The sequence below is a fragment of the Akebia trifoliata genome, chromosome 2, assembly GCF_017979445.1.
Source record: "Akebia trifoliata isolate Shusen 1 chromosome 2, ASM1797944v1, whole genome shotgun sequence".
NCBI lineage: Eukaryota > Viridiplantae > Streptophyta > Magnoliopsida > Ranunculales > Lardizabalaceae > Akebia > Akebia trifoliata.
Window position 1 is genome coordinate 1,369,876 of NC_141376.1, and position 120,231 is coordinate 1,490,106.

General features: G+C 35.0%; 12 protein-coding genes across 15 annotated transcripts; 9 read left to right on the forward strand and 3 right to left on the reverse strand.

Annotated features, from left to right (window-relative positions):
- Positions 1–15,995: 15,995 nt before the first annotated feature.
- LOC147408621 (lysine histidine transporter-like 8) lies at positions 15,996–19,681 on the forward strand. Its single transcript, XM_086420032.1, has 5 exons — positions 15,996–16,403; positions 16,644–16,777; positions 17,554–17,984; positions 18,156–18,287; positions 18,675–19,681. Exons 1-5 carry the CDS (start codon positions 16,051–16,053, stop codon positions 19,155–19,157), a joined length of 1,533 nt encoding a protein of 510 aa, XP_086276158.1. The 5' UTR covers positions 15,996–16,050; the 3' UTR covers positions 19,158–19,681.
- Positions 19,682–20,596: 915 nt separating this feature from the next.
- Positions 20,597–30,304, reverse strand: LOC147408622 (DHHC-type zinc finger family protein). 2 transcript variants are annotated; one of them, XM_086420043.1, is made up of 11 exons: positions 29,997–30,296; positions 29,763–29,877; positions 28,772–28,846; positions 28,586–28,657; positions 28,266–28,403; positions 27,391–27,424; positions 25,174–25,283; positions 23,411–23,497; positions 22,947–23,030; positions 22,280–22,345; positions 20,750–21,071 (listed from the first exon to the last, which is right to left on the reverse strand). In XM_086420043.1, exons 1-11 carry the CDS (start codon positions 30,088–30,090, stop codon positions 20,897–20,899), a joined length of 1,050 nt encoding a protein of 349 aa, XP_086276169.1. In that variant the 5' UTR covers positions 30,091–30,296; the 3' UTR covers positions 20,750–20,896. The 2 variants fall into 2 exon arrangements, with proteins under 2 accessions (XP_086276176.1, XP_086276169.1); XM_086420050.1 differs by lacking the exon at positions 22,947–23,030 and having other exon boundaries at positions 20,597–21,071; positions 29,997–30,304.
- A 10,474-nt stretch (positions 30,305–40,778) lies between these two features.
- LOC147408623 (uncharacterized) lies at positions 40,779–42,239 on the forward strand. Its single transcript, XM_086420058.1, has 2 exons — positions 40,779–41,232; positions 41,529–42,239. Exons 1-2 carry the CDS (start codon positions 40,993–40,995, stop codon positions 41,997–41,999), a joined length of 711 nt encoding a protein of 236 aa, XP_086276184.1. The 5' UTR covers positions 40,779–40,992; the 3' UTR covers positions 42,000–42,239.
- Positions 42,240–45,392: 3,153 nt separating this feature from the next.
- LOC147408624 (neutral ceramidase 2-like) lies at positions 45,393–50,948 on the forward strand. The gene is made up of 9 exons (XM_086420067.1): positions 45,393–46,409; positions 46,494–46,702; positions 46,804–47,103; positions 47,181–47,436; positions 47,522–47,777; positions 48,042–48,167; positions 48,628–48,691; positions 48,777–48,946; positions 49,850–50,948. Exons 1-9 carry the CDS (start codon positions 46,081–46,083, stop codon positions 50,402–50,404), a joined length of 2,265 nt encoding a protein of 754 aa, XP_086276193.1. The 5' UTR covers positions 45,393–46,080; the 3' UTR covers positions 50,405–50,948.
- Positions 50,949–51,158: 210 nt separating this feature from the next.
- LOC147408625 (uncharacterized) lies at positions 51,159–55,850 on the forward strand. The gene is made up of 2 exons (XM_086420088.1): positions 51,159–51,654; positions 55,612–55,850. The coding sequence occupies exon 1, from the start codon at positions 51,310–51,312 to the stop codon at positions 51,640–51,642; it is 333 nt and encodes a 110-aa protein (XP_086276214.1). The 5' UTR covers positions 51,159–51,309; the 3' UTR covers positions 51,643–51,654; positions 55,612–55,850.
- A 1,648-nt stretch (positions 55,851–57,498) lies between these two features.
- Positions 57,499–59,190, reverse strand: CAO (chloroplast signal recognition particle component (CAO)). Its single transcript, XM_086420076.1, has one exon. The coding sequence runs from the start codon at positions 58,869–58,871 to the stop codon at positions 57,648–57,650; it is 1,224 nt and encodes a 407-aa protein (XP_086276202.1). The 5' UTR covers positions 58,872–59,190; the 3' UTR covers positions 57,499–57,647.
- Positions 59,191–69,750: 10,560 nt separating this feature from the next.
- LOC147408627 (L-ascorbate oxidase homolog) lies at positions 69,751–75,008 on the forward strand. Its single transcript, XM_086420099.1, has 8 exons — positions 69,751–70,014; positions 70,127–70,236; positions 71,532–71,802; positions 72,818–72,920; positions 73,030–73,375; positions 73,593–73,958; positions 74,116–74,194; positions 74,544–75,008. The coding sequence occupies exons 1-8, from the start codon at positions 69,877–69,879 to the stop codon at positions 74,754–74,756; spliced, it is 1,626 nt and encodes a 541-aa protein (XP_086276225.1). The 5' UTR covers positions 69,751–69,876; the 3' UTR covers positions 74,757–75,008.
- A 3,958-nt stretch (positions 75,009–78,966) lies between these two features.
- Positions 78,967–86,678, forward strand: LOC147408628 (TCP-1/cpn60 chaperonin family protein). Of its 2 annotated transcripts, none has more exons than XM_086420107.1 (12): positions 78,967–79,123; positions 79,701–79,769; positions 79,862–79,918; positions 80,062–80,127; positions 80,207–80,318; positions 80,674–80,802; positions 81,346–81,417; positions 81,701–81,816; positions 83,247–83,323; positions 84,081–84,566; positions 85,540–85,855; positions 86,127–86,678. In XM_086420107.1, exons 2-12 carry the CDS (start codon positions 79,764–79,766, stop codon positions 86,271–86,273), a joined length of 1,584 nt encoding a protein of 527 aa, XP_086276233.1. In that variant the 5' UTR covers positions 78,967–79,123; positions 79,701–79,763; the 3' UTR covers positions 86,274–86,678. The 2 variants fall into 2 exon arrangements, with proteins under 2 accessions (XP_086276233.1, XP_086276240.1); XM_086420114.1 differs by having other exon boundaries at positions 79,016–79,135.
- A 947-nt stretch (positions 86,679–87,625) lies between these two features.
- On the forward strand, positions 87,626–94,557 carry LOC147408629 (GDSL esterase/lipase At5g55050-like). Its single transcript, XM_086460031.1, has 5 exons — positions 87,626–87,884; positions 87,988–88,145; positions 89,280–89,510; positions 92,188–92,437; positions 94,334–94,557. Exons 1-5 carry the CDS (start codon positions 87,626–87,628, stop codon positions 94,555–94,557), a joined length of 1,122 nt encoding a protein of 373 aa, XP_086316157.1.
- A 2,507-nt stretch (positions 94,558–97,064) lies between these two features.
- LOC147408630 (putative xyloglucan endotransglucosylase/hydrolase protein 23) lies at positions 97,065–98,405 on the forward strand. Its single transcript, XM_086420127.1, has 3 exons — positions 97,065–97,398; positions 97,487–97,680; positions 97,769–98,405. Exons 1-3 carry the CDS (start codon positions 97,069–97,071, stop codon positions 98,154–98,156), a joined length of 912 nt encoding a protein of 303 aa, XP_086276253.1. The 5' UTR covers positions 97,065–97,068; the 3' UTR covers positions 98,157–98,405.
- A 2,711-nt stretch (positions 98,406–101,116) lies between these two features.
- On the forward strand, positions 101,117–109,823 carry LOC147408631 (Pseudouridine synthase family protein). Of its 2 annotated transcripts, XM_086420140.1 has the most exons (15): positions 101,118–101,410; positions 101,882–102,273; positions 104,073–104,193; positions 104,433–104,550; positions 105,837–105,994; positions 106,244–106,315; positions 106,680–106,748; positions 106,837–106,917; positions 107,001–107,120; positions 107,243–107,317; positions 107,450–107,530; positions 108,046–108,119; positions 108,215–108,275; positions 109,305–109,360; positions 109,583–109,823. In XM_086420140.1, the coding sequence occupies exons 1-15, from the start codon at positions 101,291–101,293 to the stop codon at positions 109,659–109,661; spliced, it is 1,677 nt and encodes a 558-aa protein (XP_086276266.1). In that variant the 5' UTR covers positions 101,118–101,290; the 3' UTR covers positions 109,662–109,823. The 2 variants fall into 2 exon arrangements, 1 of the variants encoding a protein (XP_086276266.1); XR_015171127.1 differs by lacking the exon at positions 109,583–109,823 and having other exon boundaries at positions 101,117–101,410; positions 107,450–107,533; positions 108,044–108,119.
- Positions 109,824–111,105: 1,282 nt separating this feature from the next.
- Positions 111,106–115,672, reverse strand: LOC147408632 (coiled-coil protein). The gene is made up of 4 exons (XM_086420161.1): positions 114,997–115,672; positions 112,462–112,581; positions 111,449–111,490; positions 111,106–111,358 (listed from the first exon to the last, which is right to left on the reverse strand). The coding sequence occupies exons 1-3, from the start codon at positions 115,552–115,554 to the stop codon at positions 111,479–111,481; spliced, it is 690 nt and encodes a 229-aa protein (XP_086276287.1). The 5' UTR covers positions 115,555–115,672; the 3' UTR covers positions 111,106–111,358; positions 111,449–111,478.
- Between the last annotated feature and the right edge of the window lie 4,559 nt (positions 115,673–120,231).

The following is a 120,231-nucleotide window of genomic DNA, read 5'->3' on the forward strand; positions in this document are numbered from 1 at the left end:
GGTACCCATTGGATAGAACCTAATGGTTCTAGTTCTGGATAAATGGGTACCCATTGACACCTATGTCCCACCAGTCCAACATTATTAGTGACATCTAATCCTTATAATCCATCCATGCTTAAGGTTGATGAGATTTTTCTTTCTTTTTTCCTCTTTCCAACTTAATTGAGTTCTACTAGCTTTACTATAATTTGGTAAGATTTCAACTCCTACTAAGGTTCGTTGAGCTCACCTTGTGGAACCGAGAGGACTGAGTTCTTGGATTGCCAATGTGACTATTCATTTGAGCTCAAGGACCCTTGATGAGAGTTAAAATCTAATTTAGTAAGAAATATGTTTTTTTTAAGTAAGGAAAGTGTTTTTTAACCAAATTTTATGTTTGACACGAACGTGCATTTGTCCTCATTCCTCTGTAGTGCACACTTGACTCATCGCCTTTTGGAAAGATAACCCCTTAAGTAGTAGTGGGTTCCACATTAAACATCAAAATCTGAGCTGGCAGCCTAAGAAATCATGCCAAGCCCAGGGGACACGTTATCACTGGTGCAAATTCATTGTATCCCTTAACATAATCGTTTGATGTCAACCTCTTATGGTCCTACTGGTACTATATATATTGGATCTTTGGTGGACCTATACTTAAGATTTGATGATTTTCCAAGATTATTTCCTTATTATTTTGATAATGCTAATTTTGTAAATCACTAATCAAACTATTTTTTATAAGTCTTGTAAAATAAGGAACGGAATTCGGGAAGAGTTAAGGTTGAATTCTCATTTCGTGAGTTGAATTTAATGAATTTATGATTTTGGTTTACGGTTCATTTTAATTATCGAAACTTGAATGGTCAAAATCATAAATTTTTCAACTAATTAGATTGTAGGTTTGAAGTGACAAACTCACTAATTTCTCTTTCAATGTGACAATTTCGTTGATTTATAAAATAACAATCTCGTTAAAAGTAATGAAACCTGCAAAATAATCACTCTAAACCGACGAAATTATCACTTTAAAACCTCCTATATTGTTACTGTTCATTTTTTACTAATTAAAATGATTCATAAATCAGAATCGTAAATTCTTCGAAAGTTGATCACATTTTCGTAAATATCTCAATTATTAATCCAAGTCCATGTGAAGGCAAATCAAAACAGCAGTACCAGTTACTGGGCTCCCGCAAAACCCGGATCTTGTGAGACAATATATCAACAACCAAATCTAACCTCCCAATCTATAATATGTTAATTAGAAGTGAAGTCATGTCATGAAATCACAGCCGAACCTTCCAGGCTAAATCCAAAGAGTAACTATTGTAAGAGAATCACTGCTTTGGTGATTTGTTACTAATATTTGACATACGTTATAGTATACGTGGGATTCCAGCCCGACGTTCGACAGGGAGCGGATCCTCTGTGTGGTGGATTTTCTCTGTAGTTTTTTGCTGTGGTACTTGACGGTTGAGGGAGAGCGACGTCACCAATCTACGAATATCTCGTTCTTTAAAGAATTGGAGGTCATGGACCGTCCATTTTAAAAGCCTTCACCAAATCTTAAAAGTTGTCCTTTTATTTTTATTATTATATTTTATAATCACGATAAATACAAAATTGAGATATTAGATTTTGATTTCAAGATGTAAAATCTCTATTATTTAAATATATTACAAGGAATTATAAAGAAAACTCATTGTAAATGATATGCTCACAGTTCAACATTGTGAACAATCCAGAATTACCCGAAAGAGATCCGTCGCCAATCATAAAGATATGGTAAACTGCCTTGTACCCGATTTCAAGTAGACGAAAATAAGGGGAATGGCCGAATTTACAATTTCAAATATATGAAAACTAACACGTGATACGAGCATGCAAAGATAGAATCTTGAGAACTAACATCATTGCACTTGCCCATTTGAGAAATGAAATACATCTATGAGGGTTGATGATTTTGATAAAGATATCAAAAAATATATAAATAGAACATTCATTCATGAAGAAATGTCCGAAATCTTTATCTCTCAAATCTAAATTCTATTAAAATTCTTACTCTCTTAATTGTCATTTAAAAAAGAAGTGAAGGTCATTTAATCATTGACCTCACAAGATCCGAATTTTTACCCACGCATGCATTAGTTGTCCCAAATGATTGTCTATTATAAAATGTTTAGTCATCAAAGTTATTGTACATGAAAGAGCGAGTTTGTATTTCTTTGATGTGTCTAAGAACACTTTGCATCAAATTCGTTTCTTGCATCAAATTCGTTTCTAGTGCCATAAACTCCCAAAATATGTCTTGTGACTGACAAATCAGATAGTAAGCAATTATCAAGCCTGTTAATATCATATTTAGGATCAAATCATTTTGATTCCTCTTCCAAGGGATTTGGCCCACTCAATCGAAGGTCCTACTCAATGGAATTCCATGATTCTTCATGGACTAATACCCATGGTTTAAAGTGAATCCTCGTAACTGACTAGCTACCAGGAGTGCTATTGTTATAACATAAATGTAACTAAATGTATTAAACTATGTTAAAGAAGATTTTTTGCTCACGGACTTTTTCATCAACAGATTTGATAGGATCTCCATCGTGTGACACATCAAGCCTAATAATGGTAGTTTTGTAAATTATGTATGCATTCAGTACACGCAGGCTCATGTGATTAGTCAATCCTAAAATATGTGATGAAAAAGTCTGAGCAAAAAAAAAATTTAATTGAAATGCCAAATTTTCCTTCTTATAACAAAATATTAAGATGGAGATTTTATAAAAAGCAGATCCCTAAAAAGAATTATATTTCTATTTTCATTTGCAACTATTAATCCCCAAAGACTACTGATAAAATGACCCACTAAAATATATGCAACGATAAGGCAGTTGATCAGGGCCGGCTGAAGCATAAAGTAACCTAGGCAATTGCCTAAACCCCACATATAAAGAAGGCCCCCCAAAATTATTTCTTTGAGTTGTTCAAGGAAATTCTGCCTTATTTTATTTTACTTTTTTAAAAGCCTTTGGCCTCGTGGAGTAAAAAGGCCTCAACATTCTTTAGCGTGTAACCTCAGCATCACACGTATTGTTATTTATAGGAAAATAATTTCCTTATTAACTTAATAAGAGTTCAAATCCTACTAAGTATAATTGAGCCCAAATGGATTATCGAATCAGCAATCCAACACGACAGCCCTCTCTATTTCATGGAAAAATTCATATCTCAAATAAATTCAAAAAAAAAAAAAAAAATTCTTTTTAGACTTTCTCCAAGATTTAGAAAATGAATTGTTATTGAACTTTCTCTAAACTCTCAAATTTAAAATTAATATTCAATGATGAAAAATAATTTCTTTTTTTTTTTTAAATCAAAATTCTTACAGTTTTGTCATCTACATCCCTATGGCATTAGATCGTGTTTTTTAATGACACAAAGTGAGCTCAACAATCCTCGATAAGATTTCAAATCTTACGAAGTTAGTAAGGCTAGACTTACTCTTTTTTTAATATTATTATTATAAGTCTTTACCTCCACTTTGAAATGGATGCTAATTAACATCTCCTAGATCCCAATTAATTAAAAATTGATAGTTTCCCAAAAATGGAAAACTAGTTAAATTTCAATCTCCACCCATGTTGAAATTTCAAGGTTAAAAAAATTTTAAAGAATCCTTCATATACACCACCAAGATTCATGTGTATGATAATGTTATTGATAAATCATATTTTAATTAAGTTTTTATAAGACATTAGGTCATCAATAACTTTTAACTGAATCTATTAACATCATAAAAAAATAAAAGATAATTTTACAACAACAACAAAAATATAAAAAATCCCCATTATTTTTCTTATATAGATAATTAATTAATATTATTTATATGAATATATTAAATATATTTAACAAAAAATATATTAAATATCAAAAAGGCTCATTTAGAATTTAGTCTTAGGCCTCAACTTTTTTTGAGTCGGACATGTGGTTGACGTGGCAAGTGCATAAAATCGTATATCATTTTCCTTGTGTATCTCAAAGAAAAAGATCTATGACTCCGTGAACTTGTCACATCAATCATGTACATTTTAACGCATAATCAAAATTCTAATCGAAAATAACAGTACCCTACATGATTAGGATAAATTATTTCAGAATTTAATTTTATTATCTTTTATTAATTAAAATTTTCAAATCATGATTTCCACAGGTGACGCATAAGTTCGAATCCTTTTTTAGTGACTTCTACGTGCCTTCCGACAATAAGTATGCCTTTTTTCTCCATTGGTCTGCGTTACTTTTGAAACATGAAATGAATCACAAAAGGAGGCACGTTAGGGGCATGTTTATCTATTCAGTGATGATGTAAGCTTTCAAATTATTATTAAAGGAGTAAGGCTAGCCTTACTAACTTAGTTGAGATCACCTTATGCCATTCGAAAATATGATCCAATGCCACACAAATTTAGAGAACAAATTTTTATGAACTTGAGAAAAAATTATGGACCATTAGATTTTAATTTTAAATTTGGACATGTAATAATTGTTCATTTTCAAAACTTGGTTCAAGTCCAAAATAAACTTTCTTTCTGAATTATACATACCCTAATCATAAAAAATATATTAAAAAAAAGTTGAATTTTAAGAATCCACATACTTTGAGACTTGTGTCATGAGAAGTTTCATGAATCAATGATCTCTTTAGTTTAATTCTTGTTTTTTTTTTTTTATGGGCGCTTCCATCATTATAATTTAGCTAGCATGTATGTTTATTTTTGGGATTCCTTTAGCTAGGTAGGATTTGTGGATGAAAAATTCTGTAATGCTTCTCGAGGTCTATATCTGTTAACAGCAATCTTGCCAGTCGTCCAGCCTAATTATCCCCAATCATAAATCCCTCAAGCTTTCGCAATATTTTTTCTATCTCCACCCCTTGAGAGTCACTAGATCGTACGATCGCTTTTGAAAATTTCAACTTCTCAAGTCGGGCCCCTTGAGTCAGCATTGCACTCTTGTTTCCTTGGCCGTCCCTACTTTCCGGCCGATCTGCATTTGTGTTACCACATACTACATTGTTTGCAGTAGATCGAACAAAATTGATTACTCCTGTCTGGTCATCAGCATAGCTAAGTTCATTCCCCATCTATGGCATCCATATCTTCGATCACATGGAGCATAGATACACTAGCAGGTTGAACAAGGTATGCCCATGATGGCTTCGTTCGATGTCTTGATTCTTGTTTGGGTTTATACCTCTCTTTGTAGCAGTGGCTATCCTATTTTTGGGGGCCTTGGCCGGTCTGATTAGTGGGATTGCGCTACCCATCATGCTATAGCTTATCCATGTTTCATGTTGATCGCCATTGATAAACCCAAAAGATATGTTGTAATGCTGTATTAATTAGGGACTAGGAGTATTGGGAATGGCTCTGAGCGGATTATTGATTGCTGCCGGAATGTGGACGGGCGGATTTAGAGTGGGGGCTGTGGGGGCACTTGCCCCACAAGAGTTTTCAAATTCTATGGAATAATGTGCTATTGCGACAGATTTGAGCAGCGGATAAAAAAATTTACCACTATTACCCCTACAAATTTTTTTTTCACTCTTAATTGCCCCCACAACTATTTTTTTCTACTCTTAGTTGCCCCCACATGAGCAAAATCCTGGCTCCGCCCTGAATGTGGATTATGGAGGACACTTGTATTAAAGTGAGCTTCTTCAAACCATAAAACCTTTGTAGTGTTGCATGTTAATGGGTTTTTATCACTAATTGTGTAATAAAAGAAAGATAATGGAATGGAGAGTCGGTGTCAGGATATATTGATAACTCTAACAATTGTTATTATCCACTATATCGTTGCAAGAAAAATATTTTGCTCAACTACCCTTGTCATAAGCTTCGGGTAATTGTTCATTCAAGATTCAGTGAAATCCCGACTTAACTTTCCTGTGAACTAAAATCACTCATGTCACAAGTATAAGGGTCTATCATCATTTAATTTTGGTAAAATTACTTAAATATCCCTGACTAAGGGTTTGCTTTCTTAATGGTCCTTGAATTGTGGGTGATAGCTTCATACTTCATCTAGTAAGTATTTTTTTTTCTTAATGATACTCCATCATTATTGTTAAGCTCACCACATTCTATTTATTGTGGGGGTTAACATTTTTATTGGTAAATTCATCACTATTGTCGTGATCACCACTTTTTCTTTATGGTCAAGATTACCGCTTTTTTATTGTTGACCTTGACAATTTTTTATTGTTCAACTCCAATTTACAGAAGAATAAGAAAAAAAAGCATTGAATGCGAAAGCCATTCCGATACTTGAACATCAATTCACACATCTATAAGTTGACAGACCTGACTCTATTTTTCCCAAGAGACGAAATCGAACACTACAGGGACATGTTGAATAAATGGCCTGACGTCTCTATGTGATCGCGCCAATGACGTCATCAAACTTGGGATGGAAGACCAGGGAAGCGTGAGAGAGAGCAAAGGTTGAGGATTGAAAAGCGAAGTCAGTGAACCGTAGTCCTTCGAGGAAAGTGATTCATGGACCACTCAATCTCCCACAGTCCCACGACACCAGATCACTTGATATTAAATTGACCCTAAAACATAAAAAATTGCCACGTCTAGATTCGTTAGGGCACTGAAATTTTCATATCCGCACTCTTTTGTGGAATTATGAAAAAAAAATCATCTTTCAATTCACCAAATTTGATTATTTCTTGAAAAATTACTTAATGAACCTTAAATATTTAAGATTTTCTCACTAAATGCCCCCTAATTTTTATGGGCATCTAAATAAAAATTTTAAAATAATCAAAATTCAAAATATCCTCTTACCTAAGTTTTTCCACAGTCATTATTATGTCTTGTATTGACAAAGACTCATTAGGTCCCATGCTGACAATTTATGATGACGAATGATGAACGAAGGATAGATTAAATATTTCAAAGATTTAAATCTATTTTTTATTAAGATATATATTTTGCCATTATATACGTGTGTGTGTGCGCGCGCGCGCGTGCGCACGCGACAATATCCTTTTTGGGGTTAAGGGAGTAAAAGAGAAAAATAATAAAATTAAGACAATATTATATGAAAATGAGAAGATGAGGAAATTAAAAGGGTATTATTGAAAAAGAGTAATAATGAAAATAAAGTTAGAGTGTTATTCTAGGAAGAATTGTGATAAAATGACGTGTTATCACTTACACAATCTGTACACGATTGACATGGCAAGTGCACTGAATCATATATCTTTTTCTTCGAGATACACAAGGAAAATATCTACGATTCTATGAACTTTCCAAATCAACCACGTATGGTAGAAGAGGTAAGGCAATAAAATTAGATGGATATTTTTGAAAAGATAAAAAGAGGAAAGAAAATAAAATTAAAATTGTCCTTAAGATTTGTAAGGAAATTAAATTTCAAACCCCTCTTTATGTCAAGGTTAGAAAGAGTGGGATCTACCTTTGTTATATACATATATATTGTACTTCGTGCAGATCTATTCAATGGAAATTTCATGAAGAACTTTCTATAATATGTTAATTTTTAAAAATAAGAAAATCTTAAATCATATATAAAGTAAAAAATAAATAACAAAATAAATCGATTTTGGGTATCCATCAGATAGAACCTAATGGTTCTAGTTCTTGATAAATGGCTACCCATTAACACCCCTATGTCTCACCAGTCCAACGCTTTTAGTGAAATCTAATCCTTATAATCCATCCATGTTTAAGGTTAATGAGATTTTTCTCTGTTTTTTTTTTTTCCCCCTCTTTCCAACTTAATTGAGTTCTACAAGCCTTACCATAATTTGGTAAGATTTCAACTCCTACTAAGGCTCGTTAAGCTCACCTTGTGGAATCCAGGGGGCTGAGGTCTTGGATTGCCAATGTGGTTCACCATTTGAGCTCAAGGATCCTTAAAAAGAGTTAAAATATTACTTTGTAAGAAAAGTGTTTTTCAACCAAATTTTATGTTTGACATGGACGTGCATTTGTCCTCATTACTCTGTTGTGCACACTTGACTCATCGCCTTTTGCAAAGATAACCCCTTAATTAATGGTGGGTTCCACAGTAAACATCAAAATCTGAGCTGGCAGCATAAGAAATCATGCCAAGCCCATGTGACACATTATCAATGGTGCAAATTTATTGTATCCCTTAACATAAACGTTTGATGTCCACCTCTTTTGGACCTACTGATTCTATATATATTTGATCTTTGGTGGAGCTATACCTAAGTACTCAACTTGATGAATGACTTGAAATTATTAGATTTGATGATTTTTCAAGATTATTTCCTTATTGTTTTGACAACACTAATTTCGTAAATCAATAATCAAACTACTTTTAATAAATCTGATAAGATATCATGGTATAAAACTTATGATGCGGGAATGAGGGAACAGGATTAGGGTAGAATTAAGGTTGAATTACCATTTCGAGAGCTGAATTTGACAAATTTAAGATTTTGACTTACTATTCATTTTAATTATTGAAACTTGATTGGTCGAAATTGCAGATTTTTCAATTAACAAGATTGTAGGTTTGAAGTGACAAACTCACTGATTTTTCCTCCAAAGTGACAATGTGGATGATTTGTATATTGACAATCTCATTAAAAATAGTAAAACTTACGAGATAATCACTTTAAACCAATGAAATTATCACTTTAAAATCTCCTCTATCGTTATTGTTTATGTTTTGCTAATTAAAATGATCAATAAGTCAGACTCGTAAATTCTTCGAAAGTTAATAACATTTTCATAAATATCTCAATTATTTACCTACATCCATGTGAAGACAAATCAAAACAGCAGTACCAGTTACTGAGCGCCGCAAAACCTAGGTCTTGCGAGACAATACACCAACAACCAAATCTAACCTCCCAAGTCTGACGCGGGATGTGCCCATAATGATAGATGTTTTTTCTCATGATACGATTAAAAATCATATATGGTTATGTATATATACCGTGTCAGAATTGTGAGAATCACAGTAAATCCTGTGTCACCCCAACACGACTCATATATTAATTCGAAGTGAAGTCATGTCATGAAATCACTCCCGAACCTTAGAATCAATGCTTTGATGGTTTGTTACCAGCGAACGTCATAGTATACGTGGGAGTCCAGCCCGAGGTTCGACAGGGAGCGAATCCTCTTTGTTTATGCGTTCAAGTTTTTTTATCATTGTAAAAAAAATGGTAAATTTGGAAAAGTGATTCATCTTGAAATTACAGACAACTTCTCATTTAGAAGGTATAAATAGTAGTTATCATCTAATTGAAAACCATATCCTTTCAATGTTTCAATCATATTGATAATATATCTCCTTGTAGTGAAAAGTTGAGAACATACCAAAAATCTTGTGAAAGCGGCTTCCACCTGTAAACTTCCATCCAACAATGGATTTTTGAATCCCTTTTAATATCTGGATGAAAATCTCTATCTTTGCCAAGATATAAAAATTTTGCAACTAATGCAAAGTGAAAATTCTGAGATCCTACCACAATGTCTTCATCCTACTTGATCTTCAAAGTGATTATTAGGTTTATGAATGATGCAATGACATCGATAAATAAAAAATTTAGAGCATTGAGGTAATTGGATATGATTTTAAAATATTAATTTACAAAGTATCAAGAATTATCAAGTTGTAAATAGATTTATTGTTACACAAAAGGACAAAAATGTGATGTTCAATGAGCAAATTTACTTTTACACTTTAAAAAGTATCATTTTATCTATTTGTGTAAAAAAATTATTTAAGAACAAAATAGACTCTAGCATTATTTAAATATTTAAAATCGTGTCTAATTATGTAAATTACACTAAAGTTATAACTTATTATATAAAACTTTCTTTATGAATTGGTCCTATCATTATCACCACCCTACACGATTCCTTAATTTCAAACCACCAAAGATCTTGTAAATCTCTTTTGAACTAGAGATTTGATTTGTATGTACATAAAACTCTTAGGGAAACTTCAAAAATCCCCTGGTTCCTCTTGATATTTCAATTCTGGGCGAACAACCAAATACTTGGTTTAGATGGAAGATGCAGTCACTCTCTATTGATATGTCATGCCACATGATCAAAGCCCTATTTGACCTCATCAATATGCCCTATTAATTATTGTTGGACAACTTGAAAGTTGAAGTCGATTTTGAGGTCCTTTGAGCCTACTCGACTAGATGAATCATGAGTCAACTCAGGCAAGTATTAAATTTATTAAATTTTCTTTAAAATATTTTATTTTTTAATTTTAAAACTATATTTTTTTATTTTACGAAATAAATAAATATTAAATGATTCTAATCTAACTTTGCGAGTTTTCGAATTGCCTCAACTTGATTGAATGATTGAACCCAATAAGCACTTGTCACCATTTTACACTAAGTGACCTAAGACATAAGGAAAATGCTAAAGTGATTATGTAGACAATGAATGTATTAAACTGACGTGGAGATGTGCACAGAACCATTGATGCTTTTGTACTTATATCAACGGTTTTGTGACAATCTCCGCATCAGTTCAATGCTATTGTTATAATATAAATGTATTAAACTGTGTTAAAAAAAGATTTTTCACTCATGGACTTTTTCATCAATAGATTTGATAGGATCTCTATCGTGTAACACATCAAGCCTAATAATGGTAGTTTTGTAAATTGTGGATGCATTCAACACGTGCGCGCTCATGTGTTTGGTCAATCCTGAGATATATGATGAAAAAGTCTGAGCAATAAAGAAAAAATAATTGAAACGCCAGATTATCTTTCTTCTAACAAAATATTAGTGCCCAAGGTGGATCTTCTAGATTTTATAAAATGCGGATCCCTAGAAAAAAAAGCTGTATTTCTATTTTCATTTGTAGCTATTAATCTAAAGATCAGGGCGGCTGAAGCATAAGGTAACTTAAACCAATTGCCTAAACCCCACATTTAAAGAAGGCCCCCAAAAATTATTTCTTTAAGTTGTTCACAGGAAATTCTACCTTATTTTATTTTACTTTTTTAAATACCTCTGCCCACGTGGAGTAAAAAGGCCTCAGCATTCTTTTAACGTGGAACCTCAACATCACACCTATCGCTATTTATGGGAAAAGAATTTCCTTACTAACTTAGTAAGATTTCAAATCCTACTAAGTATAGTTGAGCTCAAATGGATTATTGGATCAGCAATCTAACCCCACAACCCTCTGGATTTTATGAAAAAACTTATATCCAAAAATTAATTCCAAAAAAAAAAAAAATTTCCTTTTAGGCTTTTTCCAAGATTTTAAAAATGGATTGTTAATGAACTTCCACCAAACTCTCAAATTTAAAATTAATATTTAATGATGAAATATATATATATATATATATATATATATATGTATTATATTTTTTATAATTATCAAAGTTCTTACAATTTTTTCCTCTACATCCCTGTGGCATTGGATCATATTTTTAAATGACACAAAGTGAGCTCAACGACCTTTGGTAAAATTTCAAATCTTACGAAGTTAATAAGACTAGACTTACTCTTGTGTTTTTTCTTTTAATAAGTCTTTACCTCCACTTTAAAATGGATGTTAATTAAGATCTCGTATATCCCAATTAATTAAAAATTGATAGTTTCCCAAAAATCGAAAATTAATCAGATCTCAATCCCCACCCATGTTGAAATTTTCAAGGTTAAAAAAATAATTAAGGATTCCTTCATATCACCCTCAAGATTCATGTGCATGGTAATGTTATTGGTAAATCATACTTTAATTAAATATTTGTAAGACATTAGATCATCAATAACTTTTAGCGGAATCTATTAACATCATAAGAAAATAAAAGATAAAAATCTCCTAGATCCCAATTAATTAAAAATTGATAGTTTCCAAAAAATCGAAAACTGGTTAGATCTCAATCACCACCCATGTTGAAATTTCAAGGTTAAAAAAAATTAAAGATTCTTTCATAGACACCCCCAAGATTCATGTGTATGGTCATGTTATTGATAAATCATACTTTAATTAAATTTTTGTAAGACATTAGGTTATCAATAACTTTTAGCGGAATCTATTAACATCATAAGAAAATAAAATATAATTTTACAACAACAAAAAAATAAAAATAAAAATCCCCATTATTTTTCTTATATAGATTATTAATTAATATTATTTATATTAATATATTAAATATATTTAGCAAAAATATATATTAAATATCAAAACAGCTCATTTAGAGTTTTAGCCTTAGGCCTCAACTTTTATTGAGTGGACTTGTGGTTGACGTGGCAAGTGCATAAAATCATATATCTTTCTCCTTGTGTATCCCAAAGAAAAAGATCTATGTTTCCATAAACTTGCCATGCCAATCATGTACATTTTAGAGTATAATCAAAACTCTAATTCAAAATAATAGTACACTACATGGTTGGAATAAATTATTGAGTCATGCTAGGACGACACAAAGGGAGACACTAGGGTGACAAAAACTCATGCTGTCATGCGCATTATCGTAGATGTTTTTTCTCGAAATACGAGTAAAAAAATATCTATGGTTATGTGTGCGCCACCATGTTATTTTTGTCACCGTTGTGTTTCCGTTTGTGTCATTCCAGCATTTACCTAAATTATTTCAGAATTTAATTTTATTATCTTTTATTAATTAAAATTTTCAAATCATGATTTCTACGAGTGATGCATAAGTTCAAATCACTTACAATAAGTATGCTTTTTCTTTCCATTGGTATGCGTTACTTTTGAAACATGAAATGAATATAAAAGGAGGCACGTTAGGGCCATGTTTATCTATTCAGTGATGATGTAAGCTTTCAATTATTATTAAAAGAGTAAGCCTAGCCTTACTAACTTAGTTGTGATCACCTTGTGGCATCCGAAAATATGAACCAATGCCACACGGATGTAGAGGACAAAATTTTATGAACTTGAGACAAAAAAAAAAATTTACCGTTAGATTTTAATTTTAAATTTGGATGTATAATAATTGTTCATTTTCAAAACTTGGATCAAGTCCAAAATAAAATATCTTTTTGAATTTCATTTTTAGTTTTTAACTCTATGTACCCTACTCATAAAAAAATAAAAATAAAAGTTGATTTTTAAGAATCCACATACTTTGAGACTTGTGTCATGAGAAGTTTCATGAATCAGTGATCTCTTTAGTTTAACTCTTGTTATTTATAGGCGCTTCCATCATTATAATTTAGCTAGCATGTATGTTTGTTTTTGGGATTCCATTACTTAGGTAGGATTTGTGGATGAAAAACTCTGTAATGCTGCTCGAGGTCTATTTCTGTTGACAGCGGTCTTACCAGTCGATCAGCAAAAATTATTCTTAATCATAAGCCCCTTAAGCTTTCGCAATATTTTTTCTATCTCCACCACTTGAGAGTCACAAGATCGTATGGTCACTTTTGAGAATTTCTACTTCTCAAGTCAGATCCCTTGAGTCAGCAATGCACTCTTGTTCCCTTGGCCATCCCTACTTCCCGGCCAATCTGCATTTGTGTTGGCACTTACTATATTGTTTGCAGTGGATCCGATTCCTCCTGTCTGGTCCTCAGCATAGTTAGGTTTTGGCTTTCAGATAAATTTTCACTCATAAGACACCAAATTGTAGATGCAAAGAATCTGTAATCCTTCCTAATTAAGTTCTAGACTTTGTTAATGATGACGTCAAATTGCATTTATCGTGATTAATGTCATGACTATGGTTAGAAAATAGAGTTAAGATGTCCCCCCTAGACCAAATTATAAATCCTGAATCCAAAATTTCCATATTGCTCATGCCCCCAACTTTGACTTTCGTTTTACTCAGATCAAGTCTCTTGGGAACAAAGACTTAGTGTTTATTTGGTGCACTTAAAGATATGACCCTAACATGGATCTAGGCGATACGTCTCTCCCCATTAATTATCAAAAAAAACCACTCCACGGAATTAATATGAAATTTTGAATTATTTACAGGTTTTTCCTCAATATCTTTCTCTATTTATAACTAATTAATTTGTCACATAAGATCATCTAACATTGATATTAATACGGAGAACATCTTTACTAGAAACGATCCTTTGTAATGGACTTTTTCTTTTCTTGCTATAGTGGTTTTACACGATGGAGAGAGTACCATGGGGTCAAGATAGCAAAATGTCGTGGTCCTAATTTGGGAATTTAGTGGCAGTTAATTTTCAAATCCTTAGATTATGTCTAAAATAGAATTTTTTTTTTTTTTTTTTTTTTTTTTTAAGAATGTGATCTCCTTGATAATGGCTTAGGTGTTATTTCTTTTCAACGAGTTCAGCTTTGAAGCGGACAGCCGCTTCAAAATTTCAATAGAACCATCTTCATAATATGTCACGTGTAATACAAAGAAGAGGGTTCTATAAAAAAATTTGACACGGGTTGTTGCCCGCTTCAAAGTTTCCCCCATTTCTGTATGACCTTCTCTGGATCATAGCAAGTACTGTAGAAGTTGTGCTCTCCATCTTTATCGTAACAGGTCAATTTCGTGTACATCCCCTTTAGCCATCATGGAATTTTGGTCATCCGTCAAGTTGTGTATGCGATGGGAAATAATTAAAATCACAACTTTGTCCCTACAATACCAAAAGTTTATATGATTCTCGACTTGAAGACTCCTAATCCAATTTATAGGTGAGGAAATTGGGATTTCGGGGCCAATGGTTAGACAAAGCGCTTTTATCATGCATCGTAAATCAAGTACCAAACAAAAATGTAGTCAAACTACTGCTTTAAGGTTACTTTATCTACTGCCCCTGTGGTCCTCACTAGTTTATTTATAGAGCTTTTCTAATCTCAAACGATGATGTGAGGCTCTCTCACAAAATACAATTATGATCATGAAAAGAAAAAAAAAAAAGTAAGTTTAGTCTTATTAAGGGTTGTTAAGCTTATTTTGTAATATCCAAAAACATGATCCGATGCCAACAAAGATTGAAAGGTCAAAATAATATGAAATTAAATAATAAAATTTTAAAAATCTTGAAAAGATTAATTATTTTACTATTAAATTTTGATTTTAAATTTAGATGTTCAATGAGAGTTCAATAGCTATGTCTATTTTCTAAACATTGGATCCAATCCAAAAAATTTATTTTCTTTGAATTTTTTAAGTGAGATTTTTCATGAATTCTAGAATGCCATGGCTTTGGATTACCAATTTGGTAATTCATTCAAACTCGACTAGCCTTGGTAAGATATGACATCTTAATAAGTTAAAGTAGTGATTTGTTTGATCAGACAACCTCAAATGTAGCTTAGGACTAGTTTTTTGGATTTTGTTAACATATGGGCAAAAGGCACACATTAAGGTGCACAAAATACACGTTGGAAATAAGAATTTGAGGGGTTCTTTTTTTTTTTTTTTCTTTTTGTTAATAAAATGCTTTTTAAGGTATTTTTGGTAAGAAATTAAATTTTCAAGGTACATATAATGTACATTGAAAATAAGCATTTCAGAGCATTTATGCTAGTAAAAAAAAAATTGAGTTTACTTTTGGTAAGAAAATAAATTTACAAGATGTATTTAATTCACCTTAACGTATGCCCTGAGGTCACATGGTGACAAAAGCCTATTTTTATTTGACTTTATATTCAATAAGTGTAGCGTTCTTGTGAAATAGTAGGTGACAAAATCCTATTTTTCTTTAACTTAGTATTCAAATAGGAATGGTGTTTATACATTATACAGCACTGTTTACTCTTTAATTGGAGTGTAAAATACTTCGGCTCCTAATTAAACCATGCTCAAAGTCCAATGTATTTATTCTCCAATCAAAATATGCCACATAGACATTGTTTCTATCTATCGGAACGGGACACCATACTGAATCGCAACTCTCTTTCTTCACACTAGCCAATATCTTCTCACTTCTATGACCAGGGTCTCCCATTAAATATAGTGGGAATAATATGTTTTGTTAGTGACTACTACTATAAATATAGATACCTATAATCAAAGAAAGGAAGGCAAAAGAGAGAGAGAGAGAGATCAAAGATTGCAATGGGTGAGTTGGTGGTATATTCGATCCCAGAGAGATCAAGATCTGATCCCCGTATCTCGTCTCCTCACAGTGTACTCCACTCTCCTTCCTTAACTCCTTTACCGCTCTTACCTTCTTCTTCCCTGAAAACCACAAACCACCATGAAAGCCCATGCTTCATCACCAACTTTACACAGCCGACGATCGTGAGCATTGAAGATCATGTAAGTCAATTCAACAAGGGGCAAGACGATTGGCTCCCGATCACAGCGTCAAGAAAAGGAAATGCTTACTACTCGGCATTCCACACCCTTAATTCGGGAATCGGAATTCAAGCCCTCGTGCTTCCTGTTGCATTTACTGTGCTTGGATGGTAGGTGAAGTGTAGTCCTTTTTTATGTGGCACTAGCATAGATAGAATTTTTGGTGATCAACTAACTATTAAGTCAACACAAACACAATTTCATAGCACTCTGATTACATTACAGAAATCTTAATTCTACAATTGAACCAAAGGAAATTTTGCTAAAACATAAATTTTCAATAATTAATTGCATATTTTTACAGAATATATATTTTTGACATTAGGAATTATATATTTGGTTGGTTACAGGACTTGGGGCATCATATGCTTTTCATTGGCGTTCGTATGGCAGCTTTACACACTTTGGTTACTGATTCAACTCCACGAGTCATTTCCTGGCATCCGGTACAGCAGATATCTCCATCTTTCCAAGGCAGCTTTTGGTAAGGGTTTCCAGCTTTTGAGTGAGATCCCAACCCCAAACATCATTCCAAATCCATTATATTATTAATAATTGTCTGTGATGTGTGATCATCATCATCATCATCAAAACCTAATAAGATTGACTGTTGATCACTTTTGCTGAGAGATCTTACTCATCATGATAAGTGTCTTTATTTTGTTCCTGATGGGAAACTATTTGGATCAAATTAATTGTAAAGTATTATACCACGTTTGTTCACAGATGGTATGTGTTCCCCACCGTTGGGCTATACGACACATACCCGTCTTTTATTTTCCTTTTTCTTTTTCATTTTTTCTTTATCGGTGGGAGACCTGGATCTGGACCACCTACCCCTCCCTCATCTTACCTTCTTGTCAAGAAAGAAAAAGAATACTACTAATCGTGAATCTCGTATTTGCTTACGTCACCATCTCAACAAATTTGAAAATATGACTCTAAAAGTCAGAAGAATAGAAAAATAATCCGAAAACTTTTGTAATTATTTGGAAATTTACCCATCTTATTTATCAAAAAATAAATAAAATTTACCCATCTCTCTTAATAGGTCTCTTAACGGATTCAAAATATTTCTTCTTTTTTATTTTGAAAATAAAAATTTGTTCTTTTTGTCTTACATTAGGTCAACATTCTTTTACTTATAATATGTACCCAAAAACATTTTTTATTCTTTCCTTGTATCTCGAGGAGGAAAGAAATCATCTCGTGTAGTCTGGAACAATTTGAATACTATTTTGATGAAATCCAACGTCTCAGGTGAAAAGCTAGGGAAGTTGCTTGCCCTATTGCCCATCATGTATCTATCAGGGGGCACCTGTGTTAGCCTAGTCATCCTCGCAAGTGGAAGCATGAAGATTTTCTTCCAGACCGTATGTGGGCCCAAATGCAATCACCCAAGCCCATTAACAACCATTGAATGGTACTTGGTGTTTTTGTGCTTGGCCATTGCAATAGCTCAACTGCCTAACTTGAACTCTGTAGCCATGGTTTCCCTAATTGGTGCCATCACGGCCATGGGCTATTGTACCCTCATATGGGTTATCTCTGTTAGCAAGACTAGGCCAATGGACATATCCTATGAACCAGTGAAGGCTAAATCAGATATTGCCAGGGCTTTCGGCATACTTAATGCACTTGGAATCATTGCTTTTGCTTTCAGAGGCCACAATCTTGTTCTTGAGATACAGGTAACAACATTTCACCATTACTAATGTATTACCTAATTCAAATTTATGAATTATTTTTGGTTTGGGTCCCAACGAATTGACCACTATTTGTTGGACCCACACCAAATAGAGTAGAATAATGAGGAGGGTGGGATGTTGTTGGAAAATACTTAATTGGAGATGCAATTGCAGGGCACAATGCCATCTAATGAGAAGCAACCGTCGCATGTACCAATGTGGAGAGGTGTGAAGTTTGCATATCTGATCATCGCAATGTGCCTAGTTCCTATTGCAGTGGGAGGCTTTTGGGCATATGGAAACAAGGTCAGTAAATCAAAAGCTTATTATATTATATTATTTCATTATGCATCTTGTGATGTCCACGTGGCATACATTGCAAAGGGTTTGGGCTTACACAACATTAGAGATCACATTATAAAGACTAACTCGGCCAGATGATTTTATTCTTATAGTCTTCAAAAAAAAAAAACAGACAAGTTTCTTCTCTTCTTTTTCTTTAGCCTTTAAAGTGTTCCAAACTGCAACATGTAAAGTTCTCTTAAAAAACAAAATGGGACTGAATGAATGGAATCGTTTTTTTTTTCTTTTCCCCTACAAAATTATTATTACACTATTATCGAATATAATATAAAAAAATGTATTATTATGCTAATAAAACAGAAATTGTGTTATTATGCTTTTTAATGGCAGATACCAAATGGTGGGATGGTGAGTGCTTTGCACACTTTCCACGAGCACGACACCTCTAGATTCGCACTGGGGTTAATAAGTCTGCTTGTGGTGATCCACAGCGTAAGCTCGTTCCAAATATATGCCATGCCAGTCTTTGACAACTTGGCGTTTGTATACACCAGCAAGAAGAACAGACCATGCCCACGTTGGGTTCGATCGGGGATCCGTGCCTTCTTTGGATCGGTAGTCTTCTTTATAGCAGTGGCGATTCCATTCATGGGGAGCCTGGCTGGTCTTATTGGTGGGATTGCATTACCCATCACCTTAGCTTATCCATGTTTCATGTGGATTCTCATCAAGAAACCTCAGCGATATGATGTAATGTGGTTCATAAACTGGGGACTTGGGTGCGTAGGGATGGCCCTAAGCGTTCTTGTTGTGGCTGGAGGCATTTGGAGTATAGTGGACACTGGCATTAAAGGGCACTTCTTCAAGCCCTAGTGAGAACCTCTCGAGCCATGTAAGTCTGACAGAAGAAACGATAACAATCAGAGCATTTTTTGGAGCGAGAATATGAGTATGGGAACATGAGGGAGAGTGAAATCATGTTCAAAGAAAATATCCCAGAGAGTTTTGGCAAAGCTACGTATGAATGTATGTTCATCCAATTCTCTCATGCCAAAGCTCTACAAAAACTCTCTTTCTTACATCTTACACAACTTTAAGAAAGTATAAAAGTTTATATATATTGTATCTACATAAAATAAGTTCATTTTACTGAATTCAGCCCAATTTTATGGGGCTGGTGTGACTATTAGTATCAATTTTATGACTCATCCTTTTATTTATATTTTTTTTTTAACACTGTCTTCGTTTGAACCATTTTTTTGGGTCAAATATTCTTCTATTTCTTTTCTTCCTTATTTTCATTTTCTTATCACACTGTTCTCTCCGTCTTCAAACACTTATTATCATAGTAATCATTAGTGATAAATTAGTAATTTTTACTTCTAATTATCCCTCTATCTAATATCTATTTTGACATTTCTAATATATCCAAATTTGGAATACTCTGTGATTCTATTTTACAAAACAAGACTATTGAGCAACAACAGTATAGTCTACTAATTAATATTACAAGAAAGAGTGATCAGTAAAAGTAGATGAAATGAGGTTCTGTAAAGAGAATGGGCATCCCTAATTGGAGATTGGAAACTTCTATTTGAAAGAAAAGATTGCTTAGTTACAGTATCAATTTTGGAATCTGTATATTTTGTGGTAACTGCGTCCAGTACTATCCAACAAACTGTTTATCTATGACTGAAGAATATGAACTTTCTACTTATAATCATCATAAATTGAATTATGATCAAATTGCTTTGGATTGGTTACCAAAGTCAGTAATTACCAATTACTGAAATTCAATTTTGATTTACAGGAGCTAAGCTTCTTTCATTTTGTTTGGTCAATAACTAAAATCCTAACTATGGGTTGGTGAGCATCACGTCTTTCTTTGAATAGAAACTCTATACATATATCCATGATGATTTTGAAATATAACAAAATAATCAATTCAATATATATATATATAATATAGAGAAAGAGAATAACCTATAAATAGAATTCAAACAACTCTTTCGGATAGAGAAATGATAGGTTCGAATTACGAAAAAGATTAATGAAATTCCTCCAAGTTGAGGATCAAATGGGAGGCTCCGATAATTTTACTTTATTTTTAAAAAAAAATTCAAATTTTGTTAACAAACTAACTACAGTTAAGATAAGATGGTTATGATTCCTACATGTTGGGCTCTAAGCATACAATACATTCAAGTTCAAGCACACCCAATGAAATAGCAAAATTATTTGATCTAAAGAATTGGACTCCAGTATATTTTTCAGCCACTAAACATGGATTCTGTAAATAAAAGCAAATTACAGGCTATTGAAAACAAAATATATTGAGCTAAAAGGCCATATGTCCCACCGGACCGATCTAACATCAGATGGTGATGGATTCTAGAACAACTCTTCTGCTGTAGCTTTGAAACTAACAAATTTTCCCTCCCCAATTGCAAAGAATCACAACAATCTAAATCACACATTGAAAAATCCCTAGTACTAATGGGTTAAAAACAAACCCTGTACAATACCATCTTCCTTGGGTTTGTAACAAATGAATGGAAGTACATATGCTTCTACAAGAGATTAAAACTAGATTGAAAACTGAACATAGCAATTCAACAGCAACGACATGATAATAAGTCCAAACATGTATATGGTTTCGATTTGGCTTCGAGCTCCAGAGCTGTGGGCACAGGTTCAAAGCTGTATATGCTATTTCGATTGCAACAGAAATTGTAGAGATTTCTGCAGATGCCTTCACTGAACGGTTTAACCCTCTCAGGAATCCCTCTGCAAATCAAGAAAAAGATATTAAGATCACATCTAACAAGAATGACAACATTTCATTCAGGATAACCCCCAAATGGTTTTTGCTAGGATGAGTTAACACAAGGAGGGAATCCCATAGTAGCATCACACCACAAGCAGAGAGAGACACACTCACTATTGATTTGGGCCATCCACATAATGAACCCCAACCCAAAAAATACGAGCAAGAGGTCTTTTAACAGTCCAAAGAAATTATGTCCTATAGTCCATCAAGGTGATCACGAGATTGAACAGTCCAGATCAGTGAGAGTGTTACCATCCTTGGCAATGTGAAGACACTTCTTTGCATAGTCTAAAGTATCGTACCATTTTGGAAAGTGTCAGCCGATACATACAGTTATTTGAACATTCCAATAGAAAACATGCCTGGAATTGAAGTTTCAGTGAATGTTTCGATTTGTGCTTGTTTGGCTCAAAATGTTTCAATTTATCTCAGAATGTTTCAGACCAAAACATTTTGAGACAAACAAGAACATAATGGAACCAAATCAGAAATCAAAAAGAAAGGACAAGTTAGACAATATGGTTATATTTAAGGGGACCGGATAATGGTTCCAAATCAAAATGACCTAAATATCCTCATATATCCAATATCTAGCCAAAAACCGTTGTTTTTCAACCCCAACCCCTCATATGTAACTTCTAGGTTAAAATTTGTTATCCTTGTCTTTATCCTTGAAAGTATATCTCCTTCAACATTTAAAATATAACAAGATAGAATTTTGGGAGAAAAATAACAGATTTACATATATGTATCACGGTATCAGGGTGAAGATATATTTGATAAAATACTCATAAATCATTTTATAACCTGAAATATGCTTTTTTTTAAATACTTAATATCTTGAGTGTGTTTCAGAATGTTCCAGTTTTCTCTTTGACCAAAACACTCCTCCAAAACAAAATTTCAAACCTTACTTCTCTGTATTTCTCGGAACACTTTATCCTTGCATCAAGATCATCCAACAATTTTTACACTGATATCAAGGCAAATCTTTTTAAGCAAATTAAGTGCCTCTTCATCACGATAAAAAAAATTCCAGCATTCAGTAATCAGGTGAATACTAGATTGATCATTGAAAACTAACTCAAAAAATAGAATTTAGTGCTTATTCAATAATAAATAAATAAAAAGATTGATAAAAAAGGCAGAGAATTTTAAAACTAACCTTAGATATGGGATGCGTCGTCTTCTCACTAGTTCGTAGGTAGTCTGGTTTGTGAGGACAAGATAGCTGTAGTAGAAAATGTCGAGATAACTTTCAGTTTTGGGGTTTGACACTTTTAAATCAAAGGAATACTTCTATTTTTCAACTCTTTTAACAAAAAGAGGACAAAGATTATAAAGCCAAGATGGGATCAATCTTTTTTACAATAAGTACACAGAAGCTTCAAAAAATTGATTAGGGAGGATTTGTCATAGCCTGCTCCTTTGTAGAATATCACACCATGCTTTCCCTATTTGGGAAATTGTCCTACTTTGGGTTCTCTTAAGCATTGTTAATCTCTGCTCCCACACTACCACAGCTTTATTTTGGGATCAACATGAGTATGACATATGTTATAGCTCTTCCATAATAACTAATCAAAGCAGCATGTACTTGAAGCTGAAGTTACAAATAATATTACCATTGAGGGGCAAATACTACTGATAGAAATGGCATACCAGCTGATACTATTTCTTTATACGAGACCATGTTACATAAACAGCTTATCAATATAAATTCTTATAAAAAGCAACTAATGATGGTAATGGAAATTGAAACAAAGAAATACGGTGCAGAAATTAAATTATTAAATTTAATTACTTCTTGGTCAGGCACTAATTAATCATACCTGTGGAAAAGCAGCAGCAGGAGAAGAAAGATTAGGCAAAGGGACAGGACAGCCAAAAACAATATCACAATCCCATCCATCCACCTGGAAGTATATTCCATCCAAGATCTAGATTTCAGATTACCAGGCAAATTACAAAAAATTTCCATTCAAGTCCCCCCCTCCCCTCAAGCAAATGTTATCATAACAAGACAGAAATCTATTGTGGTTGGATCCATAGTTCAGTTGGTTGACATATCGTAATGCAAATTTGAGGTCCAGCTGTGTGTGTGTGTGTGTGTGAGAGAGAGAGAGACAACTTAGACACATACTCAAGCCTTGGAAACTCCACTTACTAAGACTTTGATATAATCTTTCTAATATGCAAGAAGTGCCATTCTCTGGGCACAGCCTATCTAACAAGAGGTGGTAAACGTGTGCAACATAAGAAAGCAAGCTCTTACGCTTAAAGTGTATAAACATACCATGCCCTCTCAAAATTGGCCTTCAAATAAGATATATACAAAATACCAGTCCAAATGGATAACGCTGTTTCTTCCAAAATGTACCACCTACAACATAAGTTTGTAGCAGAAACTATGTAAGATTATCAGCAAGGAAAATTTTAGGCACCATAAATTGGAAAATGTATGATCAATATATTTCATAGTTGGAACCATGCTCTTTTATTACCAAGGAATACTTTTTAAATATAAAATAAAAGGAAGAGCTCAAAGACCCCAATATCTGATCCAAATGAATTATGTACATTCGTATAGAGAATTTACATTAATACAGAAGAGATGTGGAAGGAACATTGTATGGAGTTCAGTACGAGGATTAAGGAATCGGAATGGCTAGCCAGTCCTGATGTATCCATATCTACTGAAATATCTTGGATGTCAGTCAATAATTTCTCATCTTTTCCCTTGCATTCAGTCTAGTGTACTAATGCTCTGTTCATTAATTAAAAGTATACGTTGGGAATGTAAATGAAAATAATCACAGTGGCCTTTATGAACACATAAAAGATAAGAATATGAATGACTATTCTAGTTCTGATATGAGGAAAAACAATCTATGAATCCCAAGGAAGCCTCAACAAAGCATGGAGGAGATTTTTTATGCAATCCAGTGAACATATAAATTATAAGATTGAAGATCCAAAATCAAAATTCGTCTCAAGCAGCAACAAATAGATGCCAGGAAAAAGAGTTCCAAGTTCTCCAATTCGCCAGGCCCAAAGAAACATTTTGACTCTCAAAATGTTTACTGTTTGCTCAATTACATGATTGAGAAACCGCTAAATGTGCGGAAAAGCTCATAACGATATCTACAACTGCTATTCCATGAGATCCTAATGTTTTAAGCCTCAAATTTTGGTTAGAAAATTAAGTATAATAAGGGTAACGAAAAATTAGGGTACTTTGGTTAATTATAAAATAATTATGTTAGAATAGATGAAGGTTGAGGTATGTTGGTTAGATCTTAAGTTAGCTTTTAGGATTTTGTATCTTATAAGTAGGATTTTGTTATCGCCTGTCGTACTTTCTTTCTGGTTGCAATAAAATTGTACTTATCAAAAAAGAAAAAAGAAAAAAGAAAAAAAAAAAAAAAAAGGTAGAATGTCATGACTAATGAGATTTAGTAAAAGAGGCTTTGACAACTAAATGAGATTTTCCCTTAGGAAATTTTTAGTTCCTTTGTGAAGGAGGTTAGGGATTTGATTAGGTTGGCGCACCCAAAAAGAGGTTCTTCCCTGCATTTCCCTCTGAGGAATCTTGGCTTCAAACGTGATCAAAGTTTATTTGCTTACCACGCCACACCACTTCTCCAGTTGCCTGCACCAAGCCAGGAAACCACAACAAAGCATGGAACCTGGTTGCTGGAGCACAACTCAAATAATTATTCTAAGGACTCTTAACAACATTATATAAGAACTCCTCAATGATCAATCATTCTACTCCTAAGACCAAGTGTGTATTTGTTGGTTCCACGAATAAAAATAGAGGATTAGCCCACCAACAGTTCACATGAAGTCCTTGAAAAATATTTTCAGTGTTACACCATTTCATAGTAAGTGTTTAACGAATAGTTTCACCAACCCTTTTCTTATGCAATCTACTATAATTAATTTAATCACTACTTTCAGACCATCAGCATATAAAACTAACAAAAACAAAAAGGATGCACTGACGAGCAAAAAATAACTATAAAAGGATGAAACTGCACAGAACATAAAACTTACCAGAATCGACAGTGGTTACCCTGGCCAATACAAGTTCCAAGCCAGACACAATGATGATCAAACTGAAGTACACATTTGTCGCAATCATGGCAATGCTTTGAGCGTGGAGGCTGCATATACATTACATAAAAATAAATAAAATAGATCACCATCAAAACCACTTCAAAGATAGACAAGTTAGTAACAAAGCATCTTCCAAAAGAATGCTTAACAGGTTAATATCAAACGAATACCTTTCTTTAAATGTATTTGATGAAACAGTTCTATTAAAATTTATACTTACTAAAAAAAGAAAAAAATCTTACAAACATAACATGCAGGTTTAGAAACAATAAGTACAGTGCAGTACAATGCAAGTATGGGCAGATCATTATGGTTACTGGGGTGTACTTCCTTTGCTACCCCTGCCTCTACTTCCTTTCCTACTGCATTTGCCTTTTTTTTTTTTTTGGGGTACTAAGACAAAGTACCCTTTCTAGTGAAACTTGTCTTGTGATATTAGCGTTCGGCATTTAATCCCCAACGTTAGGGTCTATCACAGAAAAGGTGACAGATTCTCCATTGAATAGGAAATATGGTGCTTTTGTGGGAAAACCTACATTATGGGTCTCCTTTTTAAGTTGCTTTTCCCAATCATTTATTTGTCAAATGCAAGAACAGTTTGTGCAGCTTGGGAACTGGGACTTCTTGTCCATGGATGGTGAGAAAACACAGATATTTACGTGGGATATGGACTTTCGTAAAAATGTGAATGATTAGGAATCCCAACGGATAGTCTTTTGTCTTTTGTCTTTGTCGTGCCAAGTGACTTTGGAGGTTGGGTTTAGGTGTAAAGAAATTGATCCAAGAACAATATAGAAAAATAGGAAAAAGATGCAACACAGAAAATATAGATATTTACGTGGTTCCCTCAAGATTGATTACACCCTTTCACTGAATAAAGAGAAATGTGTACCCCCAAAAAACATAACTAACGACATAATACTAGTGACAGTAGAGAAATACCCTTAGGAAACTTTGGTTCAGGAGCTCCACCACCAAACCCCCACCTTTTGGCCAGGGGGTCAAGGCCGAGCTTGACTGATTAAAAACTACGGAATGATTAACAATACTCCTTGACGGCCAATACCATTAGGCTTCCCAAACCATTAAAGTAGGAAAGGTCCCTTCACAGGCCAATATTTTTACTTGAATCTTTTTCATCTTCTTCAAGCTCCACCTCTCACCTTCTCTACCTATTTTATTTTGGGTTACCATTTCCCTCTAAGGTATTTATCTTTGTTTGGATGGCTTTTTAAAATAAGACTAACAATCGATCATCTCATTTCAAGGAAGAATATTACTACTGACTAACTTATCTAAAAATAAAATATTGCTATCAACTACTGCGTAATGTGCAAAAGCAATGGAGTCAACTACTTGTACCTTCGCTAGGGATGTGTGGAGCTCATTTTTTCAGCTTTTTTGGGATTTCATAGATTATAACTGGATAAGTATCGGACAAATTTGGTAGTTGGAGAACTGTAGCAATTTCATCCCGAAGTAGGAATATTTGGTCAATGTCACTTATGCAGTTTGTTGGGGACTTTGAAAAGAAAGAAACAAGCATTATTTTGATGGAATAGAGAACATGGGAGAAGTCCATTTTGAAGATCAATGGTCAAGGATAGTAAAGGGCTCTATATTGATGATTAGATTTTTAATTAGGACATTTTAATTTCTGGTTTCCTGAGTTCACTTCACTTCCTGTTTATCCTTAGAGATTTACTGACCTTTATTTTATTTTTTTTGGATGTGGATGCGGGGTTCCTTCCTTTAAGACAATTGCTTTACACATAAAAAGGGAAAAATCCAACTTGTGTTCAACCTTGTTTCTTGATGTAAAACAATGACATTGAGCACACTCAACTACCATCTTGCCAAAAAAATTCATGGCAGAAACAGGGGATTCAACGGAAGACCACAGTTCTTCATTGCCCTTGCAGGGTAAAGATGATAGCCATCCATCCTCCAAGTTCAAAAGAAAGTTCTTTCATACTTTCTAATTTTTCACAAACATGCATGACAATGGCGCTGTGGATAGGGGGCGAACCACCACACACATTTCTATGGTGCAGGCAATTTATGTAAAATTTGTCAAAACTTTGGTAGCAAACATGACAAAATCAAGCTTTCTGTTTTAACATACAAAATAAGGGTTAAACATGAAGTAACTACCTGAACGATGTTACAGTAGGTGCAGGTACAACTTCTGCCAAAACCAGATGAAGATGTTGGTCAAAAGATTTCCAATGTATCCAGTATTTCAAGCATGTGTACTTCATAATATATGATTTACATTTTACATATGCGCACATATGATGTTAAAAGGATATAAGCCACAGAAGAAACAGGAGTACAAAATCATTTGCACCAATTTGTTGAATTAGCATATAGAGACATGCAGCAAGTGAGGATGCTTCAACACATGTTTAACAAGTTTCATGGTTAAGCAATAGATGTGTCTTAAAAAATTATGATGGCACATTCTAGTGCCTATATCAGGACATGATCAAGCTTGTGATAATTCTTTAAGGGAGTACACTTTAATGGAGGGTGAGGAACATACTGATCACTTTCATTGCCAAGCAACTAATTCATTGGACGGAAGATGTTCAAAATAGTTTTGGTCAATTTATTAATATGTAAGCATTTTTTATTTTTTTTATGACGGGTTCCAAAACCGTAGACCCGACTAGCAGGGGCAAGGCAACCGGCCTCTTAGAGCACCATATCTCGCCCAAATCCCCCAGGTACATGCAATACCCCACAAACCACACATACCAGGTAAGTAGGGATAAATTAATATGTAAGCATTGATTAGGCCCAACCTATTTCCATCCCTAATGGATCAGGTTTTGGGATCCAAAGAACTGGTAGGGCTGCAAAAGTATTTGCCACTCTGATCCCAGGCTAACCCTTTCATCACTGGGACAGAGTAGGCCCAACCCATTTCCATCCCTAATAAATGTGCATATAATAAAAGAAACATCTTGATTCAAAATTAGAGCAGTAATATATACAAGCAGAGGGCCGAAAAAAATTTTGCACACCTGATAGATGATCCAGGAGGGTACATTTCCATCACCAACTTTGTCCATGATGTATTATCTGTTCCAGTAACACTTCTTCCCAACTTGTTCCCTTCCACGGAGATAATCAAGTTCCCATTTTTGCTTGAAGCATGTTGTCTTTGCTTGATCGTCAAAAAGGTAAAGTTAGTAAGCTATTGTATAGTAATTAATGAACACCCACTTTCTAGTAATACTACAATATACAAAATATATTGAATTACTAAAATGGGGCTCCATAACAAAAATCATATCCACCCCATAATGCATTAGAAAAGAAAAAGTAGGAAAATGTAACTTACTTTGAGGTTGTTGACACCTTCCTAAAGATAGCATGTGTTTCATTTTCAACCGTCATTGCATCAAGAACATACCTGAAGTATAATAAATGTATTAAAAAATCATGTTCTATTGTACTCTAATCTGAACTTTTATATGAATTTCAAGGTGATAAGCATGAGTTTCGAATACAAAATGGTGACAGTTACCCAGGAGAAGAACCAGATGTAAAGAAATACTGAGCTAAGGTTGCAACAAACAGCAGCAAGTATGTTGCAGTGTACCTGGAAAAAAAAAAAGGAAATGTAACGAGAATTGAAGTAGAAAATGAGTGTTCTCATAAACATAAACAATACTAAAGTACAAGTTATGAACTCGACAAAGAAAAAAGGGATCAATAAGCAATAAGTCTTCATGTTAAAAGTGGTGGTTTTGGTATGTACAGAGCGACTTCGAATCATCCCAAGAAGATATACCACCAACCTTTAAGACAGATTTAACATCCTAGAATCTAGTATAAAAGACAAGATTATGTCTTGAGGAATGTCATTATAGATGTTGTACATAATCCCATTAGCACTAGAAACGTTCCTAACGATAACAAATGTCCCACAGCTCACTCAGATCTTTTTTTCCAAATTTGACTTGGATTCTAAATCTTCTCATTACAACTTGTAATTTTTATCGGTTAGAGTCGAATTATTTTATGAATTCCTATAAATCATTAAATCTTGCACAAAACCATACTTTATGAAGGTGAATTGTGATCACTTAGTTTAGTTATTTCTATTTATGAGTTCCATTCATTAGATGTTCTAGTTTCCTTAGTCGTTTTGAGTATTTCAAACTAGTCCTTATCAAGTAAAAAAGAAATGTTGGCTCGTGAGTCTCTTTACACACCAATTGCTCATAGATTATTAAAAAGCATAATTTATACTACCAGTAAGTCTTTTCTATTGATGCGGTCCAGTCTAAAACTAATAGAAATGTCTAAGCAGAATTAACTTCTCAAACCTAAAAAATTATAAGTTCAGCTCCATACTCATAAATCTAACCTTATAAAAAGTCTAGTAGAACCAAAGTAATCAAGCAAAAAAAAAAAAAGTAAAAAACAATTGAAATACATAGAATAAGAACAGAATTCGTCACAAAAAGCCAGAAACCCCAAAAAATAGGTATATAAAGTAGGGATTCAAATACCATGGTTCCTTTATCGTTTTCTCTATCAAATCTTTGTCAAAAATAAACAGAACACCCACAAGGATCAGGTGAAGCATCAGCAATGCACCTTTCAGACCCCATGAAGATCTCCTATCTGAAACCACAACTCATCAAAATCAAAATTAAAAATAAATAAATACAAATCCAGATATTTAAATCGATTGAAAATTCGGGGAAAAAGTGCAAATTGGGGAAATAGAATCGATAAGGTACCCGGATCGGCGAGACACGGGAACAACTGGTACCACCGCTCTGATGCTCGATCCCACGCGTCGCGAACTGGGCGGCACGAACACATTATCGTCATCAAAACCGTCGCATTAGATCCTAAATCGTTGAATCAGAGAGAGAGAGAGAGAGGGTTGTTCGAGTAACACTTTCGATACGAGGGACTTAGGGAGGAGACAGAGTCAGCGAGAACCGAAGAGACACTAATACACCCTGTCCGTGTTGCAAGGACTTTGCATTGGATGGTGCGCAGTGCGCATTTGTAGGCGCAATATAGCTTTCCTTCGGTCAATCGAATCTTATGTTGACCAGGGAAAGTCCAGTTTGAGCACAAAAATGTGATATGTGGTAGCAAAATGATGGTTATCCCCTTAAATATTATCCCCACAGCTATATGGTCCATTGATCCAATGCTTGTCATAAGCCCATCAAAACAGATGTACTAGTTACGTTAAGGCGCAAGATAGTTAAGGACAAAGCTGTAATGGTTCCTGATCCAGCTTAACTCCACAGGTCAATATGCCAAGTGGCGCACTCTAGTAGCTATATTTGGCCAATCTGTCTGTTGACCAACAAACCAAATGATTGCCTCATTGTTGTTTTCTTAACCATTGGGTTTGAGAATTACACATTATAAGACGCCATTGAACAAAACCCTTAGAATCACGCACGGTAGAGATCACCAATCAAACCCATCTTTGTATAACGGGGTGAAAGTGCCTGCTTCCTACCATAGATCCATGTTCTATATGGTTGGAGAATAACATGCTTTTTTTGTTTTTTTTTTTTGTTTTGGAGGTACCCAAGGATACAATTGGGCCTGTCAGCCCTCTAACCTAATGCACCCAAAAGAACAAGTGACCGAGCCTTGTTCTTGAGCCCAACCCGCTAGTATATTTTATATAGGTATTGAATATAGTCAAATGCATGATTTTATAAGGAAAAATAATAATAATAAAACATATTAAAAAATGACAAATTTACCTTCATCTCTAACTTATATTTAATTAAGATTGAGATTAGATCCATGTTTTGATAAAAAGTAATGTCAGAAGACTTCAAATGATTTCAAAATTGCAAGAATTTTATTTTGTAATAAAAAATTCAAAAATCAACCTACCAGTCTAACCTAGAAGGGTCAGGTCTGGGCTATAATTAATTTTAGTCTTGATGGGGGTATGGGACTGGCCTAAAGTACTGCCCACCTATTTAAAGCCGGGTTAGGACTCAACAAAGATCGTCCTGAATCCGCCCATTGGCAATCTAAAGGTGCTCTAGCCCCGACTGAATTTTTCTATAAAAAATATCGAATAATTAACCCCCTCCTTTTGATGGATATTAGAGATAGCATCAAATTTTAAAACTTTTGGACAAATCCTCTTAAAAAAAGGTCATGATGGTGTCCCGTTCTCATAGCAATTTACGGTGTCGACATGGCACTTTTTTATTTGATTTTGTGCCAAGCAAAAAAAAAAAGAGTTACAATCTAATTTGGTGTCTAGTTCAGACGGTGTCTATAGGGCATACTTTGATTGGAGAGTAAAAACATCAGGTTGTCGACCTAGTTAGGAGGCCGAGGTGACTTAAACTACAACTAAAGCGTGCCACATAGACACTATTCCTATAAAAATAGGAAAGGGACACCGAATTGGATCCCGAGCCAACAAAAAATGGCTTGTTTGGGGTCTTACATGTTTTAACTGGTTAGGATCCATTGACCCATGAGAAAACACATGATCCCAATTGTTTAGATACAAAATCCCACAGTTGAGAGATTTGTGTGTATTATGATGACACAAATCTAGGAGATATGCATCCCAAGGATAAATCACAACCATTGATTTTTTATTTAAACGGTTTGGGGTCATGTGGTTTTTTTTTTTTTTTTAAAGAGTCATTATTCATGAATCAAAGCATTCTGACCATGGTTTTAAAACTTGATATTTCGTCTCGTCTCGTTCAACTCCGATATCGAGTCGTCTCGGACGAGTTTTTCGATACATTTGAGACGACTTGTGAGACAAATCAATAAATTAAATTGTGACTCGTAAATCTCGGTCAAAAAATGATTTTGTGAGTTGGTATCATTCAGATCTGATACCAAGTTAACTCGGACGATACGTCTCGATTTCGAACTCGGACAAGTTTAAAAACCATGATTCTGACTCATGTGTTAAATTCTTACCAAACCAAAACTTATCTATTCTAAAGGAATGAGATACCATTCTGGATGCATTCTTTAAAAATAAGGATGTCCTGGAGCCAAACTAGCACGACTAGGTTAGTAAGACTAGGTTAGTAAGATTTTAATCTTACTAAGGGTTGTTGACCTCACGTAGATTACCACAGTGGCATTCCATCGCTACATCCTTCTAAATATTATGGAAAAACTCATTTATATATATATATATATATATATATGAATATGAATATTTTGAGTTTGATCGAAATTGTTGAAAATAGACGGTTATCGAACTCCCAAACTTAAAATTGAAATTTAATAATGAAAAATATTTTTTTTGAAGTTTTTTTTTCAAAATTCTTAAAATTTCATCATCTACAATCATATGGCATCTGATCATGTTTTTTGATGACACCACAAGGTGATACGGTTAGGAAAGCTTTCTTATTAACGTAGTATGGGAAGTGTCTCAATGTTTTTATAAAGATTAATGATCGTCCGATGCCCCCCTCTAACATACGCCTCAGAGTGGCACGTGCTAGAACCATAGATTTTTTCCTCAAGATAGGCAATTGTATATATTTATGAGAATGTGCAATTGTGTATCCCGAGGATTAAATCTATGGTTCTAGTCAATGCCACGTCAAGGAGAGTATGTCAGAGGAGGCGTCGGAGAATCATGACTCTTTTAGAAATATTTGAGATACTAATTTATTTTCTTCAAATGCATATCATACATCATGACTTTAGTGTTTTCCTATAGACTAATGAAAAATGACCTCAATGCCCTCGACACCATTATCATTATTATCATCATACTCAACATTATCACAACCATCTCATCATTATCATCACCTTCATCATCAACATCTCATCTCCGTCGTATACAAGAGGTTGACGACAACTAGTTTTGAAAAGAAAAGACAAAGATTTCTAAGTTTTTTTTTCTTTAATTTATGAGTCAAGATTGAAATCAGGGGCTTGTCAACAAAATGAAAATAGAAGAATATTTGAAAATTTCATCAAAATATAAAAGGAACACATGCCATATTTATCCTTCAAGTTAACAACTTTATTATGTAGATTATTAGCAAATCATCATTTACAATGATGAGCCCAACATTGACATAAAAGAAAATCAAGATTATCGATTAATGTTAGTACTTAGCCTTTACTGACCAAAAATCTTGGCTTCGCCCTTGTCAAGTATAAGAGTTAAGATCTTACTTTGCAAGGAAAGTGTTTTCCAACTCCCAGCCATTAATCAAAGGTAGTAAAGCCCAATAACAAAAAGTTTTTGAAAAATGCTAGCCTCACTAACGGGTTGAGGCTCTTCGTTAACATGACCGTTGGGATGAGAGGGATTCCCAAGAAAAAGTGTATTCATCCCTAGAAACCTGTAACTAATCGCAACGAATTTTGTGTTTTCCTCAAATCCAAATGGTGACGTTGATGGAGAGCCTAAACCGTGGGCTAAGGCAAGAAAAGTTCAAAGTTTTCTCAAGTAATACTAGAAGCACGTAGGAAATGAATATAGCTAAGAGGATCACCATGCGAGCTAACCAACAATCAATGGGGTTGGACCACGTGGATAAGGATGAGCTAGTTACCACTAAATCCTTCTAGACATTTTGACATGTGTCGTGATCTAAAATGGTGGGTGGGTTATTCTTATAGCTTCTTATAGTAACATAGGATGTTTACCCGGCACATTTTGATTGGAGATTAAATACATCGAACTAAGTGCTATATAGAAAACATTTTGATTAGGAGGCTAACGTTTTTTAAACATGATTTTAAATCTTGTGTGAGACTAAGATGACTCATCCAATACATTTCGACATCGTCCACCAACAAGAACCATAAACAAGTCATATGTATCGGACAAGATCTAAAATCATAGTCCATTTTTCTCATTGTTGAGCGAGACGACTCAAATATATCGGAAAACTCGTCTGAGATGACTCGATACCTTTCATGGGCGAGACGTCAAAATGAATTTTAAAACCATGATTTTAAACTCCAACCAAATGTGTCTGGTAAAGGAACGGACCACCTTCCCACATTCCCTTTTGGGTTTTCTATATTTTAGGTGCCCCTTGGATTTTCAAAATGATGGACATACGAGAGATTAATAGAAAATTATCGAAATACCTGTATTTTAAACCCATTGCTAAAAAATTCAAATGAAAATCTTAAATAAAATAACACTAACATGTAGCCAAACCTATAAATATCATTTATCTCATTACAACTAAAATTTAGATAAAATAATATAGTCCGCTAATATTATTTCAATATTGAGATCTCGGAGAAGGATTAAGGTCTATTATACAATCAATAAAAAAGAAATAAATATAAAGTATTTTACTATGGAATACTTTTCAACATAAATCTAGAGTTGAAGAGAATGGATTTTTGGGAAAATAATTCAAGGTTTAACTGTGCAGATATATACCAAAATCACAGAAAGATCCCTTACGTCTCTCATGCACTATAGAAGGCCTCAATAAACCATAAATAGGCCTTGCACGTTAAAATTGCTGAATAGACTATGAATGATCTTCCCATAGCCCAAGTTTGGGTTTCTGTGAACAAAAATCTTTGATTTAAATCTGTCCAAGTGATCTTACTAGATATTAGATCGGAACAAATCTACTAAAACAAATTTACCTAACAATGGAAGTCTAGATAATGCATCCACACTCAATTGAGCCCCTAATTTATAAAAATTGCAGTGACATCAATTTGACCTTTCGATGAATTAAAAGTCCATTAAATTAAAGATATAATTGAAAAGTCTTTATCATCGTATATCTATATAAAATCTACTACATAAATCAACAAAGACAAATAAATATAAAGTTTTTCACTATGGAAGACTGCTCCAAATAAATCAAGAATTGCTCAAAATGGATTTTTTGGGGGGGAAAAATCAAGGATTTATACTAGGTAGTAAACCTAATAATCAGGCTAATCCATGACCCAACAATGAAATAGTCTTTAGATAATACATCCACCCTCAAGTGTTTTGGTGGGATTTACCAAAAGCCCCTAAGTTAAAAAAATTGGAGGGACATCGATGTGACCTTTCCATTAATTAAAAGCCCATTAAATTAAGGGTATAATTGAAAAATCACTACCATCTTATACCTATATAACTCTACTCCATAAATTAACAAATATAAAAAATTTCGGTATTGAAGATTTTCCCAAATTAATCAGGAGTAGAACATAATAGATTTTTTGGGGGGGAAATTAAGAATCAACTGAGTAGATACAAAAAGCATAGAAAGATCCCTTCATTTCTCATAAATTATAAGTCATACGTAAGTCTTACAAATTAAAATTAGGGAAAATTATGAAAAAAATCCAAAAAAAATTATTATTTATCAAAAAGAACATAATTTTTGAAAAATTACAAAAAAGATTAAAAAAACCAACCATTAAAGGGCCAGTATTTTTTGTTCTCGATTTAAAAAAAAAAATCGATCATTAAAGGGTCATTTTTTTTCTCTCTCTCTTCTATTCTCTTATCTCTCCTCTTTAAGTCACTTATTTAAAAAAAAAAAGTCAACCATTAAAGGGCCAATTTTTTTCTCTCTCCTCTTTAACTCACCTATTTAAAATAAAAATTCAATTTAAAAAAAAAAAACCCATCAAAAGGCCAATTTTTTTCTCTCTCCTCTTTAACTCACCTATTTAAAAAAAAAATCGATTTTTTTCAAAAAAAACCGACCATTAAAGGGCCGATTTTTTTTTCTCTCTTCTCTTCTCTCTCTTCTTTAACTCACCTATTTTTTTTCTCTCTCCCTCCTTGATTTCAAGGACACAAAATAAGTGAGTTAAATTTTGATTTTTTTTTTTTTTAAATTGGTAAGTTAAAGAGGAGAGAGAAGAGAAGAGAGTGAGAAAAATCAGCCCTTTAATGGCCCTTTTTTTTTTTTTTAATTCGAATTTTTAAAAAAATAGGTGATTTAAAGAGGAGAGAGAATATAAGAGAAAGAGAAGAAATACCGGCCCTTTAATGGTTGGTTTTTTATCTTTTTTGTAATTTTTCAAAAATTATATTCTTTTTGATAAATATTTTATTATTTTTAAATTTTTTTTCACAATTTTCCCTTAAAATTACCTAATAGACTATGAATAAGTGTCCCGTTTGATAAAATCTTTAGTTTGAATATATCCAAGTGATTTATATTAGATAGAGACCTAATAAATAAGTCAATTCATGGTCGGATCAAACCTATTAAAATAAATTCATCCAATAATGAAATAGCCTAAACAATGCTTCCATACTCAAGTGGATTGGTGGGATTTACTAAAAGCACATAACCTATAAAAATTTGAGTGACATCAATTGAAGTTTTGATTAATTAACTAAAATCCATCTAATTAAAGATATAATTAAAAAATTACTATCATCTTACATTTATAAATATCAAAGTCAAAATCATTAAAAAAAATCTTTAATCAATTTCTTCCCGAAAAGACCTAAGTTCACTCCTCAAAGAAGAAAAACTCACAAACATTTCCCTATAGAAGAATAACAGATGTCCAAGACAATACTTGGATTCTAATCTCTAGAAAATTAAGACTATTAATATGTCTTCAAAGTAAAAAAAAATTATTTATTTTAATCAATCAAACTCAAGTTTTGAAAAATCTTGAGGGAAAATCAAGTCTATAAGGTATATTCCATAAATAAAACTTCATTTTTAAATTTTTTTTTTTTTTTTTTTTACATAAGCGAATAAGCAAGTCTTTGTCTACTTTTACTGAAGTCCTAACTATTAATTAGAGGAAAACCACTTCATTAAATCGAGTGCAAGCATGAATTGTACGATCCTTATTAATTAAATCAGTCTGCATCTAAGGGAAGGACGTAGAGATTCGATCTTCATTGACACATGCCTTCAGCCATAAATAATTTCAGTTGCCACGTGACTTGTCGTGCAACATCAGCCATGACACGACGAACTATCTAGATTAACACAACTTTAGTTTTTAATTCGTATTTTATAATTTATCAAAATTTAATATGCCCTCTTAGTTAGAACAAACATGATGCCTACTAAGTTCTAACGTTTTCCCTATTAAACTATAATAATCAAAGAAGAGTGGGGCCCTTGAAAGGACAAATCACACCGCCATTCAGAGTGGGGATAAGGTGGGCATTTCTATTATTTAAGATATTTATGGCGCACAATCATGATATAGATATTATTTTGCTGACGTGTAATTATGGAATTATATAAGTTTTGAGTGTGAAAATGACCATCAGTTTAGGCAACACCGTATGTAAGGTTGCGAGGGTGCAACTCAGCTTGCTTGAGACCCCACGTAACCTTCTCTACAATTTACAACTTGTATATGTTCTATTAAGTACGTAAGACAACCATTTGAAGAAAATTAAAAACACTTAGTTAACTAATTGAATAACTTATCATTCACATCTACTACAAATTTTGTTTAAGAATTAACAACATAATTTGGTTGAGCAACACTGATGAGCCAACGATGGAAATTAAATTAGGTCTGCTTTAGTCATAATCAACTTTTACTAAACCCTTATAGATATTTAATGTATTTGTTACAAATAAAATTGTCACATAAACCAAAAATTTTGTCGTGAATGAAGAATACGACCTACTCTACCTAACTCAAGTTGTGCTTGGTGCTACAGTGGATATATAAGATGGGTTGGAAGTGGTTTAGGAGAGTTGGGGCCTAGCTCAAGTTTGATAGTTTTAATGGATTGGGTTTGGGTTGCCCCTGATCCGCTCCAACTGCACCTCTTTGGCCTTAAGTAACGTTCGGCTCAATATTACCTTTTGACTGGGTCATTTACTACTTATTAAAAGTTAAAACATGGATGAGAGGGATGGTAGACAAACTCAAAAAAGTAAAAGGTTTCCGTGTATAAAATAATACATTCGTACACAAGTTGTTCGATGAGTGATTCGCTCTGATTTCTATGTAATTATACATGTTCCTCGGACTTGAGTGACGAGTTGGTCTGCCATGTAAACCATATATATCTTTAATTCATCTTAAAGTTAGGATCATAAGGAATTAACCTCTGATTTTGGTGACATTACATCTTTATTTGCCATATGGATACTTATTCAATAGGATGATCTTATCAAGTGTATTCTTGGATTGTTAAATCAATTCATCCATTGTTTGAAATCCAAATGGCTGAGTTTTTTTTTTTTTTTAACTTGCAAAGGATGCACTTGTCTATAATTCCTAGGTCTGGATAAAAACATAAGCAACCACCACCCATGTTCTAGGACTCATCATGATTAATTGGCATTGTCCGTCAAAATGATTAAAAGGTTAGGATCTATCTAATTTGCATTATAACCTTTAAGTCATGATAAATGACCTAAAAAAAATACTCAAAATCCACTCAACTGACATGGTATTTGCACAAAATCATAGGTTTTTTTTCTTGGGATACACAATGAAAATATCTATGATTTTATGAACTTAAGTAAATTTTGATTAGCATTTCTTGAGTTAGGTTATCATTACACTACATGAAAAAAGGGTAAATTTGACATTGAGATCCATCTCGAATTTAGCTGAATTTAGTTAAATTTATTGAACCTTGACGTCAAATTTACCCTTTTTTTTTGTATAACTTTATCCTAACATATTTACTTGTTGAAATCTCCACGTCAACGGAATATATATGAAAAGTCATCCTAAGCCGACTCAAAAAGATTCTCAGATAACTTGACATTGTGCACAGAACCATAGATTTGTTTCCTTGAGATATAAGAGAAACTAATCAATAAGTGTCTGCGCACTGACACGTCAATTGAGGGTATTTTTGAGTCAGTTCATCAACATATTTCAGGTATAAAAGATAAAATGGAAGGAGGTTGAGGAAGAGAAATCAAAATTGTATGTGTATTAAGCAATTATTCTAGTGACTTGAGTCTAAGAACCCAATGCCTTAGTTGACAACTAAAGCGACAAATTCTAATGAAGGGATTTCATGTGTTCTCACTCTTACTATTTCTTTAATTCATTATTATATTTATGCGTTATGCGTGTAAATCATAATTATAGGGGTGAGTCCTAGAGCATGGGTGATTGTTCAAACTTCTAATATGATATGTGATATTCAAGATTTTATAGTGTATGTTCAAGGCAACATCAACAATTTGGACAAGGTATGGCAACAAATGCATCATCAAGCTATATTTAGGGATTCGGGTCCGATTTGGATAATCTAGGACTAATTTGATATAATAGAATCGTCACAGTATCTAATCTATATTTTGGGATCATGTCCTTGTTGAATTCCAAGCCCTTGCTCTAAAATCAATTAATCAAATCGAAATAAGTTCAATATGTATCAATAAATATATCGGCATGATGTGATAATATGATAACGAATGATTCAAAAGTAAGATGGAATGATAAAAGAAGTAGAGAAATTAGATGACTAAAAGACTACAAAGATAAATTTATTATTTTTAAAAATGTTAGTTATCGACATATTTGATCGCAAAGATTAATTATTTGTTATTGTCTTTATAGTTGTAATGGAAGTCCTTTTCCAAGTAACTCATAGTATTTCGAACTGCAGTTTTAATGGAGAATCCTCCCTTTCTTGTTAAACTAAGATACTAGTGTAATATTTGCCAAAGATCCTCTAACGTCAAGTAAGTACTTGTATAGAGTTTTGCCATATTCAATTTCTTATTAGAATATGTATCCGAAATTCTGATTCTAAATTGACATCAACGAATCAGCTCTAACCTATTCAAGTGAAAATTATGCACAAAAGCAAGCCAGTATGATCAATATAAAGCAATATGGTGGTGGCTAATATAATTCTAATTATAATGATGATACTAATAGTACGGATACTTGATGTATGTTTTACCATGATGACTCTTAAGAGCGATGATATCTTCTTAAGTTGCTTTTTAAAGTATAAATTTTGTTTAGTCATACAAGGTCCAAAGATTAATAGTTGTCAAAAAGGAAAAAAATATTATCATTTCTAAGTAGAGTAGCGAGGAATGCACGCGGTCTTGATACGCGGGTGACATGGTAAGAGCATAGAATCAAATATCATTTTCATCGGGATACACAAAAAAAAGATGTGTGATTCGATGTCTTTGCCGCATCAGCCGCGTACAAAAATTGCGTGCATTCATCATTATTCTTTTTATAAAGCAAAGTGGGACATCTCCAACCGACATTGTCCATTTCAAGGCGCGCTCATCGGATTGAAACTTAAGCCACTCCTGCCATGTGCGTACTACGCACCTTCCAAGTCTTGAATCTCGAAACACCTTCGCATCCATCCCCACTATTAAAAAAATGACACGTGGCACATCATGATAAGTATAACGTGTCTACACCGACTTTTCGTATTTACATTCTCCATGCCAACGTATGGGCCCCCCCAGATACAGGTGTTCACCATTCTATTGGTGGACGGCACGCAACGCCATACGATTGTTACCTATGCTGATGGCAGACTCTCTCTCTTCTCTTATTTTCCTACTTTTGCTTTCTTTTATTTATTATATACTTTCGTTCGTCGGTTTGGTTAATCGATTGGCTGGCTGGCCTTTCACTTTCTTTATTTGCTTCATCGCGTGAGATCCGCGTTGGCTTCACCTATAAAATCATCTTCTCTCTGACTTAAAACCATCAGCTCAAAACTCAGAGGCAGTCTTATTGTTAAGAAGAGTAATTTCTTTTCTTGTTTGTTTAAATTAAGTTATTTGTTTCTTGAATTTTCCACGATTCAACTTTGATTCAATTATGGCGGAAGAATATCACAACAAGAGCCACGAGTGCGACACCAAGACTGAAGGTGAGATTACAGATCGTGGTATGTTTGATTTCTTGGGAAAGAAGAAAGAAGAAGAGAAGCCACAGGAGGAAGTCATCGTGACTGAGGTTGAGAAATTACACGTGTCAGAATGTCATGAGGAGAAGAAGGAGGAGAAGCCCAGTCTGCTTGAGAAACTCCATCGATCTCACAGTAGTTCTAGCTCATCGGTAAGTAATTAAGATTTAAGAAATCTGTTTTCTTGTAATTTATAGCTTTTTTTTCTTTTAAATGACTATATTACCCCTTTATTAAATCCTGATCCTGATTTAAAAAAAAAAAAAAACAATGAGATCAAACGTAGGGCTAAGATGGGAGGATAATCCTAGGGATCCATTTACGAAAGAAACTCTAGAAAATATGTACTGTTCCATTAGAGATTAGACATACGATTTCATGGAGATGGGCTCTAATCTGAACCGTCGATTATTATTAATATTATGTTATTTTGTGGGTGATCTTTCAGTCTAGCGATGAGGAGGAAGAAGGGAAGGAAGGATGTGAGAAAAAGAAAAAGAAGAAGGAATTGAAGGATAAGTTAAAGGAGAAGATATCATCATGTGAAGAGAAGAAACACGATATACACGAAGAGAAGAAGGAAGAACACCATGAAGACACTTCCATCCCAATTGAGAAGTGTGATGATGTACACGTGGAGGGAATCCCAGAGGGAGAGGAGAAGAAAGGATTCCTAGACAAGATAAAAGAAAAGCTTCCAGGTACACACAAGAAGGAGAAGACCGAAGAGTGTACTCCAGTCGTCGTCGCTCCCCCTCCACCTGTCGAGTGCGTCGAAGAGGTCTCTGAAGGAGAGACAAAGGAGAAGAAAGGGTTTTTGGATAAGATCAAGGAAAAGCTACCAGGGTACCACAAACATGAAGATGAGAAGGAGAAGAAGGAGGAGGAGAAGAAGAAGGAGGAATGTTGCAGCCATTAATTAAGTTTGAGATATTGTGGTAATTAAAGGCTGTTGTGTTGTTTTTGTTGATGTTTGGTTATTAGAGTATAAGAGGTGTTTAATTAATTTTCTTATATATATATGTGCTTATGATTATTATTATTATGTAAGTTTGATTTGGTGAATTTTGCTGGGGGAGGTGTGTTATTTCCATGATATCTCCTTGTTTGTTATTTGTGAATTTTAAGTATTAATGAATTTGACTGCTTTCTCTGTTTATTTATTTATTTTTAACTTTATTCTTTGTTTGTGTTTGATGCTTTTCTTATCACGCTTAACCACTTTAATTATAATGATGAAACGTAAGAAAAATGATGATTCTGGAATTGCTTTTTGTAAAGAAAGAAGAAAATAATAAAGGGCATATCTTAAATTTTCAATCTAGTAGTAGAGAATAAATACAAGATAAGATCTTTTGATCACATCTTGGTCCTATTAAGGGTTTGAGGACAAGTGGTGCCTGTCGTGATCAGTCACATAATTTTATTACGAAAACTATATGAATATGGAGCTATTTTAATTGGACTTTATTGTTCAGGATCAATTGTGAGCCACATGGGTATGGAGACTAGTTGTTAGGATTCTGATGGATCAGATGATTGTGAATATGATCAATGAATCTGGAAGACATAGTATATTTATTTTTTATTATTGAATTTAGATATAGAGTAATCATTTTCTGACGCCCCTCTTTACATTTGCTCTCATCCCAGAACTGTAGATTATTTGTATTGGGATATGTAAATTATAATATATATATATATATATATATTTTATATCCTTAGGCAAATGATCTACGATTCTATGATGGGGCATAGGGGGAGTGTCCGTCCCTTATGTGATGATTAATCCCGGTTCTAAAAGCAATATGCCTCGATATCCCTCCAAATATCAATTTTAGCAGCATAATGGTGTTTCTCTGTTTTTTGTTTTTTTTTTTTTTTTCATCCATTTGTCTTAGTTACCCTTAATATAGTTTGTCGAAAGGTTTGGTCTCGCATAAAATTTTATTGTATAAGATCATTACATGGAGATAATTAATTTGACTATGGTTTTGTAATCCGTCAATGTTCTGCATTTTGGAATCTGAAGTACAACTTATCTGGATTATCCTGTGAAGACTATTGGCATATTTCGGAGTTTCAACTCTCCAAAAATCATCAGCTTCTGGGTTTCTCAGACTCGGCAAATTCTATGCTCTCATATTTAATATGTGTTAAAATCAGAGCTATTCAAATTGAGCTTACCCACAAAAATGCCGGGCTCGGCTAGATTTTGAAAATTTTCGAATGGGCTCAATTATGATGTTAATGGGCTGGGCTTTAAATTGAAAATACCAAAGATCAAAAGATGACAATGGTCAAAGGGGTATGTCATCAGCTTGAAAATACAAGGGTATCTTAAATGATTAGAAAGGTACATAGAGGTATTTAAATTTCAAAAAAAAAAATGAGGGGGGAGCAACTGCCTCTCTGATCCCTTCTTGGCTCCGTCCTTGATCATCTTTCAAAGTTACAGCCTTGGAGATCTCTAGCAATCTAGAACAAGGGAGAACATTTTTTTCACCCCACCTCGAAAAAGGCACCCATTGATTTTGCTTCTTCAAGCCCAATCCAAGTCCAAACAAGAATGCAAGATATCTAACACAACACTATATAGATCAGTAACAATTTTCATAAGAAGATATGGGTTGTTGGTAGGTATGATAAGAATCACAGAGGTCTTATTAAGAAAATAAAATCAAGATTTATTCGGTAGGAATGAAAAACATCGTTGCCTGTGAGTTACTATCCCTGCCAACCCCCCATTATGAAATACAATGAGGTACGATAAAGTTGTAATCTATTAAACTTGCATTAATATAAAAGATCAAAAAAAAAATTTTGAAGGATGGAATAATTTATTTCTCAAACTGAAGACACAAAAATTTATATATGTATTTCATTTGTAGACACTCTAATGCTTAGAAAAATCAAAATTTTAAATGTTCTTGATCCATCCCAGGTTCACTAATTATAGACTCTAGTGTAAAGCAATCATTGAATTTTGTGATGGAGGGGCCTGATCTAAATAACTAGGATTGTAAAGCCAAAGGTAAGCAATCAACATGAAAAATCGTACCTATTTGTCATGAAAATTTGTACTAAAGGTCAGCAATCAACATGAAAAAGTGTACCCATTCATCGTGACCAACATCAATTAACTCCAAGAGTTGAACCATTTCATTTTGACTTTGGGACAAGTCCTTACTCACACCTAGGTGTTTATGCACCTTCGATTGTCGCCACACCCATGCCTTAGATATCAAATTGCACCATGTCCATGTCTACGTGCATTAGGCACCCATGACGTCGCAACACACATCATTGCGAAACCAGGACACACCACGTTCTAGATACCCCAACCGAATGAATAAGAAAGCTTGGGCAAACCCCTTCCTAGTGATGGATCCCATGACCTCACAAAATGGGGCTCTGCCATGTTCTAGGTATCCCAAATAATAACGTTGGCACATTAATGGAGAGTTCAAAGTGCATTACAAGAGTATCAAAGTGTATTACATGTTTGCACATGCAAACACCACAGTTGAAGCTATTGTCTTTCATGAAAAGCAGAGGGACTTTTGTACCCTTGAAGGTATATCAAACACATGATTGAGATTTCAAGAAAATTATATTTTTCCTAGGAATCAATGCATATTTCCTAAGGGATTATATTTGATTGGAATCCCTAGCAGTAACTTCTCATCTCAGTCGCATGTTTGACATTATGTCTCAATTAACATTTGAGGCTATAATTTTAAAAAACAAAAAATGTCACAATTAGTAGTGCTCTTCTATCAATACCAGCGATGGAGGTGCCTTAGTTTTCTTCATTAACAAAACCCAACAAATATGAGGAGTATCCAATGAAGCATTGGAGACTTCGACATAGAAATCCACTCTTATTTTGGTGAATTTTTCCTAAAAGGCTCCAATGCAAATGTGTTTATTTTTGACTTGGGAATTAATTGATCTCCATGATTGGCTCCCAACAGCTGTTAAAAGACCCATCACATCACATATATGACTATTATTATTTACTAGTTATAAACCTTAAACATGGTTTATACAATTGGGGAATGAGTTGTGAGTGACCTCATATTACACATTCTGATGTGAAAATGTACAGAAACCTTAGATGCTTTTTGAGGTACGCTTCCTGTGCCCTTTCACGTTATGACGTGCAATATGAGACAATCTTGAGGAGACTTGAGCATTATTCGTGCTTTCTAATCTTGAGGAGACTTGAGCATTATTCTTGACTCTCATCCTCCCACCAATAATTTATTGGACTGTTAAATTGACACCTAAATGGGAAGAGATGACTAGACCCTACTGCTCAAAGATAAATGCAGTTCTATTAGAATCAATTTAATTCCATCTCAGCCGTGCCATGTTGGCCAACATGGACCACATTGGCAACAAGAACCTATATCGAAACATGGTCCCAACTTCTTCTACCTACACATTCAATAAATCACCCTGATTGATGATTTTTAGATATTGGCTTCAAGCATTTTTCTCCATTAGCTTGGGAGCTGCAATTAATGGATCTGTTTTACTTTATAAAGTCCGTGATTAGCCTTATAAATCTGGTTGAGCTAAATATTTATTTGTCGCTTAATGAACTATTAAAGGAAACATGGAGCTACTCAACTCCCGCGTACTACGGGATCCTAATTCAATTCAATTGACTTTTGACTTTTGGTCGAATCCAGCTTTTAGTCCGCAAGTCTTACTATAGGAACTCAGATCACTGGGTGGGTATTCGGCTATCTTGGCCAAATCATACCTCTAGTAGACAAATCCTGACATAATATAACACAAACTACCAACCCACGGCGGAGTAACCCAAGAAGAGATGCTTATGTGCCAACTCAAACCAACCAACATCATCACTCCAAACTAAGAACCACACCATCAAAAACTATATTTAACCCTTTATCCAATTCATTGATCCACAAATACCCTACGGTTATTCAAAGATTGTTAAAAAAAAAAAAAAAAAAGCCAAAGTAATGCCGAGAACAAAATGGAATCCATACCCAACCTTCCTTTTACTCCTAATCAAATTAGGCATAATTTGTAGCTCAATTAAAGCGGCTAATGGCCAATACTTGATTGGAGTGGGTAGCTACGACATGACGGGCCCTGCAGCCGACGTGAACATGATGGGTTATGCCAGCATGGATCAGAACACAGCTGGTATCCACTTCCGGCTAAGGGCAAGAGCTTTCATCGTTGCCGAGAGCTCATCCCAAGGTGCAAGGTTTGCTTTCGTTAATCTTGATGCCGGCATGGCTTCCCAATTGGTCACAATTAAGGTCTTGGAGAAACTTAGATCGAGGTAATTGAAGCCTTCAAACATTATCTAATAGTACATATAGAAGTATTTCATATTTGTAGTATCCAAACATTTTCCTTTGTGTAGGTATGGAAATGTGTACAATGAAGATAACTTAGCAATCAGCGGTACCCATACCCATGCTGGACCGGGGGGATACTTACAATATGTTGTTTACTCTGTAACTTCCCTTGGCTTCGTCGAACAATCTTTCGATGCCATTGTTACCGCCATAGAACAGGCCATCGTCCTGGCTCACAATAACCTTAGGCCAGGTTCTATTTTCATCAACACGGGTGAGTGTGTGTGGGTGAGTCCATATTAATAAAAATCAAATTAATCCATGGGCCTTGTGTAAATTACTATTTCACGTTATATGATCGGTCTTGTTTTTTAGGCGAGGTTGAGAACGCTGGGATAAACAGGAGTCCAAGTGCTTATTTATTCAATCCGACGGAGGAGAGATCTCGATATCCTAACAACATTGACACACAAATGACTCTTTTGAAATTTGTGGATGGAGACAATGGGAAAAGCTTAGGAGCTTTTAGTTGGTTTGCCACGCATGGAACGTCTATGAGCAAAAACAACAAGCTCATCAGTGGAGATAACAAAGGCGCCGCTGCTAGGTTCTTTGAGGATTGGTATATAAGCTCAACCAACTCAGCTACAACACCCAATTCAACCAATCTATCAAGTATGTATCTATTTGTAAATCAACCTTGTTGAAGTTAGCAAGATTTGCTCTTACTAACTATACTTCTTATGGAACAGATGAGAGCACATTGATTGTAAAAGCAGAGAGAAACAAAGCCAGTGGAGGGCAACCATGTGATAAAACAAGTAGCAAAGCTTTCAAGGTGAGGAAGAATGATGGGTCCCAATTTGTAGGGGCGTTTTGCCAATCAAACGTTGGAGATGTGAGCCCAAATGTCTTGGGCGCATTTTGCATAGATAGTGGATCACCCTGTGATTTCAATCACTCAACATGCAATGGCAATGATCAGCTTTGTGTGGGCCGTGGACCTGGGTACTGATTCTTCTCCATTTCATTTCTAGTTAGGCTTGGGCCTAGGCCCACTACATCCCATGAGTTAATGATTTTGTGTGATTAGGTACCCAGATGAGATACTAAGCACAAAGATAATAGGGGAGAGACAATTTAAAAAGGCTGTTGATCTCTTTACCGCTGCTACAGAAAAATTAGTTGGGAAAATTGATTATCGCCATGTCTATCTGAATTTCACAAATCTCGATGTGGAATTGGACGGCAAGATAGTGAAAACATGTCCTGCAGCACTTGGTCCAGGTTTCGCTGCGGGCACTACAGATGGGCCTGGTGCATTTGGGTTTCAACAAGGTGACACTAAGGTGAATAATGAACTTATATAATGTAATCTACACTGAGGCACAATAAGCCTTACAGCCCATATTTCCATATTTTTGCCTATGCAAAATGTATTGAGTCTGGTTCCAAGTGTTAATGGGCTTGATAAAATTATGGCCCCTATCAAATAACAGGAAAAAGAATGACCCATTGTGGACTCAAAGCCTTATATTGTGGGTCAAATGGCAAATAAAATTGATTTGGGCTGCAAACGTTAACTTGTGTACTTATTATGATCGGCTTTGCAGATAAATGACTTTTGGAAAATTGTAAGGAATATGTTGAAAGAGCCAAGCCAATATCAGGTGGACTGCCAAAAGCCTAAGAACGTTTTGCTTGACACTGGGGAGATGTTTGAACCTTATCAATGGGCGGTAAGAAGTTATGAATTAGTAATTTTATTGAACCAATTCAAATATCATCTGCTGCTAGTTTTTATACATATAGGTACAGCTCATAAGGAGAGAAACAAGGCAATGTGTCTGATGTGGGACTAAGCTCAACACACCCCCACTCGTGTGGGCTGGACTGGGCCAAAGCACGTGGAGATATGAATGAGTGGGTGACGTGGAGGAGAGAAACATCCAATCTGATGCCATGATAAATTTACTCAAATCAATTGACAATGAATAGAGATAGACAAGGCAATGGGTGTCCCATGTGGGACTAAACTCAACAATGACCTCATAATTTGATCCACTAATTACTTTATTGTTTGGTTCACTCACTGGTGGTCCTTCACACCAAAAATGGATCTGATTTACCAATTTTCCAATTTGCTAGCTCAAGAATGGTTTCAATTTTAATTATAATTTTATTTTGTTGGAAATACAGCCTGCAATCCTTCCGATTCAAATACTGAGGTTGGGGAAACTGGTTATACTCTCAGTACCAGGAGGTTAGTTTTCTTATAATTTAGCATGAAACACAGAAAGAAATAGCAATAATAATTGATAGTATTATTAACTCCTTGAGCTTCACAGAGTTCACAACAATGGCGGGTCGACGACTGAGGGAGGCAGTGAAGGAGACACTGATAAGAAATGGAAATGGAGAATTCAATGATGACACGCATGTCGTAATTGCTGGTCTAACAAACACTTACTCCCAATATGTTGCCACCTTCGAAGAATACAAGCAACAGAGATACGAGGTACACATGATTTACACGCGCCCACACACACACACATCCATGCATTCACATATGATTTCAGTTTTTAACGTTTCTACTAGTTAGATATTGAAGGTCTACACTTATTAACCCAGTGAACATCCTAACCTAAATAAAATCACAAAGGCAGTATAGAAGAGTATACAATAAATATAACAAGATTTAGGCACTCAGTAGTGAACCCTGAGGGGGTGGCTCAATGGCAATTTTGAATCCAATAAGCGGTGAGAGTCCGTAGGCTGTGTGTTCGATACCCAATATGAGCAATATTTCCTCAGGGCCACCCATTAGGGTGTTACTGCACTTACCTGGTGCGTGTGATGTTCGGACATTGCACGTTCCCGGGGGATGGTCCCATATGCCATGGTTACAGCCCTTAGTTGGACGTAAGTCTGGACACCCCCGTTATAAAAAAAAAAAAAAAAATAAAGGTAGCAGTAGTATGGCTACGCTGAGATGAGAGTGATTCCTAAACTGTTAAGAGTTTATAATCTTTGTTAGAAAATTGTGTGCAAGAATCAGTTATAACAATCAAAATAGAACGGATACGATAGAATCCAAGTGCATTTCAACAAGATTGCCTATGGTCAAGGATGATGATGAGATCCTTTCACTATATTTTTGAAAATCAGAATTACAATTTTATTCTCTCTCAAAAACTGAAAATTCCTCATAAAAAAATAAAAACTTAAAACAAGTTTATTATGAATATATTAATTGTAAAAAGATAAATTTACCCTTACGAAAAAACTTAAGAAATTAAATAAAAATTTACTTCAAAAATTTGAGTTGATTGGAATCGCTCCTATAGTAAGTGTACAATAGCTCCCTTGGTGATCAATGAATCACTAGACTCAAATGACTAGATTGCAACGCGATGTACAGGCGGCTTCCACACTATATGGTCCACATACATTATCAGCATACATTCAAGAATTCAATAAACTAGCAACAGCCATGGCTAAAGGGGAAAAACCAGGTAGCAAAGGCCCATCACCACCGGATCTTTCATCGGTTCAAATCAGTCTACTATTAAAGTCTTTACGCGACTTAATTCCATCCGACAAGAAGTTTGGTGACATAAATCAAGACATAATTGTCCCTAAAAGAGGCTCCTTCACAAAGCTAGAGAGGGTAAGTGCCACATTCTGGAGTGGGCACCCTCGAAACGACCTACTAACTGAAGGCACCTTCGCAGCTGTAGAGAGGCTTCAAGGGGAGCGATGGATCCCATCTTACGATGACGATGATTTCTGCTTATACTTCAAATGGGGAATGGATAACAGTAGCTTTTATGGTTTTGGAACAATTGAATGGGAAGTACCAATGGAAGCCATTTCTGGTGTTTACCGTCTAAGGCACTTTGGTTCATATAAGGAGTCAATCATTTCCCCTATCAAGTACTTCACTGGTACATCGAGTGCATTTGTTGTGTCGTAGATGGTTATTTGGCTGACTATGTAGACTTTTATCAGGCATGTTCAGCCAAAAGGAAGTTCCAACCAGTGTAATTTGAACTAAAATAGATTAAATGGTTGTGATATGATGATCTTCTTGTAAGAATTTGTCTCATGCATACATTTAAACATGAATCTTATATTTGAACTGTTAAGAGAAGAATTAAGAAAACGTATCAAAAAATAAACACAAGACAAAATGTAATCACATAGAAACACAAATTTTACGAGATTCCCTATAGATTGAGGCATGTACACAGATCACACCAATTCCACTATGAAGAGAACACTCATAGATATAAATTACAACCTTTCACCAAAAACGAGAAATATAAATATCCTATAAAACCGTAACTAGGACTTTACATAATATTAATGAAATTATGAAAATACTCTTGAAAAAAATGTTTACCTTCTTGTTGACCAATACTATCAAGCTCCACAAGCCACAACATGAATATGATCATCAATGCATGTATCGTTCAATCTCCATTGAAACCATTTAGGGTTGGAAGCGTACCTAGCATCTTTAACCTTTTAATAACAAAATTCGGTGGGTACTTAAATTAACAAAATCAATTAAGAATGGGATGGGTGCCAATCCATTCTTTTATTAATGGGAGCAAGAGAGCCTAGTGTTCTCTATTTAGTAGGATTCGAAGGCACCTATTTGTCGAGGGACACAGTTAAATCATTTATGCAGGTCAGGTGTGTTGTAAATAAAAGTTGGTCTGCCAATAGAATTTCTCTTCCCGAAATCCTTCACATAGAGACCGTAGATTGTAGAGCCCGATTTAAGTTTTTAAGAATATTTTGTGAGACACAGACGCGAGTACGCGATTCATTTGGAGTTGAGCTTGAGCATCTGTTGTAGTTCAGCCTTCATCCATGTCATCTGCGTCTTCTTCAAGCTCCGACTCTGGTTTCGAAAACCCTAATAAGCGGTTAGGGTTTATTAAAAACGCGATTAAGAGGAAGGACAGCTTCATCCAGCTATTCGCCATGACTGGAATCCTTCTTCTCAGCGTGAGATCTCTAGGGCAGAAGTACCGCATCAACGACCTCCTCGAAGACACCTCTTCTCTCAGAGACGAACACGAGTCTCTCACTGAGAGGATGAATCACATCAAGCGTAGCCTCCTCGATGAAGCATCTCTCGATCCCACCGGTTTATTAGCTTCCAGGCTTCGTCTCCTCTTCGGTAGTAGCGACGAACAATGATCTGTCATCTGAGTGAGTGAATCGCTCCTTACACTCATCAATCCCTACTCCTTAACGTTTATCAAATTCTTTCAGGAATTTTTGTGTGTGGAGATTTTGTGTTGATTTAATTCACGGACGAATGAATTGTCACTGGAATTGCTCTGCTCTGGAGATAGTAGAATTAGAGATTCTGTGCTATTTGGCATAATTTGTTATGTTTGATTTAAATCAAGATTTATAATTCTATATAGTGGTTTCTTGGTGACAATTAGAGATTCTGTGTTATTTTAGCTATTCTGCAATGCTTTGGTATTGGTGACAATTAGGTTTCAGTGAAATTAAATAAATAAATAAACAAACTGTAGCAGAAATGTGTTCTCTAAGTAGGAAATAGAGTCCTATCTATAGAATGATTGAACAATCTTTACCTTTGAGAAAGCAAGTCTCAAAGTTGCAGCCAACGAGACATTATACAAAGGATCTTCAACTCTCGATAGAAGAACAAGAACTATTAAAATGTATAATAGAAAGATCACATAATGAAATAGAGTAGAGTAGAAAGAGAATATAACAATTTTTTCTCTAGATATATATTTTCTGGAATCTAGAATTGGAGTTCAAATAGATACACAAGTGTCGACTCATGTCTCAAACACACACCTTTTGAGACCAAACAGTCACCGACAGTCAAAAAAGGAAAGGTTTGCAACTTAACACTTGCACCTCTTTAAAAGGTGAGTTTGCAGATACCATTCCTCGTGTCTGTGCTCACACAACGTTGCTCAGCTAACCACAGGTGTGTGTTACTTCATTGGATCTATAAATTAGAATGCGATACAACCTGAGATTCCTCCCATCAATTTTTTGGATAAGTTGGAAACATCTAAAAGAGTTTGAAGGTACTACAACATTGTTGTGTGCAACTAAAGTTACCCCCAAGAAAGAGTGGGTAGAATGCAATTCAATTTCAAGTTCGTACCAGTACCATCCATTAATTTTTTTGAAAAGTTCGAATCAACTATAAGAGCAAATAAAGCATTGGAACTTGTAGTCTTCTCTGGAAGAGTCTAGAGAATTATTCTGTTGTACCATAGTTATTATATAGAGTCTCATATTGTATATAATAGGAGGGTCTAGAATAGATCTAAAGAATGCTTTTTTATATAGGAAAATTTTTTTATTAAAAGAAACAAAAGAGGAGGCTGAGACAACCACCCTACAAACAAAAAAGAGAAACAGATGGCAAAACTACAAAAGATTCATGCATTACATAGAGAATCCCGGTTGAACAAAAAATCCTCAGAGAAAAAACCTCCTCTAAAGAACTTCTAGGAAGGTTCTAAAGTGAGTATAGATTTATGGAGTCTTTTGGAGAGGTTGTTAGATCATTGACGTACCTTTCAATCCAGGTCATCCATTTCTCCTCTTCAAGTCCTTATGATAAGAATGGTAAGAAGAAGTATCATTTGGTTAGATGGAAGACGATTTGCATGCCCAAGAAGAACGGGGGTTTGGGCATTAGGGGTCTTAGATTAACCAACAAAGCGCTTCTAGGTAAGTGGCTTTGGAGGTTTGGTGAGGAGAAGGGTAGTTTGTGGAGGAAGGTGATTAAAGCTAAATATGGGGACAGGAGTCTAGGTTGGTACAGCGGCGAGTCTAAAGTCTCGTATGGGTGTAGTGTTTGGAAAGGGATTTTGAAAGTTAGCAAGGATTTTGAGCAAGGGATTAGATTCAAAGCAGGCATGGGGGACAGAATCAGATTTTGGGAAGATAATTGGTGCGGCTCTTTGTCTTTGGCGACTCAATTCCCATCCTTATACACTTGTTCTATTAAGAAGAACCATTCAATTCAGCAGTGTTTGGTTCGCAACGAGTCCGGTCCTACTTGGGATTTGGGGTTCAGGAGAAATTTTAATGATTGGGAGCTAACTGAGGTTACATCTTTCCTTGATCTCCTGCATACTTGTCACCTCAATGAAAGCGATCAGGATAGGTGGGAATGGACTAAAGCGAAGGATTCGAGATTCTCCGTAAGGTCATTCTATAACCAGCTCACTCCTCTTGTTGAGCGGGCCATCCCAGGTTCTATTATTTGGTCAAGGTCAGTGCCCTCAAAAATCTCCTTCTTTGTTTGGTTGGCTTCCCTTGGTAGAATTCTTACGATGGATAACTTAATTGTTCGGGGTTGGATCACTCCCAACTGTTGCCCCCTTTGCTTGTTGGAAGGGGAATCGGTTGACCATATTTTAATTCATTGTTCATTTTCCTATCAAATTTGGTCATATTTCCTTGGTTTATTTCGTATTAATTGGGTTCTTCCTCGTAAGTTTTCTTCCTTGTTGGATGAATGGACCAGTAAAGTCTTCCACACCAGAAAACGTTACCTGTGGAATATGCTTCCTTCGGCTATTGCTTGGGGGATTTGGATTGAAAGAAATAACAGGGTGTTTAACAACAAGATCAGAAGCTCTCATGCAGGTTTTTTAGAGATCTTGGGTTTATTATACCTATGGTCTAAGCAAAACATAGAGTTCGCAGGGACTTCTTTTGATGGTTTTATTTTTAGATGGGACTCGTTATGTAATTAGTGTTTTTGTTTATTCTTTCCTTGTTGTTCTTTTGAGGCTTTCTCGGCCTCCTTGTACTCGGTTCTCCTCTTTGCAATATATTATACTTATCAAAAAAAAAGAAAGGGAGGTCCCTCATTTGTAACCAAGCTCTAGGAGTGAACAAAAGCTCATAAGATGATTACATGCTTTTTTTTAATGTTCTTTTAGTGAGTGGGTAAGGGCATTGATAAGTTCAAGGGAGCTTGCTATATAGAGAGGATTAGCATGAGTGTCACATTAATGCTAAGTGTGAAGAGGCTAACTCCACATGTATCTTGCTTCGCATTTTGCACCATAACAAGGCATAGGCACGAAGAAGGAAACAAAAATATGAATAGGTTACTTATGTAGAGCACCATGTGTATGACATTGCTACACAACCTCAAAGATGTATGGTATGACTGTTGTTTGCTCAACTTACTTAAATTGGACGAACGCATATACCGAAATATTTATGTGAAGTTCTTGGCTCGAAATATCAAATAAGCCTTTTAATGATAACATATGTAAGAACAATTTGATATTTCTAGCCAAACCATGGGGTTAGGTGCAGCTTTTGACAAAACTGAGGTGCAACAAAATAAAATATGCAAGATAACATAACATATGAAAAAAAAAAGAGCAAAAGAACAAGAACACACCACAATTTTTACAACCTTTCAATTGAAGGGGAAAAGCCATATACCATTTTCCAGGATTTCCACTATTTATACAATGGATTACAACTCTTCCCTAATTCTTAAAAACAAATGGAGAATATTAGGCATAGAGAAAAATATGCACAACTTGTGGGTAACACAACTTATTGAATGAGGTGGATTATAGTGAGTACAACAGATTTAGTATATGCACATGGATAGAACCAACTGACAAAAGCATATCCACACCCTAAGAGAGACCCAAACAATTTCTAGAGCTACTCTTGCATACCATGAGATATGAAAATAAAAGCAAATAATGAATAACATGTATATATAAAACATTCATTGAAGTTGATATATCTCATTCAAGCTTTGGTTCATAGAGTTTGATTACTTTTGTGGTTTTTATCTTAAGTCTGATTATGTGATCCTCAAATCCCAAAATTTTGTCCCATTTATCCTTGAATTCAATAATTGCAGCTATTTCAATTATCAAAAGAAAACAAAAAATTGTAGATATTTTCTCAAAGTTCAAAATTGTAGCTTCTTTGTACAGGTTCCTTGTTTTCATCGTAGGTTCTTTGTCTTTAAAGTCAAAAAATTGCATATTCAGCTCCACATGAGGGGGACCTCAACAATTGATACATGTGTTATTGCATTTGGTTGCTACCATTAACTTAGAAATTAAATAATTCAATGCGAAGAGATGATGTGAGAAAGCTATCTATATGGAGCAGTTGATCCATGTTGTATTGCATTTGGTTGCAAGCATTAAATAACTTGATACAAAGAAGTGATTTGGAGAAGGCTATCTATATGGAGCAGTCAAAAGGATTTCAAGCTAAATGTGAGGAGTGCATGATTCACAACCTAAGGAAAAGTCTATATGGGTTGGAATATTCTCCGAAACAATGATACAAGAAGTTTGATTCATTCATGGTGGATCATAGGTATAACTGAACAACACCATATTATGTATGTACCTATTCATAAATTTTATTATCATGTTTCCTTTTTGTTTCTTGCGTTTATCCTTTTTCGGGGAAGTTAGCTTGACCTCTCCATTTTGTTTGCTGTTTTTTTCCTGCTATTAATGTACAAAAAAAAGGAAAAAAAAAAAAAGAAAGCAAGAGTTGAGCAAGTCCTTTGCCATGAAAGACTTGTAGGGTCGACAACAAATTTTAGGGAATAAGATATCTCATGATGGAAATTTTGTGGCTGTCGCAAGAAAAATACATTGATAAAGTACTTGAAATGTTTAACGTGGACCAAACAAGACTAGTCAGTTCTCCATTTTTGGGTCATTTTGACTTTATTTCCAAGCGAAGCCCTTTGAAGGAGATAGGCTAAGAGATGAAGACGTTTTACAGGCATCAGCTGTAGGAAGTTTGATACATGTAATGATATGTACAAGGCCAAACATTGCAGATGCAACGTGGTGGTAGCAAATATCTTGCCAATCCTAGCAAAACACATTGTGTAGCAACTCCGTGGATTCTCAAGTATCTCAAGGAGCGTTGAAGATGTTTTTATGCTCTGAAAATTGAAAGCCCATGTAATAGCATTCTATAAATGCAACATGATAGGAGATACCCATTTTAAGAAGCCCATATTGGAGTACTATGGCAATCCAAGCCATGGCCTTGTCTATATAGTGCATATATATTGCTACCACACAAATTTGTAAGGTGATGTTGTGGAAGAAGAGAATCTTTGGACTTAGTTTTGAACAAGGCTTGTATGCTATTACCGCAACAGGTAAAGTTCCATTCACTTGAGGAAGAATCTTTTTTCTTTTTTTTTTTTCCGCTAATCACTTGGGGAAGAATCTGAGAATTCTAGATCTGAACACATTAGTATGGGATACCATTGCATTCAAGATATTCAAGGAGAAGAGAGAGAGAGAGAGAGATGTGTGAGTTCTATTGTTTGGTTTTGTCCAATCTCTCTCATTCGATTGGTTTTGTGTTCTGCAAGAGTTCTGTATATATTGATATCTGTTATTGTCTAATAATGCTTTTACTAGGGGATAATTTAACCAATCATTTGTATAATGAAAATTTTGGATTACACATTCTAATTGAAAGATTTTCCTTGTAAAAATTGTGGTACGTCAGGGTGTTTTTTTTTCCCGTTCTTATACTTACTTATTTTGTCTATTTTATTATCCAGGAAATTTTTGGATTGTATGTTTTTTCATAGAGTCAATGGAAAAAATGTATTGGATTTCGTTTGAAATTGTATCGTTAGTGACCCCCAAAGTTTCTTCCAATTTTTCTTTAGGAAACAAACAAGACCACAGAGCATCATAAGGAACTAAGAGCCTAACAAACGATAAAACGAATCTATCTTATGAGGTTATCACTAACATTCATCATCTTATAAGATAGAGTCGTGCTGGGGAGGCACAAAGGTGAAAAAAAACACGTGGTGTTGTGCACATTACCATTATCGTAGATTATTTCCTCGGGATACAAGTAAAAAAGTATCTACGGGTATGTACGCACCACGACATCATTATTATTATTATTATTCTTTTTATTTTTTTTTTTGTCACCTTTACGTCTCCTTTGTGTCATTCCAGCATTTTCCTATAAGATAATACTAAAGAATTTTAATCAAGATATGAAAACTGTTGGACATTTTTTAAACCAGTCTCTCTTAAGAGACTCTGATACTGATGACATTTGAGCTATGTCTCACATGGCCCCCCACATTATCCATCGATCTACAACACAACACAATTAGAAAAGTGAACCAACCAAGAATATGTTCATGGCCCAACTGCATCAGTAGTAAACTGTAAAGGAGGCCCCACATCTTCATCTGCTTCTCTCTTCTCAAACTCTTTGATCAACTCGGGATCAACGTTCTCCTCAGGCTCCCACGTGGCGTCATCAATATCCGTCCATTTCACCAGATACTCTCTCTTGCTCCCATCCTCCCCAATTTCCCTCCTCCCCAACACTCCTTCCGCCACTGCGTATTCTAGCCCTGCCTCGAAATCTCTCACTAGGTCTTCCCCAATCAATCCACCTCTCACCCACTCGTTCGCTTCACCATCCTTCCATCTCACCAAGTATTCCACCTTATCTTCTTTCCCTCTCTTCTCCAATATCTCCTCCACCTCTGCATACTCGAAGATCGCCTCCTCCAAAACCCTAATCTCACTCTCAAGACCTAATCTCCTCGCGAACTGCATTGGGTTCCCCTTTGGAGTCGCCTTCAGAACCTCCCTCGCCAGATCCAACGGCGTACGTCCTCTATCATCCTCTACCTCGGGATCCGCACCAAGCTCTATCAACAACTTTACTACACCTGGCTTAACGTATCCAGCTGCCATGTGGAGGGCTGTGAGACCGCCACTGCTGTCTCTGTGGTTAAGATTCGCACCAGCGCATACTAACAGGCGGACACATGGTTCAGATCCTAGAGCCGCGACGAAGAGGAGTGCCGTACGCCCATCTTCGTCTACTGCGTCCACGTCACGACCGCCTATTTGAACTTCGTCTTCGTTGTTGTTGTTGTTGTTGAGGTTGATTAGTTTATGGAGAGCTGTTTCATCTGCTTTCTTGACTGCGATCCACCAAGGGGTCTCGTACTCTGCAACCACGTCTTTGGCGATGTTGGAGGATGGGACCCATGATGGGGTGTGACCGTCTTTCCATTCGATCAGGTACTCCATTCCACTGGACCCTTCTATGGCTCTGTTTCCGATGATTCTGTTTACTTCACCGTAGTATTCTTCTTCTTCGCTTTCTTGGGGCGATTCTTGTTGTTCATCTTCATCGATGAGTTCTTCTTGATCAACGAAGAATGAGGTTCCTTGAGATTGTTGTTGATTTTCAACGGCGAAAACTGTGAATTTGAATCGAGAGAAAGAACGAAGATGAAGAGAAAAAAAGGTTGGAGTTTTGGTGGGTTGAGAAGAGGGGATGATAGACTTGGAGGAGAGTTTAAGACGGGAGAGAGATGGGTTTACGAATAGAGCTTCCATGATTGTGGATAAGTGCTACTGTTTGGTTGACTGGTGAGGATGGTTGAACTGTTGAAGTGGGCGTTGCAGGTAATTGGGCATGCGAGAAATCCGACAGCCGGATTGAGGATAAGAAACCCCATCCTCGTGTCTCTGCCATTTCACTACATAACATGGGCTTTTTCGTCATTTACTTGTAAAAATGGTGTGTGTGTGTTTAACAGGAAGGACGGTGTGCTCAATGAATTTCGCGCTTAGATGGCTGATTGGACGCCACTGATGAATGGTTGAGATTAAAACCCTTGTTAGCAATCTGCCGTTTAATTCTTGAAAATTTGACGGATTTTTTATTTTTTCTTTCTTTCTTTCAATGAAAGTATTATTCTCCGAATTATTGAATGATTTGGATTCATTCACGGATTTTAAGTTTGAAAAGAATAAAATACGTTTACTACAAGTTATATGAATTTTTATAAAATTTAAGTGAAAAATTGCTACTATAACTTACTCTATATTGCAAAATGTAAATTTATAAGTTGTGATATTTAACATAAGTCAATTTGAGGCGATCATGCTTCAAAATTTTGGAGGAATCTACTCTTTTACATGATATATATCTCTTTTATTTTTTTAAAATAATAATAACATGGCTCTCTACATTTATTTGAGATTATACCTTAATTTTTTTATTTTTTGACTTTGGTCTTCTTTTAAAAATCAATGGAACAACAACCTCAATATCCTTATTATCACCATCATCTTATTAGCATTATCATCATGGAGGGCTAAAATTGTCTCCTATCCAGATCGTTTATTCATACTAGTAATGCGTATCTCGAGATAGACACGTGACATCATTTAAATAGAGTTATATCTTATTAGGGAAGATTCTAAGTTTAAAAGGATTATTCTCCTTTTATGTAATTGTTAATTTGGATAAGAGGTAAGGTGGTCAATTGTAATTAATTAGAGTTTCTCTATTTAAAAACATGGAGGCTATTGTAAAAGGAGAGGAGGAAAGAGGGAGAGGGGGAGAGGAGGTTATGTAAATCTGAGATCTATAGTGAAACGGCTCTCTGAGTTCGTAGACGTAGGCACATTTATCGAACCACGTAAAAAAATTTGTCTTCTCTATTTTATTTATGCTCTTTTTATTATTTTGTGAATTAAATATCGAAATCATGATCAATGTTGATTTATCACAAAATCGACATCCACGATCATTAATATCACTAATTTCATCATCACCATCACTATTATATGATCAAATTTTTTTAATGTAAAAGATGATACATGTATTAAGCATTTATCGTATATTTTTTATTTACTAAATTTTAGATCAAATTTTTGCAATCCACAATCAAATAGAACATAAATTTTTCACGAATCAAATGTTTGCCATATTTCGAATTGCTAATAAGGGTTAAAACTATGGAGCAAATCAAATACATAAAGTAGGCCAAATGAAGGGGTTTTGGTTGAACAATCAAAAAAACCACCAATTAAGTGTTAGCAGTACATAATGATTATGTCACCAACATGTTTTTAAATTTAGTCCGAGATTGAGATGACTCGTCGCTCGTCTGATACGTCTCGGTATCATTCAACAACTAGATGGATAAACAAGTCGAATGTATCGAATGAGATTTAAAATCATAGTTCATTTTCTCATTGTTGAGCAAGACGACTCAAATGTATCAGAAAACTTGTCCAAGATGACTCAATCTTGTTCGTGGACGAGATGAGACGTCAAAATGAGTTTTAAAACCATGATCACCAACAATTGAAGTAGATCCACCTCTATCTTGGAGATAAAGAAATATAGATATATCTTGCATTAACATACGTCACTTTGATATTTATTTTAGAGGAATAGTTAGGGGGGAAGTCAGGTCATAAATACCAGGATTTTGATGTAGTGAGTGTTGAATTAATCCGTTGTGGAAGTGATTTCAATACTAATTAGAATTAAAAGAGTATAAACAAGATTGCCAAAAATTATGCCTAGTGTAAGAGTTCACAAGAAAAATTATAAAAAGCAACTCATAGATAATATAATAATTTTCTTCGCAAATTCTTAATCAAAATTTAAGGTATTACATCAAATGAGAGAAGTATAAAGGTTGTTTCTTTCTTAGCTCCAACATAAATAAAATCTCACCACAAAGTACCTTCCAATCAAGACGTAGGAGATCCAATTGTGGTAGAACAAGAAGAAAAGCAGCTCACAAAAATTTGTTTTTAAGCACGGATGAAAGTCTCAAAGAAACTTCATCTTCTCTCGAGAGCAAAGGGAATCTCACTTTTCATTTAAAGTCATGATAATCTGACGCCCCCTACCCCCCCATCACAGAACCATAGGTCATTTGCTTCGGGGTATAAAAGAAAAAGATTTATGATTTTGTGTTTATCGGAGGCAAATGATCTATGGTTCTGTGATGGGGGTGTAATAGGGGGTGTACGTCAGAGGGGGGGCATCAATAAATCATTATTCTTTCATTTGTTCACATAATTACGTTAAGTAGCTTTTGGTCCTAACACATGAGCCGGGACCAAAGCATGTAACAGAACTTATTGGTCGATAATTAGTTGGTGAAGTGCGTTTTTTAATCCAAGTCATATTATCGTCATTGTTAGACTCTTAATGACCCAATCTTTCTATAATCTCACTCCCGCAAAATGGGGGAACCTGTTCCCAAAATGTTGGAAATCCACTATTCGTACAGATTTCCATTATATTCATCATATTAGGTACTTTTTATTATTATTAATAATTCAGTAATTATTTTTCATGTACGACCTCAAAAACAACCATTGTGATGAAATATTGGTGAGTATTGCAATTTGAACACAACAATAGTGTAACGATGAAAAAAAATTACTAAAGCCTTTAAAGTTGAAGAAACTTCAATTATTAAAGCATATAGCCTTGAAGAACTCGTGGAAGCTATCGATCCATCCCATCTCATGTCACAATCCCTTCATCCGAACCCAAGTGGGCAATAGAAGCAATGAGGCACAAGGAATGGGATCCACCAGAAGCAAGGAATCTCTCTCTTTTTTATCATATTGATTATTGAATTACTAATAAATAATAATATCAATCAAGTCATAAGAGTAATACACAAAATACAACCAATCCATAGACTTAGAGCGAATGAAAATATCCACACCCTATGGATAATAGTGGACCAATGATTTATTTTTCAATATGAAATTTATTGAGTAAATATTTTTATTTTCTAAAATTTGTCAATTTTAAATTACAGAAGAGACATTTTTTTTTTTTTTCTATAGAGAGTAAATGGTGATGGAATAAATAAGGAAATGAAACATACAAAAATAAAATAGATATTTGAGTATATTATTTATATAACACTCCGGAGGTCCTCATACCCTAAGATGTTTTGAACTCGATGCTCCCATGATCCCATTCCCGCCAGTGCCCCCTCTCCACGCTCTGGTCACTAAGGATTGACTTTAAACAACTTAATGAGTTGCTATTTTTTGGTATTGTAGACACCCTAAATTATGCCAAACCTTGGAGAAAGTTTAGATCAAGGTACTTAAAAATAGTGGACTAAGGCCCAACAAAAATCTACTTTAAATCCAATTCACTGTATCGGACCAAAAATCCAACACACTATATCCGACCAAAGATATTTTCTCCAGATTTTATGGTCCCCATTAGACATTTTGTCTTCCAAAGTTTGAGCTTGGTTTATACTTTGCACTTGACTGTTTTACATTTGTTGTTCACCAACAAATTAAAGCAATCAAAGGTGTTCTTACTACTCTAACATTGCTCTTTATTTTTAATTGTCAAAGCCAACTATGCATTTAGGTTAGGATTTTACACTTTTACCCCTATCATCTTAGAAATTTCTTCAATAAAGACTTGCTTTTTAATGGAAAAAAAAAAAAAAAAATTCCTGCGATAATTTGAGAATTTATCAATTAGACTTTTAAACCTTAAAAGAATTTGTAGAAAGATCTTGATGGACATTGACCATCCTATCTTTCAATTATCTTGATTGACAAAAGACATAGAGTGATAAATTACCATCAAGACCTCATTGTAAGAGAGTATTTTTGAGTCACACTCTTGGTATGATAGAAATTAAGTGCAACTTGTATTGTGTGGAACTTTTTTATCCAAGGCCTTATTGAGGGCCTATAATTAGAAGTCTCCCCTATAAATAGAAGTCTCAAGGCTTGGGGGGGGGGGGGGGGGGGGGGGGGCAATTTAATAGCCAAGAAACCCTGGAAAAATCACATCTCATTCTCTCACCCTCTTGAGCCCTTAATCTTTCTCAAGTCTCTTAATAAATATATATATATAAAAATAAAAAAAGACAACAAAAGTAAAGTATAATATTTTATAGGCATATTTTGTTAGGGCTTTCTTTTTCTATTCCTCTCATTTATTTTTATTTTTAACTTAGAAGCCTCTCACCCTCTTGGGCTCTGAACCTCTCTCAAATTTAATAAAAAAAAGAAAGGCAACAAAGGTAAAGTGTAATGTACTCTAGGCATATTTTCCTAAGGATTTCTCCTGCTAATCCTCCTTTTTTTTTTTTTTTTTTTTTTTGTTTTGTGCAAACCACCCCCCCCCCCCCCCAAAAAAAAAAAAAAAAAAAAAAACTTCACTCATATTAATCGATCAAGCCTTGCTTGAGGATGACCTCTGAGTAATAGAACCAAAAGAGGATGGAGGAGGACTCTAGATCTAGAACCTAATTTTTTTCATAAAATTCATGTATTAAAGGCAAGATGAGCATATTAGGGATCTCTTTTTAGAAGTAGGCACTTTTGCCCTTATAAAGATAAAAAATCCATTATGTGGAAAATTTGCATCCATAAGGAAATAAGATAAGATGAGATTCTTTTATGAGACTATCTCCCATTTCATTTCCATTACATAGCGCATCTCTCACTTTAATGAGATTATGTTTCTAAAAATAGTTGATAAACTTGAGACAGCAAGCTAACTTGGGACAAATGGTTCTCCATCTTGAGAAAACCTTTCAAGATGATTTAAATTGAGAAGTGTTATTGCCACACCAACTTTTACTAATGCCACACTACTTCCTAGTAAGTCACTAAAGAATTGCACATAATTGGTATGGCATTGGTAAAAGTTGGTGTGGCAATAGTAGCCTCTCTTTAAATTAGAGAAGAACCATATTGAAGTAATTTCTTACCCAATAAAGGGCAAAACAATATATGGAGTAGTTTAAAAATTATAATATGAAAAGAGGCTTGTGTCTATGTCGATGGAAAGTTGGGGACAACAACTTTCAGAGGTAATAACTCTCAAACAGGGGGACTTCAAATGGGTTGGTTCTTTTTATATAGGATCACATTGATATCTAGTTCATCTGAGTAAAAAAATCTCTCTATTTGGAGTTAGTTTAATTGGATTTTTACAATGATATCTATTTGTGTCGAAAATACAAATTGTTGAAATTTACATGAATTTAGGTTCAAGCATGTCATATTTTGCACTTGTATCCAGAAACTTTTCTATGCATCTTTCAATGGTTCCCATACCAATGGGATCAACCTAAGACTTGTTTTTAAAATTAACATGGTTCTTACATAGAACCCACATTTTGTTTCAAGTTTAATCACTATTTCGAGTTTTCAAAATCTTTTAAAATAGTAAAGTTCTTAGGTAACCCTCATTTCAATGGGAAGAGTGAAGTGTCTGACACCTTCCATACTCTTTAACTGAATCCCCTTACCCAAATCTCTGTGGTTTAACTATTAGAATCACTTTCTTCTAAAAAAATATTTTTCAAATAAAATCTATTTTGGGTGACCATCTACACCCAAAAAAAAAAAAAAAAATCATGAATGGTGGCAACTCTCGAACCCTAATTGTTTGAATTTTCTTGAGTGAATATTCTATATCTACAGGTACCGTGGTAATTTACAGCTTTATGTAAAACTGTTTTATTCCTTTATTGACCTTAGTTAGTAATAATTAATTAATTATATATATAATCAAATTTTAAGGATAATATGAAAAATATTCTATAATAATTTTAAGGGATGAGATTAGGGATGTAAATCAGCCTAGTTCAGACTTAAACAATAATTGTCCAGGTATGTGTGGCTTGTGGGGGTATTGCATGTACCCAGGGGATTTGTGCGAAATATAGTGTTCTAAGAGGTCAGTTGCCTCGTCCTTGCTAGTGTAACCTACCTGAACCCCCATCATTCATTAAGCATAATAATAATAATAATGATAATAATTATTATTATTATTATTATTATGGTCTAGGCTTTTCGTGGGGCTCTTTACAATGTCAAATCCCAAGACCCGATTGTACAACGGGCTTGGGGCTGGGCCTATCTTTTGTAAAATATTTAGGGAGTGTACTACGTACCTTTCTGCATTTCGAAGTAACCCTCACGTTTTCAAGCCCTCTTGACATTGTTCCTCCCTAACAGACTACTAGAAAATGACTTAAAAAAACCTTCATATTCGACATTCAACTTGTAAATCTGTAAAAATAAAATAATTTTTTTTTTCTTAGGAGCTGTTGCTCAATTACTCCCACATGGAATGACATGTTAGCCAAATAACACCTTAATCCTCTAAAGTTCTTGGCATAGATAATATCTAGAAAAAAGGGTTGATCAAAGTTTTGAAAATGGAGGGGTCATCAAACTCCCAGAGATTTAAAATTCAAACACAATGATGAAAAATTACCATTTTTTTTAAATATTTTTAATAATAATAATTTTGAAGTTTCTAAAATTTTGTGTGCCATATCGGGATCATGTTTGGATCCTACATGGAGGTGTGATCATGGAATAGAATACCATCTACTTCAACCTATAAATCTCAAGAACAAAATATGATTTAAAAAAATTAATAAAAATGAAAAGATGATGGGATTTTAAATAGAAAAATCAAGGGTTTTCTACAAGTATTAAGAGTGATTTTTGCTTGTAGACTCTATAGAGTGTGTGCCACGTCAAGTATAGCAAGGACGGTTTTGTAACTAACAATGATAGTTTTGCAAAATAGGGATGGCATTCAATACACGTGAGTTTGTGTGATTGTTGGATCCTAGATTTTTGTGAGCTTTATGAGCAAAATCAACAAACGTTGAGCGGCGGCTAAAACATCCCTCCAAAATGGGAGAGATCTTTAGTTCAAACACCCTCGTGGGCACCCAAGGATTTACTCCTGCTTATTTGTTATGTGTGATTTATGAAATATTACATGTACGGGGGATTTAGGCGAGAGATGATTCTCTAAAAGACTAGTTGCCTCTGTCCTGCTAGTTGAGCTTATGGCTCCGGAAGCCTTGTAATAAAAATAATAAAAATCTGTGAGCAAATTTTTTTTTCAAGGATTAAGGTGAATTTGAAAAATCATGATATCCAAGTGTAAAATAAGAATCCCAAGGAGATGTCACATATTCCCAAGTTAGATCCCATTGTCGGATTTTGCATTATATCTGAGTTGTTTTTTTAGTGAGTCAACGGATCTAAACCTTAATTTTATATTTAAAATCATTCCTCACGTGAAAATAAATAAATCCTTTTTACTTGGAAAGCTATTAGTCAAATAACTCTAAATTCTAATACTTAACCGCGTATTGCACGTTCATTCCCCCCTTACTATGGATTATTTGGGGGCACAAGCAACTCCAGCTTGTCCGGGTGGAAAAACACTGCTCCAGACTGGCTTACAACGCATGGGATTGTTACCTGTCCAACCTCATCACTTTCTTCCTTGTATTTTACACCAATTCGGTCAACGTTAGCTTTTCATTAATCAAGCCATCCGTCTTAAATCCATTCCAAGGTGGCAGATTCAAACTAAAATATTTGGTGAACCATAAGGACAAACGCGTGGGATACGCATCACTGCATCCATCGCACATATAAAATTTCTCTTAAAAAAAAAATCAACTTTTATAATTTTTTGCCACCCAATACATTGACTTTTCTTTCAACCATTATTTTCTGTTTCTTGCATGTTGATTGTCAGAAAAAAAAAATGGGACGGAATGGACGACGAATTTATTATGGTTGGGTGATTGGCTATCTTGTAATAAATATGGCAATCAAATTTGAAACTCCCAAGACTACTTAATAGGGGTAAAAATATCACAATTTTGGACTTCGCTTGCTTTCCATAGTACTGCCACGAGTCCGATTTAAAAACAGGTAGTCTGCTTCAAAATTTCGAAAGAACCCTCTTCGCAACTTGACATATGTTTTTTGTATTTATTTCACATCTTTACTTTTTCATTAATATTTGGGGGATTTTGTTAACGACGTTAAAGTGTAATATATACACTTTGCAATTTGGATCCAATGATATTTTTTAAGGGCATAATTTTTTTTTTTTTTTTTTTATATAAAATCCAATTTCTAAAATATATTTATTGCAATTTACCGTGTGCTCTTAACAAGACTCATATTTGAGATACCTCCAAAGAGGAGGGCTTCCTTCAAAATTGTGAAGAGGTCTATGCTTCGAAGTCTTTTTTATTTATTTGTTTATGCTTTTAAGGAATGTTCGAGGTAGGTAACTAAGGGTTGTAAACCAAGTGGCGAAGGCGCTCTTGTTCCTACTTATTTGTTAGAAGGATGGGCTGATTGGGCTCCATATGATAGTTGGGCCCAAGTATTATGCCCAATACCGGCCATGTGATCTTTGTCGAGTTTCTGGTAACTAGTTACAACATCACTTTTCGGTGATTTGTGATGGATCTGACTTTTGGCCTACAATTTCTAGCATATAGGTTTGAATATTCATCCTATCTTCATCATTGCTGAATCAGACGTCAACAGTGCTAATTTTAAATTTGAATTTTAAAGAGTGTAAACTCTTAATAATGAAAACTATTTAGTGTTTCTCCATCTTTTTTGAAAAAAAAGTAAAAAAACTCCCATGAATAATTTCCCGCGTTTAGCAATAATGGCACGTGATACAAGACACTTTATGGCAAATAAATATGAGGAGACAAAAAAAAGTCCTACTCATCTATGGATTGAGTATCCATGATTGGCTGGTAAACTAAGGTGATAAGGTCACTAGATATTGATGTGGGCCCGCAAAGTGAATATTAGAGCACAGCCACACATCACTCGCACTGGCTGAGAATTTTCAACTGGAGAGATTATATAATATCAGTAAGAGTCCTGCTGAAGAAAATGGCATTGAAATGTACATGGCGGGAAATGTTTCTAAATGTATATCAAAATTATAAATGTTTTCATCAAGATTTAAATTGTAATTCGATGAATAACATTTATGATTCTGACACATATCGATATCAGAAATGTCTTCCGCGATGTATGTTTCAATATTACTTCAATATTATCTTATTATTAAATTAAATAATTAAGTACTATTGAAATCACATGGAAGTTATTTTGATGTGGTGATGCACACATAAGCATAGATGTATTTATGGTTACATGTGCACCGTCACATCAAAATGTATTATTGACGTATATTTTAATGTTACTTAATTATTATTTCATGGTTATTAATGTTTTATACAATAAGTTAGTAAAATACAAATAATTTGATTTGGAACTTTTCATCATTCCGGTATCAACGGTTTACACTTCTTTTGCTTTTTTCCATATCTACGCGGTCCTGTCATTGAAATGAACTAAAGTGTGGGCCCACTGACTTATTACTTTGACTTGTATGGGTCCACTTTACCATAATAAGCTGTGTCCAGCAAGAAAGTAAAATCTATGTAAACTCAATCTCTTATGACAAGATTGCCACCTTTAGTTTAAAAAATGCAAGAGAAATCACAAGATACTACCGGTACAAATTTATATCGGTGTTGTTGGCCAGAGCAACTTGCCATCTATAAGTGGATCATATGTAAAAAATAAATAAATTTGTAGTAAAATAAGGAAAATTATAAAGTCCAACTAAGAGATGAGATGGAAAGTTATTCAGTGTCAATGGGTTGGTTCCGGTTTGGCTCCTATAAAAATTAGAATTGAAATCATTAAAAAATTTCAAGAGTTATAATTTTCTGACTCGAGTATTTTCATTCGGTATGATATGACAATGGTATAAAATCGTTGATCAATTTTTTTGAGATGCACAAGAAGTTGATCAACGGTTTTGTGCCCTTGCCACGTCGGACCGAGTGAAAATACTCGAGTCAAAAATCATAAGTCTTTTTTCAATTCGAATTTTATTTCTCAAATTAATGAAATTAAAATCATCATAAATTTTCTCTTTTTTATTAATTTGATGTTTTAGACTCAATTATAAATTGTTCCAATAAAAAGATTCAAATTAAAAGTCTTCGTACCGGATTAAATGGGTATCAATTGACACCCCTAATTTAATTTAAGAATTCCTCAATTTCTTTAAGAATGTTCCTTAAGAATTGACACCCCTAATTTAAGAATTCCATCTCAGCCATTCTTTGGACTGTTAGAAAATTCCTTTAAATTGACCCATTTAACATTTAACTGAGACCATGTGAAATGCAGGAAATTTGTTGGAAGCCGAGCGAAAGCAACTTAGGTGATCACATGGAATGTCCGTGAGTCGCGTCAATGATCACGGACTAAAATTTCAAAAGCAGTGATTTCATGGTGCGGGTCATGGATCGGGTATAACCAACATTAGTTTATATAGACCTCGATACGTCTGATCAAATTAAAACAGAACACGAAAGATAACCATTTCTCACTTAATATATCCCAATCACATAAAATCACAGCCGTGTTCTTCGCAAGGTGGGCCCTTCACCACCTCGATGCACATGACCCTCCCAACCGACACGATATATATTTTTTTATCATTTTTTTTTTTTGTGCTTGTTCTACACGTCTCCACTTGTAGTACTGTCCCGCACTTAAATTCTCATCTCTCATCATTCACTACTTCTCTCATCACATCCCCCTCTTTAAAAGTCTTTGCTTCCCTTCAAAATCAAACCACCATATAAACACTCCTCTCCATAACAATTCTACTTGATTTGTCTTCCTCTCTCTCTCTATCTCTGCCAAAATGCCGCTAAATTTAGTGGCAATTTTATCATTCTTCACCTTTCTTTTGGTGGTGGTGGTTAATGCTGAAGATCCATACAGGTTCTTTACTTGGAATGTTACGTACGGAGACATTTATCCTCTTGGAGTTCGCCAACAGGTAATTAACAGTTGTAAGATCTCCAAATTTAGTGGGAAAAAAAAATTTCTATTTGCTTTATTCTTTCTTTTTCTAAGAGAGAACAAATTTCTTGAACTTGTATTAATTATAGGGGATACTTATCAATGGTCAATTTCCGGGACCCGATATTCACTCTGTTACGAACGATAATCTCATCATAAACGTCTTCAACAGCTTGCCTGAACCGTTCCTCATCTCATGGTGAGACATTTTCAATCCTCATCTCTCGATCTCTCAAATTGTGGAGTTTTATTTTATCTTTTTAAAAATTCTGCTTAGTGTACTTAAACGAACATTATTAGTAGTAATTATTTTTAGATTCTTGGCGGAATTCTGACAAGAGAATTGAGTGTAAATGTGGAATGCACTCGCATTGCTTTTCAAGTTGTTTTCGTCGTTATTGAAAACGAAGGGACCCCTCTACGTCCCTACCTACTTTAATAGAGAGATGCGTATTATTATGTACGAAAACACTAGCCTCAACTGTCGTTTGAGGCTCTACATCCAATGGATGGTTGAGATTGAATAATAATCCTAAAACATACGCTAAATTTATCATCATAAAGTAATCTCTAGGAAATTTAACTTTTTCTCTCTTTTTTAACTGGAAGTTTGGTGGAAAACCTCAAACATTGTTTGAGGTAGAAAATCCAATTTTAAATTTAAACTTTTACTGAATGACGTGTACCGCAAGTAAGAGAAGTACTTGATGCATGTGGTGTACTTCCACTACAGCATTCGGTGATGTTTGGCTTACATCTGTTGCAGACAAACATGAGTCGATGGCAGATTCAAAAAATAATCTAAAATGTTGAGTTGGTGGACTTCTCTTTTTCGGCCCGCAATTGTACTTCTGATCCATACATGATATATGAATGTAACTCACATTAGATTTCAGGCACTTGTTTGATGTTCATCTTGATAGCGAAAAACTTTCATCTAAGAAATATTTTTCATGTGCCATCTTTTCTATAATAAATACACTTAACATGTGATATTAGCTTACCAGTACTCGTTTGTTGTCTCAACCCTCAAATTGTTGGCTAATAACTTTCCTCCTTGAAATATTTTCCCTGAATTATCTCTTTAAAAAAACAAAAATACATGGACAATGAAATGTAAAGTGTAAATTGTACAGTAAAGTTGTCTGGAATATCACTGTTGACTACATTTTCCCTCGTAATTATTATTATTATTTTTTTATGAACTCAAATCACCCATAAGGAAAATCCATCAAAGGCAATTTATTCAAAAGAGCAGAGAGAACATAATTGTCTTGAAACCTATTTTACTGCACTACATTTGCCGTGTAATTGAATTGGGAGGTACTATGAATCGTAGATTAGATGGTACCATTACATTGGAACATTGCTTGAGCCCTATGAAAACGGTTGATAAGATATTGATCATTTTAGTGATTATGCCTTATTGCAACATACATTATGAATTGTGATTAAAAGCTATTGATTCGAAGTTTTATGCGGAAAAATAATTAGGAATGGGATTCAACAAAGGAGGAATTCGTGGCAAGACGGAGTTTATGGAACAAACTGTCCAATCCCTCCAAGGAGGAACTTCACTTATACGCTCCAAGTGAAGGATCAGATTGGCAGTTTCTATTACTTCCCCTCTCTCGCCTTCCACAAGGCAGCAGGTGGTTTTGGCGGGATTAGGATCCTCAGCAGACCAAGAATTCCTGTCCCTTTCGATGAACCAGCCGGAGACTATACTGTTCTCATCGGAGATTGGTACAAGGCCAATCACACGGTAATGATCCACCTCGATCTCAAGTTCTTAACTCTTTAATTATGACTTAGTTATAAGGTTTTGGGCCTTCTGTGGGTATTTTAAAATTGAACCCGTGATTAGATAAAAAAATTTGCTAAATTGTAACCAGTCGATCCGATCAATTTTTAAAATACTGCTTTTCAACAAAACTAATAAAGCATATGGTTCTTCTATTGCATTTGATAATGGTACAACTGGGAACATTAAAAAAAGCAAACAATCTTGATTCAATATCATTTGCTAGTGTCGGTGACCCCCGACGGTAGTTTGCTTGACGATTAGATTGTTTGACCTTTAGCACGAATTGTTCTTGGTATGCTAAACAGCTGGATCTATCCATATCAGTGTACCTTCTCAGTTAGGGCAGACATACAACTGAATCTGTGGGCCATGTGTTTCCCTTGAAGCCCAAGAAAGCTGGGCCCACATATCCAATGGTCTTCAACTCTGAATACACATCACGAGGACGGGCCTGGGAAGACTTCTTGTTGATGCGATGGGATGATCATAATGTTTAGCAGGTCAATTTGGACAAATGACATCCCATTGTGGGTCCAAAGTAGAACCAATCACAAGTGCTACTTTGAGATCCTAATAAAATATCTTGTGGAGTACGTTTTTTTTTTGGTCAGGGCCACCTTTTTGGTGGACCCACTTAGAAAATTAAAAACCAGCTTGAGTGGCAATGTGTGGCTATGATATTTGAGCATTTCTTTAATAGGTGATTTGTAGCCATTGAACTTTTGGTCAATTTTTTTTGGATACTTTGGATTTAATGGTTAGGCTGGTTGATGGGTGATACCCTGAAATGTGGTTTGATCTTGACATTCATTAGAGAATGATCAAGTCAATTATCATTGGTCAGAACTTAGAATTATTTGATTAATGTGATACTAAAGGCTGTGGCCATGCAATGGTACCTGTATTAACTTTGAATTAGTAAACCTTGTCAATACTTCTTACTGAAAGTGAAAAAATTACTCTCATGTTTTAGACCTTGAAGGCCATTCTCGATCGTGGTAAAAAGCTCCGTTTCCCAGATGGAATTCTCATCAATGGTCGCGGGCCCAATGGTCAATCTTTCGCAGTGGAACAAGGTATTTCTGAGTCCTGGTATTATGTTGTAATCAATTTATAAATGATTGTATATTATTAGAAAGCAAATAACTCGAAAGACTGAATGATAATATGAATTATGTGGTACAGGGAAAACTTACAGGTTCCGCATATCCAATGTGGGACTGCAACATTCTCTCAACTTCCGAATTCAGAACCATAAGATGAAATTGGTGGAAGTTGAAGGGACACACACTCTCCAAACTACCTACTCATCACTCGATGTCCACGTCGGCCAATCCTACTCCGTGCTAGTGACAGCTGATCAACCCTCCCAGGATTACTACATTGCTGTTTCAACCCGATTCACCACCACGGTACTCACCACCACTGCCATTCTTCGTTACAGCAATTCAGCTGGTCCTGTCTCTGGCCCACCCCCAGGTGGTCCTACCATCCAAATTGATTGGTCCCTCAACCAAGCTCGTTCCATCAGGTATATATGTACTTGCTTTATTAATCTAAATAGTAGCCCATATCACTATAGACAAGTTGTCGGTACCAACTTCATGGGTATGGGTCCAATACATTCACTTGACAAGAAACTCCAATAATCGAATCATGGTGGATGATTTGGGCCTACAAACTGGACAGTTTTCTTTAACAATTAGTTGAATTTCATTAAACTTAAATGTATTCTCTATGTATCTCAGGACTAACCTCACAGCAAGTGGACCAAGGCCGAACCCACAAGGATCTTACCACTATGGCCTTATCAATACCACACGGACGATCAGGCTAGCCAGCTCAGCGGGCCAAGTTAATGGCAAGCAGAGGTACGCAGTCAACAGTGTCTCCTTTATCCCTGCCGATACTCCTCTGAAGATTGCCGACTTCTTCAAGATAGGAGGTGTTTTCCGTCTAGGAAGTATCTCAGACAATCCCACTGGTGGAGGGATATACCTTGACACATCGGTCATGGCTGCTGATTTTAGAGCATTTATTGAGATTGTGTTCGAGAACCCTGAGAACATCATCCAGAGCTGGCACCTTGACGGTTATTCCTTCTTTGTTGTCGGGTAAGTATATGGTTTACAAAGCGTCCTAATTTATTCTTATTATATATTGATCATGGCTGTTACAATCATTTGACTTTTACTAAGCATTAACCATCAATTGGATAAATTTGAATTTAATGTTTGTTCAACTTTCTATCTTCTTATGTTTCTATTACAGTATGGATGGAGGGCAGTGGACTTCAGCAAGTAGGAATCAGTATAACCTTAGAGATGCAATTGCACGTTGCACTGTCCAGGTGAGCTTAATTGTTCTGATAATAAAGGACCAATGTTTATTTTTCATTGAACCATTGCTTTTAGTTTGTTTTGTTCATTTGTCTATTCAAGGAACACAATGAGGGTAAGTTAGAAGAAAAAAAAGTTAAGGTTGGTGTGGTCTGTGTGAGAAAATGAAAAGAAGCAATCCTCCCTATGCATGGTAATGCAAGGAGGTCTGACCGTCTAAAATAAACTAGAGATTGGGTTATTGTGATTGTTGTGTTTTTAGTAGATTTTTCCGTTGGAGATCTTCTAAATTTCTTAATTTAGACTGATTTTGAAATAGTTAGGGTTGAATATAATGGATTGAGACCCTTGGTGTTGCAGGTATACCCCAAATCATGGACAGCTATTTATGTGGCACTCGATAATGTGGGAATGTGGAATTTGAGATCAGAGTTCTGGGCTCGCCAATACCTCGGACAACAATTTTATTTACGTGTTTATTCACCAGTGGAATCAATCAGAGATGAGTATCCCATCCCGAGAAATGCCCTTCTCTGTGGTAGGGCTGCCCGCCGACACACCCGCCCCCTCTGATATAAGGAAGACACAAGGTAGTAGGGAAAGCCTAATTAGATTAGGTTATTGAAGATTGGAGTGCAAGTTGTGTTATTTATTAATCTCATTTTGGGTGCTTACTCGGCACCAGTTCAAGAAAAACTCTAAAAATCGACCCCATCTCAAGGTCACATTCTTTTCTACGGAATATTGTATCTTAGATTTGCTTTGTTAATTATCATACATAATTATTATTTTAAATAATGCCGACACTTTTATTTGGAGTTGAAATGCTGATGAATTCTGCCTGTAGAGAGATCCAAAATGGAACTGTAGCGTGGAATCATTTTTTTTTTTTTTTTCCTATGAAGATCAGATTGGAGACCTAGGTTGTAGCCAAGCCAGAACTTGCCTCTGACACCCCCAGAGACCAAAACTTATTTCCTTTCTCTTGAGATTAGTAAAGTAAATTTGAAAAATCTAGTTTCATTTAGAATATAGTGAAATTGAGAAACAAGAAGATGATATGGTGTATCACAATCCAGTTCAAATCGTCGTAATGGAATTCTTTATGATCTCTGTGAGAGGGAACTCTCTTGTGTGTTTAGTTCTGATTGTAGGTCTCGAGTCCTACTTGTTCCCTTGAGAAAGAGAACATGCATTGTTCTTGAAAATGAAATCAAAACTTCCTGTTTTTCCGCCATAATAAGCAGAACTTGTAGAATTGGCCTAGTTTCAACACCCCCTTTAGATGGAGATCATTCCCATTGTCAGTTTGTGAGGTGCAAAAAAAAAAAAAAACGTCATGTAGTTCACTTTCGGGGTGCTACACATGAATGAATATTGGTCCATCCCATCAACAATCTTACAAACAAAATCAGTTTAATTGGCAATTTCTAATTTTTGGGTCTGTAGTTTATGATGAAAAACGATTGAGTCTAACCATTCCAACCCCATGCCAATATGTCCAAGAGTCCCAAGTCAATGGTATAGGTTCATAAGGAGACATTTTATAGTTAATGAATCATGTTTAATAATGAATATCATTGTAAGATCTGAAAATAACAGAAGGTACCATTTTTATTCAAATCAAGATGCAATTTGAAAGTTCACACATTTTTTAAAAATCCATGAGAAAAACTAGAATGAAAAGAGAAAAAAAAAACAGTGATATGTGAGAAGATAGCGCTGTTTGCAAACATATGGTATGACATTTTTGTAAATTTAAGCAACTTAAGAAATACTTTAAGTAGTCTATTTAACAAAACAACAACAACAACAAAAAATGTTATGGAACTGTTTCCCCACAAAATTACCCTAAATAACTATTGTCGTATAACCCTGAGGGGTGGCACAATGGCAATTTCTGATCCAATAAGCGGCGAGTTCGATACCCAATATGAGCAGTATTTCCTCAGGGCCACCCGTGAGAGTGCACCCTCACTTACGCAATGTGTGTGATGTGCGGGCACTGCACATGCTCGAGGTCAGGGGAGAGACCCACATGCTTTGGCTCTGGCCTTGGCTCTTCCGATCTCTCTAGTTGGACTTAAGTTCGGATACCCCTGTCATCCAAAAGAAAGAAAATTATTGTTACATCAAACCTCAAAGTATACCCACCCCACTCATGGAAACACTCGAACAGAGCATATGTGATTTGGAAAGAAGAGTTACATTGCCCTCGACTATGAATGGCCCAAGTGATCCTTGGAAGGATCCTGGAACAAATACATATAGTGGCGTATTCATTTTATATAGACTCTCAGAGGATTCTACAAAATTTTATCATCATGGTGTGTCCTAGAATATTCTTAAAATAATTATAGAATTACTGTAGAACACACATGCTATAAAAACTTCTTATTGTATATAAGATTATATATGGACTTGATATATTCCTCCATATAGCACGAACAAAGTTCCGATCTTTCCAGGCCTCTAAAAACCTCTCCAACATCCTCACATTGTATCACAGGATCATAACACTCCCCGCCCTATAACTGTGTTGTTGACACCCTTGCAATACATGTTACGTGCCTAAATGTTTAATGGCTTAAATTTGATGTGTCCCAATAGGTTTAGGCCATTTAGCATATTAGTTTAGGTTCCTAACATTTGGTATCAAAGCCAACCCCACTTCTCTAATTCGAGTCACTGAAAAAATTACCGGGAAGGGCTATGGAAAAAAAACCCTAAAAAATATCCCAAGAAGTGCGCAAGGGCTACGAACTATGAGATAACCTCAAGATGTGCCTTGCTTAAGAGTACAAACCACCATGGACGTCAACTGCAAAGCGTGATGGTTTGGTACGTGCCTAAGTGGTTAACGACTTAAATTTCACATATTCCAACAGGTTTCTATTTGGCATATCAGTTTAGTTTCCTAAAAATGCATCATCATCCTTTCTAATTTCAAGGATGTCACCCCTTACCCAATGAGGGTGTACGTCATGCATCCTTGATCTTATTACGCGGCCTCCTCAAGTGTACCTTGACCCACTGCTTTAGTACGATCTACTTAAAGCACGAAATCCAACTATATGACCCATGAATCAACATGACTGATGGAAAAAAAAATATATATGTTGTCAATCGTTAAAAAACGAAATTCAACTATTGAATTATATGTGCCCAATAATAAATGAAAACATAAGGTCCCGACCATTGAACAATGAAATCCAACGATGATGATTTATACATCCTTACTATCACAATGAGAGAAGCTGGAGTAGAAGAGGTTTGACTGTCCACAAATGCCCCCACTTTAATATTTAAATTTAAAATAATTAGGGTCATTTTGGTGAAAAACAAAGAAAATTGTGACTTATGATGGTATAATCATGTTGTTAATTTGGCAAAATTACAAAAAATATCGTTTTTTTACTATATAATCTTCAAAAACCCTTTAATCAATATTTTAGATTACAATAATTCCTTTTGATACATGCTCTTGTCTTTGTCTTCACTATTATAAAGAGAGTAGGTGGGTATAAGTAGTTCAAAACCAAAAAAATGAGTGGTCATAAATGCCCCCATTTTTATATTTAAATATAATATAATCAATGTCATTTTAGTTAAAATCTCATAAAATTGCAATCCACGGTCCTAGACTCACTTTGGCATGGTTTTCAAAACTATAAAAATATCATTTTTACTATTTAATCTACAAAAACCATTCAATCAATATTTTAAATTACAAACTAGGAGGTGGCATGTGCTGACCCAAATGTATATGTAATTCTGAAGGGTTTATTTATAATTTTTTTAAAGTAACTAAAAGGTGATTTTGAATATTACATGATTAAAAAGGATTTTATTTTTTTAATAATTTTAAAAACTAATCAACGTGATTTAATAGTTACAAGAATGTAAATGTATTAATTTAACCAAAATGACTGATTACATTAAGTTCAAATGTCGAGGAGGGCATTTTTGAAATCTAAATTTTGGTGTCGAACAACTTCTTCTACTCCACCTTCTCTCACTATGATAGTAAAGATAAACCCTTTTGATAAATGTGCATTTGTACATGCCACCTTCCAGTAACCAATAATACATATCGAGTCCAACCAGCCTTACTTACACAGTGAGGAAAAAAAAGGCCTTATTAGGCCTCATATATTGTCAAAAGAATCTCAAGATTTGTAAAACAAATCCACGATATGCATAATAAATCTTGAGGTCTTGTTTTACGCATCTTAATGTTGTTGCCCATTGATGAGCCTTAGTAAGGTTTTTTTCGTTCTTAGTCTAGAAAGTGTTAGTGATACATATTTAAACATTCTTGTGATCATGCGTTTTCCGCAAGTCACCTTATTGAAAGCATGGTTTCAATAATTTGTTCAAGATCAAGACATATCACCTGAGTCGTCTCGGTATCAGGCATGGACGAGGCAGACAGACAAGTCAATTTTTCGGATGAGATTTAAAATCCACATTCATTTTTCAAAATTTGAACGAGACATCTCTAACTCATCAGAGAACTCGGTCTAGACGACTCGGTATCTGGCATGTACGAGACATTAAAACCATGATGTAGAGCATAGGAGCCTGGGTTCTCTCCAAACTTCCAGTGACTTTACTAGTATAAGCCTTACGTTGTATTACTTTCATATGTTACTTCCTCAGACCGTTAATCAGAATCGTCAGTTTCTAATCGACCACCTGATGGTGCACATAACAAATATCAGATCACCACGATCAAGTGGTCCCATTTTTAATATGGTCGAACTAACGATGATAAGCATGTGTCGTGAAAGGTGCATTGAGGATGATAAACCACAGGATCACTCAACAGGGTTAAATTGGAAAAAAAAGGGAAAACTTTTAAAACCCTAAGTTCAAGGAACTTCATCCAGCGCCTTCTGCATCTACTCGCATTGCTTCTCAGTCTCACCTCTTCTCAGGTACTTTTGCTTGTAATGTTCGATCTCTCTGTTTCTTTTTTTTTTTTTTTTAGGGTTTATAGAATTTCTATGTATCTAAGTATTTTTGTTCCAAAAATCGAACTCGTTAATATGAGACTAACATAATCCTCTCTCAAATGATGCTTCAAGGTTTTCTAAGATTTCTTTGTCGAAGTTTTTTCTCCATTTTTATTTATTAATTTATTATCTTCGATCTCTCTGCCTTTCTCGATGCCCCATCTTTACTTTCTTACTAGGGTTTTATTTTCTTGCATTTGCTCTTACTCGTATTCGTACCAACTTTTGGATCACTTCAGTTCCATCACATCTCTTCAGTTATCTGCATTCATCATTTGTGTAGTATTCAAATATCTGTCCATTTTTTTTTATGACTTTTGTTTGTTCTCAACTTCCCAAGCTTCGATTTTTGGAAGTAATTTTTATTTATTTATTCTCAGAAGTGATGCGTTTCTCTCTCAAAGTTCCAAGCTTTCTGTCACATTCGTAGTCAGTTTTATGCCTGTCTTTATTATAATAGTTGTTGAAATTCTGATTTAATAATCTGCCGCAACTGCAGATCCATTAAAGCTCACTGTTTTTCATCAACCAGTGCCAATTACCTTCATTCTAACCTTATCTCATGCCGGTATGAATTTATTGATTGTTCTTTTAAAGTTGATTTGTGGTTATTTTTAATTGAGCGAATATGTTTTTTTTTAACTTTGATGATTGGATTAGATCGAGAGTCTGTTTAAAGATGAAGCTACTGAAGAAAAAGGGGAACGGGCCAGAATGGTGAGTCTCATGCTGCGATTCATGGCCAAGCTTATCTTTTGAAAATGAAAACTCCTACATTTTTCTGTTGGGTTTTGGTTTTTCATCCATTTTTACCCCTTTTTTGGGTAATCTTATGTTAGATGCTTGTATTTTCTATATAGGCCTCCTTTATTGGTGCGATGGCAATTGCTGATCTGGTCAAGACCACGTTAGGGCCGAAGGGGATGGTAAAAATTCATTTACAGCAATGTTAAAGTCTCCAAATTTATGCTTGGATTGAGTTGCTTGTTGATGCATTTGTTGTAGGATAAAATATTACAATCAACAGGCAGAGGACGTAGTGTTACTGTTACCAATGATGGTGCGACCATCTTAAAGTCTCTTCATATTGACAACCCAGCTGCGAAGGTTCTAGTTGGTATCCTTACGTTTTGATTTGTGGTTTGAAGGTCTAGAATTGTTATCGACTCGATGCAACTGAAACTCTGGTGTATTCTTTTGTACACTTCATTGAGATCATCATCATTATCAACATTGAGGCGTTTCCTGAAGATTTCTTACAGCCACTGAGATAAATCTCTTAATTTTTTTAAGTTTGTGAATTATCTGCATTGAGGTCTAATGCATTTATCTTTCTAAAATTCTTGGAGTCCTCAACTTTATATGTATTTTACAAATTAAAGTAAGCTCGCGTGAAACATTCCTCAATGTTTAACTTACAAAAAAAAAACATGTTATGTAATTAGTGCTCTTCCTTAGTTTAAGTTTATCAGACATTTCTAAGGTTCAGGATGATGAAGTTGGTGATGGGACAACTTCAGTTGTTGTTTTGGCTGGAGAGCTTCTCAGGGAAGCAGAGAAATTGGTTGCCACAAAGATCCATCCTATGACGATAATTTCAGGTTTGTTATGATCTAAAATGAAGGGTTCTTTTTTATGTTGATTAGCAGGGTTGGATTTAATCTACTTTTTTGGATTACTTGTTTTCTGTGCTTAAATTAGGAATCATCACCATAGATATATATATAAATACATGCATGATTTACTTATTGTACTTCTCATTTTTGGAGCCCTTGATGCTGAAGGGAGACACAATTTTGCATTGTCTATTTTTCATTGAATAATGATTGTTGATGTTGGGGCTTCAAATCCTTGAATCTTATGATTCACTTTTTCAGTAGAGTCAGAATAGATCCAAGTCCTTGAATCTTGATTGAAAACTGAAATAAAGTGTCACTGCCAGCTACTATTTTCATTTTGTCAATGTTGAGTGACAAAGAATAAGACCTTGATGTGGTCTTAGAAGGCACGAATTAGTGCTGCTATCACCAACCCCTGTAGTTGAAAAATTAGATCGTTTTTCCTTTTTTTGTTCTTTAATTTCTTTACACCAAAGTCTGTAATGGTTTCAATTTTCTATCTGAACTGTGTTTTTGGTATGATAGGTTATAGGATGGCGGCTGAGTGTGCACGGAATGCTTTGTTACAGAGAGTCATGGATAATAAAGAGGATCCAGGTAACGATTTGATAAGGAATAACAAGCGTTAGGTTCCATGTCTTCGTTGTTCTCTCCCTTACGCCTTCTATTTAAGAAATTCATGTCTGGGCCATTACCCCTTCGCAAATTAAAAAGCTTGTTGAAGTTGTAGCTCAGATCATAAACTGAGTGACATTGAAGATGGATGACAGAATTTCTTAACCGCTAGATATTACATTTATTATCAACAGTAGTTCTTCTTTCTACTTTCAGAATTTTCTAGTATATTTCTAATGTGTGCTCTTCCCTTGTAATCGTGCAGAGAAGTTTAAATCAGATTTGATGAAGATTGCAATGACAACTTTGAGTTCTAAAATTCTCTCCCAGGACAAGGAACATTTTGCAAAACTAGCTGTGGATGCTGTTATGAGGCTTAAGGTAATAATTAACCTTGCATTTTGTAATTCAAGATTTTGTTGTAATTTTTCCTGATGGCATTCACATTTTCTAGTTGTGAAATTTATTTTTCAAATACTAACCACTCATAGTATGAAGCTTAACATTATCCCATCTGTTTTTTCTCCCTCTTCTTTTAATGGGACACTGTTAAACCAAAAATGACATTATTTGTTCTCCTCTTTTCCAATTCTTTTTTTGACTTGAGAGTGGTTGTCATAATTTTATGTCTTTTTGAGAACCATAAACATCATGCATAAGTATTTGTGCAACATGAGGGAAAGCCAATTTGGACAAGTGCAGGTGTTTTGCCCCAGGTCTTGGGATGGACTAGCTGACTTGTCATATATATGTAATTATACTTGGTGGTTACATTATTAAGCAGTGTAAATATTCATCAGTCTAATGAATTTACGACATAATTTCTTGTCTTTTTATACTATACTCGTGTTATTATGGAATGATCCTGTTTTTTATTTATTTATCATAACAAGCTGGTTGGGCAAATATACCTATATATGATATAGTTATATTGTCTTGATACTCCATGGTAGACAACTTACCTAGACAGATGATGTCATTCTGTAATCTGTACCATAGTTCTATAGAAGGAAATGGTTGTGGTAACTGGTAAGAGCGCAAAAGTAAATTGGGGAAATGGGGGAGGCCTAAAATAGGAATATTCAAATTTCATGTATAAAGATATACTATATTGTTAGATACTATTGTGCACAATTGAACTCTTGTTATAAAATGTCTTATCAACTGTTGTAGTTTGAAACACTTATGTTGTCTATGGAGATACAAAAAATAGTTACAACCATTGATAAGACATTTTATAAAATATAAACGATAAACGATTGTATGTGTGTGCTTATATATACAAATTAATGTGCATTGAATTCATCAAAATAGGTTGGATATACCTACTCAACTACCTAATTGATTTCTTCTCATGAATACATATTGTCATGATTTTCCAATATTAATATTTTGGTCGATATTTACTGTTTGCCGAAATATTTTCAGCAAAATATTGTTTTTGTATCCTTGAAATTTGATTATTTCAATTGAAATTTTTTACCATGCACTGAAAAATTTCACCATGGACAATGATATCCATCGAGCTATATTCTAGAAGAAAAATGTTGAATTTACTGTTGAACATCGCGGAAATGGAAATATTTCATGGAAATATGTCAAAATTTACTTATAACTTTTTTATTTATTTATTACTACCATATCTTATGCAAGCCTATTCTATCATATAAATTGATGTCACTTGATCTTACACTTAATTTTGTTTTGCCTTTTAATTTGAAATTTTGTTGTTCTTTTTTCCTTATTTGTTAAACTTGAAACATCTTTTTCACTGTTTTTTGTCTTAACTATTCTCTATTTTGAATTGACAGGGCAGTACGAACTTGGAGTCCATCCAAATTATAAAGAAGCCTGGAGGTTCCCTGAAGGATTCATTTCTGGATGAAGGGTAGGGGCATACACATGTATTATTTGCACAGATGCAATTGAGTCGGGCAAACACATCGTTTCTTTCGTTTGTAAATGCATTTATCAAAAAAATCTATTAGTAACCTCCTTGCTCTAAAATTGGAGAGTTGATGCGGTACGCCATCTGAATTTTCTAGAAAGGAGCCACTCATAAGCATTCGATCATCCCATTCACATTCTCTTTATTGCCTACATAATCATAGCTCCTAACTGTATGTTGCACCAATCAAATCTTATGTATGCATGATTGAAAATTTTCAGCTTCAAGATTTTGGAGGGCCTTGTGTTGTTATTGGGCCCAACTCATGTATATTGTGTATTGAGTTTGCTTACCCGTGCCCCCCAGGGGTGCTTGTTTGTGCCTGGCTGTAAGCCTATTTTTAATATCACTGTGTAATATAAAATGTGTTGTCTTGTTTGGCTTGTAGGGGACATTCATGCACGAAGGATATCTGTTATTCTTGTATTTCACTTTTGACTTGTATTGTGGTTATCGTGCTTCCTTCGAGTTTATAATTTGTGCATATATACATATATACTAGATAATCGTGATGTATATAACATTATTTCCAGTTTTCTTTTGGATGACTATTAGGTTTACTACTCTTCTAATGCTTGAAGGGGATAAATTATTCTCCACCCCCCTCCCCCCTCCCCCCTCCACTCTTACTTTTGTCTCTCCCATTATGTCCTCTTGTTAATTTATTCTTTACTGGAGTACTATTCTCTGTATGCAGATTTATCCTTGACAAGAAAATCGGCATTGGCCAACCAAAGCGCATAGAAAATGCAAAAATCTTGGTGGCAAATACTGCTATGGACACTGATAAAGTTAAAATATATGGGGCTCGTGTTCGTGTTGACTCCATGTCTAGGGTTGCACAAATTGAAGGGGCAGAAAAGGAGAAAATGAAAGAGAAGGTGCAAAAAATCATAAATCATGGAATTAATTGCTTTATTAATAGGCAGTTAATTTACAACTTTCCAGAGGAACTCTTTGCCGACGCGGGAATACTTGCTATCGAGCATGCTGATTTTGATGGAATTGAGCGCCTGGCTCTTGTAACTGGTGGTGAAATTGCATCAACCTTCGACAATCCAGAGTCGGTCAAACTTGGCCATTGCAAGCTCATCGAGGAAATCATGATTGGTGAGGATAAGTTGATCCACTTTTCTGGTGTTGAAATGGGTCAAGCATGTACCATTGTATTAAGAGGTGCAAGGTATGTTTAATTTTTTGTTTTGTTTTTTCTCGAGAATTGTAGAATTTTTTCAATATGTGTTTTTTTCTTGTGTAATATCAGTCCATAATGTGTAGTTAATTTAAACTATTTAAAGTAGGGTTGGTATGGGACAATACACATGAGAAGATCGAGATGTTGAATCGACACAGGGTATTCGGACTACCTTATAAAACACTATTGAGAACAAAAGTAAATAAGATCGTTAATTGTTCATCTTTGGTTAAGTTATTGATAAATAAGAGATGGAAAAAAACGAGGAATTCTATAAAAGGGATGGGGTTTCAACATTTCTGCTTTTTATGGTTTCTATGCGATTGGTATGCACCTGTCACATAGCATACCAGAAACTAACCTTCACTTCTGATTCTATGGTCTTCAGCTTCTTCAATCTCTCCATCCTTATTATGTATTGTAGACCCGAGATAACGAAAGTGGTCACTTGGGGTATTTCTAGACCATCTATTTTTATTGGTTATTCCTTTCTTGGGTGTCATTACTAAATTTACACTCCACATACTGTCTTTTTTACTTATTTTAAAGCCTTGGACTCCGACATATGTCTCCATAATTCTAGTTCCTTTGTGTTGATTCTTTATCAAGTCTGCATAGTCCCATATGCTAGTTAGTTAAGGTCATGTAATGATGCTGTGTTTTCTGAGGAGATCTACTAGGTCTGTCCTGCCATCTGGTTTGTGTGTCATTTGTGCTGCTACGTCGTTGGCAGATTAACCTTACATTCCACTCTATAGCTATATTGGATTTCTGGATTCTTCTCCAACGCTTTCTCCGGTAGAGTTATCTTCTCAGTTTCACCACATTTAACATCGATCTCTTCATTTCAAATGCTCTAGTTTCATCGGTCCAATGCTGTAGGAACTTCAATTTGTTAAAACCTCTCCCCGCGGTTTAGTGGTTGAGTTCTGATATATGTATATGATATCTTTGTTTGCAGCTTTCATGTGCTTGATGAAGCTGAGAGGTCTCTGCATGATGCCTTGTGTGTGCTGTCTCAGACAGTGGTTGATAGCAGAGTTTTGCTTGGAGGTGGGTGGCCTGAGATGGTGATGGCAAAGGAAGTGGACGAGTTGGCTCGTAAGACTCCTGGGAAAAAGTCACATGCCATCGAGGCTTTCTCAAGGGCTCTCCAAGCCATCCCTACAACTATAGCAGACAATGCAGGATTGGACAGTGCAGAGTTGATCTCTCAACTCCGTGCTGAGCACCACAAGGAGGGGAGCACTGCTGGGATTGATGTCCTCACTGGAGCTGTAAGTCTACAACTCTGTGCCTGATGCACTAATTAGGCCATACAATGGTATTCATTTACTTGCTCACATTTTGGTGTGTTGTCTTCAAGGGGAAATTATTGGCCAAATTTCTAACCCACCTAGTATTCTATTAAATGCCAATTGTGTGGAGTCGCATAATATTTGAAATCCAGTTAATATATGCTGCCATTTCTTCGAGCAATTTAGACCTCGTTTCTTCTGGTTGTGGCGTTTGGCTAGGTTATTTGATTTACTTGGTTACACTTTACAGGTAGGAGATATGGAGAAGCTGGGGATATCGGAAGCCTTTAAAGTGAAACATGCAGTTCTGCTCTCTGCAACTGAGGCTGCGGAGATGATACTCAGAGTTGATGAGATCATTACTTGTGCCCCACGGAAGAGAGAAGATAGAATGTGAGACTAAGTTGGTGATTCTTGTCAGCCATGCAAGGGAAAAGAGATTCTGTTTATGTTTTGTGTTTTAATAGCCACTAGGTTCTCCTAAAATTTGCTATGATTGACTGGCCCTAGTTTAAATATTGGGTGAGTTGAAAATTTTGGCTTTGATATGTACTGGCTTTGGGCACTTAGGTTTTATTTGGGGGTTGGTACGTGCAGATGCTTTTGGAGGGGGGGGGGTTATAATTTGTCAATTTTAATGTCTGAAGGGAAGCCGCCGCCTTTGTTGTAAGCATCCTCATGTGGAGATTAGGTGTGCCTTCTTTTTGCATGCTTGTTTGGCCCCGCGCCCATGGGGGGGAACCTACTCAAATCATCTTGAATTATTTTGGATTGAACGTATGTTCTTCAGTGTTTTCCTGAACTGAGTACTAGTATAGTTTCCTCTTCAATTGCTTAGAAAAAACTGTTTAGTGGGAACTCAGTTATATAAAAAAAATGTTTACTCACGTGACCTCGTCTGATTTCACGAGGTAAATTGTCCCAAGTAGGTGGGGTTTGTCAATGACTGCAGCGTAATTAAGTGAATAATGGCTTCAAAATCTCTCAATTGATCTTGATTGACAACTTAAAATTTAAATCTTATGAGAGAATTAATGGATTGCTCAAGTGATAAATGCTCCTTGGAAGACAAGGAGATCATTTAAATCTGAAAGCTGCAGTGAATTGTCATTGTTATCATTATCAAAGAAAATGATTAATTTAAAAAAATAAATAAAAATCAAAGAGTTTTTTGAGTTATTTTTGTTAGACTATAAGAGGACTTTGAAATATTACCAAAAATGTGAAGGAGTCAAGGATTCTAAAATCTTGAAGTGAATCACCCGATTGACAGGGTCAAATTATATATTACTTGACAAGGGTTCTACCAAGATTCTTTGCTTACTCTGCAACAAAAGAACTGAAAAAAACATATATATTATAGTTGTTTGACTGCTGTCATCCTTACGAAGAAATTTATGTGTTACTTGACAAAGAATCAAGTGACCGAATTGTCCCATTTTTAAAATATGATATTGTATTCGCCACATTTTCTTTTGTCCCTTATTATTGATTATAAGGCTCAAAATTAAAAATTAGTAAATTTCATTAGGGTGTCCAGATCATTTAAGGTCAGAAAACTTTTCACTAGGAGAATCCGCCCTTGTAATTATCGGCTAAAGTATTCCTTCTTGGCCTACCTACATTAACAACATATTAACGTTAAGAGCTGGGATCTTTGGTGCCATTATTTGAATAATATATATCCAATGAGCTTTTGAAGATGACCATAAAAATAACTTGAAACCTCTTTCCTTAAACTCAATATCAATGGCAGATAGATGGATTTCATCATCTTCTCTATTATTAATTCTTCTTCTCATTTCTTTGTCCATTATTGCTGTGCACTCGGTTGTCAATGCAACTGTTCCCGCAGTATTCATATTCGGAGATTCAACAGCCGATGTGGGGACGAACAATTACCTAAACACCTGGGTCAAAGCAAACTACCCTCACAATGGTATTGATTTCCCTGGCTCGATACCCACGGGGAGGTTCAGTAATGGCTTAAACAGTGCCGATCTTCTTGGTACGTATAATTTAAGGGTATTATGGTAATTTAGACTTTGGATAGTTCTCCGTGATCACCAAATATTTTCTGATATATGTATGCATGCATGTGGTGCGGTAAGCCCAGCAGATGGGATTCGAAATGAGTCCACCAGCTTTTCTCTCTCTTATTCAAGGAGATTCTCCTCTCAATGAGAGTATTGTCAAGGGTGTCAACTTCGCTTCCGCTGGGGCTGGAATTCTCAATCTGACTGGAGTACATATGGTATATATGTATACCATATCCTCTTTCATCTAATTTTTTATTTTATCTGTGAAAATTTTTTTACTTACAAAAATGTCAATCCTAGATTTCACAGAATCCCGAACGAGTCAATCAAACAAATGCAGATTTTTGAAGGCATCCCCAATTTACAAATTTAGCCTCTTTAGGCTTCATGAGATTGGTCATCTGTGATTGTGTGAAATCCTGTATTGGTTTTTTTATGACCAAAAAATCTCTTCGCCTCTATATATAATATTTCTTTCATGTTACAACTTTAAGAACAATGTTAACAAAAGTAATATTATGATTTTGGATTTTAAAATCAATTTCAGAAACAATGTAGGCAAAGTACTCTGCAGGATTTTAAAAGTCTTGAGTTAATGGTCATAATCTGATTCTACATGTATTCTGCAAAACCTTACTATTACTCTAATTATTTTTTTTCTTTTAAAAGTAATTTTTTCTTTTTATTTTATTTTATTTTTATAAGTTGTAATTTTATCTTATTCAAAATTTGCTTTTGAAATTATTACCTGTAATTGGTTTGTGATATTAACAGCTCTACATCCAGGGGCGGAGCTAGTAAGGAGCTGGTGGGGCAATTGTCCCCACAGAACTTTGAAACACCCCTATAATTTCAACTAATTACATGCCCCATTTGTCCCCACTCCCTCACCTCTCTCCCCATTTGCCCCTACACCCTTCACCCATTATAAAAAAATCATGGCTCCGCCCCCTGTCTATATCTTTACAACAATACCCATATCAAGTATTTTAACATAACTATAATCCTATAGTATCTTCGATTAATTTATTTATTTAGAGAAATTTCCCAAAATGAGATAAAATTTTGACAAAATTACTATTCAGACTCATTGATCATTTTAATTCCCAAAACATGAATAGCAAGATCGCCTGTTATTCAAAGCGACAATCTCGCTGAATTTTTTTATTTTTTTTTCAAAATGACAATCTCGCTGGTTATAAAAGTGATGATCCTGTGCAGGTTGACTACCTCTTTTACATGCTACTTACCCATTTCCCTTTGTAATAAATTCTCTATGCTTGTACGGTTGTACCTAAGAACGCTACTGTTTAGATAGTCTCTATTAGTTAACAAGATACTAAGTAATACATGCATCCCAACAGATAGAGATCAACTCATTGGCCGTACAGATTGATCAATTTGCAATAGTTCGTGAAAACCTTATAAGGCTATTGAATCTCGAGGAAACGGATAGTATGCTCTCCAAGTCTCCCTTTTTAATTAGTATTGGAAGCAACGACGTCTTCCAACATTTCTATGGCAGTTATAATGTTTCTGAGGACCAGCAGCGATTCATAAACAGACTAGAACGCAGATACGAGGAACACCTAAGAGTGAGTTTTGTTTTTAAAAAATAAATTGAATTAAAAGGGAAAAATAACTCAAAGAAAAGATCCAAAGATTTCATGGCTCCTATAATTTTATTTCTTTAAAATGGAATTTTGCCTCCCTTGTGATTCTAATTGAAAAATAGGATATGAAGCACATTTCTTTTTTACTGTTTTTGGATTTTGCATGATCCAATCCCCAGTTAAATCACCCTTACTAAAAACAGAGGATGACCAAGATTCTTATGTGCAAAACGCGCCAAAAAGCACTATTCACGGACCTACGCACGTGCACATAAGCATGATCACTATGCCTCCATCTTAGCCACATTTTTCAGCCTCCACCAATAAGCAACGAGTCAGTGATTTTCTCACATAATCTCCTTGATGTGATATGGGCTAGAATCTTAGATCAGTAGCACCTAAGGAAAAAGATCTATGATTCTAGTCTATGCCACGTTAGCAGGAATATGTCAAAGGGGCGTCAGAAAATCATTATTCATAAGTAAATCATCTCTCTCTCGATAAATAAATATGTATAGGGTGACGTTCCAACGACCCTTATTACAATTCACATTCACATTGCGACACCATTTTTGTCTTATATGGCCAAAAAGGTTTGGAATGGGCTGATATTTTGTGAGGATGATCTCTGTAATGAGGGGATCATCCTTGTAAAAAATCATCCCATTCCAAAACTTCTAATCCCATCAAAATTAATTTACAAAAATTGGATGGTCTAAAATTTTTCAACTTGTAAACATGGGGCTAGAAATTTCATAATAAGCTGATTTTTGACAAGGATGATCTCCTCACCATAGAGATCATCCTCACAAAAAATCAGTCCATTCCAAACATTTTTGCCCATATAAGACAAAACACGGTGTCGCAATGTGAGTCGTAATAAGGGTCGTAGGAACCCGACCCATATATATATATAGGGTCACGTTCCGTATACCCCTATTACGACTCACATTGCGATACATCGTTTTGTCTTATATGGGAAAAAATGTTTGGAATGGGCTGATTTTTTGTGAGGATGATCTCTATGGTGAGGAAATCATCCTTGCCAAAAATCAGCTCATTATGAAATTTCTAGACCGTCCAATTTTTGTTGAAAAATTATAGACCGTCCAATTTTTGTAAATCAATTTTGATGGGGTTAGAAGTTTTGGAATGGGATGATTTTTTGCCAGGATGATCCCCTCATCACAGAGATCATCCTCACAAAAAATCAGCTTATTCCAAACATTTTTGCTCATATAAGACAAAATGGTGTGTCGCAATGTGAGTCGTAATAGGGGTCGTAATAACGCTGTCCATATATATATATAGGATTAGGATCCGTATACACATAAAGCTACTCATAAAGTTACAACGTGTTTTGTCTTATATGGGCAAAAATGTTTGGAATGGGCTGATTTTTTGTGAGGATGATCTCTATGGTGAGGAAATCATCCTTGCCAAAAATCAACCCATTATAAAATTTCTAGTCCCATGTTTACAAGTTAAAAAATTTTAGACCGTCCAATTTTTGTAAATCACTTTTGATGGGGTTACAAGTTTTGGAATGGAATGATTTTTTGCAAGGATGATCCCCTCACCACAGAGATCATCTTCACAAAAAATCAGTCAATTCTGAACCTTTTTAACCATATAAGACAAAAGCGTTGTAGCTTTATGAGTAGCTTTATGTGTCTACGGAACCCAACCCATATATATATATATATATATATATATGGGTTAAAGGTTTTGGATTGAGCTGAGTTTTTGTGAGGATGGTCACTATGATGAGAAGATCATCTTCACAAAAAATCAGCTCAATCTGAAATTTCTAAATCCATCAAAAGTGATTTACAAATTATTGACAAAAATTAACAAAAATCGACAGTCTACATTCTAAATCACTTTTAATGGGGTTAGAAGTTTCAGATTGGACTGATTTTTTTTTTTTTTTTTGGATGATCTTCCCATCATAGAGATCATCCTCATTAAAAATCAGCTCAATCCGAAACATCTAACCCATATTTTGAAAATTTATTAATGTTACATTGTTTTTACATATGTCCCTCGATTCATTCCTATATATATATATATATATTGGGGGCGGGACTTGATTTTAAAACCTTCTTCCCTTCCATGAGCAGCTCCCCGTGAGTGTTTTGCCGTATTCCTAGGAGTACAATCCCATGTTCAAGGTAGTAAATAATCCGACGGAGTAACCATAAGGGTAAGAAAAATAGTGCCTCTGATTGTGATGAAAAAATTATGTTTCCAAGGTTGTGAGTACAAGTCTTTATTAAAATTCAAACATGAGAAACATAAACTCAAAAACATTATTTTGATTCTTATATATGAAATACCTTTATTTAAATAAATCAAACATGTTCTTCCCTTTCTATTTCCTTATTATAAACGGTTGTGATAAATTAGATTAATATCTTGAGTTATGTTGGAGTGACTATTAAATTCACTGTGTTTCACACTGTGAGTTGACATAGAGGTACATACAAAACCATGGATACTTTTCAGTTGTATCTCGATGAAAAGAATCTTTTTGTTTTTGGTTCCGTGCACTCATCCACATGAGGACAGTGTAAAACGCAGTGAATTGTGCACTGACTTTGAACATTTTCCTAATATCTTTTATATGAATTAAAGAAGTCAATATATGACATGACAGATGCTATACAGCCTTGGAGCAAGGAAATTCGGCTTAATAAGTATTCCACCAATTGGTTGTTGTCCATCTAAAAGGACTTCTAATGACGTCTTGGGAGGTTGCACGGAGACATACAATGATTACGCTCGAGCATTCCATTCAACCATTGGAGATTTGATGAGTAACCTTAGTTCTGAACTGGAAGGGATGAAGTACTCTATCGGCAATGCTTACGAGATGGTGATGGATATCTTGCATGCAGTTCCACCCCGTAAGAGTTTCTAAACACAACATCATACATACATACATACATTAGGGGGAGTGTCTGGTTGCAGCTATACGTCCATACTTTTAGTTATTTTATTTTTTGGCTTCTAGGGGATTTTAGTTTTGAGTGCTTGCCCATGGGTTAATATTTCTTCTAAGGCATGTGGTTTTCATATTTATTGGCAGAGTAATTGTTGCAACCAAACACCACCCCTAATTGAGAGAAGTGGAGAGAAGAGAAATTCATCATGTTTGGATTGAAAGAAATGGAAAGAAGAAAAGAGAAAAATAAATAATTTTCTCTTGTTTGGATTGTTAAGTAGGGGAGAGAAGAATTAAAGAGAAAAAAATGTTAGTTTTTTTTCTATCCAAAAATAGAGAGAAGAGAAGAGAAACCCTTATAAAATATTTTACAATTCCAACTTTGCCCCTATATCTATTTTATGATATTTTAAAATTTCAAAATTGTCCCAAGTTCTCTCCTATCAATCTAAACATGATGGAAGAAATTGAGTTTCTCTTCTCTTCCCTTTTATTCTCTTCTCTGTTATGTTTGGATAAAAGGGAAAAGAAGAGAAACTCAATTTCTCTCTACTATGTTTGGATTGACAGGAGAGAACTTGGGATAATTTTAGAATTTTAAAATATCTTAAAAGAGATCTAGGGTAGAGTTGGCATTATAAAATATTTTTAAAGGGTTTCTCTCAACTTGTCTTCACTTTTAGAGAGAAAGAAAACTTACATTTTTTTTTTCTCTCTTCTCTCCCCACTTTACAATCTAATGAAGCGAAATGGAGATAAACTCATTTATTTTCTCTTCTCTTCTCTCCCTTTCTCTCAATCCAAACACAACGTAAAAGAAAATTGTTGTCTCATTTATTGAAAGTGCCTCTATGGACTAACTTCTATAATAATTGTAATTACGGCATCAGTTGTTTTGGTGACAATGTTCAAGAAGTGCTTCTTATATTTTTTTAATCATTACCATAAAAATGAAAGAAATTTTGTCAAAAAAACTCGTATTTTTGTTCAATCTGAATTCCAACAAAAAAAACAAAAAAACAAAAAAGTAAAAAGAAGAATCCGACTTTAAAGCGACCAGGCCGCTTCAAAATTTTGGGGGAACCCTTCTTATTACGACACATGGCTTTTTATATTTATTTCACGCCCTTTCTTTTTCATTAATATTTGGGATACCTCATTGGAAACACCGCGTGTAATTGAAAAGAAATGGTTCTACCAAAATTTTGAAGCGGGGTGGTGGCTTCAAAGTTTTTCCCCAAAAATAACTAAACAACTTTGGCTTCTCGATTCAAAGGCAATGTTTAGTAACACTTTTGAAGTCTGAAATCTGGAAACTAAAAATCAGACTTCTGAAATTTCATCTAGCATCCCTCATCGTGGGTTCAAAATTGCTGAATTTCAATTCTAAATTAGTTTGAACTTTGAAACAAAACAAACCAAAATAAAGCTCCTGAAGTCTAAAATTTAAAGGTGGACTATTTCCATTCAGATTTTAAAAGTATTCCAAACACACACTAAAAGTAGAGGCCATACCAAACAAGCTTTTGGACATTCAAATGCTTTTTATTATAGGGTTTTGTTAACGTGTGTGCCCTTAAAGTGCAATAAATATGCATTGGGATTAACCATGAGAGTATTTTGATAATAAAAAATTATTTTAAAGGAATTTTTGGTACAAAATTCAATTTCCATAGCGTTTTCATTGCACTTCAGTGTGTGCTCCAAGACCCTTAATTATAATGGATGGAAGGCTAAGATCAACTCCTCAAAGCAAGTATACGCAATCAAACTAAACCAACGTTGATCCTACAAGAAAAGATGGGAACTTAATTTTTATTTCCTTTTTTAATGGGTTCGTTGTCTTCAAATTTTGTAGGATTCAAGGAGCTTACAAGTGCATGTTGCGGGTCTGGGACATTAAATGGATATGGTCCTTGTAGACGAACATCTGACCTTTGTCCAAATAGGGAAGATTACTTGTTTTGGGATTGGTATCACCCTACAGAGGCTGCTGCGAAATTAGCAGCTGAAACCCTGTACGATGGCTCTCCACAATTTGTAACACCCATCAATTTCAGGCAGTTGGCTGAGGGTAACTAAGAAGGGACTGATATTGATGTCAATCCATATATATTTATACGATCAATTACATTTCAATAAATTGGGATCCATTGGTTTCATATACATTATTTTATTTTATTTTATTTTAATTTGTGACTTTAACCAACACCAACTGCATGTTTTTGTGGATTGGGCATTGGTTGACAAATCTAATCCATTCATTCGAGAGACAAGAAATAAGTTTATCTGAACTATGAATTGAATGAACATTTTTTATCGCATCCATCGATGTGTTCCATATGATTATACCATTCTAGTTATATCAATTGTCGCTATAATATACAACATAAAGAATAAGTTAATCTAGATTTTTATATTGAACTACCAAATTATATTTTTACAGAGTTGAACACAGTCATATTCACACAATCATGTATGTAAATATATTATTAAAAGAATAATTCTTAACAAGTTTTGGGTACAGTCCGGTTTTCAAAATACTATTCATATTAATAATTTGATATAAGTGAAAAATATGAATGCATACCCACAACAAGATAAAATGATGAATAATGATTTTTTGACGCCCCTCTTATACACACCCCCTGACCCATGTTACATAAGGGAGTGTGTGTTAAAGTAGAGGGGGCATCAAAAAATCACGACTCTAAATTTTTTTAAAAATCCATCTTTCTTAAGATGATTCATATAAATTCATGTAAGCATATGATGTATAAAGAGAAATTATATGAAATTATTTTTATTCAATGTGAAAATTATTTGTAAAGATGGTTCAACCAATTTTAAATAATCTCTTTTAAAACTAAACCAATAGTTCTCATAGCGTGTGGGGGCCTGTCACAGCTCACAGCAGTTGGAGGAGCTCAAGTATTTGGGACTTTTCTAGTGTCAGAAAAGGATAGCTAAAGATGCTTATACATTTCCTAGGGATTCCATTTGCACTTGGTGTTCCAATGCCTACAGATACTAGAAATTTCCCAACCACCTTGTATGGGTGGCGTGCAGGCTGTCTTCACCTAGGCATGGTCACAAGTGGGTACATTTTTCAAGAGAGCTGCTATTGACACTCTAATATTTAATTATTGCATCCCATTTCTTAAATTATTTAAATACAACCTAATGAAAGATTAAAACACACTCTTCAAACATTATTAAGATTTGGCTCAAATTATAATCTCAACATCACCAAACAGTATAGCACTTGTTCAAACAATTTCAACGATTGTGTTTCAATTATGATTAGGCTTATATAAAATTTTAAATCCAAAAAATAAAAATCTAAGGAAAAATCTAAAATAAGAAAACTTCTATTGACACCCCAACTTTTACTTATGCTAACCACCAAGGGGTTGGCTCAATTGCAATTTGGTAAATTGATACCCAATATGAGCAGTGGCTCCTCAAGGCCACCTGTGAGGGCATACTCATTTACTTGGTGTGTGTGTGTGTGATGTGTGGGCGTTGCACTTGCCCAAGGGAGAGATCCATATGCTTTGGCCTGGCCCTGGCTCACCCGATCCCACTAGTAGAATTTAATTTCGGATATCCCACAAACAAAAAAAAACAAAAAAAAAACTCTTATTTATACTTAACCTTTCAATATTTCTTTGATGAATCTCCATTTTATGTGTTAAACATGAAAAAATTTCGAATTTGATACACTATTCATTTTTATTTTCAAAACATGCTTTTCCAAGAATTTGTCACTTTCTAATCTATAAATTCGTGTGTTTGTCACTTTTATAATCAATAAACTTGTTGATAAAATATTAACGATTTTGTCATATCAGTAATTTTGTTTGTAATTTATCAACGAATTCGTTGATTATTAAAAGTGACGAAGTCACTAGAAAAACATGTTTTAAGAATTAAAATGAACAATGTAGCCAAATGGGAAAGTTGACATAAGTTGCGCACATTTTAAGAAAGGAAAATGTTGAAATGACACAAATAGAATACAAAATGATAAAAATGATGTGGTGGTGCACATAACCGTAGATACATTTTACTCGTATCTAATGAAAAATCATCTATGACAACGTCAACGACACCACGAGTTTTTTTCGCCCTTGTGTCACCCCAGCACGACTTGGAAAGGAAATGTCTCTGTTTCTTCATTTTTAATTGACGTTTAAATAAGTGAAAGATTGGTTAACAAATGCCAAAAAAAAGGTCTCTTTGAAACAATAGTCAGTGAGAAAAGTTGGGAAAATATGTTGCTTAGGTAACTTTTGTTAAAAAAATTTAAATTTCTATCCGCATTAAAGTGCTGTGACAGCTGTTCTTGGGTTGTTAGTTGATGGCGCTGACCGAAGCAGCTTCTTAGCTTCGTCCACAACAAAACCACGTACATGGACACGGAAGCACCAAGTAGTGACGAGTGAGGTGGTTCCTTATATGATGTGTGATCATTTCATACCCACTCCTTTCCATCTGTACTCAACTCAACAACGCCATCAATATTACACACACTATATCCGAAATTTCCAGTAATCTTCACTCTTCCACCTCACACTTCACACTATAAATATGATGGAAAGCATTCATCTCACTTCACAACTTGTTGAATTAAGAATCTCAACTTCAACACCCATGGCTCCTTGTTCATTTCTCTCTCTGGTTTCTCTAATGGCAACAACATTAATGGTTGTCGCTGCTGGTAATTTAAACCAAGATTTCGACATCACTTGGGGTGATGGTCGTGCCAAGATACTCAACAATGGGGAATTACTTACTTTGTCCCTCGACAAAACCTCTGGCTCAGGCTTCCAATCCAAGAGGGAATACCTCTTTGGTAGGATCGATATGCAGATCAAACTCGTCCCTGACAACTCTGCTGGCACTGTCACCGCATACTATGTAAGCTAAAACTAAAGTTCACTAATAATTTCCTCTCTCTCTCTCTCTCTCTCGCTCGCTCTCTCTAACTTTGTTTTTCTTTATGCAGTTATCGTCTCAAGGACCAAATCATGATGAGATTGACTTCGAGTTCTTGGGCAATCTGAGTGGAGATCCTTACATTCTTCACACTAATGTGTTCGCCCAAGGAAAGGGTGACAGAGAGCAGCAGTTCTACTTATGGTTTGATCCCACTGCTGATTTCCACACCTATTCCATCCTATGGAATCCTCAACGCATCATGTAAGTGTATCACCACAATTACAATATTACTCAATTTTTTTTTCACTTGTCTTAAAACTTGATGGGTTTGTTTGTTTCAATATTTCAGCTTCTCTGTAGATGGTACTCCCATTAGAGAGTTCAAGAACTCAGAATCAATGGGTGTTCCCTTCCCCAAGAACCAAGCCATGAGGATTTATTCTAGTCTCTGGAACGCTGATGAATGGGCTACAAGAGGAGGCCTTGTGAAAACAGATTGGACCAAAGCTCCTTTTACAGCCTCGTATAGGAACTTTAATGCGGATGCTTGTACTTGGTCATCTGGATCTTCTTCTTGCAATTCAGAATCTAGTTGGTTGTCACAAGAATTGGATGCTGGGAATCAAGAGAAAATGAGATGGGTGCAGAAGAATTACATGATCTATAATTACTGCACTGATACAAAGCGCTTCCCACAGGGCTTCCCTGTAGAGTGTGCCAACGCCAATCAGTCCTAGAGATCTCTATTCTCTACGCACATAGAGAGCAAGAGAGAGAGAGAGAGCATCATCACAAGGGCTAATTGTGAAATTTTTATTTATTTCTTTTATTCACTATCATTATTATTAATTTAGTTTTTATCATTCAAGCAATAGGAATTATAATATATTATTCTCTGTTTAAATAGTATAATATGAAATAAAATGTGTTTTGCTTTCGTTTAGCATATTATCAGATGCAATAAGGCCTTCTCCTTTTGTCCTCAAGTTTGGTGTACAATGAATAAAAGTGTGTAACTGTAGACTGTAGAGAGTGGAATCCAAGAAATTGAAAGAAGGGCACATAAGGTTTAGAATATAAAAACTTTCTCACTCCAAATATACACCTCCACATGGAATCAATGTTCGTTATCCCATCGTTTGAAAAATCACTCCCGCAAAACAACTTTAAAATCACTTTTGTTACGCGATACGCTCTACAAAGATCCAATTTTTTTATTTTTTTTCCGACTTTGATATGTTTTACTATTATAAAATATAACAACAACAAAAAAAAAAAAATCAAGAAATTTCAAAAAAATATAACAAGAAATGATGTCTCACAAAATCTCTCTCTCTCTCTCTCTTCAAACATAGAGAGGCTCATTTGAATAAGTAAAACGAGAGGGAGAGAGAGAATTGACAGATAGTCAAAACTGGAGGGGTCCAACATTCATATTTCATAGGCGTCCAGCATATGCGTTTGACCGTTGAGCTGGGTCAAGACTCAAGAGAGAGATCTTATTGACTTCGTTGGGTAGATCTCAAATTAGGGAGCGGATTGTTGATGCAAATGTATATTAATTGTATTGTTATTTATAATTACAAAATGGTGAGTATTGTTGATGCAAATACATATTGAGCAGTCAAAATCCAGTGGATGACTATGATGAATCTAATCGCACTGATACGAAGTCGTTTCTAGTGCACCTCCCTCCTCGCGGTAGCGTGGTACCTGTCAAAATCACTTCGACGCTTAAATTAGATAAACAGATACCCTAAAAAGATCTCATTTCAATAGTACTTATTGTGCTATTTATCCCCCCTAGCCCCTTATAAGATTTCCCCTCCTTTAAACTATAATCATGGGATCTCCACTAATCTGTAGAGTTGTTTACCTAATCGAAATTTTCTGAGTCAATAATACTTATCTACAGAGATCTCTTCCGAGATCTTTGGGATTGGCGTGTATGCATCAGTTTTATGATTTTCTTCTAACTTGGCATATCCTGCTTGACAGGCCTGGTATGGCTTATTGCTACGCTGCCCTGCTTGCAGAGCTGCACCTCGTATATTGTTCCGTGCTTGTTACTACTTAGCTGATTCGGACACGTGTATGATTTAGATTAGCCCGCAATTATTTCCTTTTACACATATCAATTATTTTTTAATTATAAAATACCTTTATAAAGTTAGTTTGTCCATTCCAAAAAATTAATATAAATTCTAATTTTTGCAGCTCATGTGCAATCGCATATATTTCCAAGACCTGGCCCGAGCCCATTTACAAATGGGTGGACCTGATCTTGACTGGACTTTGAAATGTAGCCCAGTTATGTACTTATTTAATATTTTTATGAACTTAGGCCCGTCAAATAAATCAGATGCACAAAGCAAACCGGACCGGGCCCATTTGTATCCCTAATTTCATATACAATATATGGTAAAGAAAAAGAAAACCGGATTGACTATCTGCGCACATCAAACATACTCTACGTACCTACTTACTCAACATGCACACGTAAGAAGCAAAGGGCCTGTGTGGATATACCTCTCCGTGTAAGAGCAAAAGCTCAATCACTCCCCGCAAGAGCAAAAAACCTCTCCGCGAAAGAGTAGGTCTTTGAAGCTTCTCCACAAAAAACAAAAAACCTCTCCCCGCAAGAGCAAAAATCTCTCCACGCCAAAGCAAAAATCTATCCAAACGTTTGCTAGCTCCCCGCAAGAGCAGAAGTCGTCAAAAAGCTCTATCCAAACGCAGTGAAAAATTCTCAACACACACGCACACTTAATTAAATGAGATTTTCAATGCACACACCCCATGATCTATCAAATAAAATAAATTTTTATTCTCTATGACCTACCTACCAAATCTCTTCTTTTTTCTCTTTCTCATTTCTTCTTTTTCTTTGTATCTGGAAAGGTTTTAAGGAGGGTTTTAATTTTTTATCTTATTTGTTTTTCGTACTCAAACTACTCAAATTGAATCGAAATCATTTATATGAGAAAGTTCTATTCATTTGATACCTATTGAATTTGTTTTATAATATTCGATATGTATCTCCTAAATCAAATTTGTAATGTTTAGTAGATATATATCGAATCTGTTTGATAATATTATGTAAGTACCTACAACTTTGCTAAAACAAATTCAATCTGAACCTACCAAATAAACCTATTAAAAATCTTCAAATTCTTCAATCCAAAATCATAGTTTTTGAAGGTTTTCCTAGTGATTTTTTCATCTTCTTTCATGATATAATGCAAACAAATTAAAAAATATATAAGAAATTTTAAAGAAATAATATAATTTAAAAAAAAATACTTAAATCTAATCTCTATTAATTCAATCTCTTACAAAACACAAAAGGATATGAATATGAAGTGAGAGAGACAGAAGAAAAAGAAGAAGAAGAAGAAGAAGAAGAAGAACAACAACAACGAGTTGGAGTTGGGTATATTAAAATGTGTGCATTGAGAATTTTATCAAAAAGGTAAAAATACAAATTTTATTTTATTTTTTTTACATTTTATTTATAGTTTAATGGGTACGCAGAGTATATTTGGTGTGTGCAAATAGTCGCTTCCAAAGAAAACCTCAAACCTCTCCGTCATAAAATAAAAAAATAAATAGACGGTTGAGATTAGTGGGAACATACAAATATTGTACAGATGAGTAACTATCGTTGAAGTATCATAATATAGTTTCTAGAGATACGTTTGTACTGGAATCCCTGGAGTCGCACTGTTTCTTAGAGAGGGTGACCCCGGATCCTCAAATCGGTTATCGGGTGGCCCTGATTTGAAACCACAAGGAGCAGCTGTTCGACTCGATTCGAATTTCGAAGGGCGTTGCAGAAGCGGCTAACCAAGGAGTGTTTTGCTGAGTTGAGATGTCGAGCGAGAACGAAGAGGGGGCGCATGTTAGCCCTAGCGCCGAGGATGCGCAGGTTATCGCCGATGTGGTCCTTTCTTTGCCTGCTCACGCAATAGAGGACTTGTTATCCATCGGGGTTCGTTTTCTTCTTCCTCTATACTTAATTTTTTTATTTTTTATTTGTAGAAAAATAAAAATTGCCTTTGATTTTCTTTAATTATTTCTTTTCAGTATTGCAGAATGTTTAAGAACCAATTTCTTTAAAAAACCGGATTGGGCTGACCTTTTCAACCACTAAACTGATCCCAAAATTGGTCTTGATGAACTAAGTGTGATTAAGTTCTTCAAACTAGTACACTATTAATTTAAGTAAATTATTTGAAAAAAAATTCTCTAGTCCAGCCACTCTGATTGGTTGATGATTTTGGTATAAAATTATTGATAGGAAGAAGGATCTTTGTCAGTATTTATTTCATAGAAGATGAGATTATCTAACCTTGGGGTTCTATCTAATCTCACTATATGTGCTTTGTGTGCAAACACTCTCTTCAGTAGCCATATGAGAATGTTATTACTTGATGAATTAAGTTTCTGTGTTACATTACAGGTATGTGTTCGATGCATCTTGCGACTCTTTGGGGTTCATGGACATGCTTATTCTTGCTCATCCCTTTCGCCATCAATCTTATATTCGACTCTTAAAGAAACAAAAAGTTCCCACAATCACTTGGTGGAAAATGGACTTAAAGAAAATCAACATTCAAATAGCCAACATTCTTCTCAGGAGTTGGCAATTGAGCCAGTATTTTGCAGAATTTGTTTAGGTGTATTGCAATTTTCTTGTAGCCAAGAGAAAGAAACATTGGTGAAAAAAGATCGTAATAGTGACTTTGCAGTATCAATTGCTGAATTATTAAAGCGAGAGGGCCATGAGATCGATAGCTTTTCCCTTGAAATATCAATTCCACCAATTATTTTGGAAAACGAACAAGCTATTCGGTAACATGCCTTTCTTGGATAATCTCTCTATCTGTTTTGATTATTGCTTGTGAATATATGAATTGAGTTATGTTGTATGCGTTTTAAGGGTGTTTTTTTTCTTGAAATGGAATGCTTTTGATCTCCCTCCCATGAGAGTACTCATTCTTGGAAGAAAGAAAGAGCCTTTAATTTTTAATTGTGAAAAAGAATAAAGAAAGAAAGAGAACGACCTTACAACGCACTTCCAAAGTCTTTGAATCCTTATAAGGGAGGAGCTGTTTGGACTTTGGATGCACCCTAAAGTGTGTGCATTATCCAGTTTTTCCTGTCTTAATGGGCTAGATATCCATTCTGCTTCCTTTCACTTTCTCACCACCACTCCTATAACAAGCGGAATCTTTAGAACTATTACGCCCCCCCCCCCCCCCCCCCCCCCCCCATCATGACCATGAGTCCATGACTCTTGTATTCTGTTTGCTAATACTTGTAAGTTATGTTATATGGATACTTTAAAATAAATACTTTTCATATAAATGGTGTACCCATACCATTGGATCCATATCATTGTATTTGGCTATCATAGCTTCTAAGTTTCTTTATATTTATATTTTTTTTATTTCTAATATATTCCGCTGTTAATAAATTTTAAATTACAATCTTTATTTGCATATAATTAAGAAATCATTTTCACCATTTTATATATCTTTTACCTCCCTCTCGTTCCTTTTGTTTACTTCGCAACCATAGTTCCTTCCATCTTATAATCTTGGCAGCCTTAGTCCCTTCCATTTTATAATTTGTATTTATTTATGAGTTTGGCGTCCTTTATTAATACAACAGCAACAACAACAAAGCCTCATCTCAAAGGTTTTGGGTCGGTTAGGGGTTCTCTATTAGAATAAACCTTTTTACTGATAAAAATATTTACAATATGCACTAATAATTTATTCGCAACCATTTTCCCACTCCTCTGTAGTTGAAGCTAGCACTGCTTCAGCTTCTTGCAACTAGGTTTTGGATGGGGAGTATAGATGATCCAGAACATTGGCTGGTTCACAAATTAGGTGTATTATTTTTTACTTATTATAAATTTCTTGTAAAATGTATCATACAACCGAACATTTTAAAGATTCAGTAGAATTCGTATCTTTTTATACTAGTCTAATTATTGATGCATTATGTATCGCATACATGTATTATTTTTCAATTGATTGAAAAATGTCATTTCTAATACAAAAATTAGAAAATAAGAATTTTAATTTTTCTTTTTTTGGTTTTTTTCCTTTTTTTTTTTCTTTTGTCTTTTTTATTTGTGCCGGATTTCTGAAAGAATATTTCAATGACAAACATGAATTGTTCTCAAACTTTTTCAGTGCTATATTACTGAATTCCTAATTATGATCTGGAGATGGAACAACCATGTATTTCTTTTAAGATGGCTTGAGAAACTACAAATCTTGCAAGCTAATTGATGTGCATCCCGGCTTCCTGACTTTATTCTATTTCTGTAACCTGATCCTTGTGGCATTTCAAAGAGTATTTGTTTGAATATTTTTTTAAAAGAAAATTGTAAGTATTTGGTTATGAATTTTATGTTCTTCACCACTGATTTTAACTAGAACAGCATTTTATTTACTAAACACCGATGAGTGTCTTTTTATGGGTTATTTAAAATTCATAAATAAACACCCTCGTAACTTGTTCTATTACATATCTACGTTTTAGATATTGGAAGTTTGAGTCACTGCTAGTCTTTCAAAATAAAGTAATAACAGTGTATGATTGGTCAAAGTTTGTATTCTTTTCAATTTTTGTAGGTTGTATATGAAAAGGAAGTATGGATCTGAACTTTGGTTCCAAGAGAAGTTTCTTACTGAACACATTTCTGTGAAGGATGCCTTGAAATTGTCAATAACAAATTCACTTGAAACCTTGTTGGTAATACAAAATTCTGTTCTCCTTTTTGATTAGTAATACAAAATCTTCTTCTTTGTGTTATTATATAAAATGCTGAGTTTTTTCACACAAATTATTTTTAGAGGGAAAGGACTTGAAAATATGAGGGCCTACATAAGTAGAATCTAGAGGAACTAATGGAGCCTGTAAAAGATAGAAGCTTCCAATATATTGACTTGACAATCTTCGTTAAATCCCCCTTACAAATTGAAGTTCTGCAGGGTGTTAAATCTGGGGTGTGCTCTTTCCGTATTCGTCTGACATACACTCACACTAAGGCATCATTAGAGCCTCCAAATTTCCTAGAAAAGGACCAGGGCTGCAAGAGAAGGAAAACAGGCACGTCATTTGTCATATTGATAAAAAAAATTCTGTACTTAGATTCTGCAATAATGGCCAAATGAATGTTTCTTTGTCATTTAAAACCTTTAGCTATATTATTAAGTAGTTCACTGCATTCTTCTTATAATAATGTGATGCAACTGATATGTTGCAATTGATGAAAAAAACTTGTGCATGACTAGATGGTTGCTCTCAGTGTAAGCTTTTTGGCACTATAAATTTGTAAAAAAATGTTGTATTTTGCTTATACCAATGATTCTTATGCTCATAGGATGTATGGTGGAATGCTTGCCACACGATGGGAGGAAAAGGAAAATATAATCCTACCTCAGTGATCTCATAAGTGAAAAATCAAGTCATAGAATGATCCTAGCCTCAATTTCATTTATTTGTGAAGGAAGACTAAAATTTTTTGGGAACAAAGGAGCAATCTTTTTTCAAAATTTAGAACGTGATAATTTTGAGGAATTGGTGTTTGATCACTGGAAAATCAATTTAGTGGATCAGGCGTGAAATCCAAAATTTGATTTATCAAACAATGCCTTCTGTAGTGAAATTTGTTATGATAGTATATATGGTCAAATCCTATATGTTTCAGTATTCCTTCCAGTTACTACTTCACAGGTGCCATAACTTTATTTCATATTAATTGGTATTTTGACATTTTGGTTATGGAGTTCATCAGCATTCTTGTCCCCAATTGCTTTAGCAGAACAAAATAATTGAGAGAAAATATTATCACAATGTTGGAGAAGATTTAATGCCTCGAGGTCATTTTTTGGTAAGTAATGCTTCATTGTGACTCCCTTCTGGAATGGCATTTTGTACCATGTGGAGACTAAAGATATTTAAAAGATTGAGCATATATCGATAACAAAATAGGATTATGATAATAGATGAAAAATGTTAGTTGAGGAAGAAATTTAATGTGAAACTTGAATAAAAGTGAAGGCAAGGAATCTGATATCTTGACCTGGCTACTTTCCAAGAATGAACACCATCTGTAAAGAAAGAGCTAACATTACAGAACAGGATCACAAATTTTGCATATGAGGTCATATTTCGAATATTTAATCTTCATAATTAAAATTTTTTGTTGGGCGTAATTGTCTCTTATTTTGTTTTACTTGCCATTATGTTTGTATTTCGTCCCTTGCATACAACTATTTCCAGATATTATAGGTTTCTTCAGCTCCATATATTTTCCTAGTAGTTATTGATCTTGTTAATAGTTTACCTGCTGAACCTTTCAGACATGAGAGTGACTTAGCAGATTGAAACAGGCACAGAGGCGAGTTTAAACAATGTTGATAGCTCACAAGTTCCTCAGACAGAATGTTCGGAACATTCTGACAGTGAATTGGATGCAGTTACTCACAGGTCTCTTAATGGTTTGCATAATCTTGTTGTTTGTGAGCACCTCAAATCGCTGCCAGAGAAGGTACTTCTATTGTCAGCCTATAGCATTACTATTTGAATAGGCTTAATGTGGTAACTAACAAGCCATTAAATCGTAGTTGTTTCTTGTTTTCAATACCATGGATCTTGCACTTCGTGGTGGTGGAACTCTGCTGACAGTAGCAATGCAGTTTTCTGTTACTAACACCATTCATATTCAGATTGATTTGATGTTTCCCTTGTCTAATTTTAATGTTGTGTCTTATTCATTTGAGTTTGGTTCTTTTGCCAGGTCAACCAACCTTGCAACTTGGTGTTTCATTGCTATAGAACCCCTATTTATATTGGTGGGAGATACTTGAAGGTATGCTACTGATAATGTACTGAGTAACTTAATTGAACACCTGTGCGGCAAGCATGTAATATTGATGATACCAAGATACACTTATTGAATTTTTCTTGGGTACTGTTTCCTTATCTATCATCGTGCTGCATAAAAAATAATCAATGCCCCCAAAATATACAAATTTTGACATTCTGTGTCAGCTTACACAAACAAAGATTAGTTTGCTACCTTATACAACTACTAATATGATGTTTAAGTAATATTTGTTCCATCTTCATAATTTATATTATATATGTACTGGTCTTCCATTATTAAACTTTCTCCCTAAATATGTTGGCCACTATTGAACTTGCAATTCATGTTTTTACTATTTGCACCACAGTACTCAAGAAATGTGAGTCAGACACGGTGGATCATTGAAGATGAAAGAATGGGAGAAGCATCCGTTGAGGTACCATCTAATCCTGTAACCCTAAACAAGCATGTGTATACAAAATTGCAATTGAAGAGCGTACAACCTCATGGTACTTATTCTGTAGGAAATAATAGGAAGCAGCATTCTTCCTATATGTCGAGGCGACAACTACAAGTTTCATGCTGCTGGTAGAGAAGATATTGATGTACTACACAAGACCTGTTTTTCTTTACTGTGTGCATGGATTTGATGAATACTCTTCTTATCAAGAACAACTTGTTTGTCTAGGTGCGAATGTTGGGTTCAGGTCGACCTTTCCTGGTTGAAGTACAAAATGCACGCCATGTTCCATCTAAGGAGTCTATCAAAGAAATGGAAGAGAAGATTAACAACTCAAAAGTCAAATTAGTAAGTTCAGTGGCTTGTTATGTAAAAAACCACCCATTCATGTACTTTCACTGGTGGTTGTGTTGAATTTTCCATCTGAATTGGAGAGAGGAATTTCTTATACAAAAAAGTTATACAATCAGGTTAGGGTAAGAAACCTGAAGGAGGTGGGTAGTCAAGGGTGGACCCTGATGCGTGAAGGAGAGGCAGAGAAACAGGTTATCTTTTTTTTCTTAATGGTCAATATGCCATCATTATGTTACCATTTACCATATTATCTTTTTAGCTTTGTTCTAGAAAATTAGGCCTTGGATGGGCTTATTGTTATATTCCCGTTGTATTTCATGCAGAAGCAATATGCTGCATTAGTATGGATTTCTCGCCCACTTGAGGATGAGGACCTGCAGACTATATCTTTGCTTAAAGACATGGTAGGTACTATGCAAGGCTTCTCATTATGCTATATAAAAATTCAAATGTCCATCTTGTGTTCTTGTTATTCCATTTTCTTTCTTGTATGTAGATTATTGATTTATTCATGTGCCTGTACGGTCAGTGTTAAATAGAAGAACTACTTGTGTCAAGATCTTTTTGTGATAAGTAATACTTATGTCAAGATTGGTGCTTCAAACCGATTAATATTTTAGGTTTATAAAGGCTAGGCTGAGGTGACTAATTCTTAGATTGTTGGATATATTTGTCTGATTGTCCAATACAATGTCATAGATCAGATGGTGATGCCCAGCCGATCAGGTTGCTTTTTTGGCTTATTAGGTGATACTAAACTTTTTTTTTTTTTTTTGTGTTGTCAATTACCTCATCTAGTTGGGATCTCATTCAATAATGGCACCAAACTTCTATTTTCTCCAAAAGCAGTTGATATCACTGATTTCAAATCTTCTTAAGTTGTCTCCTTTGTAATGAGTTTGTTTCTTTGTTTCCTCAGCATATTTTGCAGAGAACTCCAGTTAGGGTGCTGCATCGCCGAAGTCCATTAGAACGTGAAAAGCTTATTCATTGGTAGGACTCCAATATTAGTTGTTAGCATATAATTTGTTTTGGCGTCCTCATTTGTCTGTTCTGAAGAAAACTAATAAGATGTGTTCTCTTCCTAGGATGACAATTGAGAGGATTGTTGGAAGCTCTCAGTATTTTCTATTGCATTTATGTACTCAGGTACATTTTTTCTCGAGTCTTTAACTGTTAATTATTAAAATAAATTGCAGTTTTTTATGTAGAATTACTACTGAATATATTAATTGATGCTGGGAGCAAGTGAAATTATTCTCTCTAGTAATAAAATACCATCCAATGTCTTTTCCAAGCCAAGTTTGCATACCTTGCCCACCTTTCCCATTGTCCTATTTCTTCAGCTGCACTCCTCCGCCATAAGGGTGCCATCAGTTTCTTATTATTAACAAATATGGTCCTTGTGAGGATTACACCACACCACTGAAAAGTTCTATATTACTGAGAATTTTAGAAATAATCTTATGAACACCTTGCAAAAAATTAGATGGGCCTGTAATCATTAGGCTCCACTGTGTTTTCTTTCTTTGAATTGAGGGCAACGAAGGTGATGTTATACTTTTATTAATCTTCCCCCTATTATATAACTCGTTGAATATGATATACTAAAATCAAAGGAAGTTCCAGGAAATCAAATAATTATGCGGTGCATTAAGGGCTTTAATGACAATTGTAATGCTTAATAATTCTACAGCTGGAGTATTAGTTCATGAAGTGTTATGTGAGGAAGATGTATAGGATTCATCCCCTTCTTTGAACTCTGATTTGTATTCATCATATATAGACTTATCAATAATAGAACAGGATCCATTTTGCATCATATCTAAGGGATTCCTAGGTTTGGGCCTAAGAAGCAATGTCGCTTGATCATTATCAAACTGACAGCAATCTTACTGTTCATGAGGATTCCACCATAATGCCTTATTCTAATAGTCTATGAACTAGATCAAAATCATTCTCAATGAATTCATAATAAGTAATCCAATTTTTTAAATTTTTTTTCCATTGGGTCTAGGTAGAGTGCAATGCATGGTACAAGCAGAAAGCTTTCGCATAGAAGATTTTTGTTTTTTGCTTTCCCCACTACCAATAGAAAGTGTGTTTTCTCCTCGAAATTAGATTTTGAGTGGTTCTACCATACTTTGTCACGTGTAACTGATGGTATTCCATGTACAGGCGGGAACATATATTAAGGAATTTGTTCATGGCGATCTTGGACGCACCCAGCCAAGGTAGGGCAATGTTAATTGATTCCATCTTGTTTATTTATCTTCTTTGTGGTTGCCAAAGTTAATTTTATTATTTAACTAATTACAACCATATTTTTATGATATAAAAATGCTGCTATGAGTAACCCTGCACCCCTCTGATTCACCTTAGGAATTTAGAATCGGATCAGACTTTTTCATATTTTTTTTGTTTTTTCTGCCTATATAATTTATTGTATTTTGCAGTGTTGGTTCGATTCTAGGTTGTAGGGCAGAGATAGTGCAACTTGATGTTACAGATGTGAAGATGGACTGCTTTAACTAATGAGGCTATGTGATAATCAAGATTCAAGGTTCAACCTACTTCAATTTACATGCTACACGAGGTTTTAAATTGTCGGTGAAATTACATGTTTAATGCTCTAACTTTATTGACGTTTATGTGATTCTAATCACCAATTATGGTCATTAAGTTATTTTCTTTAAAGTCTTTGCACATGATGTACCAAGAAGATATTTTATTTTTATACCTTGAAAAAAATAAAGTTAAAAGGCTGTAGAAGAACATTATGACGATCCAAAAGAATGTGAATTGACACTGAAAGTGGCTATTAAGTAATTTTTAATAACAGAAAACATAGTTTTGCACGTACTGAAAAATGGAGGAATGAAATCTGTTTAGTTGACACCAAATCATTAGGATAAATGATGGTGAGACCGTTTCCTTTCTGCTTTGGTTTGTCTGGAGATCATTGGCTTTCCTGCAAATGAAGGATCATTCTCTGCACGACTAGCTCAACCTATACCATATCCGCACCACTTGTTCAACCTATGCACAACTTGACCAAATGGATTCCAGTGAACAGATCCAGTTTCTTGTCATTAATTCCCATTAAATTATAGAAATTCAAAGCTTATAATTGTGCAGGCCTGGCGCATATTCAATCTCCCATGATTGGTTCCATGTCTTAACGTGTGGATGATAGCAGTAAAAATGACAATCTCCCCTTGATGGAGCCTATGCCCAATGTGAGGATATTAACATTAAAAATAGTGGTTGCACCACCACTGTACAAGGGTTATTGGTTGTAAAAGTATACCGAATATGCAATTAATAAGGGTCTATAAGCAAAAGAACCAATCGTTTAACATCTAATGCTGTGATCATGGCCATTGAACCAGCTCTCTGAAAAAATTATATTCCCATTACACTATCCATTTAAGATAATCAATATTTTTCTAAATGTAGCAAGTTTATTTTGTCATTCTCATCTGAGATGTGAATTGTTACCGTTTGATTTGGCTTCTAGATGGGAAACCTAATGATTTTCACTCAGGGTATAGCCCATCCCCCACCAATAATGCTCAACACAATAAATGGAAATTACCAGTAGGGCTTTTTCTCAAGTGAAAGATGGACTCGAACTTGAAAAGAATTAGAAATAGAAAAAGTACTGGCACACAAATTAATTGGGTACATCCATTCCCAACAATTAACCAGGTACACCTATTTGCCCCAAACAAACACCACCAATCAGACTACTAGCAACATCTTTATCCAATGCAAATTACCTTATTAATCAACCAACAAACTTGAATCCTGTTCATCATAGGCCGTTGCCTCCTATGCAGCTGGTTCGAGAGATGCAATAAAAATCTTACTTCTATATAGAATTAATCTTTCAACAACAAAAAAAAATATATATATAGCCAACATTGTCTCTCAGGACAACTATGCTGGACTACAGTGCTTACTTCAATTGAGAATATACTAAAAATCTCAGTTTCATCCATGGCATTTCATACTCTCCACATAAAATATACACCAAGTGCAACTGTCTATTGTTGGCACAGATAGCATGATCACATAAATGATAAAAATGAAACTATATCCTGTTTTCCTGTAAGCAGTGTAAATAAGATATGGTTATCTTCAAAAAGGTCATGTAGGGGATAGAAAGAATTAATCCTTGAATACGTCTCAACATTTGCCATAAATTTGCATGATTGATATCCCAATATCTGAAATAGGCCAAAAATTAAAACCACTCAATATATATATTAATAACATAACGATAAATTGAGGGAAAGTGAATCCGGGAAAGAACTTGCCTGCACCAATAGATAGGTGGTACCATCGGATCACTCGGCAACCTGCACAAAATAAATTAGACATCACGCAAGGGTAAAAGTATAATCGTAAAGGATGATTTAAGATCATTCCCATTTTACATCAAACGAGGGTACAGGAAGGTGTCGTTCCTGACTACCGGTGGATTGGGTCCCCATAAGAAAATCTCCAAACAAAAGTAAAGTAAGCATTTGAAATGCAGATATTAAAAGCAAATGGAATTGATATATCAAAGATAGTACTTATTTGACTCCTGATATTTCCTCAATTTTGTAGAACATCTATTTTTTTCCCCTTGGCTGTTAATTAAAATTCTATAGAAGTTTCAGGATTACATGTAGTTAATAAATCATTCAAATAAATGAGGGTACCTCTTTCCTATGTCCACATTGCATACAAATAGCCTCATATATTATTAAAATGAGGGTGCCTCTTTCCAATGTCCGCATTTATTATTGTGTGAAACCCTTTCTGGATTATACTAAGGTCTAAGGTTAAGGATTCCACATTAAGATTTGGATTACCAATTAAGGATTAGGATTAGGATTAGGGTTAAGGACTTAAGGGCACTGTTTCTCCATTATCTTCAGATGCAGAAGACTGGCACAAGATCCATTCCCTATTCAAATATATAATGTGCAGGCATTCTGTAGGCAGTTCGGATTCCCGAATCTTTGCTTCCATTATAACTTCCATTTGCAATTTGGGAACCCTAGAGTTGGACTTAGCAATCTTTTTTTTTTGTTGATAATAGCAATCATACTTACTGCATGACACACACACGCACACACACACACACAAAAAGGCACACAATTTCTTCTACCAATCACTCGGTAAAGGCAACACATGAGTAATGATCACACAATTTATTCTACTAATCACTCAGTAAAGATAACACGAGTAATGATCACAATACAATAAAGAAAAGGAGATAAAATCTCTCAGGAGTCATGACCAAGTACACAATTTCTCACATCTTTTGCTCTGCACTTACCTGGTTGAGAGGGTTGTCCGGAGATTTCTTCCATAGCTTCCATATCATGTCCTTGTATTGTGTGTGAGTCAGACCAGGTTTCTCTTCCTTAAGTTTGGGAAGTTCTGCTTCTTCAAAAGCCTAAATGTAATGGGTAGGTTGAACACATAAAACACAAGAAAATTACAATAATTAGAAAAAATTACAAGAGTATAGGATACTTGCAGAAGAGAATTAGCTCCACTGTTCAATGAATTTGATGATTTACAAGGAAAACATCATAAATCCACACTATCAAACAAGCCAAATGAAGCAAGATTGTAGAAAAAAATGTCAACCAAAAAGAGTTTGATAACCAGATGTCCTCACCCTTGATGATACATCTATGTTTCCTGGGATAAATGTGTTTTAACTTGGCAGTCACATAGCATTTTCCAAGAGCAAGATATTCATCAGGAAAGAAGAACTACAATCATCAAGACCTTATCCCAAAAATTTGGGTAGGCTGAACAAAAATGAATTATAGAACTGATCATTTCATGAGGGAAATTTAGTACAGCGGAATTTATACATCTACCAATTAATACACATGCTATTGTAACTGAACATCTCATTATATGTCACATTAAACATCCATGGAAGCATAGTAATTACTATTTAAAGCCGTCCTCAAAGAGGCAAGGCATCTTCACAGTCCTAGTCTTCTGGTTTCAAGCAACCCAGCTGAATCTGGTTCTAAGAATCTACGTTGGTGAAGGCATCACCAGACCCAACCAAAGAAATATAGGGTCCGACCTTGATCTATGGAGAATAAAATTGTTTTCTCACCAATACTTTTCTCCGTATGAGGACTACACACATTGGTTGTGCTTCAAAGTATAAAAATAAATGGATAGAACCTGTAGGTGTGTGTGTTGTGTATATATATGTACACCAAAAGTTCATATAGATCCTGAACCAAGGTCCTCATTTTGGCCAGGTGGACTACCACATTGGTCCTAAGGGCACCTCAGCCCTCTATTAATGGTTGAGATTAGATTTTAAAAACACTTTTTTCCCCCAAATCAGAGGCCTAAAAAATTGTCATTAAACTCCCAAAGTTAAAAGGTGTTGATCAACGGTGAAAAAAATGTCAGCTTTAAAGTTTTTTGAGTTCTTAAAATTTTGTGCTCTACATCCACGCGGGCACCTGGATGTGTGATCCAATTTGATAAGTCGTCCTTTGGTCCATGCAACTAAATCTCACAATATATACAGTTTTTTTTACAGTGTACATAGCCAATTCCAACAATTACACCCCCAAACTCCTTGGGGCCTATTCACTAATCTGATTCTTTGTCCCTCAGTCCCAATAGGGGGTCGGGGTCTTTCAATTAAGAGGATTACAACAAGGTAGATTTTTTTTTAAATAAGTACAAAATGGTAGATTTCGTTTGTATATCAATATACTCAGAACTAGAAGTTTTGTGATACAATGAATCCAATCTTTCACTGCTTGAAAAAAGTAGACGCGTAAGTAGACTAATTGGCTGAGATACTACATACTAGCTACCCATCAAAAAAAAAAAAAAAACTACATACTAGCTAGGTATATTGAGTGGCTGTTGAATTAAAAATAACACAAAAAAAAAAAAAAACTTTTTTCTTCAAAAGAAATCCAACACCATTGGAACTATATTTCTAATCTTTTTTTTTGCCTCCTATTGAATTTTTTTTTTGTTCCATTGATTTTGATTTTGCTCAGATACCAAGCTACTAAAATAAACAAATGTGATCCTAAGATGCTCATGCAGTTGATACCTGCAAAGACATATGAAGACTTGACAAGCCGGGTATCATTATAGACTTGAGAAGTCGGGAATCATGAGATTCCCGTGTAGGCTGTCCACATGGCACACCAGATAAGGAATAAAATCTAAAATAAAAAACTAATCTTCTCAATTGAGATTGGAATGAAGATATTTTTTGAAAGAAATTCAACCTATGCTTTTGGAGGATTTCTTTCCATTTCTTAATTGTAATCCTCCTTTTTCCCCATTTCAAGGCCCCCAACCCTATTGAAAATAAGGATCAATCTTGCACCAATAAATAAACTATTGAATTGGCTCCAGTGAACTTTGGGATGATATATTAGCCAGAATTGGGTGATTATCCCCTCTTTGCAAAGTATGAGGCACCACTAAAACTCATGATTGTAATGTATATATCCATGCCATGAAGGCTTTCAGGGAAATTCCTTGACATATCCTAATCCAATAATCTAAAATGGTCCAAAAGAACCCTAAATCTCGTGAATTCTTCCTAAACGTCATCTAATACTACTTGATGCGAAAAATTAAATGGTTTAACCAACAATTGAAGTATAATTTCCGAAAGTGTTGTTCCTCAATAAATAATAAATCTTTCCACCTATTTTATCAACAAACCATGATATCAAGCAAATTAAGCACACTTCACACAATTTCCAAACACAAAAATTTTCAGAGGCATGAACGAAACACAGAATCTGCAACTTTGATATAAAAATAATAAAAAAGCAAAAGAAGAAAACCGTACCTTAAATAATGCCTTGAGCCTCCTCTCCGGATGCCGGTCAGCAGGCAGGCTATCAGAAACCGTCATGCTGGCAATCGCATCTTCTACCGAATGAGCTTCAATTAAAGAATCTTCACGATTGGTGTTGGAAACAAGCACCATTCGCTCATACTCCTCTTCATCTGCAGTACGACTATGCCGCTTCTTCGCCTCCTCGGTACGCTTAAGGATCTGGAGCCGCTCCTCCTCACGGCGACGCTGGAGCTCAACTTCTGTGACTTTGGGGACAGGGATGGAGACTCGATTAGCCTTCTTGTCAGGTTTTTTCCCAGCCTTCTCAAGCTCCTTTTCTTCTAGTTCTGCAATCCTTCGTGCCTCGGCTTTGCGAGCGGCGGCCTCGGCTCGCTTCTCGGCTTCGTCCTCACGCTTCTTGGCTGCGCGGGATTTGGAGCCCTCCGCCTCTCGCCAGTACTGTTCTTCCTTCTCACGAGTCTCTCGCACCTTGCGATCTGCCTCTGTGGCGCTCTTTCGTGCCCTAGCTTCTTCTGCTTTGCTGTTCGTCCCCATCTTCTTCGGCATCTTTGCTCTCTCTGTCTCTGTCTCTGTCTCTCTCTCGCTCTGATCGATTAAGTATATTATGGTACGCAATCGGTACTCTGTGGGCGATCTTTTATGAGTCGAGATCCCATACGGTGTGTCTCGTCATAATTTGATTAGGAAATATACACATTGGGTTGCGTGAATGACTTGATTAGGAGCACGAGGTGTCGTAAGCACCAACTAAAAGGTGGCACGTACACACCTATCCTATTTTTAGGAACGGTGATTCCTGACTTGTTATATGCAGAACATAACCGTGGATTATCACTTCACAGATATTGTAACACGTGCCAAGGAACCCACCCACGTGACGATGACACATTATAAACAAAAGAATTGGAATTGATCATGGGAATTTCTTTTTCAACGAAATTCAAATTCCATCTAGAAATGATTGTGGCAAAATACACTATATTAAAAAAAAAAAACATATTAAAAAATTGATTTTCATCGTTAGATTGCAACTATAGTCACACAATTCTCAGAATTTTTCAAAAAATTAGTAAGATTCTCCGAATAAGGAAGCAACCGATTTAATAATCAATGAATTACTGAGTAGTTGCTGAATATTGTAACACTTTCACTATTTGCTCTCAATATTTTATTTTCTTCCATATTCAAATCTTGAGATGAGGTTGAAGACGATTGATTTCGGTAGGAAACCCAAGAAATAGATTGCCAAATAGAGCCCTTAGGTCCATTTCTTCAACAGTGGCTGTAGTCATATATGATTATGAGCAAAGTTGAGGAAGGCAGTTAAAATTGAAAACCATAGTAAATGGTAGTGAAAGAAGACTTGGTGGAGTTTTTTCAACTTAATAAGGCACTAATACACTTAAGAAATACTCAAAGAGGATACAAAATGTGGGACTGTACTTGTATTACTCATTTTTGAGATTGTGATCTTAATATGAATACAAAGGGTACATAGGCTTTAGGAGCAGGAGGCAGTGCCCACATTGTCAGAGCCTAAAGAAGTCCAAAAGAATGGAGAGGTTGCTCATTCAACTTGTGTAGGAGGTTCCCTATTTCATGGATTTTATTTCTAATCTTGAAATTTCCCAAAGTCCCTATTTAGTAGAACTGCACAATATTTGTATGCATTGTATGGGTAAAAGTATACAACTCATCTTAGACAAACGTGTAACACTGTAAGTTTTGTGTTGAATGATGATAGATTATTTCTGTTTGTTTTTAATGGCTTGGCACAAGAAAAAAAAGAAGAAGAAGTAATGTTGAATGCATGCGGTCTTAGTAAGCAGTTGGGTACGTGGCTGACATGGCAAAGACACTGAATCATAGATCATTTTCATCGAGATACATAGGAAAAAGATGTCTGATTTTGTGCCTTTGCCACACCAGCTGCGCATCCAACCGCGTACCAAGATTCATCATTATTAAAAAAAAAAATGGTATCTCAGCTTTAATGAAAGTCATTATCCTTCAGAGAAAATGTTTGGAAGTCTAATGAGATGATATAACTATGAGATGCGCTATCACAGTCTTCAGGAATGTGATCCACATACACATAACAGAATGATTGCTAAAATAGAGTTAAAGGAGTTGGCTCTATGTATAAAAATATTATAATTAGTAGGGAATTTGAAAAGTCTAAATACCTGGGTGACCCCAATCCCATTTTTTGGGTTTGAATCTCTTAGAAGGATCCCAATTAGTTATCTACTTGAGTGTGGCTCGTTAATATACAAGGTCTTATAACATCCATTGCTTACCCGTTACCTGATTCCTCAAGTGATCATATAATGGCAAAATGGCTTGGGTTTGATCAATAATAATTGGATCCGTTTGGATAGGAAGTCTCTCTCTCTCTCAAAACAGTTTACCTTTCGGAAAACGAAAATGTTGGACTGACTTCGTTGGACAATGCAGTGATGTGGCAGTGCATAGAATGGTTATTTCTTTAATTTCTATCTCGAGGAAAGAAAATTATGGTTAGCCGTGCATTGCTACATCAGCACAGTGTTGAATGCAATATCCAAGGAAGTCGATGTAGCACTCTCTTTGGGAAATGAGCAAAACTTAGGAGTGTATTTGATGCATCATAAAATTTTGATTTAATAAAATAAAAATTTTGAAAGATATTTATAAAAAAAAAAAATCAAAATTTGTCTCTTAATTCATAAAAGGGCATGTTGACTTTTTATCAACAACATAATTCTAATCTTGCATTTTGTAAAGAGGGAGAACCTAATATCACCAATTTAATAGGGGGTTTGACTAAATTACCCCTTATTTTAGTATGGTGTATAAATCACGATAATATAGTATTATAAGTCATGCTAGAGTAACATTAAAATCGACATCTATCATTTGGGACATTAGCGTGCACAGAATCATAGATGCTTCTCTCTTGAGGTACGAGTGAAAAGTATTTATGATTCTATAAACACATTCACATCAGCAATGTTCCAAACAATGTCAATTTAAAGGTTACTTCAACATTTTCCTACAATAATATTCCACTGGCGATAATAAAACAGCTATTACCTTATTAAGAATATGCATGTCACAATGAGTAACAAGTAATTTGTTGTTATCAAGAGTTTGAGCAATTGCATTGGAGATGAATGATTTATGTCGATTCTAAAGGCAAAATTCTAGAGCCTTCTTACAAGTTCAACGATCAGGAGCCAACTTGTAAAAGGTCATGTGCAAGTCATAAATTTAGAACCGTGCAAGCACAGGGCGGGCCAGTCATGTATCCATATCTACACATGCGTGGGTCATTGTATGAGTATAGTGTTTGGTCTTTTGTGTGAAAATGACCCACTCTTCGGAATTGGTTGGGTTCAACTTTTGATGTTTCCTTCTCTCTCCCAAGGAACGGGTATAGATATAGATGGAAAATACCAAATCAAAGTCTACAAGCAATCAAGCATTGCCCAAACGACCAAATGAACATATTCATTTTAACGTGTACTTTTACAATGTTTTTGTCGCCTAAATTTTCTTAAGGATCATTAAGAGAGCTACTATTGGCACCCCAACTTTTATTTATTACACTCCAATTTCTTAAATTATATATCACACCCTAATTAAAAGTTTAAAACACACCATTCAAGCATTACCGGGTTTGACTCAAATTATTATCTCTAACATTGCAAAAACATTATCACACTCGTTCAAATAATTATGTAGGTGGTTACGATTACGACAAGGCCCATATGAAGGAATTGTGTTGGAGTGACCTCAAGATTGTACCTCATATTGCACATCCTTTTTTTTTCTAACCAAGTGTTCGGGCCAACTTACGCGCACCACGACTCTCGAGGAGGACTATCACAGCAACCTACCGCCATGGTCCCCAAGTAAATTATGAAAAAACCCAAGAGGGGAATCAAACCCGTAACGTGCCTAACTCACACTTTGCCCATACCACTTAGGCAACCCATGGGTGGGTCTCATATTGCACATCCTAATCATGTGAAAGTGCATATGAACCATAGACGCTTTTTGACTTGTATCCCGATGAACATCTATGGAGTACACATCAAGATGTGTGATATGAGACACAATCTTGAGGTCACTTCAGCATTATTCCAAAAAAAATTTTAAACCCAAAAAATAAGAAATCTTTTATTGGCACCCCAAATTTTACTTATTCTCAATCATTTACTTATTTTTCTTTATTTTTAATTGAGATATAATAAGTAAAAGTTGGGGTGTGAATACCAACTCTCATCATTAATAAAAGTTGCCTTGGGGCATTTGTCCCCATCATAGTCTCTTGTGAGATGGGTGGATTTTCTAGACTTGAATACTTACCATTCCTATAGTCTTACAATTTGATGTTGAAGCAACCCTAAATTAAGTTTCACAACTAAGAGTAATAAAAGTGAGAGAAGCTCAAGAATAGATATGTAAGATAATAGAAAGATTGTACATGTGCATAGTAGATAAGAAAATCTACACATAAAATCATAAAGGAAAATGTCTAACTATAGGCTAACTCAAGACAATAACAGTTCATGCCTTACTCCGTGAGACATCCACCCTAGCCCTCCTTTCTCGTCAAAGTATAATTTTTTTTGTTGATTTATGCATAGACTGGTACAAGTAACATCTTAGAATCAAGTTTGTTTATAATGAGATCAACCTACTTATAATGAGATTAGTAACTCGGAACGATGGCTGCTAGAATTGGACCATGGCTGAAATAAAACCTAGATCCATATATCATCAACCATAAACTTTACAGCAAAGCTAGCTGGTTGGATAATAGAATCATAATCAACTAGTCAATGGAACTTTCATTCATGTTGTTTAGGTTGCCTCGATGTTGGTTTATGGTCTTAACTTGAGTGTTTTTTTTTTTTTTTTATATCTTGTAGTCAAAGACGGCCCCACAACAGGGGTTTAACGTTCATACAACTTTTGAGAGCATTTTTGTAATTAAAAAATATGTATTTCACCCTAAGATGCTGTATATATTTCAAATTCAAAAATTTAAAAATAGTATATTGTATTTTCGTAATTTTCATCGATAAAGAATTTTCAATACTACTCATAGTCGTAGACAATTTTATTGAATTATCAATACTACTCGTAGTCGTAGACAATTTTATTGAATCACGTAAATCTATTATGTTCTTTGATTTCTTTATTTTGATATTTCAAATACAAATTATTTTTCCT

Bases quoted from the DNA above. Each gene is read 5' to 3' on its own strand.
- LOC147408629 (XM_086460031.1), top strand. From the start codon at position 87,626: ATGGCAGATAGATGGATTTCATCATCTTCTCTATTATTAATTCTTCTT. The intron at 89,511-92,187 runs GTGAGTTTTGTT...ATGACATGACAG, and splicing joins GATACGAGGAACACCTAAGA to ATGCTATACAGCCTTGGAGC. The intron at 92,438-94,333 runs GTAAGAGTTTCT...CAAATTTTGTAG, and splicing joins CTTGCATGCAGTTCCACCCC to GATTCAAGGAGCTTACAAGT.
- LOC147408624 (XM_086420067.1), top strand. From the start codon at position 46,081: ATGCCGAGAACAAAATGGAATCCATACCCAACCTTCCTTTTACTCCTA. The intron at 48,168-48,627 runs GTAAGAAGTTAT...TTGGAAATACAG, and splicing joins TTGAACCTTATCAATGGGCG to CCTGCAATCCTTCCGATTCA. The intron at 48,692-48,776 runs GTTAGTTTTCTT...TGAGCTTCACAG, and splicing joins TATACTCTCAGTACCAGGAG to AGTTCACAACAATGGCGGGT.
- LOC147408632 (XM_086420161.1), bottom strand. From the start codon at position 115,554: ATGCCGAAGAAGATGGGGACGAACAGCAAAGCAGAAGAAGCTAGGGCA. The intron at 112,582-114,996 runs GTACGGTTTTCT...CATTACATTTAG, and splicing joins GGCTCAAGGCATTATTTAAG to GCTTTTGAAGAAGCAGAACT.
- LOC147408627 (XM_086420099.1), top strand. From the start codon at position 69,877: ATGCCGCTAAATTTAGTGGCAATTTTATCATTCTTCACCTTTCTTTTG. The intron at 71,803-72,817 runs GTAATGATCCAC...CTCATGTTTTAG, and splicing joins GGTACAAGGCCAATCACACG to ACCTTGAAGGCCATTCTCGA. The intron at 73,376-73,592 runs GTATATATGTAC...TATGTATCTCAG, and splicing joins AACCAAGCTCGTTCCATCAG to GACTAACCTCACAGCAAGTG.
- LOC147408623 (XM_086420058.1), top strand. From the start codon at position 40,993: ATGGCGGAAGAATATCACAACAAGAGCCACGAGTGCGACACCAAGACT. The intron at 41,233-41,528 runs GTAAGTAATTAA...GTGATCTTTCAG, and splicing joins ACAGTAGTTCTAGCTCATCG to TCTAGCGATGAGGAGGAAGA.
- LOC147408621 (XM_086420032.1), top strand. From the start codon at position 16,051: ATGGGTGAGTTGGTGGTATATTCGATCCCAGAGAGATCAAGATCTGAT. The intron at 16,404-16,643 runs GTAGGTGAAGTG...GGTTGGTTACAG, and splicing joins GCATTTACTGTGCTTGGATG to GACTTGGGGCATCATATGCT. The intron at 18,288-18,674 runs GTCAGTAAATCA...TTTTAATGGCAG, and splicing joins TTTGGGCATATGGAAACAAG to ATACCAAATGGTGGGATGGT.
- LOC147408628 (XM_086420107.1), top strand. The intron at 81,817-83,246 runs GTAATAATTAAC...TTGAATTGACAG, and splicing joins ATGCTGTTATGAGGCTTAAG to GGCAGTACGAACTTGGAGTC. The intron at 85,856-86,126 runs GTAAGTCTACAA...TACACTTTACAG, and splicing joins TTGATGTCCTCACTGGAGCT to GTAGGAGATATGGAGAAGCT.
- LOC147408630 (XM_086420127.1), top strand. From the start codon at position 97,069: ATGATGGAAAGCATTCATCTCACTTCACAACTTGTTGAATTAAGAATC. The intron at 97,399-97,486 runs GTAAGCTAAAAC...TTCTTTATGCAG, and splicing joins GCACTGTCACCGCATACTAT to TTATCGTCTCAAGGACCAAA. The intron at 97,681-97,768 runs GTAAGTGTATCA...TCAATATTTCAG, and splicing joins TGGAATCCTCAACGCATCAT to CTTCTCTGTAGATGGTACTC.
- LOC147408625 (XM_086420088.1), top strand. From the start codon at position 51,310: ATGTCATCTGCGTCTTCTTCAAGCTCCGACTCTGGTTTCGAAAACCCT.
- CAO (XM_086420076.1), bottom strand. From the start codon at position 58,871: ATGGAAGCTCTATTCGTAAACCCATCTCTCTCCCGTCTTAAACTCTCC.
- LOC147408622 (XM_086420043.1), bottom strand. From the start codon at position 30,090: ATGACGATAATGTGTTCGTGCCGCCCAGTTCGCGACGCGTGGGATCGA. The intron at 28,404-28,585 runs GTAAGTTACATT...GATCAAGCAAAG, and splicing joins AAGGTGTCAACAACCTCAAA to ACAACATGCTTCAAGCAAAA. The intron at 23,498-25,173 runs GTAAGTTTTATG...CTTATGTTGTAG, and splicing joins GGTAACCACTGTCGATTCTG to GTGGTACATTTTGGAAGAAA.
- LOC147408631 (XM_086420140.1), top strand. From the start codon at position 101,291: ATGTCGAGCGAGAACGAAGAGGGGGCGCATGTTAGCCCTAGCGCCGAG. The intron at 106,316-106,679 runs GTATGCTACTGA...TTTGCACCACAG, and splicing joins TTGGTGGGAGATACTTGAAG to TACTCAAGAAATGTGAGTCA. The intron at 107,318-107,449 runs GTTATCTTTTTT...TATTTCATGCAG, and splicing joins AAGGAGAGGCAGAGAAACAG to AAGCAATATGCTGCATTAGT.